At 43.5% G+C, this 112,776-nt stretch overlaps 7 protein-coding genes and 1 non-coding gene across 15 annotated transcripts; 4 read left to right on the forward strand and 4 right to left on the reverse strand.

The window, feature by feature from the left end:
- Positions 1 to 3,542: 3,542 nt before the first annotated feature.
- Positions 3,543 to 23,898, reverse strand: CCDC47 (coiled-coil domain containing 47). The gene is made up of 13 exons (XM_045525975.1): positions 23,720 to 23,898; positions 18,022 to 18,290; positions 17,156 to 17,263; positions 16,495 to 16,669; positions 14,941 to 15,062; positions 14,634 to 14,699; positions 11,592 to 11,693; positions 11,266 to 11,376; positions 10,260 to 10,345; positions 8,854 to 8,912; positions 8,463 to 8,572; positions 8,062 to 8,229; positions 3,543 to 3,961 (listed from the first exon to the last, which is right to left on the reverse strand). The coding sequence occupies exons 2-13, from the start codon at positions 18,283 to 18,285 to the stop codon at positions 3,881 to 3,883; spliced, it is 1,452 nt and encodes a 483-aa protein (XP_045381931.1). The 5' UTR covers positions 18,286 to 18,290; positions 23,720 to 23,898; the 3' UTR covers positions 3,543 to 3,880.
- A 624-nt stretch (positions 23,899 to 24,522) lies between these two features.
- Positions 24,523 to 59,645, forward strand: DDX42 (DEAD-box helicase 42). 4 transcript variants are annotated; one of them, XM_045525976.1, is made up of 18 exons: positions 24,523 to 24,666; positions 33,044 to 33,280; positions 35,702 to 35,852; positions 40,437 to 40,498; positions 42,113 to 42,149; positions 42,989 to 43,138; positions 45,551 to 45,655; positions 47,006 to 47,125; positions 48,150 to 48,326; positions 48,942 to 49,070; positions 50,003 to 50,102; positions 50,986 to 51,033; positions 51,572 to 51,669; positions 52,619 to 52,895; positions 53,578 to 53,804; positions 55,228 to 55,338; positions 56,870 to 56,968; positions 58,048 to 59,645. In XM_045525976.1, exons 2-18 carry the CDS (start codon positions 33,060 to 33,062, stop codon positions 58,738 to 58,740), a joined length of 2,805 nt encoding a protein of 934 aa, XP_045381932.1. In that variant the 5' UTR covers positions 24,523 to 24,666; positions 33,044 to 33,059; the 3' UTR covers positions 58,741 to 59,645. The 4 variants fall into 4 exon arrangements, with proteins under 4 accessions (XP_045381932.1, XP_045381933.1, XP_045381935.1 ...); XM_045525977.1 differs by lacking the exon at positions 24,523 to 24,666 and adding an exon at positions 25,187 to 25,255; XM_045525979.1 differs by lacking the exons at positions 24,523 to 24,666; positions 33,044 to 33,280; positions 35,702 to 35,852; positions 42,113 to 42,149 and having other exon boundaries at positions 40,460 to 40,498.
- LOC123621401 lies at positions 27,789 to 27,909 on the forward strand. Its single transcript, XR_006729129.1, has one exon. It is a non-coding gene; the product is annotated as a small nucleolar RNA SNORA28 (small nucleolar RNA).
- Positions 59,646 to 59,747: 102 nt separating the features above from the next.
- On the reverse strand, positions 59,748 to 66,980 carry FTSJ3 (FtsJ RNA 2'-O-methyltransferase 3). Of its 3 annotated transcripts, XM_045525982.1 has the most exons (22): positions 66,902 to 66,980; positions 66,699 to 66,791; positions 66,434 to 66,539; positions 66,057 to 66,103; positions 65,851 to 65,930; positions 65,403 to 65,502; positions 65,111 to 65,305; positions 64,919 to 65,034; positions 64,699 to 64,803; positions 64,511 to 64,611; positions 64,193 to 64,273; positions 63,954 to 64,100; positions 63,686 to 63,821; positions 62,012 to 62,196; positions 61,778 to 61,895; positions 61,421 to 61,698; positions 61,091 to 61,176; positions 60,900 to 60,999; positions 60,601 to 60,784; positions 60,421 to 60,515; positions 60,155 to 60,340; positions 59,748 to 60,043 (listed from the first exon to the last, which is right to left on the reverse strand). In XM_045525982.1, exons 2-22 carry the CDS (start codon positions 66,763 to 66,765, stop codon positions 59,998 to 60,000), a joined length of 2,559 nt encoding a protein of 852 aa, XP_045381938.1. In that variant the 5' UTR covers positions 66,766 to 66,791; positions 66,902 to 66,980; the 3' UTR covers positions 59,748 to 59,997. The 3 variants fall into 3 exon arrangements, with proteins under 3 accessions (XP_045381938.1, XP_045381937.1, XP_045381939.1); XM_045525981.1 differs by having other exon boundaries at positions 66,699 to 66,920; XM_045525983.1 differs by having other exon boundaries at positions 59,748 to 60,340; positions 66,699 to 66,914.
- A 268-nt stretch (positions 66,981 to 67,248) lies between these two features.
- PSMC5 (proteasome 26S subunit, ATPase 5) lies at positions 67,249 to 71,673 on the forward strand. 3 transcript variants are annotated; one of them, XM_045525986.1, is made up of 12 exons: positions 67,249 to 67,365; positions 67,966 to 68,037; positions 69,148 to 69,217; positions 69,535 to 69,632; positions 69,809 to 69,865; positions 69,941 to 70,171; positions 70,490 to 70,616; positions 70,708 to 70,898; positions 70,999 to 71,097; positions 71,178 to 71,288; positions 71,384 to 71,470; positions 71,573 to 71,673. In XM_045525986.1, the coding sequence occupies exons 1-12, from the start codon at positions 67,315 to 67,317 to the stop codon at positions 71,624 to 71,626; spliced, it is 1,248 nt and encodes a 415-aa protein (XP_045381942.1). In that variant the 5' UTR covers positions 67,249 to 67,314; the 3' UTR covers positions 71,627 to 71,673. The 3 variants fall into 3 exon arrangements, with proteins under 3 accessions (XP_045381942.1, XP_045381943.1, XP_045381941.1); XM_045525987.1 differs by lacking the exon at positions 67,249 to 67,365 and adding an exon at positions 67,602 to 67,661; XM_045525985.1 differs by lacking the exon at positions 67,249 to 67,365 and adding an exon at positions 67,697 to 67,877.
- Positions 71,674 to 71,739: 66 nt separating this feature from the next.
- SMARCD2 (SWI/SNF related, matrix associated, actin dependent regulator of chromatin, subfamily d, member 2) lies at positions 71,740 to 81,852 on the reverse strand. Its single transcript, XM_045525984.1, has 13 exons — positions 81,285 to 81,852; positions 76,308 to 76,492; positions 76,065 to 76,107; positions 75,797 to 75,919; positions 74,837 to 74,992; positions 74,323 to 74,418; positions 74,063 to 74,164; positions 73,751 to 73,912; positions 73,505 to 73,602; positions 73,196 to 73,331; positions 72,902 to 73,024; positions 72,673 to 72,774; positions 71,740 to 72,596 (listed from the first exon to the last, which is right to left on the reverse strand). Exons 1-13 carry the CDS (start codon positions 81,498 to 81,500, stop codon positions 72,543 to 72,545), a joined length of 1,596 nt encoding a protein of 531 aa, XP_045381940.1. The 5' UTR covers positions 81,501 to 81,852; the 3' UTR covers positions 71,740 to 72,542.
- Positions 81,853 to 96,829: 14,977 nt separating this feature from the next.
- On the forward strand, positions 96,830 to 102,554 carry LOC123650947 (intercellular adhesion molecule 5). Its single transcript, XM_045570265.1, is given in 9 exon segments — positions 96,830 to 96,881; positions 98,160 to 98,429; positions 99,328 to 99,648; positions 99,892 to 100,170; positions 100,941 to 101,101; positions 101,103 to 101,211; positions 101,911 to 102,118; positions 102,120 to 102,151; positions 102,346 to 102,554. Coding segments are annotated over 9 exon segments (1,641 nt in total).
- A 6,427-nt stretch (positions 102,555 to 108,981) lies between these two features.
- On the reverse strand, positions 108,982 to 111,208 carry LOC123621267 (somatotropin). The gene is made up of 5 exons (XM_045527165.1): positions 110,532 to 111,208; positions 110,121 to 110,281; positions 109,813 to 109,929; positions 109,528 to 109,689; positions 108,982 to 109,276 (listed from the first exon to the last, which is right to left on the reverse strand). Exons 1-5 carry the CDS (start codon positions 110,539 to 110,541, stop codon positions 109,076 to 109,078), a joined length of 651 nt encoding a protein of 216 aa, XP_045383121.1. The 5' UTR covers positions 110,542 to 111,208; the 3' UTR covers positions 108,982 to 109,075.
- Between the last annotated feature and the right edge of the window lie 1,568 nt (positions 111,209 to 112,776).

Here is a 112,776-nt window from a genome sequence, read left to right on the forward strand (position 1 = left end):
GAAATTTATATGATGTGTAGAACAGACTGAACAGGATTATTTATGGAGCATTTTACATCTCAAAGTACTTTACACATATTATCTAATATGATCCTTGAGCAGCCATTTGAGAAAGGGGTGATAATGCCCATTTATGGATGAGGAAACAGACTTGTTAAAGCACTAGGACAGCATCTGGGTTTCTGCCTCAAGTAAATGATGTAATAACCTAGGCAGAGATAATATCTGATTTTCAAATAACTCCCATGGAATTGAATACTTTAATAAGGCTGGAGTGTCTTTTAAATAGTTACACTATTTAGATAAAATGAATTAGGTAAATTTAAAGAAGATACTTATTTTTAAAAGATGGAGATAGCAACAAAGTATCCAATAAAAACCAATACTCATTTAAAAGTAGTATAGTAGTAGTATAGACACAAGTTTCTCCCTTTCAGAAAAAATGTCAGTTTTCTTCTGAAATTGGTATTACTTCACAGTTCACAGAGCTGAGAAGATGGCATTCAACTTGTTTAAAGATAAAAACATTACTTTCTTTCACAGGGGATCAAATATTTTGCTGGTCACCAAACCCCAGAAACTGAGAAAATACTTTTTATTATTCTGTTTTAGCAGTCTGTAATAGAAGTCACTCCTATGGGTATAACTCTTCCTCTTATATCCTTTCACATTAAGAATGAGGCAGGAACAGTCAAGAAAGGTAACCTAGGAGGATAAAGTACAGTATTTTTACCCCTTCTACCAAATCCAATAAATCTTAAAAAACATGATTCTAAATAATCTTCACATTGCCAATTCCTATTAAATGAGTGAAATGAGACTATCAGTGGTTTTCCTGGGTCTAAATCCCATCTAAAGAAAGGAGTTTCACATTTGGTCACTAACAGGGAAAAATTTCTTATTATTAAGGAAACAGAATCATAAGCTACTCCCTTCTTCCTCAAAAGATACCCTATCAATTTTTGCTGTAAAGTTAGAGGACTCTGAAGGGATCTGCTGCTTGGTTTTCATTGGGAGAAAGAAAAGAAAAAGAGAGTAAAAGAAGGCCAAGTGCAGTGGCTCATGCCTGTAATCCTAGTAGCACTTCGGGAGGCCGAGGTAGGAGGATTGCTTGAGGCTAGGAGTTTGAGATTAGCCTGAGCAACAAGGCAAGACCCCATCTCTCTACAAAAAGTATAAAAATTAGCAGGGCATGGTGGCACATGCCTGTAGTCCCAGCTACTCAAGAGAGGCTTTGAGGCTGCAGTAAGCTATGATAACGTCACTGCACTCTAGCCCGGGCAACAGAGTGGAACCCTGTATAAAAAAAAAAAAAAAAGGAAAGCAAAAACGTGCCACTTGCAGAATGGTCCTAGATGATGCCTTACATTTGTAAAGTCCTAAATAGTTTACAAAACAATTTTACATATACAGTATTATCTCTTCGTGTTGAACTACCTGTGAAACAGGTAGGGCAAATAATTACTATCCCCACTTTATAGAAGTTAATGACTTACCCAATGTCAAGGGATAAGCAATTGGTTTTGCTGGCACTAAAAGCCAGGTCTTTGTCTTCTATTGCAGTGCTTATTTCAGCATTGCTAAGTGACCAGATTGGAGGACTCAGTGGTTTTTCAGTGTGTAACAGTAAAACAACATTCTCCTCTCTGTCCTCACATTCACAGTAGGGTTAATGGAGTGTTAGCTCAAGAGGGGGACTGCAGGGAGTAGCCCATTAATAACATATGGGGCTCTAAAAATATAAAACATTCTAAACGTGCTTAAATAGTAACAACAAAGGGACTATTCAAGACCAACTCTTTAGAAGGCAAAGTATTTAAATGCTGACTTTTATTGAACAGAAAGATCTTTCCTATGGGCTTATGCTCTTACAGGACAACTCCAGAAAGTCAAGGCGGCACTCTGAGATTTTTGTCAATCAGTTTAATATATGTCCATAGGTAGTTCATATGAATGCTTAAATTACAAAATTAGCTGCCATGGTCCAAATGTATGGGACTTTAAGAAAGCTTTTATTACTCAAAAGATAACTAAGCATATCAACTTTGACTTCTAGAATGTATTTTAAAGGTCTATAAAACAAGGCTAATTCTAGAATTATATAGCATTAGAGTAATTAAATTTTGTTATTTTTGTTATTTTAATAACTTAATTTCATGAACTGTTAAAAAACATTACATTGCATCTCTCAGTTTACACATTTCTGTATTAACCTAGAGAAAAACCCATGTGAAAAGTTTCCATGCAGTTACAAAGGCAGCAGCACATGCTGTTTTCACAGCAACTTATTGTTATTGCCTCAGAACAGACCTGCACATAAAGCATCAACAAAAAATACCCACCCACCCCACTCCCCCTGAAAAACCCAACTTTTTCCCATCCCCAGCAAAAATTACCTGGTACAAGCAGTGACCTAAAAAATGCTTTCTTAGTAGGAAGCATTTATAAAATGCAGAGATCTGAACAAGCTAAATGCTTGTGCAGATAGATGGGCCTCTCTCCCAGAATTTCCCCTTCAAGAGGCAGAAAGAACTCTCAATAGTTTAGGAAAGCTCATTTTTAAAGTATACTTATGCATATTCATAGCTATTTCTTTGAAAGAACATACCCAGCCTCAACTATGGAAGAGATAGAAGCAAAGGGAGAAACAAAGGTACATAGCCACAGCACAGAGAATAGAGCTTCTCCATGCATCTACTAGGTTGCAGCAACCAAGAAGGAAAACGTGTGATTTCACACAGACCAATGATCTGACTGTGATCTAATCTAGGTGAAGTATTAATTTTTCATGCATTTGTTACTCGAGAAAAATAAACATACAACCACTTAAAATAAAGCATTCACATTGTCATTAGCTTGTAGTATCAGGTAAGGAGAAACTGTGTTCTCGTACTACCTATCCCTAGAATTTTCCATGTATGTCAGTATCCTAATGCCTACAGATTTCCTGTAATACTGTCATCAGCACCTCCCACCTACAAAACATACACTGCATTGTTTTGAGTCCCTGAAATTTCATTACTGCACATAGTGTTCTAAATTTTACTTTTTCACAAGTTTAATGCAGACACAGAAGAAAACACCAAGCAATGTTTATTGTGCAATTCCAACAGCTATTTGTGGAATCTTGGTTTAGAGTCAGTCCTCATAGTCATTTCAACTGCTTAAACAAAAAGCAACAATCTACCCATACATTTCATGATATTTCTTCAAACACTGAAGTACTAAAAGCACTGATGATTCATGTTATAATTTTTTTTTTTTTTTGAGACAGAGTCTTGCTTTCTTGCCCAGACTAGAGTGAGTGCCGTGGCATCAGCCTAGCTCACAGCAACCTCAAACTCCTGGGCTTAAGCGATCCTACTGCCTCAGCCTCCCAAGTAGCTGGGACTACAGGCATGCGCCACCATGCCCGGCTAATTTTTTCTATACATATTTTAGTTGGCCAGATAATTTCTTTCTATTTTTAGTAGAGACGGGGTCTTGCTCTTGCTCAGGCTGGTCTCGAACTCCTGACCTTGAGCGATCCACCCGCCTCGGCCTCCCAGAGTGCTACAATTACAGGCGTGAGCCACCGCACCCGGCCGATTCATGTTATAATTTTAAAAATATGTTAAAACTACACAGACTTCATATATCATTCCTTTTATAAAATAATCAAAATAATTTGATTATCTGGAAGAAAATCACTGAAACAGAGTCCTTTCAATCTATCTACAACCCCCATAAAACTCCAAACCAAAAGCAGAGTGGATGATGAAATTATCTCAGTTTGCTAGAAGTGTCTGAAATTTAAGGTGAGAAATGGACAGGTGTTTTTTTGTTTCCTGTGAATTCAGAGCTTACAGGTGCCATCGGAACTCAAATCTCTGGGATGACTTTACATAGCCTTCACTTTGATTTGTTTCATTTTCATTTGCTTCTTCTCCAACTTCTTTTGCTCACGCCTCAAAGCAGCTTCCTAGAGAAAGAGGGAAAGGGGCAGAGGGAGAGAGAGAACCCAAACTAAGCTCCAAGCATATGTTTAAAAAAATCAAAACTACAATATTGCCTATAATATTATTTACAAACTTAGGCTTGCACCATAAATGACATTCTAGAATACAGTTATAAAAATAATGGCCAATACCTATGTTGGTGAATGAAAATTAACTTGAAATGAAGTAGAGGTAACTAAAATCTCAATTTAGAAAGAAACTACTACAATTAACTAGGTTTTGCTATTGGGTTTGATTTTTCTTATACCCAGGAAACACAAGCCCAATATTCATACCATTTATGATGGCAGATAAATATATACCTGCCAAGATATATGGCCTTAGAGGCTAAGTCAAAGTAAGACTTCGCTGATGGCCATTACTGGTACATTTGATTAAAGCTTATTTCAGCTGGAATCTCAAACTTCATTTTTTTGGGAGACTGGGGTAGAAATGTCCTGAGGACTATACTCCTCAACTGGTACAGGATCAAGAAAATATGGATGAGAAAAAGCAGAAGCACGTTAGCATACATAGTTGTTCATAGTATAACAAATTAGGTTTCAAAGGATGATTTGTAAATTCCTGGTTTGGGAACTATTGATTGTGTTATGTTCCTGCACTAGATAACAAAGAACTCTTCACCTATACAGCAGTATAAGCCCGAATGTTGATGCATCCTCAGCTGTGCTACTGTGAAACTACCACCAATGTTAAGAGTAAGCCACTTTTAGGGGAAAATACATTCTGAGTTTGGATTCGCAAAGGCAGGAATGAACCCACCTCCTTTGGCAATGCTGCTGCCTCCTGTGAGGGCCCAGTAGCAAGGAAGTAGCAACAGCAAAAATCTCAAGAGCTATACTATTCTGGGGCAGCTACACAAGGTAGGCAAAGTATTGTCCCAATGTCTTCTTCTCACTGTCCCAACCCCTATCTCCACTATATTCACTCCTTTCCCAGTGTTAGCCACCCCTAATTCCCATATATACATGTGTAAAACTACTGATACACAACATACAGTATCATGGTTAAGAAATATATTTATGTTAGCCGGGCGTGGTGGCTCACGCCTGTAATCCTAGCACTCTAGGAGGCCGAGGCGGGTGGATTGCTCGAGGTCAGGAGTTCGAGACCAGCCTTAGCAAGAGCGAGACCCCATCTCTACTAAAAAAAAATAGAAAGAAATTATCTGGCCAACTAAAATATATGTATAGAGAAAATTAGCCGGGCATGGTGGCGCATGCCTGTGGTCCCAGCTACTGGGGAGGCTGAGGCAGTAGGATCGCTTGAGCCCAGGAGTTTGAGGTTGCTGTGAGCTAGGCTGACGCCACAGCACTCACTGTAGCCCAGGCAACACAGGGAGTCTCTGTCTCAAAAAAAAAAAAAAGAAAGAAATATATTTATGTTAAGGTGAACACGTGTGAAAAATGTCCATTTGCAATAATTGAAAAAATGCAAAACAAATGAGATACCATTTCCCCCCACCAGAATCACAGATTAAAAAAAAAAAAAAGAGGATAACTACTAGTTTTTGAAAAGATATGAGTAAAGAGGAGCTCTCATACTGGTAAAAGTATAAATTGGTACAACTTCTTATTGGTAGTATGTATTCAAAATTTATTTTATATGTATACATATGCATATACATACATGAATGTATGTGTGTGTCTGTGTGTGTACCTTCTGAGACTGTTTTCCTCAGAAAATTAAAAAGCACAAATATGGAAAGACATCACTTTCTTCAAAGACTGATATATTTTTAATATAAAAAACTTGCAGAACACTTGTTTTTAAGATAAGGTACATTAAGAAATATATACATCAAACACATAGAGAACTATATAAAGTGTTAACACTGGTTATTTTTAGGGATGGGGGTTGTCTGAAGGATTGTTATATTATTTTTACATAGTAATTACATGGTAATCAAGGTTTAATTTTAACTTCTGTGTATAATGTTGCTCTGTATTTTTCAAATTAAATACATAAAAACAAACAAGCTACTACACTGGCAGTGGCAGGGAGGTCCAGATCATTTGTATGGATGAGTTATTCAAATCAGAAGTTTACTATAATCTTCTCTTTCTTTTCTTTCCTTTGTTTCTTATTCATTTTAGAGACAGAGTCTCGCTCTGTCACCCAGGCTGCAGCACAGTGGTGAAAGCAGAGCGCACTTCAACCTTGAACTCCTGGGCTCAAGTGATCCTCCTGCCTCAGCCTCCTGAGCAGCTGGGACTACAAGCATGCACCACTGTGACAGGCTTATAGTGGTGGTTCTAAAAAAATTAATTCTTTATATCCACAAGAAGCTAAAAATCCAACTCAAGTTCCAGATGCCCCTTTTCCTTTAACCCATTGTAGTTTCAAATCCTAGAATTTCCTTTTCATAGAAAAATAAAAGGCATTACCTATTCCTGTGTAGATTCTTCATGTGTACATTAAAAGCCATTTTCATTTATCATGACGACTGCAAAAAGCGCTACACTTTCAGGGAAAATAGCCTATCACTAAACTAAATCAAACAAAAACTGAAGAGAAAGAGGGTAAGATGAGGACAGGTCTCTGGTATCCTGGACACTTTCTTGAAGAGCATTAATGACACTACTGGCAATTGCAGTGCCACACAGCAGCTCACATTTTCTTGGAAGCATGCCCCCTCCTAAGAATTTTCTTCAATCCTCTCAATATTATTTTAATTTTTTCTTTCTTTTTTTTTTTTTTTGAGACAGAGTCTCACTCTGTTGCCCAGGCTACAGAGCCGTGGGATCAAGCTCACAGCAACCTCAAACTCCTGGGCTTACGCAATCCTTCTGCCTCAGCCTCCCGAGTAGCAGGGACTACAGGCATGTGCCACCATGCCTGGCTAATTTTTTTCTATATATGTTTTTAGCTGTCCAGATCATTTCTTTCTATTTTTAGTAGAGGCGGGGTCTTGCTCTTGGTCAGGCTGGTCTCGAACTCCTGACCTCGAGTAATCCTCCTGCCTCGGCCTCCCAGAGTGCTAGGATTACAGGCATGAGCCACCGCACCCGGCCCAATCCTCTCAATATTATTCCGATTAAAACTCACATCTTTTAGGACTTTTCTCTGTTTTGACCAGCATTTACAAAGTTTAAAATTACTTTAGAGCTGGATTATGGCATCTTTCTTTCACAAAAATATCAGAACATGCTGATCTTTGAAAGATATACTACAGCCTAAAAAGTTCTAAGTTTGAGGTTCTAGTTACATAGAAAAACAGAAAACAAGGCTTGGTGTGGTGATGCACACCTGTAGTCCCAGCTACTCAGGAGGCTGAGGCAGGAGGATCACTTGAAGCTGGAAGTGTGAGGTTGCAGTAAGTTATGATCATGCCACTATACTCCCCACAAAAACCCAAAAAACAAAACAAAAACCCCCAAACAGAAAACAAAAATACAAAAGGGGCACTTGTGCTAGTTTCTATTAAAATTCCTAATTTCTTTCTACTGCAGTGTTTGGCTTGAAAAATGACAGTGGAACTTTCAAAATGAAATTGTGCTAAGGCAATAGGATAAGTCAGATCATTTTCCAGGTTCATAGACTCAAACTGCATGGTTTGGAGGAAGGATTATTTATTCTTTATAATACGATCAACTGACAAAATGTCCCAAATGCTGAGTAAATGCTAAACTTTTAGCTTGTGTACATTCCTACATAGGATTACCTTAACAACTAATGACACAATATGACATAAATCTTAGTTTTACATCAGAGATATGAAAAGTTTGGCTGGGCATGGTGGCTTATACCTGTAATCCTAGCACTCCAGGAGGCTGAGGCAGGTGGATCGCTTGAGGTCAGGAGTTCAAAATCAACCTGAGCAAGAGGGAGACCCTATCTCTACTAAAAATAGAAAAATTAACCAGGTATTGTGGTGCACACCTGTAGTCCCAGCTGCTCGGGAGGATCGCTTGACACCAGGAGTTTGAGGTTGCAGTGAGCTACGATATGGATGATAATGCCACTGCACTCTACCCAGGGTGACAGAGCAAGACCCTGTCTCAAAAAAAAAAAAAAAAAAAAGAAAAAGAAAAAGAAAAAAGAAAAGAAAAGTTTGTCGTACCTCCAGCCTACGCTGTTTCTCAGGATCTTCTTCATTCATGATTCGCTCCTTCTCTGCTCTTTTCTTCTCTTCCCGCCGAGACTGGGCAGCTTCCTGTCTTTGCACATGTGTCAGCTTCAAGAAGTTCTCTTCTACTCGAGCACGGTTCTTATCTGCTTTTTGTTTGCCCTTTTCCCAAGAAACAAAGTGTTTCATAAGAAATCCATTTCTATCCAACAGGAGCAAAATCCCATTTATCGTTCTTTCATAAAAGCACTCCCATTTGACACTTTCCAGTCAACTAGCAAAGATTCAATCATTGAAATCCTTGATAGCCCCTTCTCTCAGGGACTTCCCACCTGCCCCTCCCCCCGGAAAAAATAATAAAAGGTGCAAATTAAAATAAAGGCTTTGAGGCTTACTTCTCTGTTGAGTCGGAACTTTTTGACTTTATCAATAGAGTAAATCACCATGTTCATCAAGGGTAGCAAAGCCTCCATATCCTTTGGGTAAGTGTTACCTGAACCAGGCACTGGAAAAAAAAGCCATTTTTTTCTATGAGTTAATGGCAGCATTAATATTAATACTCCAACTCTTTTTATGTTAATAGACTCCTTTCTCTAAGTTTCTTAAGCAGTTGAAATGCAGTAGAAAATAGACATTAAAATATATAAAAGGTTCTCTTCTTGAAGAAACCCAGAAATCAATAAGCAAGCATGGGGTTAGTTTTAACATAGTTTTATAGCTATCATTTAGGAAGGAACAATGCTGTCAAGATCATGCCATAGAAAACTAAGAATCCAGAACGCTTACCATTAAATGTAAACAATAGTGTCCTCTTAGTGTCAGGTAGCTTCAAAGGCTGACCTTCCCTGTCATAAAACAAAAGGCTATTAAGAAGGAATACAAGAAAGATATTTTCCATGCATCCAAGCCACCCAATCCACTTAGATGAACAGATACCTACAAATAATTAGCACAGTATTTGGTTTGGCATTCCCAAGTCAAATATAATCCTAGAGCCTGAAGGTTTACAAGTCATCTGGTCCACTCATCTAACTGATGGATGCAATCCCAAGTGATCTTTACACTATACTTGAACACCTCCAGTGATGTTCCCCCCAAGCAGGGTACACTCCATCTCACCTAGGGAGCCAGAAATGAGCCTATTATTTAAACATGAGGCCCATATTTTAAGCAACATTTTTGCTTATTTTGATGGATTTTTATTTTTTATTTCCAACTCCTATGCTATCTTCCTATAATGAAGCATCTTATTTTTTAGTTAGGCCCAGAAAAAAATTTAGGAATAGCAGATATAATTAGTTCTGTCATTGAAAATTCCTTTGTAATTTTTGACTATAAATCCTTTGACCAACTGCCCTCCCTTCCACAAGCAAAAGGCTTGATGAATGCTACAATGGAAACTTTGTCCCCAGTGTCGTTATTGAGTTGAGCAAGGCAAGGATGATGCTGTACTACCTAGAGGCATAAGGACCTGAGTAATCTTAACATACAACTAAAATCCACATTGGCTTTTAACTGTGCTCAACTTCACAGCCTATGAGAAAACTTTAGCTAAAAATTTGGGTCAGAACCAGTTCCACACCAAGGATAAAGGGAAATAAATATGCTCTCCTGATGCAAGCTGTGAATTCAAAGAACAAATCCAAGACCTAAATATGTACACTTGAACAATATTACTATAAATCTGGAAACTCTATGGGCATTGAGGGTGTCTGATAATATGCTAGGAAAGTATACAATCACCCAACTATTCAGATAGGGAAGCCCGAAAAGGCCATAAAGTACAAAATACACAGATTTGCAATCAAACACCACAAATTAATATCATAAATTAAAAAAAAAGAACCTATACTACAAAGGAAAAAGAAATTAGCAATTGTTTTTCTTAGCATCAGCCATTCATTCTGTAAGATTCTCAACCACCTCACTGAGTGAGTGGTACAAACATGCAGGAGGGCACTGCATGGGTGGTGCAAACATGCAAACTGGGGGAGGGTAGCTCACGTGTTTGTCTCTTATAGGTTTCCAATGACCTCTCATGATGCATGCACTCAAAGCAAAGGAACACTAGGAGGCCTGTCACCCACTTCCCTCACTCATTTGATAAGGGAAATTGCAGAAGCACCTTAAGGTATTTTAACACAGAAAGCGAGTAAGGAAAATTAATTTTAACGTTTTTATCTCATACGTACTCTTGCATAATTTTGGGGCCAGAGAACTGATCCGAAAAATGAACGGATTCAATCTTGTCAGCATAGTGTGTAAGAAAGTGAACCATCTGAAAAAAATATATATATTTTTAAAGTAGGGTTTGAGGCATTTCCCTTTTTTCATAAAGATATTCACTCTTCAACCTTCCTTACTTTTGCACAATGTCATTAAGACCAAAGCTTTTTAAAAATTAAGGAACCTCTCTAAAATGAAACTAGTACCCTTCTTTAGTCACACCAATATTAAATTTCTCATTGAGCAGATGAAAATGTCTCAATGTTCTAAACAAAAATGAAAGCATAAAAATAAAACCTAAAATAATTTCAGGGGATTCTTTATAAAGAATCACCTTGAACTTACATTTATAACTATGTCTGAGTTATCCTATATTTTTATGATACTAAGATTTGTTACCATTACACAACCAATAGAAAGAAATGGCTCTCTCAGCTGGACATGGTGGCATGTGTCCATAGTCCCAGCTACTGGGGAGGCTAAGGTGGGATGATTGCTCGAGCCCAGGAGTTCAACGCTACAGTCAGCTATGATCACATCTGTGAATAGCCACTGCAATCCAGCTTGGGCACATAGCAAGACCCATCTCTTATTAAAAAAGGGGGGTGGGTGGGGAGGGGGCTCTCTATATATCTCTCTTCTTCCACACTAACTGAAGCTCAAAAAAAGAAAAAAAAACACTAAATGACATGGTGAAAAGGATTAAAATTATATTCCCTTTTCAAAAAACCTGAAAGTCCTTAGCAAACCCAGGAACAATTTGCTCTTGAATTAGAGAGAACTTCTTGACTAATCAAATTGTCCTTTTGACAAGTTAATCTACTGCTAAAAGAGGTATTTTAATATTTGTGTGGGAGAGGAATACATAACTAGCACATTGCCATAAAATGAAGATCTTGTACAGTGAGACTTTTAGGGAGAGTGCCCTATAACTACAAGGTCTAGCAGATGTATGTCTTCTATTGCATTTACCTTTGTATCCATCATTCCCTCTGTGACTTCTCCCATCTCTGATAGGATGGCCAAGGAGTCTGGCAGTCCATACTTTGCTCCAGACTTAGGTTTATCACTACAAAACTCACTCTGGGGGAAGAAGTAATTGAAAGTACGACATAACATTTTATTATGCACAAAGACGACTTCCCCCCCCCTCAAAAGAATATGTACTGACCTATTTCAAAGGAGTGCTTCAAACACTCAAGTGATATAATTAATTATCCTATGCTACGAAGTTGAGCATCTATGTAATAAAGAGGCACAGCTTCTCCATATATTTCAGTTGGAACAACCTGACATACCAGATCCTGCATTTCTTTCTGCAGTCGCACCAAGGCTTTCCGTGTCCCAACAGCAAACACATAGGTATCCATGTCTTCATCATTCATGGTTACTTTTATTTGCTTTAAAAATCAACAACAAAACCCACTTGTTAGAGTCTGTGGTAGGCAGATTTCTAAATGACCCCTAAGATTCCCACCCCCTGGTGTACATATCCTCCCTTTAAGTGAGTAGGATTTGTGAATATAATGGAATAGCACTCCCATAATTATGCTGCTATAAGGCAGAAGGCCCCTACTCAAGGGACTTTGAATTAACCAAAAGGGACATTATCTTGGGTGCACCCAAACTAATCAAGCAAATCCTTAAAAGAAGATGGGCCCTACTTGAAGAAGAGAGTCAAAGTGTGAAAGGGCTCATGGGGGGAGATGGAGATGCTGGAAAGGACCCAAGGGTGGCCTTTAGGAGCTGAGAGTAGTTCTCAGTTGACAGCTTGCAAGAAAATAGGGACCTTTAACCACAAGGAACTGAATTCTGCCAACAACCTGAATAGCCTTGAGAAGAGAACCCCAAGCTCCAGAGAATTCTAGCCTTGCTGACACTTTGATTTCAGCTTAGTAAGACCCTGAACAGAGGCCCATGCTGGACTTCTGACCAACAAAAATTGGGAAAATAAATGAGTGTCATTAAGCTGCTAAGTTTGGGTAATTTGTTATGTAGCAATAGAACATTAATGCACATTCATATAGGACTACTCAAGTCCAAAAATCAGAAATCAACAAGAACCATATCAGACAGTATGGAATAATAGAGGAAATATATTTGGTTTTATTCTAGGTTTCTGGCACAGAGCTCCTAAAACACTTAGAATTTCCTGAATAATATAAGGATCTTTGGTTACTTAAAATGAGCCCCTTGAACAAGATTGAGAGCTTCCAAGTTGGTGAACACATCATCTTGCAGGAAGGAAGGGTGGCGTGCTCAGAAAAGGGCATGAAGCTCCACGCAACCCCCTACCCCCATACCTTGCCCTATGCCTCTCTTTGATTTGGCTATTCCTGAGTTTTATCCTTTATAATAAATGGGAAAATGTAAATAAAGAGTTTTCCTGAGTTCTGTGAGACATTCTAAGAAATTATTGGATGTAAAGGGAGGTTGTGGGATCCCCTGGTTTATAGTTAATTGGTGAGAAGTACAGGTGACTGTACAGGTAACCTGGGACTGGAGACTGCAATTGAAGTGGGGGCAGTCTTATGGGACTGAGCCCTTCAACGTGTGGGATGTGAAGCTAACTCCACTTACACAGTGTCAGAATTGAACTGAATTGTTGGACACCCAGTTGGCATCCAGAGAATCTGAGAAGTGGTTGGTGTTGCAAAACATCCTAGGCAGGTAAATAGTGAGTACTCTGATGGGGCCAGAAAGACAAAATTATAGCCTAAAAAGTCTGATATGATAAAACACAGCCCCCTATTTGTCATATTAATTATATCTTAAAATGTTTGGGTCAAACGTTTTCAGTATGGGGAAGAACAGAAATGTTAACGTAGGGATAGAATTAGCAAGACGGCAGCTGTAAAAGAAAGGGTTTTCTGTATTCCATCACCACACCTTAAACAGAATCCAGAAAAACAAAGCAAATAAAGAGCCACAAGGCAAATAAACAGTCTGTTGAGGCTATTTTTCTTAGTGTGGGGTAGGGTAGGGAGGGCGGGGCAGGGATAGAGATAGAGATAGATATAAAAGATGGCAGGCCCAGAGGCAAAGAGAAGATTAAGTGTACTCTAGGAAAGAAGTGAAAATGATTAAAACACCAAAGAATAATTTCTACAAAAAGATAGCCAGGGAGGCCGGGCATGGTGGCTCACACCTGTAATCCTAGCTCTCTGGGAAGCTGAGGCAGGAGGATCACTTAGAGTTCAGGAGTTCAAAACCAGCCTGAGCAAGAGTGAGACCCTGTCTCTACTAGAAATAGAAAATTTAGCTGGGTGTTGTGACTCACACCTGTAGTCCCAGCTACTCAGAAGGCTGAGGCAAGAGGATCCCTTGATCCCAGGAGTTTGAGGTTGCATTGCAGCTGCGCTCTACCTAGGGTGACAGAGCAAGACTCTGTCTCAAAAAAGGAAGAAGAAGAAAAAACAAAGACGGTGTGGGGATACAGCAAACTTTCCTCCTTTCCAGCTAGTAAGGTGATGTTTGGGGGAGAAAAGATGACAGAAATGTTAACTGATGGAGGTCTAAATTTTAATGGATTAAGCCATCATGACCATATTAGAAAAATTAAAGATACGGTTTTACAACTAAAAATGACACCTTTTAAATAATAACAATGATTTTAAATCCAATGACATTTCAAAGTCCCTAATTTACATCACTAACACAGTATTTATTAAACAAATACTACTTCATACTTTGACACACACACACACACACACACACACACATATATATATACACACACATATATATATTTCTTGTTCTCTTAGTTTATATAAAAGAAACTGTCTTGTATACTTGTTTCTTATAGTAGTGGGAGCCAATACAATTATTTACTGAAAAAATGGAGGGAGGAGGAATGTGGCATTTCTTACAAAGTGCACAATTTTCAGATTAACATGTTAATAAAGGAAAGAAAGCAAACCAAACATACAGCCCCCAGATCATGATTTGAGTTCATTTAGCCAAAAATGTATTATTTGAAGCAAAAATTATTTGAAAAGAAATCCAGCTTTTTGCGGAAGATAAAAGCAAATACAAGGAGCACAGTTGGCTATGAAGGCCAACTATCTATGACAATTGCTTTTCCCTCTATTACCAAGGCTAATTCAGCTGATCTATGTGGGGATAGAGTATTATCTCCTTCGCTCCAAAAAAGCAGAAGGCGGCCCCCTGACAGCTGCAGAGTGGAAGAAGACAATCTGTCTAAACAGAAAAGGGTCAATTTTTTGGCAAGGGACACAAGTTGCCAGAGACACCAAACACAATCCAAGCAGAAATGGAATAAACTTTAAGAAGTAAAGAATTCAGTGTGTACACAGAAAGACAGTGGGAAGAATACATACCACTTGATCACTCACTGGCCTCATCATCCGGGCCAGGACATTCAGTAAGTCTTGTCTCTTGAGGAACTGAAAAATGAGAGAAGTGATTAACGCAACTGCAGCTTCTACTTACTACAATAAAGAAAGGGCCTTGAAGTACCAAATACTTCATCAAATACACTCTATGACACATTTGCCAATTAGCAGAAATAATTTGTAGACTTCAAGACAAACATAAATGGATGAGACACTAAATTTGGAGAATTAGGAATCATGGCTGGAAAAAATTAAGAGAAGATACACATTGTACCAGAAGTTCCCTACTTACCCTCAGCTGGATTAGCATGCCCTCACAGCACACTCGACCAGAACACCACAGGTTATAGATGTGCTCATTCTCCTGGTTCAACTTTCCTGTGCTTGTGGCTTCTTTGTTAGTTCCATCATCTCCTAGGGGTAAAACCACGTAATGTGATTAACTGAAAATGTGGAGGTCTAATACCCTCCTCTACCCTAATCCCCTAATGATCATAGATTTAGGGTAGAAATACTTTGCTATCTTATAGAACTCTCCTTTGGACAGGGATTAAAACAGATTGGCACTGTTCCTTTTACTTTTAAAACTCTATTGTCTCCATAAAAAAAATTATGGACTCTAGCACATACTGTTAGTTTAACGATGATTACCTTAGAGTATAAATCTCTCAAGCAGGTAGAAAATGGAACAAAATCAGTTTAAATATCTCTGCCAAAAGTTAAAAGCTAAATGACTGAGTCTTATCAGTGGTATTGAGTTGTATTTTAGATATAGAAAAAACTCAAATTCCAATAATTTCTCTCTTTATTTAATTCATTAAATGTACAAAAAGAACTGTTCTCGACCTCACCAGGTAAAATAGATCGACACACCAAATGAAAACAAACAAGAAGTGGAAGGAGCCACAGGCTGCTTATTTTTTTCTGATTTCCTGGTCAAGAAGTACTCTGAAGTACTATAGTAGAATAGAGAGAGCATGGAGTTTTAAAACAGGTCCATAGGTTTTAATATTTTGGTTGCTATTTATTTTTTTATATTTTATTTTTAGAGATGGGGTTTCATGATGTGGCTTAGGCTAGTCTTGAACTCCTGAGCTCAAGCGTTCATCCTGCCTCAGTCTCCCCAGTAGCTGGGACTACCAGTACTGCTCTCACAATTACTTAATAGCTTAGACAAGTTTTTAACATTTCTGCCCTGCAGGTCCCTCCTCAGGAAAATAGAAACAGTACCTAACTGACAGTGTTGCTACAAAGAGTAAATAAGAGACAATGTGCGCAAAGTACCCAGCACAATATATAAACCTTTGTCTGTTGCAGAGCAGATGGATTACTATTAAAGAGAAATAAAGTGCTAAATGCCAGACAGAGGTGAATGTGAGGGGAGTACATCTCATTCCCCACACCATATAACTAAAAGGGTTTCTCTAAGTACTTCACTGTATACCTCATCAGTGGATCCAAAACTAAAGTGCCCAGAACTTGAGGGAATTTTGAGGGACCTCCAATTTTATGAATTGAAAGCAATTATCAAGCTACCTAAAATGTCAAAATTATTTGGTTTCAGCCAGAATTTTATCAATTTGCTTTGGTAATACTGACTATATCATTCTAATCACAAGCTGTCTGGCAATTATACTGTTGATTAATGAAAGATGAGAAAATTTTTACATAAATGCAATTTATTCAGTACATAAAACCTAACAAAAAACAAGATCCTCGGGATAAAATAAAATGTGTCCTCTTCAGCATTCAATGAAAACAGTTACACATTTATATTGATAGGAATAAACCATCCTTACCAGATTGTTTTCAAGCAGGAAGCTGGATTTACATTGGCCTAACTTACCCACTAAGGTAAAGTTGCTCTCCAAAAGCTCTCTATGAGTGTTAAACCAAGCCTGAGCAAGGCGACTATTTTTATTCTTCCCAATGATGTAATTCATGATATAGGCAAGCAGACCAGTCACCATCAAAATTTCTAGATAATAACTTTCCCAACTGTTCTGGAGGTGTGCAGGAACCTAAAGAAGCAAAAGCATTCCATTTAATGTGGGCTGAAACTGAAGGAGGGAGTCTAACTCATGGAATAAAGAATGAGAAACCCATAACTGTCACTGAACATGATTATTCTTTGAAAAATATGCCCATTTTGGTTTTCTAGGTCAGCTTTATAAAAGATTCTTTAAGGAAATGTGAGGACAATCAAATGGGATAAAAAGTTGGAAAGCCCTTTGTATTACACTTGGTCCTGAGTTCCACCTCAAAATAAATCCAATGTACTATATATCCCCTTACTTATTCATTTATAAGTAAAACTAGGAGGGCTAGAATAAAAAAATAGGAGTTCCTTCCCTAGGTGTGGATTCTTATCAGAAGAATTGATGTCAAGCTCTTTCCCAGTTCCCACTATTACATCAATACCAGCTATATGTCACTAATTATATTTCTGGGATTAATAACAAGATATTTCGTTGGTTAGTGTGAAATTCAGAATTCTGTATACCTACATCAACAATTGTTATTGGATCTTTATTTTTGCTAGAAGTAGTATCTGGTTTGTCTTCATAACCTTCAAATTCTTCATCATCATATGGCTCACTCTCGGTATCTCCCTCCTACAAAAATGAGGCACCATCTGTTTTCTTCTACAAATGTCACCAACAGTTGTGTCTCATTTTGTAGGCAACATTTATAGAGGAAAACAGAATGCATAAGCAGCAAGAACAGAACACAGAGATATTACACTTTTAACAAAATAATCAAAGGGTACAAATTTTCAGGATGAGTAAGTTCTAGAAACCTAATGTACAACATAGTAACTATAGTTAATAATGTACTGTATATTTGAAATTGCTAACAGAGTAGATCTTAAGTATTCTTACCACACACGCACACAAAGGTATCTATGTGAGGTGATGGCTATGTTAATTAGCTTGATTGCGTTAAGAATTTCACAATGTATATGCATATCAAAACATCATGTTGTACACCATAAATGTGCACAATTTTTATTTGTCAATTATACCACAAAAAAGCTGGGGGGAAAAAACCCCAAACACCAAAATGATGACTTCCCATGCTTTTGAACCCAAAGTTCTAAATAGTATAATTCTCATCCTACACATTATTCTCCAGCCCCTCCCCCAGCCAGGGTTTCAACAGAAGAGAAAAATACAATCCATTCTATCAATATAAGAGGTAGGAACAGACCAGAAAACATTTAGAAGAGTTCTAATTACAGAACAAAAATTAAGATGCCAGACAGTAAAGGTCTCCCTAGATCTGGGTTTTACTCTTAATGTTTGGGAAAAGCACTAGTTACAAATTTTTCCATCCTTCTGATTTCCAAGAAATCAATAAAAAAGAACCTCACTTGGGTATCTGCATCTTCAAAATCTCCTTCTTGGTTTTCATCCTGTCCTTCCAACTCCACAGTAGTCTCGTCTTCATCATCTTCAGTGGTTATCACCCGTTGAGGAGATTCAGTAACAGAATCTTCTATGACATCCTCAAATTCAGCAAAGTCATTATCATCATACTCTACTATATCTTCCTCATCCTCAAAATCATCAAACTTGGCTTCAGAGACGCTCCCAAATACCAAAAGGACAACACAGAAAGCATGGAAGGCTTTCATTGCACCTTTAAAAAAAAAACAAACAAATGGAATGCCATTCTATATATACTGATCAGATTTTGTAAATAGTTAATAAATCTATAAACCTTTCCTGCTTGTCTCTCATGCAATACTATTCCATTTAGATAGCATTAGATAAAGGAAAATGAAGCGAAGTCAAGAGGCTTGGGTTCTAGTCCAGATCCTGGCACTAGGTATCTATAAAATCTTGGACAAGTCATCAAGTCATTTAATTTCTTTAGGTTGGGTTCTCTAAACATCTCTTCATATTTACACTGAGTATTCAAGTAAGTGTTTTTTGAGGGTCTATATAGGAACTGAGAAGGGGGTATAATGAAAGAATAAGACATAACTATTTATCTGTTAGTTGTAGCAAGAATAATTCAGGAACAGAAAAGCCATTCCTCCTTAGATCAACTTTGTGTGTGCATGTGTGAACACCATTATCATGAGATCAAACACTTAAGACACCAAGTGCTAGCTAGACACTGTTCTAAAGGCTTTATAAAAAGCAACTTATTTAATCTTATAACAGCCCTCTAAGGAAAGTAGCAGTACTAACATCCCCATTTCAGATAAGAAAAATGAGGCACAGAAATGCTAATTATTAATACAACTATCAAGTGCAACAGAGTTGTGATTTGATCCCAGAGTTTTGCCTCCAAAATTCATGGTATGAACCACTTTTCAGGCTGCTTCTCAAATGCACATTGCTGGCTCTGATTTTATATTACTTACTTAAAAGTAGTAATTTTCTGCTAACAAATTGTTCCTAGTGTGTATGATGGAATTCAATGTATCAGCATTTTATATATAGCTTTTTGAAAAGGACACCTGAGTATTCCAGCAACTGAACAAGGTTTTGAACTGATAGATGAAACCATATATGTGACAAAAATATATATCAGATTATACAAAAACATGGAGGGCAATGTAACCATTTTATCAAACAGATAAGGCTCTACCAAAAAAAGGGGAGAACATTAGAGCTGGCATTTGAAAAGTAGTTAGATTTCAACCATTAAAACCCTTAAGGCACACACAGAAAAAGGTTTAGAAGGACATACATCTATATACAAATAGCAGTTATCTCAAGACCAGCCTTGTGTCATCAATTGTTTAACAGACATCTCTATTTTGACGCCCTACAACTTTTTCTGTATCTGGTAAAACAGTAAATATTTTATGCTTTATGGGGCACATACTGGTCTCTGTTGCATATTCTTCTTTTCTTTTAAACAACCCTTTAAAAATGTAAAAACCATTCTTTCACAGGCCATCTCTCAAGCAGTAGTCTGCTGACACCTGCCCTACAGGCAGCTCTAACTCAAACTCTGCGTTTTCCTTTTTTTTTTTTTTCTGAGACAGAGTCTTGCTCTTCACCCAGGCTGGAGTATAGTGGCACAATCATAACTCACTGCAGGCTCAAACTCCTGGGTTCAAGCAACCCTTCTGCCTCAGCCTCCTGAGTAGCTGGGACTACAGCCAGCAACCACACTCAGCTAATAAAAAAAATTTTCTTTTGTAGAAGCAGAGGTCTCATTATGTTGCCCAGGCTGGTCTCAAACTCCTGGCCTCAAGTGATCCTCCCACTTTGGCCTCCCAAAGTGCTGGGAGTATAGGTGTGAGCCACTGTGCTTGGCCTGAATTTCTCTATTTTTATACTATTACAGTGTCAGCCCAATTTTTCCAGTCTTACTTGTTGAAATGAATAAAATATCTAATTTCTCACTTTCTTTTTCCTTTGAAATCTAATTAGCCATCAAATCCTAGTGTTTTCTTCTTTGATTTCCAAAACCACTGTAATCCAAGTTACCACCAACTACCAGCTGAAGAACCACAGTAATTATCTTAAATGGTCTCCCTTGTCTCAACTCTCTCCCTACTTCTCTCCTTGCTAAAAACCATCATCTTTCTAAAACACAATTTTTATTACATAAGGATTCAATAATCATCAAAGGCTAACCAATTAGTATAAAAACTCCTTTGACTTCCATTGCTTTTGATAAATGATCCTACCATAAGTAATTAAATGTACCTTCACTAAGCAAATCTCTACAGTAGATACCAAAATAAGCAAAGCATGATTCCTGAATAATCATAAATTTGCACAGGAATTCAGTTTCAAGGGTTATTTGCTAAAGTATTACTTATGGGAGAGTGAAAATTTTGAAACTATTTGGTTGCACTATGGGTGTATCCAAAAAAACAAGGTTACTTTCTGTCCATTAAAAATTGTTACAAATGAAGTTAGAACCCATGTTGTTTTTGAAGCAAATGCACATCTAAAAAATGATTTAGAAGGACATACATCTACGCATAAATAGTAGTTAGTTTGTATGGTAGGATTATGGATATTTTGTCTCTATTTTTCTTTATATTTTTCTACAAGATATTTTTGTAATTAAAAGAAACAGTTTTTTATTTGTTTGTTTTTGTTTTGAGACAGGGTCTTGTTTGCTGCCCCAGCTAGAGTGCAATGATGTCATAGCTCCCTGCAACCTCAAAATCCTGGGCTCAAGTGATCCTCCTACCTCAGCCTCCCTAAAGTAGCTGTAACTACAGGTGCACACCACCAAGCCCAGCTAAATTTTCCATTTTTTGTAGAGATGGGGTCTCACTGTGTTGTCCAGGCTGGATTCGAACTCCTGGCCTTAAGTGATCCTCTCACCTTGGCCTCTGTTGCAAGCTACCACATTTGGCCAAAAGTAATGGTTGTAAAAAATAAAGCATGGTTCCTCCAACATTCTAGAAGAGGCACTGCAGATTGAGGAACAGCTATGGCACAGAGGCCTGAAATAGCATATTTTAGGAATTCAGTATGATAGAGCTGCGGTACCCAACCCCTGGGCCAGTACCAGTCTGTGGCCTGTTAGGAACCAGGCTGTACAGCAGGAGGTGAGCAGCAGGCAAGGGAGGGAAGCTTCATCTGTATTTACAGCTGATCCCCATAGCTCACATCACCTGCCTCCTGTCAGAACAGCATAGATTCTCATAGGAGTGTGAACCCTACTGTAAACTGCATGCAAGGGATCTAGGTTGCATGCTCCCTATGCAAATCTTATGCCTGATGATCTGAGGTGGAAATGAGGCAGTGATGCTAGCCTCAGACCAAAAATTTCCAATATTCAGGAAATCATTATTGCTAAGTGCAAGGAAGTGGTAGGGATGGAAGCCAGGTGCAGAATGTTGAGTACTAATGGAAGTGAGTGTGGCAAAAGTAAATATGTACTACTCTTTCAAGCTTGGGGATAATGAATGATCTAAATTGCATATTTATAGCACCACCAATTCTGAAAGGAATTAGTTTAATATAAAAGGTTATTGCCCAATATCTTGCAACCCATGGATGCTCAAGAAATATTCTTAGAATTATATTTTCCCATCTGAGGTTATATTAAAAAAATAATTATTCTTAGAATTAAAGTTCATAAATTTTGAAAGTTACAAATAATTTTGAGAAATGCCATAAAGTATATAGGCCAAAAGTACAGTAGGCCCTCTGTATGGGTCGGTTCCACATTTGTGGATTCAACCAACCACAGACTGAAAATATTCAGGAAAAAAATAAATAAAACAATAAAACTAAAAAACCAATACAGTGTAACAACTATTTACATAGTGTTTACATTGCATTAGGTATTATAAGTAAACTAGAAATGACTTTTAAGTATATGGGCAGATGTGTGTAGGTTATATACAAATACTATGCCATTTTATATAAGTGACTTGAGTATCCATGGATTTGGGTTTCTGAGGAGGGCGTTGTGGAACCAATCTCCCATGGATACAGAGAGACACCTTTCCACTCTTTGATCTTTGAGGTTAGCACCAGAGGACATTTTGTGGGAAAGCATGCTGCCTTCTCAACACCAACCTCAAAGAGGTTTGTGATGTGTCTCCAACCACCCCTAGCTTCCTTTAATGGTCTTTTTTATTAATTAATGCTCCTAAACTCTAGAATGGACATTTTCAGCTTCCATTAGTTCTAAGGGTCATCAATCCTCCCGGTTATTATCTGTTAAACAAAGTTTCTCTTCTACTTTGTCTAGGCTTTCCCCCTAGTTCTGTTGTTGTGACATTTGGTCAAAAGTGGCAAAAAGAGGAAAAACTTTAGTGAAATATGTGCTCTTTTCTCCTATTTCTCCTCACATTTGGTTTAAAATGTCAGCTCTATCATTTACCAGCCATATGACCTTAGGCTAATTACTTAAAATTCCCTGTTCCCCACATGCAAAAAAGGGATACCATTTGTTACTTGCCTCTGGGCTTTGGTGGGTATTACAGGAGATACGTGCCATTTTAACACACTGCCTGGCACAGCGAAGGTGCTCAATATTAGTTCTTATTCCTTTCTTCTGCTGTGCCTTACAAATACCCTTTAAGAGTTAAAAAAAACTTCATTTTTAGTATTTCCCTTTTCAGATCCCAGTCTTGAACTTTTTTTCAAATAGAAGTGACTAAAGGTTAACACTTGTACAGTCAACTTGATTAATGGCCTGCTAAAATATCTGATCATTTCAAATAGAATTTCCATTTAGAATGTTCACACCATAAAAACATTTCCAAGATAACTCAGCACTGTAACAAAGCTCCTTCAAAGTTATTAAGTTTAAAATTATCCAAGCCATTTGTACCTTGGCCTTCCCTCTCAGAAGTCTCTGTTGCACCTGTCAACTCATTTCTCAAATGCTCAACTCCCTGCCAGGCCACCCAGTCTGAGACTCCTGAAGCAAGGAACACAAGACCAAGTCAAGGCAAAAGCATTAACGAATCTGGTTTGATTATTTTCTGTAAGCTCACCCAACAATCTCTCAGCGACTCACTCTGAATTTAAAAACGAAAGAGAAGGGAGGCCATCATTCCTTGATGTCATTTTAGATTAGGCCATTCTGACAACGGCCAGAATATGAGTCTTCCGGAAATCATGTAGATTTCATTCCCGTCTCCTTACATGTGATGGATAAAAACGTTTCAAGCTAGAAACCTTCATCAAAAATTGGCTACAGAAGTTGTTGCTTGTTAAACCACCCTTGTCTAGTTTTTCCCTACCATGGAGAATCAATTCATCCTAATGCCTACTTCCATTCTTCCTGCTGCACACTGTAAATTTCCTCTAACTTTGCCCTTCTGGTTGGCATTTCTTCACCCCCCCGACAGCTCTGTGGGAAAGTTCCCGAAAACCATTAAAATCCCCAACCCCCTCGCAAACCAACAGAAAATGGGCCTTAGCGTGGATGGACAGTTAAAAATTTTTTTTTCTACAAAATAAAGTCGGGAGAAGTTAGACGGCGCAGGGACCTATGCATGTCACTACACGCTGGACTTAAGGGTTGGTTGAGAAACCAGACCGGCATACAGGCCACGCAACTCAAGAGTCACCGCTCGGCCTGGCCCGGACCCACCGACTAACGCGTCATGGCCCGCTACCTACCTGTAGCCGAGGCTAAAACTCGGCCCAGCGCTCCTGGGTCCGCCACCTCCACCCCGCCTGCCTCTCAGTCTGGTCGCCGCCTCTGTTTCACTCCCAGAAGCCTCTAAGACAGAGCCGGACCAGGTAGCTCAGTCACGCCGCGCCCCCTTCACCTAGCCTCCGCCGTCCGTTACGTAGAATGCGTGCGGCTCGTCCACGCCTGCGCGCAGCGCGGAGGGCGGGACGCAGCCGCGGGGAAAGCGCAAGACCTCCCTCTTCCCCGCCCAGCTGAGGCGAGGTGGGGCTGCTGGGAAAATTACATAATCCCCGCCCCAGGGCCGGAACTGTCCTCGCCTATCCTAGTCCTCCTCACTTGGGTTCAGTCAAGTTGGCGTCACGCTGAACGGGTGCTCCGGAAGCTAAAGGTGGCCATGCTCTGTGGGACCACGTGGCTAGAGGCAAGCTGAGAAACGTTGCTCAAATCGTATTTCCAAGGGACCGGAGTTAAGGGAATTGACATTTTAATGTAAATGTGGTATTCGCCCCACTCCTTTTCTCTTCGGATTTTTGGGCGGCTCCCTGTCACTGACCCTGTTTCTTCATTCCCAGACCCACTTTCTAGGTGGGCCATGAACACTCTCCACCCAGCAGCAGCTTCCCGTCTGAGTCTGAGGAGCCTGTGAGGCATTCTGGAACTTTAAAGCCGGGAGCCAGCAGCGTCTTCCGGGAGCCGTAGCCCCAGGCCCCGCCCTTTGGCCCGCGCTCTCTTCACTGCGCATGTCAGGTTTTTTATTCCCCTCCCCCTTTCAGCAACGGGCCAGAGGCGGCGGCGGCAGCGGCGGCGAAGGGGGCGGAGAGGGAAGAGCGCGGCGGGACGGAGCCCGGACAGCGCGCACTTTGGGCCGCGAGATTTTTTTTTTTCCCCGCGCCGGCGGTAGTAGCAGCTGCTGCTGCAGCTGTAGCAGCAGGTTTGTGCGTGGGGGCTCTGGACTTAGGGCTGCTAACCCTCGAGGGCACTGGAGGCAACTGTGGGGCCTAGCGAGGGCGGAGAACTGCGGCCTCGCTTAACAAAGAGTCCGCGGAGCCTCCGGGCACCAGCGGCCAGGGGGCTGGGGAGGGAGGGAAGAGCGGGCTGAGGCCTGAGGGGGCCTTCCGAGCCGCGCCGCCCTCCCACGGCTACGGCTTCTCGCAACTCTTACCGAGGCCCAGTTGGCGGCTTTCCGGAGGCGGCGCCCGCCAGGCTAGGAAGGGATTTGCCCGGTGCCCAGCTCTGAGGCAGGGGTGGCCGCGGGGAGGATTCTGACCCAAGCAGGTAGCAGCTGGGAGATGCAAGCCCCCAAATTAAGGGTCCCAATAGGCAAAACCTGCCAAACGAGAAGACTGTAAAAGACATAGTCGATGTTCTTTGTGGAGTCTTGAGGAGATCACCATAGTCACACAAACTTTTTTGCGGCCTACTTGAAAGCCTATCTGACGTGAATAAATAATTTATGTGGAGTTGCAAGCATACGCACCAAAAATATAAGGAAAAACTGTCGTATTAGTCGAGAGTTTGAGGTAATTATAGTCTCCTCACCTCAGTGAGCGTTTCTGCCCTTGCCCTCGCTCCTTTAGGCTGTTATTCACTTTCCTGTGGCTTCCCTGTATATGGTGTTTTGTAAACGATGTTTGTATGTCTGTCCCCCATATACACACCCAGGAGTTTCTAAAGGGCAGGAATTGTCTTAATTCATTTAAACTTTTCAGAGCTAAGCCCAGTTCTGGCACATAGGAGGTAAGCAATAAGTGTTTCTACCAAAAATTAATTTTTAGACTTTCAGCTTTGTGGGGAAAAATGTATTTTCCCGTATCTAGAAGGGGCATTATGTAGCCTAGTAACTCATTCATTCAATGAATATTTTTATTGGTGCTTATTGTGTGCCTATTTCTTAACACCATCTTAGGTGTCAGGGATAGGTCTGTGACCCCTGTCCTCATGAAACTTAACTTTTTGGTGGGGGGAAGAGAGGCAAACAAATACATAAATTATTCTGTATGTTAGACGATGGTTGGTGGTGCCTTAGGGAAAAAAATAAAGCTGGAAAAGGGAATGGGAACGTGTTGTTGGAATTTGCAGTATATTAGTCAGGCACGTCCTTACAGACAAGTTGATACTTAAGCAGACTAGAAGACGGTGAGGAAGTGAGCCATGTGAGTATCCTGGGAAAGGAACGTTCCAAGCAGGGGAACAGCAAGCATAAATGCCTTGAAGAGGACAAAGCTGGCCTGTTAGAGGAACAGTGAGAAGACCAATGTGCTTGGAGTCCTGTGAGCAGAGGGAGTAGTAGGAGATGAGGTCAGGGAAGGAGGGGGAAAAGGGGTGGGCAGAACAACCAGAGCCTTTTAGACTGTTGTGAGGATTTCACCTTTACTGGGATGGGAGCTAGCTGAGGGTTTTGAGCAGAGGAGTCGTAAAATGTTACTTACATTGTAACAAGGTAATTCATGGGGGAGTGCAGTTCTTTGAATTTGTGTTTTATCATACTGATAGTCATATAATCAGCTCTTGGTTTCTTTAAGCTAGCGTAAAGAAAGGGGTGCTTCTAAAATAACTACAATCCAGCATTTACTTATATTTGGCTTGAACAAAATGTGATGGAATTCTTGAGTTTTATACAGATTCTCATTAAAGAACTGACCGATATATAGTATGTGAGATGTTCTCAAGGCAGATTTTTCTGTAGACTGGGTACTAATTACTGTCACTAGAATTCTTTCATCTACCTCCAAAAATACCCGTGATAAAGTAATGTGGTTTATATAATCAGTTTTTAGTCCACTATTTTTAAAATCATTTAAATCATATCTTATTTTCCCACCATTGCCCCAAACAAAAACTAGCCGACTGTCTTACGTTCCACATTTATTCTCTCTTCTTATCCTTTGGTAGTTTTATCTTCCTCTCTGGAATGTCTTCCTCCTCTGCACATCTCTACCTTCTCTACATAGCTTGCATCTTTCTGTGCCTAGCGTGGGTTCTAGCTGTGGTTCTATGATTCTGTGGTTTTTCACACCAACCCTTGAGGTAGGTGATAGTCTCACCATTTTGCAGATGAGGAAACTGAGGCCCAGAGAAGCTAAATAACTTCCCTGAGGCTCATGTCAAATTAGTGGCAGAGCTAGAGTTTGAACATAGTCATTCTCTGCTACTTTACAATTCTGTTGTGATTTCTTACCAAATCACAGCATTTTAGTGCCTAGAACCATACTAAGTAGGACTTCATGCCATCTTGAATTTGTTCCTCAGCCAAGTGGTAGATCTCTTTCGGTCTTCTGCATATTTAATAAACATGAATAAAAAGTATGTACTCTGAAAAACATACTATAAGGGATAAAAAAATGAACAAGCCTATTTCTTCAACCATGAAATCTGTCATATGGAGTTGGAGAACAACACAAAATAGTTATAATTAAACACAGGTGTTTTAAGACTGGAAAGGGAGGTTGAAGAAGGAGATATCACTTCTCTGGGGAAATCATATTCATGTCATTGTTCTAGGAGTTAGTATTTGAGATGGGCTTTGAAGGAAGGTAGATAGAGTGAGAGAGATTTGGTGAGGAGAGAATCTAGGCAGAGGGAAGAGGATTCACCAAAGTGCTTGGTTTGCTTGGAAAACTGAGGACATGTGGGGAGACCCTGGGGAATATGAGTGGTAAAGTGGTTTGTTGCCACACTGGGAGGTCTCATTTCAGCCAGATTAACTGGAGAGCTATTGAATTGAAGGAAGTGACAGAATCAGAAATGTGTGTTCAAAGATTTGGGGCCAGGGTCTGGAAGAACCTGGAAGAAGAGGGTTTTTGCTGAGTATCTGAATGAATACTCATTTCCCTTCAGTATGACTTTCTCTGGTTCTACAGTATTAACACAAACCATGCTACCCTGCCAAAGGAAGTAAAAATTCATTTTCTCTTTTCACTGTTTGTCTCACATCATCATTTTATGCTTTACTACATGCAGTCACCTGTTATGGATTATGAAACATTGACTGGTTGTAGATGCAGCCTCTGGATGTACATTACTATGACTTTTCCAATAACACATTCTTACTGCAAGCAACACTGTGGCAGATGATCAAAATTGATAAAATTTGAGCTTGCTGTAGCAAGAAAGTCTAACCTATTCCAGTGTTCTCCCTTCTGTGAGACAAGCCGTTTATATAGACTTAAACAGTGTAAAAAGAGAAAAAGACATTCTTGGAATGGTACAATGAGGGGAGAAGGGTGCCTGTCATATGTCAAGGGTCATTCACCTGAAAGAGGCCTTGCCTGACTTCTGTCTGTAATAGCTTGCCTCTTACCGGTTTGCTTACATTTCATAGAACTTTTACTGCCTGAAATTACATTATTTGGTTTTTCTCTCTCCTGGACCATACTGTGAACTCCTTGTAAGCTGGGACTGGGTCTGATTTCATCACTGTATCCTTAGTGGCACAAAATAGACACTCAGTATATTTTGATCTAGTGGTTACTCTTGTAGTGATGGAAGCTGGATAATGATCAGAGAAACTTGTTAGGAAATTATTGCAATAGTGGAGGGGGAGATGAAAAGAGGATATACATGAGAGATGTCCTTCATTATACTGGGCATGCAACAGAAAGTTGTTAGGGGTTAAAGGTCAATATCAAATAATGGATGTTATTAAGACCCAACTTAGGTTGTAAAGCAAATGCTCATTAAAGTTTGTTTATGGTTCCATTATATAGCTAATTCTTTTCAAGTTAGATATTTAATTTTTAAAGGGAATCTTTTAAAGAGGAAAAATGTAATTTTCACAAGTATGTTTGCATTTCAAAGTAGAGATTGAGGCCTAGATAGCATCATTGCTCCCTCATAAATTGGATAAAATAACAATCTAAAAATACATGTGCAAATGGAATCTAGTTTTCATAGTTTTTGTTATTTAAATTATAAAATACACATAAAAATATTAACCATTTTTAAGTGTACATGTCAGTAGTATTAAGTATATCCGAGTTTTTTGCTGCCATTGCCACCATCTAGCCTCAGAACCCTTTTCACTGAAACTCTTTACCCATTAAACAACACCCCATTCTTTCCTCCCCCCAGCCCCTGATGACCACCATTCTATTTTCTATATCTGAGTTTGCCTACTCTAGGTACCTCATATAAGAGGAATCATACAATATTTGTACTTCTGTGACTGGACTTGCCATGTCCACAGGGTTCATTCATGTTGCAGCATGTATCAGAATTCCCTTCCTTTTTTTTTTTTTACATAGGATCATTCTCAAGTTTTGTTTGTTTTTGAGAATTCCTTTCCTTTTTAAGGTTGAATAAGATTTCATTTTATGGATGTACCACTTTATCCATCAAGGAACACTTGGGTTGTTTCTACCTTTTGCTATCATGAGTAATGCTGTTATGAACATGGGTGTATAAATATCTGTTCAAGTTCCTGTTTTCATTTCTTCTGGCTATTTGCCCAAAAGCAGAATTGCTGGATCATATGGTAATTCTGTTCATAATCTTTTGAAGAACCACCGTAGTATTTCCCATGGCAGCTGAACCATTTTACATTCCCACCAGCAATGTGAGAGGATTCCAGTTTCTCCACATCTTTGCTGACACTGTTTTCTGCTTTTTTTCCCCAAAGTAGCCATCTTAATGGGTGCGAGGTGATTGATACTTCATTGTGGTATTGATTTCCCTAATGATTAGTGATGTTGAGCATCTTTTCATGGCCATTTGTATATCTTCTTCAGAGAAATATCTACTCATGCCTTTTGCCCATTTTTTAATTGGGTTGCTTTTATGTAGTTGAGTTTCTTGGGGGATTTTTGTTTTTTATTTTTTATTTTTTTTATTTTTTATTTTTTTTCTAGAAACAAGGTCTCACTCTGTTGTCTGGGCTCTCAAATGATCCATCTGTCTCAGCCTCCTGAGTACTTTGGACTACAGGTGCACACCACCATACCTGGCTAATTTTTCTATTTGTAGAAACTAGGTCCTGCTATGTTGCCCAGCCTGGTCTTGAACTCCTGGTCTCTAGTGATCCTCCCTCCTTAGTCTCCCAAAGTGTTGGAATTATAGGCGTGGGCCACCGCACCTAGCCTATGAGTTTGTTATTTTTAATGAAATCTGAAAGTTTCCTGGGTATGGGAAGCTATGTGGTGAATATATGTCCTGAAGCTAGTGGGTGTTTTCACCTTTTCTGTCATCTATTTGAGAAGTGTTTATGGAGGCATAGGTGAGGTTTCAGAGCTATTTGATGTGAGTTTGACAATTTGTTGGAAAGGATGATGTACCAGGTATATTGTTATAACTTGTGTGTTAAGACCAAATAAAGGGAACTGTGAACAGACCCACAAATAGTAGGACTATAGTTAATTTTTTAATATCCTTACTATATTTTGACTCTTACTTAACTAGTAGGTGTCTTTTCTCGAAACAGTGTTTGCTTAGAGAATGCAAATATTAATAGCCTAAGTAGAAGAGGGTTCATCATCTAACTTTCCTTTAAGAGACAGGTTGATCTTTCGCTTAGGCTGGAGTGCAGTGGCACAATCATAGCTCAGTGTAATCTCTAACTCTTGGGCTCAAGCGATCCTCCCGCCTTGATCTCCCAAAGTGCTGGGATTGTAAGCATGAGCCACTGCGCCTGACCTCATCTTTTTTCTTTTTTTTTTTCTTACAACCAAATAGAAATTAGGGTGAATATCTTTTGCTGCTTGTATCAACTATAATCTCTCAAACCTCTGATTGTCAAGATTCAATAGCATATATAGTATGTGATTTAATAGTAGGCTAAACAGTTGTTAAGATAGTAATGATTCATTGAGGATGATCTGGCTTAGATTTAATCAGGAAAGGTGGATGGCTAATTGACAAGCTTTGTCATGATGGAAGGTGGTGGTTTTTGCAAATACTAGGATGAATTTTGGAGAGCCTGAATCCATTATATTTATTCACTCAACAGAATTTTGAGTGCTACACACATGCTAGGCACCAAGGATACAGTGGTGGACAAATCCAGGAAGTCCATCCCCTCATGGAGCTAACATTCTAGCCAGTGGAGTATATAGAAAGCACAGTTGTTTGGCCTTGCTAGAGACAATGAATTAGGGGAAATGGGCAGTGTGTTCTATGTCTGCTAGTGAAAGGATTGCTTTTCCATCTTGCTGAGTCTGAGAGCCATTAAACAATTCTCACCTGCCCAAGCTCTCACTGCCTGCCTCTGGCAGAAGTTGATTTGCTTCTTTATACAAGCCTTTTGATTATTTAGTAGGACTGATTCATACCCATGTCTGTCTTTTCTCTCCTTCCTTCCAATCTGGGAGGAAGAGTTATTTACTTCTCTTGTTAGAGGTTTTGATCTTGTCTATTCTGTTCTCTCAGGAAATCCTATGATTTTTTTTTTTTTGACATTGTACATTTTTAGTTTTTCTAACTTCATTGTTTTTTCCCCCTTTAGCATATAAACCTGCTTACGTTTTTTAAGTAAATAAAATTCCTCTAGTTAATATATCACCTTGTCCTTCCTGTTATTGGTAAATGGTCTACAAAGTACTCTTTACTCTTTTGTCTGAGATAGTCTTCCTCTGTCGCCTGGCTAGGCTGCATTAGCATCATCATAACTCACTGCAACCTCGCGCCACCATGCCCAGCTAGTATTTAAAATTTTTTATACTTAGAATGCATATTCTCTTGATGGGGCAGTTGCATTTTAAAAATTGGTTCTAAGGAAATAAGGTTAAGCTCAAAAATATATCTAAAATGTAACAATGTAAAGTGAAGAAATATACTTATCGACATTGAAAACTATTATACTGTATCCTTATGTGAATAAGTCTGTAACTAAAATATGTACAATATGGTTTCACATTTGTTTTTAAATTTTGTGTGTGTGTGCACATCTGCATAGAAAAAATAGCAAGAAAAATAAGAAAGTACATATCTGGGAGAGGAGATTTCAGGTAGTTTTAAAGTTCGTTCCTTTTTTGCATTCTGCTTTTCTATAAAATTTAGGTTAGTTTTGTCATTAAAAAAGTGGTTTTTTGAAGCCAAGACTAGTAAGACAGAAGGTATTGCTTGTAAACTGATTTTATCAATGCTTAAGTTTCTTTGTAATAGGCTAGCTAAATACTTTAGGCAACATAGAATCATAGTTTCTTCCTGGATAGTGTTCTAGTGGGCAGTTGCTTAATAAATGCATGGTTCATAAGGATGGTTCAGAGACAAATACATAGATAACATCAACAATTTCTGATTTTTTAAAGTTTTGATTCTTCCAGATGTCATTACTAGAGGATAATCTTTAGTTTGGGGACAATCTTGCTGATAGCACCTCAGTCTTTGTTATGACAAGCATTATATTATAAATGTGGAGTTTTTTTCCTTTTCCTGGCTGCCTGTAAATTATTCGAGCATAAAAATTAAGAGATTAAGTCTTTTCATCTTTCTTTTCATCGTATCTCTAATTGCCTAACACAATGCTTAGCACATGTCAGATTCCCAGAAATATTTCTTGAGAATATTTTGTCAGCTGAGTAAGATATTAATTAACAGTCAAATCCTTTTGAAGGGGATAATATTAAATACTGCATTCCTGTTTAGATTGCGAATAAAATAAATGAATAAAATGAATTACAATTTCTTCAATATTTTAGAAAATGTAATCATTTGGTTGAGGCTCTAGTATTGTGTGTGTATGAAATACATTAAAGTTTTGTTGGTTTTTTTTGGAGACAGAGTCTCGCTCTGTTGCCTGGGCTAGAGTGCTGGGGCATCAGCCTAGCTCACAGCAACCTCAAACTCCTGGGCTTAGGCAATCCTTCTGCCTCAGCCTCCCGAGTAGCTGGGACTACAGGCATGCACCACCATGCCCGGCTAATTTTTTCTATATATTTTTAGGTGTCCAGCTAATTTCTTTCTATTTTTAGTAGAGACGGGGCCTCGCTCTTGCTCAGGCTGGTCTCCAACTCCTGACCTTGAGCTATCCTCCCACCTCAGCCTCCCAGAGTGCTAGGATTACAGACATGAGCCACCACCACACCCGGCGTTGTTTTTTTTTTTTAAGAGACGGTGTCTTGCTACATTTTCCAGGCTGGAGTACAGTGACTATTCATAGGCGTGATCATAGCAAATTTCAGCCTTGAACTCTTGGGCTCAAGTGATCATTGCTGGAACTACAGGCTTGCACCATAGCGCCCAGCTACCATGTTATAGTTTTGAGAGGCTAAAGTTTAGAATAAAATTGTAGGTAGAAGTTGGAAGAGACATACAAGTCAGTGGAGCTATTTACTTTATAAAGTTAAATTTATATTTATGTGTGTTATTCCTAACAGATCACTCACTGGCACCATGAACTGGAATAAAGGTGGTCCTGGCACTAAGCGGGGATTTGGCTTTGGAGGTTTTGCCATCAGTGCTGGGAAGAAGGAGGAACCCAAACTCCCACAACAGTCCCACAGTGCCTTTGGGGCAACCAGCTCTTCTTCTGGATTTGGAAAGTCAGCTCCACCACAGCTTCCTTCTTTCTACAAAATTGGATCTAAACGGGCCAACTTTGATGAAGAAAATGCGTAAGTGGTGATTCCTGATGATTTAGCAAAGATTGGGCTTTGACATAGTCATTCCACCAGTAGAAACTGAGGCAAAGAAACTTTGTTTCCTAAATAATGATGACTTTTTAAGTTGGTTATCTTACTGAATTCCATATTTCTTTTTTTTTTTTTTTTTTTTTTTTTGAGACAAGAGTCTCGCTTTGTTGCGCAGGCTAGAGTGAGTGCCATGGTGTCAGCCTAGCTCACAGCAACCTGAAACTCCCGGGCTGAAGTGATCCTCCTGCCTCAGCCTCCCGAGTATCTGGGACTACAGGCATGCACCACCATGCCCGGCTAATATTTTCTATGTATTTTTAGTTGTCCAGATAATTTCTTTGTATTTTTAGTGGAGACGGGGGAGACAGGGTCTCCCTCTTGCTCAGGCTGGTCTTGAACTCCTGACTTCGAGTGATCCACCCGCCTCGGCCTCCCAGGGTACTTAGATTACAGGCGTGAGCCACCGTGTCCGGCCCATATTTCTTAATAAGTTAAATTGACAAGTTACTCATTTGTAAGGAATATAATACCTATTGTGCTTAATTATATCTTTACTCATTCAGTGAATTGTGGTTTCTTCCTGGATAGTGTTTTAGTGGGTAGTTGCTCAATAAATGCATGGTTGCAAGATTTGAAGCTATTGAAGTTTAAATATGGCTAAAGAAAAATTTTATATGATCCATGTGGTTTTTACTGCAGCTTTCATTGACACAGTATAAATTGTTTTGTAAACATAGGCATTTGTCAGAACTGGTAGAAACACAAGTTTGTGTTAACTTCTAAGTCCTTAAAACTATCATGTTGGAACCATATGATAGTGGTAGAAAAATCTACTCAGATTTTTCCCACAGTTCTAAAAACATTTACACACACACACACACACACACGTGTGTATATATATGTATATATATATACATATATATATATATATTTTTTTTTTTTTTCTGAGACAGGGTCTCTCTCTCTCTGTTGCCCAGGCTAGAGTGTAGTGGCATCATCGTAACTCACTGCATCCTCAAACTCCTGGGCTCAAAGGATCCTCCTGCCTCAGCCTCCTGAGTAGTTGAGACTACAGGCATGTACCACCATGCCCAGCGAATTTTTCTATTTTTTATGGAGATGGCGTCTCAATTTGTTCAGGCTGGTCTTGAACTCCTGGTCTCAAGTGATCCTCCCATCTCGGCCTCCCAAAACACTAGGATTACAGACATGATCCACTGCACCTGCCCTAATTTTTAACTTGCTATGTAATAAAGTAGTAATAAAAAGCTGGAGTTTGAAAGTTTGAAGTCTAATTTCTATAGATAATTTCTCTTTGCTGAATCTGAAGAAATCTCTTATTGCTGTTATTTTCAATTGGTTGTGACACTGCGTGATATATATTTGTTTTAATTAAAAAAAGCTTCTGGGGCTGGGCAAGGTGGCTCACCGTAGCTGTAGTCCCAGCTACTCGGGAGGCTGAGGCAGGAGGATCACTTCAGCCCAGGAGTTTGAGGTTGCAGTGAGCTATGATCACACCACTGCCCTCATGCCCGGGCAATGAAGTGAAACACTGTCTCTAAAAAAAAAAAAAAAAAATCTTCTGAAGATTGTTTTTTTAAATTTTTAAAAAGCACACCTCAGCATTTTAGAAAGTTGGTATGTTATTCAGGAATCAAATACAGTGGTGGTGTTTAAGGTTCAGCAGAGTCAAATATTATTCTAGAGAGCAGTTAACCAGGTTTGGATACCTTTTCATTGGTTGAATGAAACCTATTATATAAATGAGTTTGCATTAGTATATGGTTTGTAAAGAGCTATATTGACATCTTTTTCTGAACTGTTAGAAAGTGATACTTTAGACTTTTAAGTTATCCTTTCTGAATATTTAAGTAATGTGGTAGAATGATTTTTGGATTGCATTTTTAATTCTAGAAGTTTTCTGTCAATTCTCAGAAAATAGCCCAAGACTTCTAAAGAAAGTTTCTAGCCTTATGAAAATATTGTCAAGTCTTTTTTAAGGATTATAAAGAGTAAACTTAATTTTTAATGTTTCGTAAAAAAGTCTCATTTTTTTCCATAGCACAAACTCTTTAATATTTGCCATATTTATTCAATAATGAAATATTAAGTTGTACTGAAAACACATCTCTTTTAATAGAACTGAGAATATGATTTGAACAGACACTAATTAAATGGAGAATCTGCTGTGACTGGTTTTTTTTGTAATATTAGAATTTTGTCTATATTAAGTAGTACTTAATAATTAGGTCCTTAGCCAAAGCCCTGGAGTTCTCTAATTTGATCTGTATAGGATAAATCTCTTAATAATAAGATATACAGTAATAAAAATTTTTAATAAATGAAAGATTCCCTGACCCCAAACTAAACATTGACTTCACCAATTTGCATTTTAATTTTCAGCTATTTTGAAGATGAGGAAGAAGACTCTAGCAATGTTGATTTACCTTATATTCCTGCCGAAAACTCACCAACCCGCCAGCGATTCCATTCCAAGCCAGTAGATTCTGACAGCGATGATGATCCCTTGGAGGCATTCATGGCAGAAGTGGAGGCAAGTATCAATTCTTTTGTTTCATTAAAGTATTCAGCAATTAGAAACAGATCAAGTTAGCCTAGTACGTTCAAAATTTTTCTAGCCTTTTTTTTTTTTTTTTTTTTTGAGATATTTATTCTCATGCTCTACAGTTTCATGTATCTACTTCCAGTTGCCCTGTATTTTTGGAGATGACTGTGACTACAGATTTGAACCGTATAACCCTTGAACATAGTAGCTTGAGATTTATGTGTGTCTTTTGTTTTATTTTAATAACCTTGTTATATTCTTAAATGGAATGAACATTATATCATTCAGTCTAACATTTCTGCTAGATTCTGTAACTTTAAATGTTATTTCTTCATCAATATCCATGACCTCGCTGTAGAAATTGAAACTCATGACCACCACCTCCTTGCTACTCTTCTAACTAGGCTTTTGTGAGATTTTTTTTCTTTTTTTTTTTTTTTTGAGACAAAGTCTCACTCTGTTGCCTGGACTAGAGTGCTGTGGAGTCGGCCTAGGTCACAGCAACCTCAAACTCCTGGGCTCAAGCAGTCCTCCTGCTTCAGCCTCCCGAGTAGCTGGGACTACAGGCATGCACCACCATGCCTGGCTAATTTTTTCTCTCTATATTTTTAGCTGTCCATATAATTTCTATTTTTAGTAGAGACGGGGTTTCACTCTTGCTCAGGCTGGTCTCGAACTCGTGAGCTCAAACAATCCTCCCGCCTTGGCTTCCCAGAGTGCTAGGATTACAGGCGTGAGCCCCTGTGCCCAGCCTGAGATTTTTCTTTTTTTTTCCTTTTTCTTTAATTTCTCTGACTTTTTTTCCCTTTGTACTTACTTACTTTTTATTATGGAAAATTTCAAACACATAGTTACAAGGTAGAGTAATAAAATGAATCCTCATGTACCCTTCACCCAACTTCATTAGTTAACAACTTTTGGCCAGTCTTGTTACCTAACCCTTCCCACTTCTAAATCTTTTATTATTATTGTAAAGTAAACCTCAGACATATAATTTAATCCATCACTACTTCTGTATCTCCATAACGGAACTCTTAAAAAAAACAAACAAACAAACAAAAAAATAGATCATTACACCAAAAGAAAAATCATTAAATATCTATCTGACTATTGTTATCCTTTTGATCCTCCTCCAGTTTCTCAAATACAGAGGTCCTTTACAGTTCTCTATATTGATTTAATATCTTCACTTTTTGTATATTCCTTAGTGACCTCACCTACTTTTAAAACTTTTATGTACATAATTTATGTCTTTAGCCCCATACTTTCTCTTTGGTTTCATTTCTACTTTTCCAGAAGCATATTGGCCATTTTTACATGGGTGTGTCCCACTGGTAACTTAAACCCAGTTCATCGTCTTTCCTCCTTCAACAGGTGATTCTCTTGTCTTATTTCTGTTAATGGGACCAATATTCATACAATCACATGGCTTAAAACTTTGGCTTTAATGTATTCCTTTATTCCCCCCCTTCATTTCTTTTTAGCAGATTATCAAGCATTTTCATTATTTTATTTAATCCTCAGAGCAACCATGGGAAATAGGCAGAAAGTATATACGTATAAATACAATTTTTTAACTGTTAAGAAAACTGAGCCCTAAGATAATTCAAATCACATGCCCCAAATCAAATTGGTATTTATATGGAAGAACTGGGACTGAAATCTAATTTTTCTTGCTTAGTAGTCCTGAAAGCCTAGATTTTTCCAGTACATCATGCTGCCTTTCCTCTAATTTGCCAAATTCTGTCATCTTTACAATAGCCTGCATCTGTTCCTTTCTGTTGCCTCTAGTAGTCATCCTACTTTATATCCTCATTAACTCTTGCCCGGGCCAAATTATCTGCCTGCTTTGGGCTCTTTGCTCTCCCACTTACGTGGTATATAGCTACAGGTTAATTAGACCAAAGCATGGTTCTTAAACGTGTTATTCCCCTTGCTTAAAACTGTCACTTTATTGCTTTTGACATAAAGTCCTTTCAGATTCTTGTCTTCAGCCAGAATTTATCTCTGCTCTAAGGAAAGAGGGAAAGAAAGAATCCAAGATAGATGTGTTTTTGTTTGACCTAGACACTGCTTTTTAAAAAACGTGAGCCGACATTTTTAAAATCAGAGGATTTTTTCTAATAGTTCAGACTGTTGAAAAATGGAAGATCTGGCAATACAGAGCCTGTGTTCTTATGTGGCAAAAATAGGCTATTGCTGAGCAAATGGCTGCCTGCTTTAGACAAGGCAAGCTTTTTCTTGTGCACCATAGTTTCATCAATCTCTGTTTTCTTCTTGACATTGAGGCCACTGGTTAAAACCATTTGTCATCACACTTGAATTATGATTTTTCTTTGGAGAAATATTTTTCTGAACTCAGGTCTCTATCAAGTATCAGAAAATAAAAGACTGAGGGTGATAAGAAAAATTAGAGCATATTTCTTTAGAAGAATGTGCCTACTTACCGAAGTGCAAGCAAAGCATGTTTGTGTCAAAAGAATACAACTTTTCTTATCCTTCATTTATTACCAGCTTGGTACTCACTAGGTATTTGAGTTTCCTACCTTTGATTTAGAACAGATTAAGTTACTTGCTGGCCTGTATACACCTAGTAGGTGGCAGAGCCAAAATTCACCTCCAAACCGCATATTCTTTATGCTGTAGTGTTCTGTATCTGAGTTCTTATAGTAGTGTGTATTTCTGCCATTTATTAGACTATTCAGGACACTTACCACTTACCAAAACTATTCAGGACATACATGTGTCTTGCAACATAGTGTAGGTATTTAGTTAATATGTTAAATGATTCCCTATAGGAGTAAAGGCAGTAAATGATTTGTCATGTTTGAGATGTCTTATGTACATTGCTTTTTCTTTATCTTCTTGAGACATAGACATTCCCTGAAGGGATATGTTTCCCAGAGAATCTGGTCTCATTATTTCTTGAGATGCTTAGTGATGAATTAGAAGAAAAATCAGCTCTTGATTTTTCTAGGCTTAAATTTAGATTTAATTTATGGTAGTGCAAGCTGGCATACCCTTTTTTGAGTGAGAGTATCCAAGAATGGCCTAAATTTTCTTGCATTTCACTAGTTGAAGTTGTTTGGAGGTTAAATCTTTTTGGTACAATATCATTCTTCTGGGTATCTTTTGTGTAGTATCAAAAACAGTTTTGCTTATTTCAGGACAGAGAGAGTGGATATTGTCAGATCTTGCATAGAGTGTTGTTGCCTAAGTATTTGCATTAATTCCTGATCTCAGTTAATCAACTTTTCTAGAAAGTAAAACTTTTCTAGTGCCTGAGTTAGGTGAAGATTTATTTTTAACCAGTGTTCCAGAAAAGGATTTATGTAGGCTTAAACAATATGTTCTCCAAGTGTTCATGACCTGTTTCTTACATTACATTGCTTATGTCGTCTTCAATTGATGATCTTAAGTATATCTTATATCTGGCTCAATTCCTTAAAAAGTAGGTTCTTTGTGTGTAACACTTCTTATTAAAATAATTCCTCTTTATCGGAAACATTTGATTTGCTAGTATACCTGACCATGCCATGTACATTGAGTGACATTTTTATAAATCAAAGATAGCCAGAAAAACTCATATTGTTTTATAGTGAAAAACATTTAGAGCATTTAGGTATTCCTCTGAAAAATATTACTAATTGTCAAAATGCAATTTGTGGCAAAATACAGCTGTCAAAATGCATAGCTAGAAACAGTTGAAACATAGTGAAAAACAGTTGTGCAAAATGTATAACCTTGGGAAAAATTACTTAATTCTTCTGACCTTGATTTTTAAATGTATGATAAAAGGACTAATTTAGATCTGTGATTATCAATTTGCTGTATGTAAGAATTGCCTGTGGAAATTGTAAAAATATACACATTTAACTCTACCCCTAAGGATTTTGATTTAGTAGGTCTAGAGCAGAGTTTTCAACCTCAGAACTGTTATCATTTGGGGCTGGACAATTCTTTGTTGTGAGGGCTATCCTGTGTATTGTAGAATATTTAGCAGCATCTCTGGCCTCTACCAACTAGTGACACCAGTTGTACCCCCACCTCCAAAGTTGTGAATAACCAAAAATGTCTGCAGATATTGCCAGGTGTGGCCTAGGGGCAAAATCGCCCCAGGTTGAGAGCCACTTTCTAGCTGAAAAATTTGCATTTTTTACCATTCCCACTGGTAACCTGGTGTAAATGATCTTAAGCTACACTTTGAGAAAGGCTGATTTACCTGAATTTAAGGCCCTTTACAGCCATAATTACAACATTAACTTTTAAAAAGTGACTAAAGGTTATATATTTGTGAATCAAGCATTTTTGCTAATTTTTCCACTCGTGGTGTATATTATAGGTAAAAATTGTGCAATCGTTATATAACTGAGTTTTTAGAGCATTTATGTATTCCTCTGAAAAATATTAATAATTGTCAAAATGCAATTTGATTGTGGCAAAATGCAGTTGTCAAAACGCATAGCTAAAGCTATGATGGCACTTATTCCAGTCTAAAAATTCTTTATAAAGAAATTTTCCTTTCGACTGTTTTTAGTTGATGTGATTCTATACAGCCTTTTGTTTTATCAGGATCAGGCAGCTAGAGACATGAAGAGGCTTGAAGAAAAGGACAAAGAAAGAAAAAACGTAAAGTAAGTTGTTTTCTTCTCTTTCACAAAGGTTACATAAAAATTGCTGAAGTATTACAAAGCCTATTCCCCCAAAGTTTATAGAGAAAAAATACTAAAATACACAAGTGTCTTTACTTGAGGTTATCTCTGTATCTTGTATATGTCTTTAGGTATAGAGATGGCAAAAATCTTTACGTTTATAATAATTAAAAATCATTCTGTTTAGTAGAATGGTATTTGGTCTTTATAAAGAGTTGAGTTGTTTAGTAAACAGAAGAAATGAATTACAGTAGGGGTTAGAGGAGCATAATTACTAAAGGTTGGGTTCATTGTTTGAGTTTGTCCCATAAGTAATATATAACAGTTTAATGCCTATAGGGTTATAAGATGTAATGGTGATTATATCATAAAAACTATGTACAGTTAACCTTGAACAACACAGGGTTGAACTGTGCGAGTCGGCTTATATGCGGGGGTGTTTTTTGCTTTTTTTGTCCCCCCGCCCCCCACGAAATGTGGATTCACAGGAATGCAAAACCTGTGTATAAAGAGGGTTGATGTCTTACATGCCGGTTCTGCAGGGCTGAGTGCAGAACTTGAGTGTATGCAGATTTTGGTATATGTGGGGGTCCTGGAACCAGTCCCCCATGCATACCAAGGGGTGACTGTATGTTATTAGTAATAAAACTTAATTTCAGGTAAAGAGTGACATGCTTTAGCAACCATAGTCAGAACTTGAAGTACTTTATTTTCTGGGAAAGAGAAGTCTCCTCTTTGCCTTGCTGAATATCTAAGGCTTTTCGACTGGGCATGGTTGAACTTTTTTCTCCCTCTGCTTGGCAATCAGTGCTTCAGGCCCTTCCCTCTTTCTGTACCATATAGAGGTTTAGCCCTCTTTTTGGTGCCTACTGTATGCTGCATCCTCTTCCAGCTGCCCTACACTGGTTGTGTTGCTTGCTGGTTGCCTTAGGAATAGCAAGTACTCCAAGTTAGGCAGAAAGTCTGATTAGAAAGAGATGGTTGTGGGAACTAAGCAACCATACTTTCCCTAGCTGCTGAGAGATCCAGCAAGTGGTTATATTCCCCTTGTCCATGTGAACTGTTTAGGGAGTTTTAGTCCCAGACTCATAAAGCAGTTAATGTAGTTTTTCCTCTTTGTCCTTGTCCCCAAGCTAACTGATTTTGCTTGAAAGCAGTTACCCTAGAGCTAGAAACTCTGGGGGACAATAAAAAAGTTGTGACATTCTTTCTAGTGTATACCAAATTCAGGATTTTTTTTTCTTTTTTTATATGAAAGGCTTTTCACAACTGCATTGTGATTTTTGTATGGGTTCCCAAAGCTAGGGTCCTTGGTATCTGTTTTTAGAAAATTTTTACTCCTTATATCCTTGTTAGTAATTGATATTTCTAGGGGTACTATATCATCCCATTTAAAAGAAATGTAAACTGCTGCTTACGGAGTGAAACCATACATATTATGGGTGGATAGTTTACAGTGTGCTTATTGCTGCTTTGTTATTGTTAGTGTTGAGAGTTCCTCAGTTGTATGGAATTCAACACTGATCTGCTGTTAAGTATGGAGCTGGGTATGTGGAACATTTGCAGGGAAGTTTGTTTCTCCGCTTGTTTTTCCAGGGGTATTCGAGATGACATTGAAGAGGAAGATGACCAAGTGAGTTCCTATGCAGTATTTCTATCTTTTATTTTTACCCCACAAAGTCTATACTGGGGACAAGCTAGAGCTTGCCTTCACTTGAAATGGCCATTCCTGACATTGAGCAGGCAATGTCATTTGATTTGCTCCTTTTCTACCTGTGTGACCAGTTGGTAATATAAAGATTCACATGACTTTCCCCCATGTTGAAGATGGAACTTTTGATTAACTATGACTTCAAAAACAAATATGAGCTTTATTCAGCTGCTTTTTAAATCCAAAATTAATGTTTATTCTGATAAATCAAGTGGAAGAGTAGTATGGGATCTATTGATGGCCTCTAGCAATATCTAACCTCTACTTGTTTGTAAGAGTTCTGTTTGTGATTCTCGTATTTCAAGATGGAACATTAATGACTGTCCATTAGTATATTTTTTTTCCATTGTTCAGTTGTGGAATGATGAGAACCCAGAGTGAGCAGTAATCCTTTCCAGGTTTGTGACCTTTTTAATCAGTGTCAGCTTCCCAACTTCTATTGGTAAAGCCACAGCATGTGTTCTATAGCTCTGGGGAGGGTAGGTAGACACTCCATCCCAGGAAGGTTATGGAACAGACAGATTTGTAACTCTTCTGTTAAACAAGTTAAATCATTTTGTAGTAATAACTGCCTAATTTATTTCTTCTGATGGTCCTTCTGAATACAGCTATTATAAAAGGAATCATTGCTAGTAAAAGTCTTGTCTTACTTGGTAGGTATTTTAATTGTACAGTCATCTGGTATATTGCACACTAATTACAGAATCAGAAATAGGAGCAGTTGTACTTGGGTGTGATCATGTTCTTGTGCTTTCCTGCAGGAAGCTTATTTTCGATACATGGCAGAAAACCCAACTGCTGGTGTGGTTCAGGAGGAAGAGGAAGACAATCTGGAATATGATAGTGATGGAAATCCAATTGCACCTTCCAAAAAAATCATTGATCCTCTTCCTCCCATTGATCATTCAGAGGTATGGTGTTTCTTACAGAATTTGATTCTTGTTTCAAAATGATACAGTTTCCTTCATCTTTAATATTTAGGTTTTCCCAGTAGCTGAGTACTCTTATGTCAAGAGCATACTTGTGCTTTGGGATCTTGCCACCTCTGTTAAGTGCTTGAGTCACAAATTTCATGAGACTTTATGGCCTATCTTGTTGAAGGTTATAGCCACATTATTTGCTCATGTTTGATTTTAGAATTTTAAGAATTTTTTTAAACAATTGTACCTGTTTTCCAGAAGCAACACCTACTACCTTCCTTTCAGAACGGGCGCTTGGGCCTACATTTGTTGTTTTTTTTGTTTTGTTTTGAGATGAGGGTCTCACTATGTTGCCCAGGCTGGCCTCAAACTCCTAGGTTCAAGCCATCCTTCCACCTCAGCCTTCTCAGTAGCTGGGACTATAGTTGAGCACCACTATACCCGGCTTGCATTTATTTTTTAATTGCTGTAAATCTTTACTGTTGCTCCCAGATCTGAGGCAGATAAGAGGCTGTTTTTCAAAGTGGAGCCAGGAATTACAGGTTCCTTAAGTCAAGGAAGGCAAATGAGGATATCAGTATGCCTACTTGAAAAAAAAAAAAATCAGTGTTTCATCCAAGTATCTCAGACTAGATCTTGTATACCCTAGTGATTCTAGATCTGGGGCCGTGCTTCTCAAAGTGTGGTCCTAGGGACCCCTAAAGGGACACTTTTGGGAAGCCTACAAAGTCAGCAGAATTTTCATAACACTAACACTATTTTCCTTTTTCATTTTATCAGCATTTGCAGCAGTGATGTAAAATCAGTGATAGGTAAAACTGCTAATGCCTTAGCATGAATCAAGCCAGTGGTACCAAACTGTACTAGTAGTCATTTTCTTCCCTGCCAGACATTACAGTTTGGGGGGGAGGGGAAGGCCAGTTTCACTTAAGAATGCTCTTATGAAACAGTAAAAATTGTCATTTAGTAAATCATGACCCTTGAGTTACATGTCTTTTTATTCTATGTGACAGAAAGTACACATAAAGCATTTCTGTTGCATACCAAAATATGATAGTCATCTTATGTGTTTGAGTTGTAAGCAGAAGTAGCTGGCTTTTTTCGTGGAACACAATTGAAAGTGTTTATTGCCAATAATAGAAATTCAAGCTTTCAAGCAAAAATTAGAATTCAGAAAACTTATATCCACTATAGGAAGCTTGACCACTTCTCAGTACTTAAAGACCATTGTGATAAAATTGATAGTGATGGTAATTGTAATTTTTAAAATATATATATAACGAAATGAATGTGTCAACATTTGGATGATCTGCATGCTATAGTGAACCAGTGTTTTCCATGTGACCAATGTATAACATTACAAAATCATATGAGTAAAAGCTTAATTCAAAATACATGATAGACTAATGGATTATGATATAACAGTATAAAAATTTTAATGATATGGTTTCAGATTACACAATGAAAATAACCTTTAGGAAATGACCACTGAAGTTTTAGTATAGAATCAGAGAAGAATAAAAATCCACAGATATCTGAAAAGTCTTTTAAAGTACTCTCCTCCCTTTTCCAACTACATATCTTTTGAGGCCAGATTTTCTTCATGGGCTTAAGTTAAAACAACCCAATGGGTCGTTTTCTTTAACTCAGATGTTAAAGAGGTTTCCAAAAATGTAAAACAAGTGTCACGCTTCTCACCAAATCTTTTTGGATATACCCAGAATTGTGAAAAATTTTGACCACCTATAGAAAGCTTAAATTCTTAAAAACTAAGTTTATTATAGCCATTACATGATGTCAAAAAGAGAATCATTTAGCAAAATTCCTATGTGGTGATGTGGGTATGTTTTTTATCCTGAGTACAATAAACTATGAAAAGAGTGCCAGAAATGACTACTTTTCTCTTTGGGATTGGAAATGCTTGGCCATACATTTTTTTTAAAGCTAACTTATAAGCAGCTTCATATTTTTAAACAGAGAACTCTCTAAAGGCACAACTATCTGTGAAGGAATACTAGAAATATTTTTAAATGCATGGAGCTAAGTAAACATCTTAATCCAAAACAAAACATATTTAATACCATAGGGGAAAATACCTTCTTTGTCCTCTGAGGTGTTTGGCATTGTAAAGATTCCTTAGTCTGCCTCAAGGTTATTCAAATCTGAGATGTCCTTAAGAGTCTCTTTAGGAAGTAGGTTGGTGTTTATATTGAAAACAGGAATAGGAAACGGTATTCTATTGGTTGTACTTTTTGGGATGAATGTCAAAAATAAATTCCTTTATCCTCCCTAGCTGGAATGGCTTTACTTGTATAATATTTGTAGAAGTTATTTTGCATTAAAATCAAACTCACAGGATTGACTCTTGAATTCTAGACTAACTTTGAATAATTGGACCTGCAGATTGACTATCCACCATTTGAAAAAAATTTTTACAATGAGCATGAAGAGATAACCAACCTCACTCCACAGCAGTTAATAGATCTCCGGCATAAGCTCAATCTTCGGGTAAGACAATCATTAAGCCAAATATTCTTATACTAACATTAATTAGTCCAGATTTAGTATTATTGCTTAACCAAACTAATAACCTTGAATTTATTTCCTAATGGTCCTTAAACGGTCTTTGCTAGAATAATTCTTATATTCCTTGGGCTTATGTGTCTTGATTTGATTGTTTTAGTCTTCCAGGTGATATTTTAGAATAGGATCATTGTTTTCTTTCATGTGTTCAGTCACCTATGCTGGGCGGGCTAGTGATGAAGGGTAGGAGTCCCCATCTTCAGGAAGAGGAAGCAATTAATAGATGTGAACAATATATGAAGTCTTAGACTATTTTGAAATTAAGATATACTTGTTTCTCAAATTACGTACGATGTAGTTTTTTAAAAATATTAGAAGAAATTAACACCTTTTAAAGGCCTGCATGCACTAATTTCAGAATAATAGTTTAAATTGCCCGTGAAAAAGTTGTGGGTTGCACATTGGCCACATTGTTTAGGGTGTTGAGAGATGTTAGTTAAATGAAACCGCAGAGAAAATATGCTGATATCTTCTCTGATGTGGACAACTTTCTGGCCTATGTCTGCCCTACCAGTTGCTATGTTAGGTTTGAACTCATGTTTTCTGAGCGGGCAGGCGGTGTGTATGTACGTGTGTGTACACTTTTCTGTTTCCCAAGAGGTTGCCGATACCCCCAATATCCCCCAAAAGCTTTTAAGTGAAATCCTGATTGAATATATCAGCACCACTGGAGAAGGATTGAAGGACACCACTGTTGGAGACAACATGGAGTTTATAAACCCCATTCTTCACCTGGGCACAAAACAGTGCCAGACAGTAGCTGGACCATCACCAAGTGAGACATTAATTTGTTAGGCATCACTGAAAACAGAGGTGATAGATTATATTTCTGTAACCAGTATGTGTAGGCTTGTCTTATTCAGAGACCATTTGCAATTTTCAGGAGTAAGATTTATTCATTTTTTTTTTTTTACCACTTGGTTAATATTTATGCAGTATAGCAAAAAAGAAAATTAATGACGTTTCCTAATTCAGTAATTTTTCTTCCTTCTTCATTATTTCTTAAGAGAAAATTAATTTTGATTTAAGAGATTTTTAGGTACTTAATCATAATAAATCATGTGACAGCTATCTCAGGAACGTTTATCATGGAGTTTTTTGTGTGAGGTTTATATTTGAGGTTTTGCCTTTTCAGTGTATGCTTTTGGCTATAGACTTATATTTTCACTTCTTCATACTCAAGCTAAAATGCTAGATCCAGGTAAGTAGTGTTGAACTTTAAGTGCTGTTTATGTTGAAGTACAAGTCATTCTTGGGAGTTGTCTCTATCTCTAGGTCTCTGGTGCTGCACCTCCTAGACCAGGAAGTAGCTTTGCTCATTTTGGGTTTGATGAACAACTTATGCACCAGATTCGGAAATCTGAGTACACACAGCCCACTCCAATACAGTGCCAGGTGAGTAAAACATAATGAAAGAAAAATGAAGTAGAATGATATTTTGTAACTATATTTAGTTTACAAACAAGTAAAACAGTGTTTAGTATGGAACTGTGTTGACATGGATAGAAGGTATCCACATACTTCCTCTGTGGCTTAGTGTTCAGCTTTTGTTTTGATTAAGTGAAAAAAAGATATACATGAAATCCAGGATTACTTTTGAAACCTTAAAAAATAAAGAGCAAATGTGAATTACTTACCACTCTAAAAACTTACTAATTAATTGGGAAATGTTCTTTTGTATCTGATAAATATCTTGAAATAGAAAGAAAATAATTAGTTAGGCCTACATGTAACAAAAAAGATTGTGCATGGACAAATTTAGCACTATGACTTGAAAATTCTCATTTATTACTATAAGTAATAGCTTCTGTTTCTCATTCATATATGGGGTTTATTCCTATTCGGAAGATGAGAATTTTCTATACATGAATGAAATAGTCTGTACCAAGGGTGGAGAACCTGCAGCCTCAAGGCCACATGTGGCCCCCCAGATGCCCAAGTGTGGCCACTCATCCGAATTCAAACTTCACAGAAAGGATTTGTTCTGCAAAACTTGGATTTAGTCAAAAGACCACACTCAGGGATCTAGAAGGCCACATACAGCCCCACGACCACAGGTTCCCCTCCCCTGGTACAGACTCTGTAGCTTTTCAAGGGAAGAAAATTTTTTAAATTTTAGCAATCACTTCCATTATAAATTATAATTTTTCATTTATATATTTTAAGCAAGATGGAGTCATTCATATTCTGTAAATGGTGGCTAATCCACATGAAGAGAATGATGTTATTTCCTATAAATCAAGAAGTTGATGGGAATGTCACAAATTTCTATTTCACAGCCAGTATGCATAGCCAAAGGTAGTTTTTCCCCCATTGGAAATGAATGTCAGTAATAGCCAATTTATCCTTCTCTGGTATTTCTTTCAGTGCATCTTTAGAGTTGAAATTTTAGAGTGGATATACTTTATTTTTTCTCCAGGGTGTGCCTGTGGCGTTAAGTGGTAGAGACATGATTGGTATTGCTAAAACAGGCAGTGGGAAGACCGCAGCTTTTATCTGGCCCATGTTGATTCATATAATGGACCAGAAGGAATTGGAACCAGGTGATGGACCAATCGCTGTGATTGTGTGTCCTACTAGAGAGCTTTGCCAGCAGGTATGTGTTTTGTGTAGAATACCTTCTTCCATGTGTGGACTAGCAAGGGATTAGCCAGTCAAGTAGGTAGTATGATCAGGAAACCTTTTTTTTAAATTGTGGTAAAATACAAAATCGACTGTCTTAACCATTTTGAAGTGTACAGTTCAGTAATATTAAGCATATTTACGTTGTTATGCTACCAGGAAACTTTTGGAAAGCATTATGCAATATTTCCTATGTAACCAAATATATGCTTTTTCCTTAAAACTACTGTTTAAGAGGAAAAAAAAGTATGATGATACAGGAATTGTTTGTATTATAAGCTTGCAATGTTTTTCTCCAGGGTACATTCATTTTTCTTGGTAGAAGGGCAATGACAGGATCAGGAAAAGAAGGGGAAAAAATGAATAATCACAGCAAGACTTTAGATAGCTTGTTGATATGTGATAATGGTACTCTGTTATTCAGTTACACCTTATTCAGTTACACCTTAATAAATAAAATTGTGATTTTAAAGCATGTTCTAGGTTTCAATATTTTTATGATATCACACTGTTTTTCAGAACTCACTTTTGGGTTGTGATAGAGATATTTGTTAGTGTCACAGTTTGTTAATATATTAACAACTTTTAGATCCATGCAGAATGTAAGCGGTTTGGAAAAGCTTATAATCTTCGATCAGTGGCTGTATATGGAGGAGGCAGCATGTGGGAGCAGGCCAAGGCTCTTCAGGAAGGGGCAGAGATTGTTGTGTGTACCCCCGTAAGTATGTCTTGTGTTAAGTGACTTCTCAGCCTCTCTCTATGGAAAACATAGTTTTGCAGGAAATTCCCTCTAAGATGCGGTAAAGCAGGGTTGAGAATACCCTGATGAATGGCAGCCTGTGGTTTTAATTTTTAATTTTTTGTTTTGTTTTGTGACAGAGTCTCACTCTGTCACACCGACTAGAATGCAGTGACATCATCATAGCTCACTGCAACCTCCAACTCCTGGGCTCAAGCTATCCTCCTGCCTCAGCCTTCTGAGTAGCTGGGACTACAGGCATGCGCCACCATGCCCAGATAGTTTTTCTATTTTTGGTAGAAACGGGGTCTTGTTCTTGCTTAGGCTGGCCTCGAACTCCTGATCTCCAAGTGATCCTTGCACCTCAGCCTCCCAGAATGCTGGGATTACAGGTGTAGGCCACCACTTCCAGCCTTTGATTTAATTTTGATCGGTTGACTTACATAACAGTCCAGTAAGAGTCTCTGTGACGTATACATTAGGAGCTACAAATTCTCCTCTATTTCAAATAGTTTTTCTTATGCTTGCCTAGAAAGTGGATCCGTGGTTACCAAGAGCATCCAGAATCAGATATTCAGAGTATGGTCAGAACTTTCCAGAAGAGTGTAGTCTAAACGATAAAACCCATCAGTAGTATGCTTTAAATCAAGTCATTTCAGAATGCCTCATGAAAATGCTTCTGGCCATCTTCCCACAGAATTTAAATCACAATGTAAAGGAAGAAGCTAATTTAAGTTTTTAAAATTTCTGCTCGATTGGGCTATGTAGTGCATAAATAAAGTACTAGGCTGTCAGACCAGCATCTGTTACCATCCAAGACTGAATTAGCACTTTTGCCAGGAGCACAACTTTAGAAAGTCTTTGTAAATGCTTTTTAATTATGCTTACTATTCACTTTGTGGATCTCATAGGGTCGACTGATTGATCATGTGAAAAAGAAAGCTACTAATCTTCAAAGAGTCTCTTACCTTGTGTTTGATGAAGCAGATCGAATGTTTGACATGGGATTTGGTATGCCTTGAATACCTATTTATTCTGTCCCCATCCTCATGATATTAATTTTTTCTATATCTTCAGAGAGTCAGCAAATTTTTTTCAGCATAAGAGAAGCTAAAAATACTGCTGGGTAGGGTTAGACTGTAGAAATATAGCTAAGATTTTAACTATTTTTAGGTGTCTCCTCAGGAAAAGTATGTTAGGATTGGTTGAGCTGAGGAAAGTTGAAAATGCCTTTTGTATATGGGGGAATATTTTCTCTATTCTTTATTTTTATTCATATGCCTTTGATTGTAGAGGTCATGATCTGTGTTCCTGGGTAGGTGAACATCACATCATTTAATATCCTTTGTATTCCTGTCCACATGATTATCTTTTCTCATTGGAACACTGCCAGACATAGCCCCCCTGTATAGAAGGGAAAAATTTCAGAGTTTTATAGTGAATGATGTATCTAGGATTTTTTTTTTATTGTTCTTCTTGGAGACAAAATCTCACTCTGTCACCCTGGCTAGAGTGCAGTGGCATCATCATAGCTCACTGCAACCTCAAACTCCTGGGCTCAAGCGTTCCTCCTGCCTCAGCCTCCTGAGTAGCTAGGACTACAGGCATACACCACCACACCCAGCTAATTTTTCTATTTTTAGTAGAGACAGGATCTTGCTGTTGCTCAGGCTGGTCTCAAACTCCTGAGCTCAAGTGATCCTCCCGCCTCGGCCTCCCAGAGTGTTAGGATTATAGGCATGAACCACTGCACCCAGCTTTATATCTAGGAATTTGAAAATTTCCTTAATTCATAAAACTTTTCATGGAGACGTTTACTAAAATGACTTTTTCCGGGCCTTCCAGTCTGTATTACAGGGTTATAATATTAATTTTGCTGTTCTGCTTCTTCCAGAGTACCAGGTTCGATCCATAGCAAGTCATGTCCGTCCTGACAGACAGAGTATGTATGAAGCAGCTTTATTAAACCACATTTGTACTCAGAATGAACACCTGTTTATTTTATAAGCAATCACAATTATGAAAGTAAAAATGATCATGTGTGTACTGGTGAGAACCATAAAGGGGAAGACAATGACATTTTATCTGAGCTGGACAGGACTTTAGAGATCATCAGATAGAACTTACTCATCTTTGTAGATGATGAAACCAAGACTCAGAAATTAAATGGGTTGCCCCAGTTTATACAGGTTTATCAGTGGGTAGAGGCAAAGCACTGTACAGATCTGCTGATTTGAAATCAAGAGCCTTTTTCTGAATCATGCTGACAACTTGTCTTAACTGAAAATGCAATAAAAATAGAGTAAGAGCAAAATCTTTTTTTTTTTTTTTTTTTGTGAATCAATTTTTAAACTAAATTTAAGGTTTAGGTGGGTTTATGTAAAAAAAAGTCTGAATAATTCTGAATGTCAAGGAAGCTTATTTAGATGTTCAATAAAAAAGTCACACTATTTCTTTACAGAATTTATTTTACCTTTTAGCTCTCTTATTCAGTGCAACTTTTCGGAAAAAGATTGAAAAGTTGGCCAGAGACATCCTGATCGACCCTATTCGAGTGGTGCAGGGAGATATTGGAGAGGTAATCCTAAACACGGCTGGATGGGATGCCAGTGGGTTATTTCTTGTATTATGGAGACATAGAATTAATTTCTCACTATTAAGATAAAAATTTAAAATATTAAGTTTATGGATGAAGCAACATGTTTCAGATTTGCTTTAAAATATACAAGTAGGGGGATAAATGAAGCAACATTGGCAAAATGTAGACAATTATTGAAGCTGGGTGAAGAGTACATGGTAAACTAGTTCTTTTTTTTTTTTTTTTGAGTATTTAAGAATTTTCATAATAAAAAGTCTTTTTTAAGCTTTTAAAGAAACAGAAAGGTCTGCCAAGAAACCTACCAGTGAGTTAGGATGGAACTGATGTTTTCAATGATTGTGGGAGGTTCCTTGCTTAGGAGGAAGGGGGTGACCTGAAAGGCCTGGTGAAAATAAGGTTTTATTTCCTACTTGTGCATATGCCCTATGTGGGAAATTTCTCCGAATTGGGACTTGAAAGTCACTTAAATATGCGTAGAAAATTTCTTCAGTTGCTTTTCATGTTTATTGTTAAAAAAAGTTCCTATGTAGTTAGCATCTTGACATTTTGCAGTCTTCATTTTTGAGTGCCTTCTATGTGCATGTATGAATTGTACTAGGAGGAACACTGAGTAGGAGGCACAATAGAAGAGTTTACTGTATTAGGAATAATCTGAAAAGGCATTTAAAAAAAGGTATTGCAAAGTGTTGGGTTATACAAATTAGGTACATACAAATTATGTATGTACACCAGGGGGAGGTGGAGAGCAAGGTGATTAGAGAAGAGAGGTAAGTTTTGAGCTGCACTTGACTTGCTGAAGGAAGGACCAAGGCGAAAAGGAATTATTTAAGGTTCTTCCAGATACATGTAGAAAATTTAATGCCTGGTCCTGTTCAGGTGGCCTGAGGCGTCAATGTCACAATCATCTGTTTCGTTTCTTCCTTCTTAGGCTAACGAAGATGTGACACAGATTGTGGAGATTCTCCATTCTGGGCCTAGTAAATGGAACTGGCTTACCCGGCGTCTGGTGGAGTTTACCTCTTCAGGGAGTGTCCTCCTGTTTGTTACTAAAAAAGCCAATGCTGAAGAGCTAGCCAATAACCTTAAGCAGGAAGGTCATAATCTTGGGCTACTCCATGGGGACATGGATCAGAGTGAGAGAAACAAGGTCATTTCAGACTTTAAGAAAAAGGACATACCAGTCCTGGTGGCCACAGATGTTGCAGGTAGAGTATGGATTTCACAATGACCTTCAGTCCCTGTGCTGTCAGAATGCTCTGTCTTAACTATACAAAACCTGTAATAGCTGAGCAGGCGAATTGAAAGACTGCTGGTCTGGTTGGCAGGGGAACAGCAGTTCAGCACAGGGATCATAGTCTGGAGCTCTGGATACTGCTTTTCACTTAATGTTTCTCTCTGATCAAAGAGTTTCTGCAGCTAGAAGACAGTTGTGTCTGAGTGTGGTAGATATCTTACACAGGTCTACTACATGTGTCTTAGTCGGGCATCTTTCAGTCAAGATCAGAAAATTTTTTGGAGTATGATTTTTGGCTTTGTCCTGCCAAGTTTTAATAACTACCCTTAAAAATTGGTATTTTCTTCCAGAAAGGTGAACACTTCTCAGCTTTGAGACACATTTTTAAAGTATATTCCCAGTACAAGGGAGAGGTCATGTCAGGTTATTAATGACAAAAGATACAAATCCCTTACACTAGATGGCCCTGTATCATAGAATCTACAGTGGTGACATTTACTGTAAAGGGATAACTTACATTCCTGTATCTCAGCTTATCAAACCCATGCACTTTGCCTAGATAAGGGAAATGTGGGTTCTTAGAGCACTAACATTTACTTTGATCTTTTGACTCCAGATGAAGAATAAAAGAATTTGGTTACTGTTTATTTCAGCCCGTGGTCTGGACATTCCTTCAATTAAGACTGTCATTAACTATGATGTGGCACGAGACATTGATACCCATACTCATAGGATTGGCCGCACAGGAAGAGCGGGTGAGAAGGGTGTGGCCTATACCTTATTGACTCCCAAGGACAGCAATTTTGCTGGTGACCTTGTCCGAAACTTGGAAGGAGCCAATCAGCATGTTTCCAAGGAACTCCTAGATCTGGCAATGCAGGTGAGGGGCTAGGCATACTTCAGATTATAAAACTAAGAAAGAAATTTCAGCAAGCCTGGGGCAGATAGCTTTCTATGTTATAAGAAAAGGGGCGAGGGTATGGGGGGTTTATGAGGTACAGATAGGATTCGTGAGATATTTAAATTCATCTGGTCTGTCTTCTCATCTTCTCCATTAAGTAGCATCTGTGTTGAAAATTATTCTTTGCACTAAAATCTGTCCCTGTATTTTCTACCTGCTTACCCCATAGCACGCTAGGAGTCAGTTCAGTCTCAGAGATGGCTACGATTCTGTCTACTGCTCTTCCCCTCAAAAAGTCTTCCCTTTTAGAGGATTAAAGATGTGTGATCGTCTAAAAAATACATAGTGCCTCTCAACTATTCCTTACAGACCAAGATCTCAGACCTCTGACCACACCTCTTCCAGGTGTGCTCCAGTCCAAAACTGAGTGAGGCATTCTGCCAAATCAAATCTTGAGTCATCTTAATATATGCAGTCCCCAAATTACAAATGGGTTTGGAAGGAACACTTTCTAATAGTAGACACTGTTAAGAGTTTGTCAAATGTATAGCCCAGCCCACACAACTCTTAACCCCTAACACAGTGGTTGCATGGTGCTGGCCATGTTTCTGGTCCCAGGAATAAAGGACCGACACTGCAGGAGAGAGGAGGAGAATGATGTTTCCTCCCCCTTTCCTGGGGATAGAGAGCCAGTCCTAAACTAAAATTTTAAACAGCATGTGTTTTGTCTTTTGGCATTTTCTTACATCTCTGTCTCGGGTGTTCTGTGCTCACGCTTTTCCTAAGCTTGCCCTATCTCTGAAGTACTTGACTTGTCATTGTCATATAAAGCTTTAAACTCCTCAGAGATGTTTGCATTCTTAAGAGAATGTGAATAAATCTGGTGAGTAGTATTCTGGCAGTGGTCAAGTTCAATCAATGAAACCTTTCAGGCTCTGAGGGTAACTAAAATTTTAGTTGTATGGCTGCTTCTGGGAGTCTGTCCCTAGAGTCAATTCTAATAAGCCTCACTTCACGTAGCTTTTTTCCTTTGCTTCTGAATCCACTAGTTCTTTAAAATTAAGCTCCAGATTTTTATGTCTAATAGTATGTATAGATTGTTTCAGAAATAAAAAAATAAATTCATTTTCCTCAACGAAGTTAGAAGTGGCCGTGACCACTTTGCATTTGAAGTTTATCTAATCACTTCCCTCCTAGGAGGTCCTGAAGGAAGACTTGGTGGCTTAAACTACCACAAAGAAGCTAATCTGTGGTTCCTGTAAGCATTTCCTTCCTTGCCATAAATTCACTGGCTAAAGATGAAGCAAAAAGTTCTTCCCATTTAATTTCCTCTTTAACTTTGTCCTCTTCCTCTGGCTTTCTCTCCCTCCCTTGATTTAACCTTGAATTGTGTTCAATGCAGAATGCCTGGTTTCGGAAATCCCGCTTCAAAGGAGGAAAAGGCAAAAAGCTGAACATTGGTGGAGGAGGCCTAGGCTATAGGGAGCGGCCTGGCCTAGGCTCTGAGAACACGGTGAGTCCAGACTACAGTAGTGCCTTTCTGGTTGGTCCTGTGTCTGAGAAAGCCTCAGTGAGTTCAAAACCCTGTCTAGAAGGGAACTTATATTTAATATGCTGGCCTGAGTCAATGCACTGTTGGTTCCTTTTTTTTTTTTTTTTTGACACAGAGTCTCACTCTGTTGCCAGGGCTAGAGTGCTGTGGCATCAGCCTAGCTCACAGCAACCTCAAACTCTTGGGCTCAAGTGATCCTCCTGCCTGCCTCAGCCTCCCAAGAAGCTGGGACTCCAGGCATACACCACCATGCCCGGCTAGTTTTTTTTTTTTTTTTTTTTTTCCCCTGCTGTTTTAGTTGTCCGACTAATTTTTTCTGTTTTTAGTAGAGATGGGGTCTCACTCTTGCTCAGGCTGGTCTGGAACTCCTGACCTCAAGCAATCCTCCTGTCTCAGCCTCCCAGAGTGCTAGGATTACAGGCATGAGCCACCGTGCCCAGCCTTGCATCACTGGTTCTTAACATAACTTTCTGTTGGCAGAGCATCATTTGTACTTGGCTGACTAGGTTTGCTCAAGACATTAGTTATGTTAGCAGTGAGTTTCAGATTGTGGTCCCTGGACCAGCACCATATGCAAACTCATCGCCCACCCCAGACTTGATGAATCAGAAACTCTGGAGGTGGGGCCCAGCAATCTGTTTTTACAGGCTCTCCAGCACTGACCTAGAGCCTGCTACGGTAAACATTGCCATAGGGTCTAGCTATAGCTTGTTATTAGACTCAGGAATGATCCCTGCACTCTCTGGGAAATAGTATCAGAGAGGTGACAGCTAGTTTTTCTTGCAAAGCAGGTATCAAAAGCACCCCCTTAGTGGCTTTCTTAATTGCCTATTTTCTGTTGCTTTGATTTCTGTGCCAGGGAAGAAAGCTGCCAGTTTACTTTTCTGGAGCTTTATAGTTAAATTGGCAACTTTGATAAATATAGTGATATAGATTTTAGTGATAGCTAATATTTATTGAGGATTTTAAATATGTGCCAGGGCTATTCCAAGCAGTCACATCTATTAACTCAGTTAATCTTCACAACAGCCCAGTTGCGTAAGTACAGATAACAGAGGCACCTAAGGCTGCCCTGGTAAATGTTGTAGCTGAGATTCCGACCCTTAATGGTCTTGATTCAGAGCCTGAGCAGTCATACAATATGCTGTATTTGTGGCCTTTACATCTTTAACATTATTTTTACTTTTAATGTGTTTGTGTGTGTGTATGTGTGTGCAAATAATACATGATCAACTTTGGGCATAATCTGATTGCATTTCTGATTATTAGGGTTAATTTCCAGAAATATAATTACTAGATTGAGGGGCATAAGCATTTTTAAGTGATTCTTCATCACTGCACTGTTCTCATCTTTTCTCATAAGTAATTTTCTAAAAATATCCAGTTCCCATTACAGTTCCTGCTTCAGAGTTTTCAGTATCATGAGGCCCGGTCTATGGCAGTGGGCCTTCCTGGGTATTTTGCCATCCTCATAGATGTGTTTATTTTTTAGGACCGAGGAAATAATAATGTAATGAGCAATTATGAGGCCTACAAACCCTCCACGGGAGCTATGGGAGATCGGCTGACGGCAATGAAAGCAGCTTTCCAGGTCTGAAATAAGCAATTCATTGAAAGAGCTCTTAACAGTAACTCTTGGGCAATGACAAAGGGGGTCTAGTTCTCCTGAGGTGGTAGCTGGGCTTATAGACTTGATGCTAGATTTAGGGCATTCTCACTGCTTGGATTTTGGATATAATGTTAACTAACAGTAGCTTACTTGGAGATGCAGGTGTGGAACCAGAGAACCCTTCATGCCACTCATCTGCTTGAGTTACTCCGAGTCTAGGACTGCAGTTCTGTAGTAGGATTTGTGTTCCCCACTGCCAAGGCTTTGTTCTCTGGCCGAGAGTAATTGCCATCTTTTTGGCTAAGACAACTTTGGTTCTGTTACCTCTTAGGAACTCTGAACCTTTCTTCCTTCCATGTCTACCTTTCTGGTTAGCTAGCTGGCATCTGATTAACTAGCTAGGTCTTAATTTACATATTTTATCTGTCTTCAGACTGTTTCAGTTTGGTTCTAAAATTTTTTCTGGTTTTCACTAATAGAAGAATGTAAAAATCCTTGTTTAGGAAATCAGGGCTTAGTTTTCAGATTTGAGGAAAGATAATGTGATACATATTCCGTATATTAACACCACAAAAAGGTCTGCAGCCACATCTTATATAATCAAACTTCTGGAGCAAAATATATTGATAATGATGCTAAGCTCAATAGATAGAAACTAAACAGCCTTTATATCAGTTCAAGTTAGGTTTTGGCATCAAACTTAAAAATTTTTTTTTTTAGTTTTTAGAACTTTTTAGTTTTGAATTATAAATAACAGATTGTAAACCATAAATGTGCTGAATTGCTGTATACATTGATGTTTTACTCTAGCCAGTCAGGCTATAAAAGTAAATTTCAGTACATTGAGGTCCATCTCTCCACAGAGATGCAAGCGTTTTCCTTTACAGCATAAGAATAGAACAGAAGCGGTGGCGCTGTGGAGGCACCAGGGCAGGCACTAACATCACTGCCAAGACAGCATAGTTAGAATTTCTGTATACTTTATCATTTCCCAAGCTTATTTTACTCAAGTTTCTTGAACTTGCTGTCTTACCTACTCTTAGTGTCTCTTTCTCTTTCAGTCACAGTACAAGAGTCACTTTGTTGCAGCCAGTTTAAGCAATCAGAAGGCTGGAAGCTCTGCCGCTGGGGCAAGTGGATGGACTAGTGCAGGGAGCTTGAATTCTGTTCCAACTAATTCAGCACAACAGGGCCATAACAGTCCTGACAGCCCCATCGCTGGTGCCACCAAGGCTATCCCAGGCTTTGGCAATACTGGGAACATCAGCAGTGCTCCAGTGACCTACCCTTCTGCTGCAGCCCAGGGAGTCAACAACTCAGCTTCAGGGAACGACAGTCGAGAAGGGATTGGGGGTGGCAATGGGAAAAGAGAGAGATATACTGAGAACCGGGGTGGCAGCCGTCATAGTCACGGAGAGAGTGGCAATCGGCACGGTGACAGCCCACGTCACGGAGAGGGCGGTCGCCATGGAGATGGATACCGCTACCCAGAAGGCAGCAGCCGTCATCCCGATGGCCAACGGCATGGGGAAAACAGGCATGGCGGAAGTGTAGGCCGGCATGGGGAGAGCCGGGGTGCGAACGATGGTCGGAATGGGGAAAGCAGGAAAGAAGGTTGTAATCGTGAGAGTAAGATGGACCCCAAGGTGGACAGCAGCAAGATGGACAAGGTTGACAGCAAGACAGATAAGACAGCTGATGGCTTTGCTGTCCCGGAGCCACCCAAGCGCAAGAAGAGTCGATGGGACAGTTAGAGGGTATGTGCTAAATCGCAAAATCAGTTGTGTTTAATTTTATTTTTAGAAAGATTTTGGTAACTAGGTGTCTCAGGGCTGGGTTGGGGTCCAAGGTGTAAGGACCCCCTGCCCTTAGTGGAGAGTTGGAGCTTGGAGATGTTAGCTCTTCTTCTTGGGAAGCTGCTTTGGTCCCTGGAAGCATTGAGAGCTGGGAAGCTTCTTTTGACTCTAGGTGAGTTGTCATGAGGGTAAGTTGATACCTTGGGAGAAGGGGCCTCATAGGGCACAAAACTCACTCTAGGTTTATATTATATGTAGCTTATATTTTTTACTAAGATGTCACCTTATAAACATCTATAAATTGAATTCCTTTTCTTAGCTGTGTGGCCAGGCAGTCCCCTTTTTAGGAGTTGGCTTCTGCAAACCCCACTGAACTGTTGGGAAGCAATTTGGTGGTTCTAGACATTTGCCAGGGAAGGGAGATGTCTGATGCTAAATGAGAGTCGATGCTCAGGTTCCCCAGCCAGGTTTGCATCCTGCCCTGAGACATGTAGAGGAAGCAGCAGCCTTCTAGACCCAGGCTTTGAAGATTTCCAAAGCCACTGTGATTGAAAAGAAAAGATTATCCATATGATTCCAGGGTTGCTCCTGGTCTGAGGTGGTGTTAAATTTAAAATTAAAAAAAAAAAAAAAAAAAACCTCAACAGCTTTTTTTTAAATGTCTTCTATTTCATTGTATTTTTTTTTAACTTGCCCCAATGGTAGAAAAGTCTTTTGCTGAAATGATTTTGATGATTTTTGTTCTATCTTGTTTATAAAAGGAAAAGAATTATACAAACTTCGAATTTTGTGATTTTGTGAAGGTTTCTTTAAGATGTGCATTCCTTTCTGCTTGCTCTCTAGTAAATGTTTTACTACTGAGATCTGTGGATTGTCTGTCGTTTCTACTTCACAAAGTCGGTGCATATTCTTAATAAATAATGAAACAGTGTAATGCATAGTATTAAACTGTCAGAAAAGACATCTCTCTCACCACCCTGGTTTTATTCAAGAATAGGAAGGGGGAAGGCTTGAGAGGCCCAGAAGCCCAGGAATGGACTACAATGAATGCCACCCCAACACTTAAACTGTAAAACCTCCCCTTACAGTTTAACATTGACTTTTCATCCAGTATCCCCACATTCTTCCTGGAAGGATGGTGGGGTCTGTAAAGACAGTTCAGCAGTGTTTTTCTGGGAGACTGTGCTTCAGGCAGGAGGACATCTTCCTCTCTGCTCAGGACCACAGTGGGAGTTCTGTACCCGCCCTCACTGTCAGACAGCTGCAATGCAAGTGAGGGCACGGCTGGTACTGAAGCCAGAGTGGGCCGTGCCACCATCTTCCCCCCTAGTCCTTATACTCTTCTCAGAGGCCCAGCAGCTCTGCTCCCTACCGCTTGTGTTTTTTCTTTTGCTCCTTACGCTGCTGTGCTCTTTGGTCCTTCTTCATCCTTGAGTCCACCACCTTAAAATGGCCTCTGACTCCAGCTGGCCGGCGCACTTTGCGGCCCACACCTTTTTTGGCTACAACATAGGTGACTTGGCGCTTCTCCTTGCCAAGCCCAGCCTTCTTGTAGAGACTACAAAGGGAAGAGAACAGGTTAGGGACTTGCTTTCTGCTGCTTTAACCTTGTCCCCTTGTGGTGTCTTCCGCCATTACCTTCGTAGCTGTGCCACTTTCTCGCGTTCTGAGATGTCCACTGTGTTCACCACAGCTTCTGCCTTCTTCCTAGTCTGTTCCAGCTTTTTCAACATCTGGGAGGGGACCTCAGTCAAGTGACCTCTTCCCATCCCTGCCTCCCCCCCACCATCTCAGGCAGCTACTTCCCCTGCCACTTACCCTCCTTTTCTTTCTGGCCTTGGCCTCAGCCACTTTCTTGATGGGACGAGCGTTGATTTCCCGCCAGCGCTTCTGGTAATGCTCTACCTCTTTCTTGTCAATAGGCAACTGCCGTATCCGGTGCTGCTTTTCCTCCTGCACAAACCACTCTGGAAGCTCTCCTTCTTCCTCATTAAACGTATACCTGGGCAGAAAGGACACCAACCCAGTAACCAACCACTCCAGGCTTCCTAAGGAAGAAATCACCCACTTACCCACCATATCCTGGGCTACTTCTCATGATTTTCGGGCCTCCCTACCTGTTGAAGGAGTTATCTATGAGGTCTCTCTTGGCCTTTTTGGAAGAGGCAATAACGGCACCTAGAGCAAGGCCTTCAGCATCCAGTACCCGATGTTTCACTAGAGAGGGAAGGAGAAAAATCAAAGCTGGATTCCCAATGCTGACACTTCTGCTGGTCTCCTGTCCTTCCACTGCATGCAAAGCTCTCACCTGGGTCCTCAATAGGCACTATCTCAAACCCATCGTCATCAGACTTAGGCCCACGTCTGCGCTTCTTACCACGGGGTGCTTCCCAGCTGCGAAGAGGGAGGACTGTGAGTGAATATCCACTGCTCCCCCACCTCACCTCAACCCTGCTTCCTATTTACATCCACTTAGGGAACTTGCAAAAATTATGCCACCCTGGCCACACCCCAGACCGGTTCAATCAGAATCATCTGCACAGTATTTTTAAAGCTCCCTATCTGCAGCCAAGGTAGAGAAATGTTTCAAGCCACTGTTTCCTCTTTATCTCTTCTCCCATCAGCTGCAACCACTCACCTCTCTTCATCCTCACTGCTGCTGCTATCACTGTCTGAGCTGCCATCTCCTTCTTCCCCTTCAGGGCCAGGGGTAGCTTCTGTCCCTGAAGAAGCCTCTGGCCCCTTAGGGGCCTCATCCTGGCACTGGGGAGACTTTTTCTCAGTCTTCAAACTGGAAGATGGTGGTGGCGGTGGCAGCTGCTGCTGCTGTCCCTTCCGACGGCTCTCATACAACAGCTGGGCCTGACTGATCTCCAGGGCCTCATCAGCATCATCCTCAATCCCACTGAAGCCATCCTGGGGGTGGGGGGGCTCTTCAGTTACCCTCTATCCAGGGGATGGCAGTTTCCTGTCAGTCTTGTCCCCAGCCTCTTACCTTTGAGAACCAGAGGGTGGCCTGTTCTTCCTGCAGCACTGCCTTTTCCTCCAGTGGCACCAGCAATGGATTCTCTTCCTCCTCTTCCTCTTTATCTTCCACCTCAGCATATCGCACTCTGTAGACCCAAAGGAAAGCAGGGGGAGGACCCAGTGACCCTAAGTGCCTGGAGTCCTCACTGCCCTAATCCCTCCCCACTCCCTCTCACGTGCACACCCACCCACCCAGCCTTACCGCTTCTGGTCCTTTAGATCCTGATGTCCCCCAACTCCTGCCAGCTCCTCTGGATCCAGGTCACTATCCAGAGATGCATCAGCATCGTCCTCTTCAACATCTGATACATAGATGTCATCTCTTGGCAGATCGGACAGAAGTGTGTCTGCAGCACTCATATCCCCTTTTGTTACTTCCTCTAACAACTGAAGTTTAACAGAAACAGAGATCAAATATTTAAAAGGAACATCCAGCTTTTTTGCCATGTTGTCTGTTAGCTATCCTCAGCAATGCTAGGAAGTATGTGTGGCAAATACATCATCTCCTTTTACAGACAGGGAAGCTTAGACCCAGGGAAGTGACCAGCCCATCCCAGGCTAGGTTACTGATTTATCCCACTCTGCTGTCTTGCCTTTGATGGTGGTAGCACAAATAGGTTTTATGGAAAAGTAGCCCACCACCATATAGCATCAGATCTTAAAATGTTAAACATTGGTTTTCCTTTAAAAATTATTTTCAGAAGGCACCTCAGTCACCTTTTGAGAATAATACATTTTGTTTCCACTGAATAAAGGAACCCAGGCAACATATACATTAACAGAACTGTTTTCACTTAAATCAGTTCTCTGAATCTCATAATCTATTTTCCCCAGGCAAAGACAGCTACTATTTCCTGTTTATCACATGAGGGATTACACCCAACCATCTTTTTTTATTCCTCACAAAAACCCTACAAGGTAGGTTCTATTACTGTTTTACAGATGAGGGAACAGGCAAAGAAGAAAAGCAGTCACCTCAGGGTCCACACAACCCCCAAGTGGTGGAACTGGGACTGGAGCCTGAGCCTGTGTCTGCTCTAGGGCCACTAGTTCTGTTTTCTTCTCTAAGAGACAGGGTGTTTAAGCGCCAGGCTCGAGTGCAGTGGCAATATAGCTCACTGCAGCCTCGAATTCCTGGGCTCAAGTGAGCCTCCCGTCTCAGCCTCCCAAGTAGCTGGGACTACAGATGTATACCACCATGCCCAACTAATTTTTATTTTTTGTAGAGGTAGGATCTCACTATGTTGCCCAGGCTGTTCTCAAACTCTTGGCCTCAAGCTGTCCTGCCTCGGCCTTCCAAAGTACTGGGATTAAAGGTATGAGCCACTGCACCTGACTGAGGGCCACTATGTTCTAATGCCTCTCTTGTACAACAAAGATAACATGGTTATGATATCCCCACACCAGAGCCATGAAAGCTCATTTTGCTTGTGACACTGCTTTTATCAGGAAAAGCATGTTCTCCAGTATTCGGCAGGAGTAAGTAACCTAATGTGAAGCTTTAACTTGGTCTCAGTGAACTGAAGAGTGTTGCTCCCCTCTGAGGAAGACCCTCTATTCACTGTGCTTATGACCCAAGTATCCTGGTTGCATCTACCCTAACCTAAACCTCGGTCCTGATGCTCTAGTCCTACAAGGATAAACCTACCACACTCTTCCTAATTTCATCATTTTAGGTATATGCTTCTTTTTGGCCTTTGAGTCACGAGGCCTATTTTTTCCCCAGTCTCCCCCTCGCCAAGTCATCTTGTGAGTGAAGACAGCAACCGTAGCCCATCATCGTTCAGCACACTTTAAAGGACATCCAACACCCCCACCTCCACACACCCAAGCAGATCCTCCCGTCTCCTCAATCTGAGCCCCAGCCCTGCCTCACCTGGTGACCCCGGATGGTGCGCAGGGAGAACATGCCAGTCTCTCCCTCATCTGCGATGGAAACCCCCGGCAGATCCATCTTCAGCTCCACACGCTCCCGCTGCTTCCTCTGCTCACGCAGCAGCTTCTTTTTCTTCCTGGGGGTGGATTGAGAGAATAAAGCTGTTCAGCTCAAACTCCCTATCCATACCTTTCATTCTCTTCTCCCATCTTCGCACGCTGAGGAACTCTGCGCAGCGGTTCCCCAAGCTCCCCGCAGGTCCCCTCACCTCTTTAATTCCGCCACCTCCTGGGCCTTCATCTCTGCCAGGGTCTGGTTCAGTTGTTCCTCTTCCTCCTCCTCCTTAGAGGGTTGTCTTGTGGTCCCAGCTGTTGACTCCTCCTCATCACCTTCTTCTTCCTCTCCTGAACTGAGGCTGACAAAACAGTCCAAAGGAGTTCGGTTATTTTCCCAGATACTTCCCCCGATACCCAGTGGACACCTGCCTTGGTTTCATTCCCTCCTCACCTGATGTCCAGTGCCTTTGCTTGCTCTTTCAGCTTCTTGGCCAAATGTCGCCGAAGCTTTGTTCTCCAGTTCAGTAGGGACCTGCCCCAGAAATACTATTACTGATCTTACCTTTTCCCTTTTTGTCCCTGCCCCCTTCTCTGTTTTAGGTGGACCCCAGAAATCTTAAGCTTCAGCCACATAAATCCTAAGGTTCAGAGCCCCACCCCAAACCTCTAGCACAGCAGCATCCTGTTTCCAGAGATCCAACATCATGGCCTTCACTTGCCTTGCCCTGCCTTCAGAGCTCCTGGCCCCTACACTCCCCACACCACAGACCTGAGCTCTTTTCTCCCCAGCACTTTGATGTCTTGACAGCATGCCCATATGTCCTCAGTCGTGGCTGGATGCTGAGCCAACTCTTCATCATCTAGCAAGATCTGTTTGGGAGGAGGGAAATGTGTCAGGAAATATTCTCAGGCCATGTTTCTGGGGCCCCTTTAAATCCCTCAAGCCTGGAGACTCACTTCGCTGGCCTTGGAGAGGAAGTCAACAGGGTTGGCAGCCCGAAGGAAGTCAGTTACTGAGGTTCGGTGATACAGAGTGAGGTCACCCTCAGCATAGCCTTCAGCCTTAGGGAGGGAAATACAGAAGGTTGGGCAGTCCCTTCTGGGGAATGTAGGACCCACCAGGCCCAATCTCTCCAAAGTTCCAGGATCCGAGGGTGGCCCCATTCCCCTAACATACCTTTGGCTTTTTCTTAGTCACCAACTCAGTCACAGTCTTTGCCTGAATCTCAACTTCCTTGAAAGCAAATTTGGGGTCAAAGAATTTGCTATCAACCTTGTCAGGAGCCAGGAATCCTAAAATGATAGGCTATATCAAAAAGTGTGCTTTGGTAGTTGGGAGACTGAGTCAAGACAAGGAAGTGATGCCCACCCTGGCAGACGACAAATATCTCTGCAGATTCATGGCGAGAGGCTTGGGGCTTGGTCGCCTGGACACGGTGGAACAGCTGCTGAAAGATCCACAGGAGGGGCTGATAGTCACGGGAACGGAAAACCTTTGTGATGAAGCAGCCACCACGGGCCAAAAAATCACAAGCCAAACGCAGAGCCATCAGTGTCAAATGGGCTGTGGGGTAGAAATAGTCAGCTGAGGACCTCTGCCACCTGATAGGGCATACCCACCTCCACCCCCACCTCCTCTCCAAGCCCCACACTCCCTGCACCTTGTGAGTAAGCATCATGCACCCAGCTAGCCCCAACATTGGGGGCCCCATCATTGAGCACGACATCAACCTTCCAGGTCTTCAGCTCCTTCCTCAGGGCCTACAGAAAAGGAAAGGGATTATGGTATCAGAAAAACAAGAATGGTTAAAAATTGCCTTGGTTCAGCCATTTGTCTAGTCATTTGCTAAGTGCCCATGATGTGCCAAATCCTATGCAAGGCACAGGGACACAACAGTAAAAAAAAAAAAAATAATAATAATATGACATCTTCATTCCTGACTCTAAATAAAGACTGGGGTTAACACTAAGACTATTATGGGTCTTACTATACAGATGTCACCTAAACTTGCTCAAAGCATGGTAAGTAGGAAAAATACCACCTTTAGAGGATTTGGAGATGTCGATGTTTGCATATAAAGGGAATAAGAAAAGAGAGACTCCTATTACCTGCCTGCAGCGTTCTGTTGTGATGTCCTCCTGGAGAGTCACCACATTGGGGAGAGGCTTGATTGGAACCAGGTCCACTCCTGGAAGAAATCAGGCCAGAGTATTCTAAAGGGTTGCCTCATGCAAGGAGGAGGGAAATACAGGACAAAACTAGTACCTCATACATCCACCTCAGAAAACACCCAGGAGAGTCACCTGTCACTCACCCACAATAAGACTGGATACAGGCATAAACTTGGCAGCCACCTGCAGCCTAAAAAAGGAATAAAGATTAAAATACTGAGGACTTTCCCTTTCCGTCCCTTAGCAGTGTGATCTCTCAACCCCTGTTGTTAGGAGCCTATGCAAAGGGCAGTGGCCAGAGCATGTCCTATGTTCACATTCCAAGCCTTTTCTTTGCAATCAAGAAAAGAAACGGCCCCCAAAGTTTAGGAGAGACCTATGCTCTGGGATGCAGAGAAATCTGAGGCTGAGATTACCGTACTGTACCGAATCCCACCGCCCTCCAACAAAACTCTAAGCCACCCAGGGTCAGAACCCAGAAAGCTGCCATCAGAAGCAATCTGTGCGAAGTGTTTCTCACCATCCTCCTGGCGCAGCACAGAGGTCCAGCAAGGCTCGGGCTTTCTGCAGGAACTGAAAGCGGCGATTGAGCTGGATTAGCTTGAAAGCAGAGCGGGAACGGTAACCTAGAGGTGACGACAGAGTCCGCGGAGTGCTTTACCAGCAGGGTTTCTCGGGACTCACAACCCACCACCACTTCTGCGGAAGAGGAACCCAATATCTAGGGAATGGAGGCGCACCAGAGAAAGATCGCTTGCTCGCAGACGGAGCGAACCCTCACTCACCCGTCTCCTTCGCCAAGTGATAAAACTTGTCCCGTCGGCTCTTGCCAACTTTGCCCTTCTTGCCCATGGTGGAATGGGGGAGTGTCACTCAATCTGGGAAGAAGGTAAAAGTTGGGAACGTCTCTTCCCGGAGCACTAGATTCCGCTTTCTTTTTTCCACTTGGCACAGCAATCACACTGCGTCCCTTGCTCCCCACACTCACCTAGACCCAGTACCGTTTTCACCACATGCAGGCAACAAGCGTACTTCCGTTTCCGCTTGCGTCCCTGGCTCCAAGGTTTCCGTTTTTCGCCATTTTGAGTGTGGCCATGAAAATTTTTTTTTTTTTTTTCTTTTGTATGGTCTGTCCCCTGGGTCTTATAAATTGAACGTTGGGATCATGAGGCAGATTACAAGAACTAAAAACCAACTTTCTAAGAAGCAACACTTAGTAACTACATTCCCTCTTCTTTCCCGTCCTAAGCGCCTGAACTCAAGTAGCCGCCCCACTCATCATGGCCTCCACATTTATCGTCGTCTTGGCGCACACCCCGCCCATTGACCCGGAACTCTTCCCTGCCTTGGGCTTAAGGCCACAAGCCCCTGCTTCCGTGCCTGCGCGCCACGGCAGCCCGGATGCCGGCGGTCTCCGCTGGAGGGAAGATGGCGCTTGACGGACCGGAGCAGGTATGGCGGCGGCGGCGGCTGCTGCTGCAGCCAGGCGGGCGGGGACCGGGGATGGATGCAGAGCGCGCGTGATTAGAGGTGGGCAGCGAGCCGGGACAAAGGGGTCTCGTGGGTCAGGGGTAGATGGGCCAATCCAGACTGGTCCTGCCCGAGGCCGGAACTGCTGTGTCAGCGCCGCCCCCGGTGAGTCAGGGCAGGGCTGGGAGAGGAAGACTCGGTAGCAGCGGAGTGAGTGAGAGGAGCGATGGGAGCGGGAACGGGCCGCTCCGCGAGCCGCCGTCCTTCCTACTGGCTTGGTCGGTAGTAACAATGTCTCGGGTTTGTATGGCGCTTGACACAGTGCACAGCGCCCCGTGTACAGTGTCTTTAGATACTCTTGAAAGTCCTGTGAGGTAGGCGGCGTTCTCGTTTATTTTAGTCATAGGAAAATGGAGGTTCGAAGGGGGGAAGAAGGGATTAGAATTCAGGTCTTAAGCCTCCAAAGCCCAGACTCTACTACACAAAGCTGCCAGGTATTAAGCCTTATGGTGGAGTTCCCTGGAAGCGGCTTTACCCCTTGGATGTCTAGCTTGTTGTTTAATAATTATCTTGTGTCTTCAGATGGAGCTGGAAGAGGGGAAGGCAGGCAGCGGACTTCGTCAGTATTATCTATCCAAGATTGAAGAACTCCAGGTGAGGACATACTCTAGAGGGAGCTAGAAGGCGGGGTCTGAGAGTCGATGGAAGCAGACGGGACTGCAGTGCAAGAAGCTTATTTTCCTGTTTGTTTTTAGCTAGAAAAGTGTATGTATAAGAAGTAACAAGTAATATAAAGTATATGAAGTTATTCTCTTGTTGTCCTCACATCCCACTCCTTGAGGGTGATAATGTTCAGTTTGTTACACGTCTTCAAGAGTCAAATTTTAGTAGAGAAGCTACCTCTAGCCAAAGGCCGTCCCTTTTAGAAGCCTGAAGAAAAAGGTTACTCATAAAAGGGAAGATGTGCTTGCAAGTTTGAAAAAACTCAAAACAGTATAGCCAAGAAATATCAGAAAAATTAAGGAAAAGTTAGGTATGTGTTGAGTGCATGAGATATATGTGGATATTAGTCTTTGTGTTAACTGGTCAACAGTAGACTATTAGTAGTTGAGTTTTGGGGGAGTCAAAATTTCTGTGTGGATTTTCAACTTTGCCTCTAACCCCCACATTGTTCAGGGGTCAACCGTAGTATAAATTGGATGGGGAAAGCCATAAGGAAAAATTCTGAACTCCACCGCTGATTGCAGGCATTATATTTGGTTTACCATTTTTGAATGGTTTTATACGTGTTTTCTTTTGTTCATCCCAATAGTACTGAAAAGAATCAGGTGTAGCTGATTCTACACCCTTGTGTATTTGGGTAACAGACCTAGATTTTTTTAAATGGCTTGCCTTAGCTTTACCTCGCTTTTAATTGACAGCAGCTGGGCTAGAATTCAGGCTCCTAATCTAAAGATCTTTCTGCTATATTACCTCCCACAAGAAATTCACTGTTACATGAGCCAGCTATAACTTTTCTCCCTTAGACTGTTACTCTTAGACCAGTATTAGTCACAGCCATTTTTTGCTGGCTGCCCTAGGCTTCAGAGGGGCTCTTGGAGGACAGGCCAGGATCATTAGGATCATACTGGAGAATCTGAAACAACATGCAGGTGCTCTGTGCCCTTTCCTCACTCATATGCACCTGTGAGGCTCTTGGCCAAGATCCTGCCTTCTACCGTATTCCACCCTTGGGTAACGGAATTTGTCTCTTGTCCTCCACAGCTGATTGTGAATGATAAGAGCCAAAACCTCCGGAGGCTGCAGGCACAGAGAAATGAGCTAAATGCAAAAGGTGAGGGGGAAAGATGGGAGGTTGCATGTGGGCAGTTTGAGGTGTGACTATTCGTAACTTCCCTGCACCATCTTCAGAGCTGTGCTTAGTGTTTTCTCCCAGGCCGAGATGATGCTTCCCACTGTCATCATGTGGTCGTTTCACATGCACGTCTCTCTCCCGTGCTCCAATACAACCCCCTTAAAAACATGAATTTTGGCCTTTTTGTGTATTCTTCCCTTCAAAGTGATCCTTAGTTCATGCATGTTAAATTGTGTCCTGGAAAGGGGGAAACACCAAAGGAGAAGCTAGGTGACCACTGTCTGTTTGCCTTCTAGTTCGCCTATTGCGGGAGGAGCTACAGCTGCTGCAGGAACAGGGCTCCTATGTAGGGGAAGTAGTTCGAGCCATGGATAAGAAAAAAGTGTTAGTCAAGGTAAAAGCAGCATGACCCCAGGGACTGGCCCGTTCCTCACTGTGGTCCTAGCCCTTTGTGTGTAGCCTTGGAGGACAATGTTCTGTCACATTGTTACGGGATTCTCATGGGTCTTTCTGGGTAGGGTTGGCGATTTGGTGGCTGTCAGGGAAGGTCATGAGCCCTTGTTTCTGTAGGTGCATCCTGAGGGCAAGTTTGTCGTAGATGTAGACAAGAACATTGACATCAATGATGTGAGTAGCAGGTGAGGTTGGGGGGTGGGGTCAGCTCTCATTGTACCATTCCTGAAACTTGCCTCCTTTGCCCAGGTGACACCCAATTGCCGGGTGGCTCTAAGAAATGACAGCTACACTCTGCACAAGATCCTACCCAACAAGGTGGACCCACTGGTGTCACTGATGATGGTGGAGAAAGTGCCAGACTCGACTTACGAGATGATTGGTGGACTGGACAAGCAGATCAAGGAGATCAAAGAAGTGATTGAGCTGCCTGTTAAGCATCCTGAGCTCTTTGAAGCACTGGGCATTGCACAGCCCAAGGTGAGGAGCAGGGCTTCTCTGGGAGGACCTGCTGTACTTATTTCTCCTGCCCCAGGCCAAGCCGAGTGCAGGGGTGGGGAGGTGTTGGGATAGGCTGCAGCCTGTTTGGGTGGGCCCTTCCTGCTGAAGGGCTGGGGTGAGAGGGGATGTTTCCAGGGTATTCAGGTGGTTTGGATATAAGCTTCAGAAGGGACTCTGTTGATTTTTCATATCCCCAGCATCTAGCAAGGGATCCAGCATAAAGCCAGCGCTCAGTAAATGTTCACTGAATAAAATGAGGGCCCAGCTTTCTGCCCTGAGTCTGCTGTTCTCCTCTAGGGAGTGCTGCTGTATGGACCCCCAGGCACTGGGAAGACACTGCTGGCCCGGGCTGTGGCTCATCATACAGACTGCACCTTTATTCGTGTCTCTGGCTCTGAATTGGTACAGAAATTCATCGGGGAAGGTAACCGTGGCTAGGAATGTGAGAACCAAAGGGAAAGCGGTGCGGGGAGCTAGCTTATCAGCTCCCTAACAGTAGCTTGGCCTCTGCACAGGGGCGAGAATGGTGAGGGAGCTGTTTGTCATGGCACGAGAACATGCTCCATCTATCATCTTCATGGATGAAATTGACTCCATTGGCTCCTCGAGGCTGGAAGGGGGTTCTGGAGGGGACAGTGAAGTGCAGCGCACAATGCTGGAGCTGCTTAACCAGCTGGATGGCTTTGAGGCCACCAAGAATATCAAGGTGAGGGGGGGTATCAGCCTCAGGCTGAGCCAAGGGCAGGCCCTGGCTGAGGTGCAGGCTGAGGAAGAGCTTAGCTGATTCCTCTCCTTTCTCCACTCAGGTTATCATGGCTACTAATAGAATTGATATCCTGGATTCAGCGCTGCTTCGCCCAGGCCGCATTGACAGAAAAATTGAATTCCCACCCCCCAATGAGGAGGTTTGTGAGGGGCAGTGCTCAGAGTGGCTCCGACTATGGTGGTAGGGATATGGCTCAGCCCTTTCCTCTCCCATCTGCAGGCCCGACTGGACATTCTGAAGATCCATTCTCGGAAAATGAACCTGACCCGGGGGATCAACCTGAGAAAAATTGCTGAGCTCATGCCAGGAGCATCAGGGGCTGAAGTGAAGGTAGTTGGAGGCAGCAGCAAGGGTTCAAGGGCCACACACACTCAGGGTTGAGGGGGCACAGCAACAGGGGGCCTTAACTTCCTTTTCCTGCTCAGGGCGTGTGCACAGAAGCTGGCATGTATGCCTTGCGGGAACGGCGAGTCCATGTCACCCAGGAGGACTTTGAGATGGCAGTAGCCAAGGTACTTGTCTCCATCTTTCCACCTCTGCTGATGGTGGGTCTGGAGCAGTGGGCTAGGGCCTGTGTTACCCGGTTCAGAATTTAATGCTTGCTTTCTTTCCAGGTCATGCAGAAGGATAGCGAGAAAAACATGTCCATCAAGAAACTATGGAAGTGAGCAGACATCTTTTGTGTGGATCCCTCAAATAAAGCTGTGGGACAAGCCCTCTAGGACTCCAGTCTGTTACCGGAGTGGCTGTACTATTCAATGACCAGGTTTGGGCACCACCCTAATAAACAAAAGGATTTATTTGGGAATTTCCAAACCTGCCAGAAGTGGCACTTGCCAAGCCCCAAAGGGCAACCAACAACAATCTTCCCAGCCCCGCTTCCTCTGCCCTCCACCATGCACACACCCAGACCTCAGGCCTGCAGTGTCCCCTTCCTCTAGGAGGCATTCCAGGAGATGATGGCGGCCAAAGCCGCTTGCATAGATTGAGGAAAGAAATTAAGGAGGCACCAAACAGGGCTCCATGAAAAACCCCAACTTACCCCTGTATAAAAAAGTGGCTCCCACATAGAAAAACTTGCTCCCCAAATAGTGCAAATACCCAAAGGAAAAAACCAGCAGCAAGGCTGGGCTTGTAGGAATGGCAAAGAACTTTGGTTTAGAAAGGCTAGGAAGAGTCTGGGCTGTGCCACCGCCTCCTCGCCCAGCTCCCCAGCTCTGACCCTCTCCCCAGGGGGAAGTCTGTAAACATGCAAACCCAGCCGCCTTTGGTTCAGAAATGTCTCGGTTACAAAGTCAAAGCATAGCCTCCAGCAGTCCTACTTGGGCCTGCCTGCCGGGGGCAGAGGAGACATCATCTGATGAGAACCCCGTTAAAGCCAATGCGAAAAGTAAGTAATAAGGCTTTGGGGACCAAGCAATAAGGAATCCTATCACTACACTTATGAAACTAAAGCTGGGGAGTAGAGGGGGACAGCAGACACCCCTCACCCCATCCTATGCGTCTGCAGCCTCAGCCAAGACCCAGAGGGGGCTCCCCTTCCAGGCTCCAGGGCTGGGAAGAAAGGAAGAGATCCCTGAGCAGTTAGGTCAGGCGAATTCCCAGCACCTGTTCCAGTTCCTGCCTTCGCTGCTGCACCTAGAAGAAGGGAGAGACCAGCGACTCAGGTCTCTGCGACTCACAGCCAAGGAGGGCGACCAGGACAGAGCCTCACCTTGGCAAAGATATGCCTCCCCACTGCTTCCTGGGCCCAGGGCTGGTGGTAGAAAGCAGCTCGTCTCTCCTCCTCAGGATTTCCAATCACATCAGCGATGATCTGTAAAGAGCCAGGAGGAAAGCTGTAGCAAAATTCCTGCCCCTGAAACTGGAACAATAGTGCTTGGGGATAAAAAAATCATCCAGTGCTTCAAGTGGCATTCCACCCTCAAGAAAGAGGACTATACCTTGAGGTCTCGGCGCTGGGAACGGAGCCATTCCTGGATGAAGTCCTGGGGGTCAGTGCTAAAGCTGAGCATGAAATCCCTCTGGGTCTTCAGCTGGTTGATGGACTCAATGGTCTCATGGATCTAGGGAAGGATGCATGTGTCATACTGGGCCTCTGGTCTGCTCCCAGGCCTAAACCCAAAGGACTGAGCCAGAGATGCCATCCCTAAGGAGCTACATGGATGGAAGTGCCTCACAGGGCTGGCCCACCCCCATCCTGGGCCCCACAGGAGGCTGGGGAAGTGAAGGCCCACCTTGACATCAAGGGAGGCAATCTCCTGCTGATTGGTGGTAGAGGCCAGAAAATTGCTCATCTGGGCCTTTAGTGGGTCGTCGACCTCCACATCAATGTCATAACAGGCTGTTTTCTTCTGGTCATTAGGGTCCACACTGCAGGCAGCACACAGCAAGGGAAAGGGAAGCACCTATGTCTTCATCCCACCCACCTGGCCCCCATTCTGTGCACACAGGGAGCAAGAAACCAACCTGCTCTCTGGCTTTGGTTCAAGCCAAGGATGAATCTGCTCTTAGATGAGCCTTCCCATCCCCCACCTTCCATTTACCTAATGACATGGTTGATGACAATGGGGTCTGGATGCTGCAGCAACCCAGCCAGCTTCATGGGAATCTCGGAGAAACGGAGTCGGCCACAACTAAAGATCTGGAGAGAGTACCAAAGGCTCGATGATGGCTTTGAGGGCACGGGGGAAGTGAACCATTCCATGGCCAGTAGGGGCAGCAGTCTGAAGACTGTGGCCAAGAACTAGCCCAGCAGGGGCCGAGAGAACAGAGGATGGCATCTGGCTAACCTGGCGGAAGTAACGGTTGCAATTGATGTACTCTCGCTCGTGCCCATCTTGCAGCTGGTTGTGTTTGATGTAAAGCCACAGGGCCTGCATGATGGCGGCCCGTGTCTGTGTGTGCACTCCCAGCAGCCTCGCCAGTCGGGGGTCCAGTTTGTACTGGGGTGGCTGGAGATGGACACAGGGAAGTCAGGCAATGGGTTCTTGTGAAGAAGCAAAGCAGGAAAATCGGGCAGGGACATGAAGGGTTTCTAGGAATCTGCTCCCCTCCCCCAGATGAGTCCCTGTGGCCCCAGACATGATGCCAGGACATGTCACCTGATGATCCAGCATGAGCAGGAGGGTGCACTTGACGTTGAGGTCTCCAGGCCGTTTTACCTGGAAGCCATCTGTCTCCTGGGTGGTGGGCATCCGGTGCCACTGGCAAGGACGGGAGCAGAGCTTATCACCAAGGGTGTAGGCATGGACACATGGCCCTCCAAGGGGACCAAGGCCATTTCTCCACCCAACCAGCACATCAGCCTGTGCTTGGTGTCCTCAGGCAGCTTGTTCTCCCCGTGCCCCAGGTCCACGCTCACCTCCACCAGGTGATTGTCAGGCCCGTACAGTTCCTTGTCCAGCTCAATGACGAGGCTCTTAAAGAATGAAGAAAACTTCCTCTTCTGTTTGCTAGGCTGGGAATAGAAAGGAGCGTGAGATTGTGCTTCTGTGAACTCTCAAACCTAAAGCTGCTAAAGCTATGCTAACTCCCCCAAAAAGCAGATTGTTTCAACCCTGAAGCTCAGGGAACTGAGCATTTGTGGGCCCTAGAGAAAGCACTTAGACTCTGGGCAAAGAGGCTGGAGGCAGAGAAAAGATTCTCTATGCAGCCCCCTGCCAGCCAGTGAGGGACTTCAAGACACTCGACTGCCATCCACAGGAAGATCGCTGTAAAAAACCACGCAATCAACCTCTGGCTGGGAGCTGTGGCAAGCAGGACCACGAGCAGCACCCTCTCCTTGGGGCAGCGCCTCCTGGGAGTACGTAAGTGTCTGGTCCATCTTAAACCTGCACAGGCCTCCTGCCCTCCTGACACCTCCCTCCCCAACTCACATCATCCAGCAGTTTTCCTTCCACTCGGAGTTCCCAGGAAGCCACCTTGTCCCCTGCTGGGGTTCCCCCAGGGGTCCCTGTAGTTCCTGCACTATCGCCGTCTGCCTTGCTGGGACTGAACGTATTGGAAATGTAGATCCGAAGTTTTCGCTTTTGCTAAAGAGAGAATGACAACTAGAGGTGGATCAAAATATTGGAAAACAATGCTACCCAGTCTTCCCTTATGAAATCATCCAACAGTCGATATCAAGCATATGTGACTTGCACCTTGTTAGGCACTGGGAATTGGAAGTATTAATAGTAGATCCCAGCCCCGGCCCTAAAGAATTCACAATTTATGGGGGAAACAGATGCATCACCCACAATGCTAACACAGTGGGATCGGAGGTATGGCTTGACAGAGGTACACAGGTAGAGCGCTACCAGGCAAATCAGAAACCTCTGGCTCAGATTTTAAATGAAACCCAAACGCCCATCATGACCCCAAAATATCCTAGTCTCCTGGAAAGACTTCACCACTCAGGTGACTGTTCTAGATTATCATTAGGAAAAGAAAAACTCTAGGGATGAGAAAGGAAAAAGGAACTACTTTTATCTGCTCTCTAGTGGTTTTCAAACTTTTGACCACAATCTATAAGATTTACATCTTAAATTATGACGCAGGATCTGCATACCTATATATAAATACCTGAAACAAAAAGTTCATTAAAGAATACCTTCATTACTATGGTAAATACTTTACTGCTGTGAAGTACTTTTATATTTTCTACTATTTTATATTCATTTAAAACATACAGGCCCCAACACATTAAACTGAGTTCATGTTCTACCAACCGGCTGCATCCTGCATGTGAAAAATCCCGCTCTAGCCCAACACCAACCCTTGCTTGGCCCCTGAAAAACAAGCCAGGGAGGGGAGAGAAGTTTGGGAAGGCCAGAGGGGGTCCGGGCTCCACACACCGTCAGAGGCTTTTTGATGGCCTCCTGGATCTCCATCCGCTTGCGAGCAATGGTCTGGTCCAGCTTCCGCTCAAAAGCCAAGAGATCCATGTATGCCTGAGACTCTGGGACAAGCTCCCGAATCTGGAGGAAGAGAGAAGGAATTCAGCTTGCTTCAGCCACAGCTCTGGCTCCTTCCCTTCCTCCCCACTTCCAGGGTTGGGGGAGATGGACTCCCATCCCCAGCCAGCCACTGGGCAGTCCTCCTAGACCTCCTGCCAGCACTTACTCGCTGAGGTAGAACCTTATCTGCCATCTTCCTCCTCTTTAACCTGGAGAGGACAGAAACCCATGTAAGAGGTCAATGGTCCAAAGGACGCTCACCACCCCCATCCACCTCTTCAGTCCCCAGGACCCTCCCCCAAGAGAGCCAGGAGTTATCCTCAGTCATAGAAGCCCTCAGGATAGAAGGAAATCCTCTGCTACAACCGGAGCTGGGCTAGGTAGGGCAGGAGAAACAGGATGGTCTTACCCCCGGCGCTGGGTGGGCATCGGGGGCTGGGCCTGGGGCACAAGCAGGCGTTTTCGGAATGGATCCATCATGGTGGGTGGCATGCCAGGTCGAAGTGGAGCAGCAGTGCCAAACGGGGAGCCAGCAGGGGGTCCCACCTGCAAGCCAGCCATGGGCATCCGGCTCCCTGGTGACATGCCAGGCCGCTGGGGGAAGTGAGCCAACGGGGGTGTACAGGTCAAGGGCAGGGCCCTCTGGAGCCCATAGCCCATGCTTTCCATCCCTCTCCTCAGCCAGGTCCAGCCCTGAGCAGCACACCACAGAGCCCCGCTGGAATGCCAGGAACAAAGGGGAGCGGGCGCCTGAACACAGAGTGTAAACCATACCTGCCTCGCCCCCTACAACCACCCTGGCAGCCGTGCCAGCAAATGAGGCCTGCCAAAGCCCGGGGGTGGGCGGAGAGTCCTGCCTGCAGAGGGAAGGGTCTGGGAAAGCTTTGCAGGCCCCATCCCAGCCTCCCAGCCCCAGTGTGCTGTCCCCCTGCTCCCTACGACCAGCTGGCCTTGAAGCGCTCCTGAAGCCCTCAGACAGTTCCACTCAGCATTGCCCTCCTCCTCCTGCCTCCACTGTGAGGAGAAGCCCTGCATGAGGGCCAGTGTCGCAGCCAAAGAGGGGTATAGTATGACATAAGAGGCTGATAGCACAGAGTCCTAATCCCCATTCCCTGTCGCCAGCCTGGTGTGTGACTGGGCGAGAAAAGCAGCCTAGTGGGCCGCAAGCCCATCAGGCAGCAGCACCCCAGGTGAGGAGCCAGCTGCAACAGGATGGCTTGGAACATGTCCCAGCTGGTGGGGGTGGCCTCAGGTAGAGTACAGAGACCTTCTGGTCACCATATGGCCCTTACCCACAACCCAGAACCAGATCCTTCTCTCACCTCCCTGCTGCCCAACCACTGCCCCTATGCCAGAAGACCCTGAAAGGGAAGCTACGGCTCCTGGGTGGCCAGAGAGAGAGAGAGAGAGAGAGAGAGAGAGAGAGAGAGAGAGAGAGAGAGAGCGCGCACAGCTGGCACCCGGACTTTGCCTGTGGTCCAGGCACCACCTGGCAGCCAGGACTGGCTCAAGCTCCGTCTAGCCCTATAGCAATCCCAAGCTGGAGAATGGGGATAAAATCATCCTGGGATGCAAGGATCAGAGTCACAGGGACAGCAGCAGGAATCTGGGTGACAGAAATAGCTTCTTTTGAAGCCTTCAGAAGGATTTCCCACTGAGGCCCAGCTCCCAGTATTCCCGTGGAGCCCATCTGGGAGTAACCTCTGCCCCCCATCACCTTCACCATGGCTGCTGACTGCAAGGCCTGTTTGGCAGCTCTGCCTCGCACACACTGTCCCTGGCAGCTTAGCAGGGCTGGCCCCAGGGCCCACATTATGCAACCAGCACAACCAGCCAACCAAGCCAGGCTGGGTGGAGACTAGCACCAAATCAGAGGAGCCTCCCCCACCGCAGTATCACAGAGAGAAGATTCTTCCCCCATCACTTCATCTAGCACTAAACCCATGCTCCCATCTTGGAGGGTCAGATTCTTGACCAGATGCAGAGATGAAAAGAAACCTGGCCCAGAGACATGGGGAAGAAGAGAGGAGAAGGGTGAAGGGAAGTGCTTGGGAGGATGAAGAGTTCAAAGTAGGGGCTCTGGGGCCCAGGGAGTCCTGCCACAGGTCTCTCCCCATCAGGAAGAGATTCATCAGAGCTGCTGAAAGGCAAAAGACAGCCTGTTTCTCTGCCTTAATAAGCCATGGCCTTGACTCTAGAAAAAAAACTCAGTGTGGCCACAGCTGTAAGCCCAAGCCCCAGACATCCCAGACTTGAGTTTTTCCCAGTGCCTGAGACAAACAGGAGGAGTGTGAATTAGGGCCCTGTGGTCCCCACCAAGCTACACCCTGGGGCCTTTACAAAACCTGCAGCACCACCCACCCCTCCTGGGCAGGTGCTCCAATAACAAGAAGTCCCAAGACAAGGCAGCACAGTCAGGCAGGCCCTGGAATAGGCCCCACCCAGACATCTGCTCCAGACTTCCCGGGCTGAGAGCCCCCAGCTCAGGCAGGGCCCCAGGGGAAGGCTGCTCACAGTTCAAGTCCCAGCTCAGCCTTGCCAAGCTCTACACCTGGGCTTTGAAGCACCAGTAACTAACTCCTCCCCTTCAAAAAACACAACTCAGGAGTTTTAACAAAAACAAACCCCACAGCCCAGAATTCTCAGCCTCTCCAACTCCCTGCCTGCTGCAGGACTAGGTAGGCCTGGCTCAGTCCCCTGAACCCCAGAAGCAGGCAGCAACCTCCTCTCCCTTGGCCCAGCAGCAGCCTATATTCTAAGCTGGTTTCTACCAACACCCAGGAGAGCACAGCAACAGCTGGGCCTGTGCTGCGGCCTCCAGGTGAGGCATCTCGGACTCAGGTGAACATGCTCTGCCCCCGCCCCAAAGCCCTTAGCCCTGATGCTCCTGGTGGTTGGGCCTAAGGACCTCGGTTGGAGGAGAGCATACTACCCCCTCCCTCATGAGAAAGTATTTTGAATTCTCTGGAGTGAACCTGCTAATCTGTGGTTTTTTGGTTTTTTCCAGTTTTTTGTTTTTCTAAGCTCCACAGGTAACTGTGATCAACAGCTAAAACTTCTGTCTGGAGGGAGGTGAATCGTCACTTCCTTCTTTCAACAGGCTCCCCCCTACTGGCCCAGCTTGGGCCCTCAAATCCTTGCTCTTCCGGCTCACTCATGAGCCCTAACACACAGCAGCCCCTTTGTTCCCCAGATCTCAAGTCCCTTCTTCTGGAAATCATACAACTGCTCTTGCAAAGAGGGCAAGTAGAATCCTCCTTGAACTAAGCCAAAGTTTGCTAGCTGGGTTCCCCTTCCCAGCTGGCAGCTGGGAGAAGGAGGAGTAAGAGGAGGAGGAGAGAAGCCCAGGCTCAGGGACATCTCCTACTTCCCCACACCTAGTCACCCAGGGCTACCCAGCCAGCCAGCCTGGCCTTGCTACAGGCCCAAGGCCACTCCCCACAGAACATGGTAGAATCCATCCTCACAGGGGCTTTCCCAAGGGCACATTTCCTATGGGTTGCATGCCAAAGAAACTGTTCCAGGTCCCTCCAAGGCCAAAGACCCACAGGAGGCTCCCAGGCCAGGTCTCAGTTGGCAGGCCCAAGGACTGCAGTGACTCAGGCAGGGACCCCTCAGCGATACCCTGGGGGGGGCCATGAATCCCCAAGGGGGAAAGCAAAATAGGAAAGACAGTACCCCAGCTAGAGTCCTTGGGACCAAGTCTATCTCTGCCCATACCCTTTGATCCTATTTCCTTTTGAGGACGGAGGACAAATGAGGAGTAAGAGGGGGAAAAAGCTACTGTCCCAGTTAAGCATCTCTTTAGAAAGTGAGGGCTCAGGGGTCCTGGCAGGATATGTACACCCCATGAGGATCCATTTACTTCTGAGACCTCTACCTGGAGAAAGCCCCAGCGCAGACCTTGGAAGATTAGCAAGAAGCCAGTGCCAAATGCTGGAGCACCTGGGTTGGAATATGGCGGAGTCAGAACCTGAAGGCTAAATAAAAGTGGAGAGGGGGGCCGGGCACAGTGGCTCACGCCTGTAATCCTAGCACTCTGGGAGGCCGAGCCAGGTGGATCGCTCGAGGTCAGGAGTTCGAGACCAGCCTGAGCAAGAGCAAGACCCCGTCTCTATTAAACATAGAAAGAAATTATCTGGCCAACTAAAAAAAATATATATATAGAAAAAAGTAGCCGGGCATGGTGGCGCATGCCTGTAGTCCCAGCTACTCGGGAGGCTGAGGCAGTAGGATCGCTTAAGCCCAGGAGTTTGAGGTTGCTGTGAGCTAGGCTGACGCCACGGCACTCACTCTAGCCGGGCAACAGAGCAAGACTCTGTCTCAAAATAAATAAATAAATAAAAAATAAATAAAAAAAATAAAAGTGGAGAGGGGATGGGAGAAGGATGGGCACGATTCCCAAGCATTCTTGGGCAACCTGGAATGACAGACGGGTACTAACGAGTCCCACCAGCAGGGTCAGGCTGAGTTCCTCAAACACTGACCATAAGTTCTGCCTCTCAATGGCCTTTGAAGCTGCAACCTGAGAAGCTCTTTTCAAAGCCAAACCCCAAAGGAGTCAGGACAGCACCTTTTGAAGCAACTCTTGCAGACTCCTCCAGTCCCGGACTAGCAGGACTTTGTGGAGCCTCTCTGCTCCTCCACACTAATCAACTCCTGGACATTATGACACCAGGCAGAAAGCCCAGAACAGAGTCTGCTGGGAACTGTTTGCTACTGGGCTGGGCCTTCCTCAGGCCTGGCCACCAACGTCTCTGTTCTAACTTGGAGTCATCCTGAGCAAAGGCTCCCAGGTGTGCCCCTGCACTAGGGAATCCCCTTGCCCTAGCCTCAGCCTCCCATGCCCGTGGGAAGCCAGGCCTCCTTCCTTCTCATCAGCAGCTGGCAGCCATCTCAGACATGCTAGAATTCTGTCAGTTCCCAACTAGAAAAAACAGGGCATACTTAAAGAGTGAGACCAAGGCCAATGCAGGGTAACCCTGGTTTCTCAGTGAGGGCTAATTTCCAAAACTTTCTCATTGCTTCCCAGGCCCTCCTACCCTAGGACCTACGCTACATTTCTCAACCCACCTGCCCACAATTCACTGGCCCCCACAACTCCTCCATCTCTCAGGTACTCAGACTCCCTGGACCAAGGAAGACCCCAGACCCTCCCAACTGCTTCAAACCCTCCACTACAGAATCGGTGTTACCCTTTCCCCCAACTCTTCCACCACCATTTAGCCGTAAACCCGAGGGTCCCTGGTCTTGCCCTTCACCGTCGTGAGTTCCTCACGCAGGGCCCCTGTGCCCTCCGTCCAGGAGCTCCTGTCCAGGGCCTCACTCCGAGGTCCTCTCCGCCCCCTGGCTGGGACGCCCTTGCGGCGCGTTCCGCGCTCCTCACCTGGTACTGCGCCGCGGGGCCCGCGGGGCCCATGGGGCGGAAGGCGGCGGCCCCCGGGCCGCCCACGCCTCCAGCCGGTCCCGGTCCCCGGAGCGCCGGTCCAGGCATCATGCCTGGTCCTGCTGGGGGAGGCGGCCCTCCCAGGGCCGCGGCAACGGCGCCGCCGCCAGGGCTCAGCGGGGGCAGCGGGAACCCGCCCGCGCCTCGACCCGACATCGCTCCGTCCCGTCCCGGGGCGTCGCGATCCAGACTCCAGGCTCCGCGTCGAATCCGCTCCGCGCTCTGAGCTCCGCGATCCGGGACTTTCTGGTCGTAATTCCGGGTTCCGGGGTTTGTTGATCCGGGTTCCGGGATTTCCTAATTCAAGTTCCCCAGCTCCTCACAGACCCAGTTTGGGCCCCGGCCGATCCTGATTCCGCTCCTGTTCCGGATATTCCAGGTCCGGGATCTGCTACGGACTCTCCTGCCACCGCCGGCCTCGGGAGGTCTGGCAGCCCAAGTCCAGATACCAAGAGGCGGCTACTAACTCCTTGCCCCGCTCAGCCCCACCCAGCACTAGGCCCCGCCTCCACCTAGCCGCCCAATGCTAGAAGGTCTCCTCAAATCCCTCCCCTCGCGAGACCCGCCCCCAACAGGTACCGCCCCCAACCGCCGGCCTCTGAGCCCCGCCCACACCCCTTGGGCCAGCTCCTTGCCCGAGGGGCGGGAGCGGAAGCTGGGTACGGAAGCGCCGAGTGAGGCGCAGGGTCAGAGGTCCAAGGTGAGCTAGGGTCTCAACAGTGTGTGGGCTTTTGCTACTACTCTCCCGGGTGTATCCGCCTCGCCAAATTACCTGGCCACAGTCCCCGAAGATAGTTTTGTTAAGCCTCCCTTCTGCATTTTCAGCCTTAAAGACTCAACTTAGAGCTGCTCTCTGGGGCAGAATAGCCGCCAACTTCCTTTAAAAGCTCATCCTGGTGGCTCGGAGTTGCCAAGGGACATGAGTGGCTCCAGACCTGATCCAGCTGTGTGAACTGTTGACTTGGCCAAGCGCTGAATTCTTATCGCACATTTTTAACATGGCTCTGCCTCACTTTAAGGAAACTTGGTACTTTACTCCACAGGAAATGTTTCTAGTTGAAGGAAATTTGGATTATAAAAAATCTCCCTGCAGTTAAATAAGGTCTTTCTCCAGCATTTATGGCACTTAATCTTTAAAAATTCAATACCTTTTCAGAAACACTGTCCTGTATTCAAAAGTATTCAAAATAAAGTGCTTCAGTGGTGCTGGGGAGCCTACCCTGTGATAGTCAGGGGTCTCCGCCCCATTATACACACGAGTGCACCTTAAACTTAAATGAGCATATAAAGAAAACACCTGAGGCTCTTATTAAGAATGCAGATTATAATTCATTAGGTCTGGGGCAGAGCCCAAGATTCTGCATTTCTAACAAGCTGCCAAACAATGCTGTTGCTGCTCAGACCACACTTTTGAGTAGCCAGGAGCTAGACTTTTTCACTATAAAATCCTTGATGTTTTTATCCCCAGCCAAGTGACAGCTTCCCTCCTTGCACCATAGCACCCCAGATCCTGTTTACAGTTCTCCAGCCTTTTTTAGGAATGAGTTATCCTCAGCTGTACCTCCTTTCCATCAGTGATAACCCCGCTACTGCTGCTTTCCTTCCTCTTGTTCTTCTCAGAGGTCCCACTCTTTCTTCCTAGAAGTCCAGTAGCTGTCAGTCTGGGGACAGGCCACTGGAATAGTTACAGTCATTGAACCATGGCCCCTCCCACCCCATAAGGTGGGTAAAGAGTTCATGATAAGGCAGTTAATGGCATTTCAACCCTTTCAAGCTTCTAGAGCAACAGTCGTTCTTGAAGTGGTAGGGGTGGGAGAAAATCAGAGTCCTCTGGGGAGCTATTCCAAAATATTTCTGCTAGCCACTTTCCCAATCCAATGGCTCTCAGTATTGTATTTTTTGAAAAGCCTCCCAGGTAGTTCTGATACAAACCCCCTTGAAGAGAACTGCTACTCTAAAAAAGAGGCAATCTAATTAAGTGCATTTAAAAACAGATAAAACAGTTAAATATAATTCATAATTCAGGTCCTGTTAATCCCTTGCTTCAAACTCTCCTCAGTTCCCCACTGCTCTTAGACTGAATGTCATACTCCCTCCTGTGACATTTAAGACTCTGCAGGAACTGGCTCCTTGGGTTCACTTTAAACCACTGCCTTTGGCTCTCTACATATCAGCCCAGATGGTCTCCTTGCAATTTCTCAAACCACCAAGCCCCTTCCCACCTCAGAGCCTCTTTGCTCCCAGCTCTTTTTTTTTTTTTTTTTTTTTTTTTTTTTTTTTTGAGGCAGAGTCTCACTCTGTTGCCCTGAATAGAATGCTGTGGTGTCAGCCTAGTTCACAGCAACCTCAAACTCCTGGGCTCAAGCAATCGTCCTGCCTCAGCCTCCTGAGTAGCTGGGACTACAAGTGTGTGCCATTATGCACAGCTAATTTTTCTATTTTTAGTAGGGATGGGGGTCTCGCTTTTGCTAAGGCTGGTCTTGAACTCCTGACCTCAAGGGATCCTCCTGCCTCCGTCTCCCAGAGTGCTGAGATTACATACAGGAGTGAGCCACCATGCCCGGCCTCCCAGCTCTTTCTTAACTTTTCTGCTTTCTCCCCTTTATTTCCCACCAAGTGATTATCACAGTATGTAATTATGTGTGCTGGTTTTGAGAAAGTTTTGGAAATTGGCCCTCTGAAAGGGGAATCAATCTCTCTCTTTTTCTCTCTCTCTCCCTCCCTCTCTCTCCCTATTTCTTTTTCTTTTTCTTAAGTGAGGTAATATTTACATAACATAAAATTTACTATTTGAAAGAAAACAATTCAGTGGCATTTATTACATTCACAATGTTATGCAACTACCACCTCCATCTAGTTCCAAAACATTTTCGTCACCCCAAAAGAAAACCGCACACCCATTAAGCAGTTGCTTCCTATTCCCTCCTCTTTCCAACCCCTGCCACTCACAAACCTGGGTTCCTGGTTATTTCATATAAATAGAATCATAATATGTGGATTTATATGCCTGGCTTCTTTCACCTAGCATAATGTTTTCAAGATTCATCAATGTTGTAGCATGTATCAGTATTTCATTTCTTTTTATGGCTGAATAATATTCCACTGTATATATGTACCACAATTTGTTTATCCATTTTTCTTTTGATGAACATTAGGGCTGTTTCTACTTGTTTGCTATTCTGAGTAGTGCTGCTATTAACATGCATGTACTTGTATTTGAGTACCTGTTTTCAATTATTTTAGTTATATACGATGTCTCTCTTGATCTTTGTTGTGACCAACTCAATAAGTATATGTGAACAAACAAATGATCATTGAGTGTAGTGGGAGAGAATGATAAATAGATAATGTCAACAATAAGCCACTGCTATGATAAAATATCTTCAAGGTGTCAGGGAGAAAAAGCTATCTAAGGTACAGTAGGGATAAAGGAAGATTTCCTACACAGCAGGCAGAGAATAGCTAACATTTACTGAGCATTTACTACTCATAGCAGGTCATTTAATCCCCATAATACATATGCAGTAGGTACCATATATGAGGTGGACACCATTTTTACCTCTATTTTAGAAATCAAGGCAGAGAGATCTGGTCACTTGCCTCTTGTCACTGTATGGTGCTAGGATTCAAACCTGGTTCTTATCTGGCTCTAGAATCCACAATGTAGGAACTTAACCACTACATGCCACAAATTGCGTGTCAGGTCTATTATTAGTTGCAAAGAAATAGTGTTAAAATTGAAACGCAAATATTGTGGGGATTCAGAGGAAGGGATGTTGATTGATTGATCCTGATTAATCAGAGAAGGTTTCTTTCCTGGAAAACTTTAGTTTGAAGGAGGAAATATTATTGGTGCTCATCTAATAGGCAAATGGGACCTGATGTATCACTTCAGGACAATTCAGGACCTTGTGAAAAGAGACTGCTGAGTTTCCTGTGGAGAATCCACAGAAATGGGGTGAGGGGTGGGCATTCCCACTGCCAATTATAGGACAGGTGGCCCCGTGCCTTTGTTCCCTCAGCATGGAATGCCCTCTTCTCTTCCTTCTTCTCCCCTTGATACTTATTCTGCTCAGTGCCCACTTTTCAGGGATTTCATTCAACAACTTTTATTGAGCCCTTCTATGATCCCAGCCTTACAATCTAGAGGAAGGACTTTCCCAGTACCGCTGGACCCTATTGCATCTACAGATGCTCAGTGTAGACTGAATGGAACTAAAGTAATTTAATAATAAAGCATTTAATATAACCATAACCAATGGGACAATTCACAGCATAGACTCTGTGGTTCTTTGCCCAGCTATATGGTGAGCAAAATAGCACCTACCAAACAGCTTGGAGAAAGGCCTTTGGAGCAAAGTGGCCCAGTGCTTCTGCTAGAGCAGGTCAGCAAAGGATCCCTCTTCAGTATGGATGTCCCTCAGGAGATTAGGATTTCACGAGAAGCAATGTGAATAGTCAGGTCATGGTGGGAAACATTTACCAAGATGGCAGCACTGCTGGGCTGTACCAGGAGCCTGTCCTAGCTGGAGCATCCACCTCCCATACAGATACAGTGGTAGGGCCTGGCCCAGGCCACTGGCCAGTCAGAGAAGCAGAAGGACTGAATGCAAGGGTAAAGTAGCAGATGTTGTATTCAGTGTTTGAGATGCATTTATTAAGTACCTTCTTTGTGCCAATCCCTGACATATGCTAGTAAACAAGTGCATAAATAGATCATTTCCCCATGTGACAACTGCTAACATAAAGGTATTCACAAGGTGGGGGAGCAGAGGTGTCCTTTAATGAAGGAAAGGGATTAATGATGACTTCTGGGAGGAGGTAATACATGCATGGGTTAGGCAAAGACAGAGTAAGTCAAAAGCATGAAGCAGTACGGGGTGAGGAGAATCAGAATCAGTGTTGCTGGATCAAGTGTAAGACAGAGAGCGCCTCTTCTGGGGGCACACTGTGGTCACAATTCTCAACACACGTTTTCATAGTCAGTACAGGCTAGCAGGTAAAATGCCTGAAGAATAGAGAATTCCAATGAAGAAGCAGATACCAGCATACAAGAAGTGGGCTTCAGCCCTGGGATCCTAGCCTCCTAGCCCAGAACATGAGAAACCACAATGGTTTCATTTGCTTCTGGTGCTGCTGCAACAAGGAGTTGGCAAAGAAAACCCCTGGAAATTTGGAAAGGCTCCTTTGGAAGAAAAAATTGACAAATGGTGTTTACTGCTTTGCTTTGGTTCTTCCATCAGTGTGAATACCAGATGTTTTCTTCTGGTTTCCAAGATAGTGTGCTCCATCTAAAAGGCTTTTTTGCCCAAAGATAATGAAATGTTGGTAAACACAGTTAAGTGGAAGAACATAGGCAAGCGAATCCTGTGTCAGGTCCGCAAAGTGTGATTTGCTGCTGTATGAATCCAAGGTTTGGTGTTACCATGCCAGTCTTTTCTTTAAGTCATGTAACAGCACCAGTGTCCAACAATAGAGGACTGGCTCAGGATAATTCACATGAGACAATGTTATGCAGCTATTAAAAATGATGCTATAAAAGGCAAAATGGGCTGGGTGCGGTGGCTCATGCCCGTAATGCCAGCACTTTGGAAGGCTGACGAAGGAGGATCACTTGAGCCTAGGAGTTTGAGGTTACATGGTAAGAAGACCAGTGGTTGCCAGGGATTGGGAAAGTGGGATGAATAGGTGAAGTATAGAGCATTTTTAGGGCAGTGAAACTATTATGTATGATACAGTAACAGTGAATACATGATAATATGTATTTGTCAAAATCCATAGAACTGTGTAACAGCAAGAGTGAACTTTAATGTAAACTGTGGACTTTAATAATAATGTATCAATACTGGTTAATTAGTTATAATAAATGTACCATACTAATGAAAGGTATTATTAATAATAACAGAGGGAATAGAGGGAGACGGATAGGGGACTCTCAGCACTATCTGCTCAATGTTTTTTGTAAATCTAAAACTTTTCTTAAATAGTCTATAAAAGAAAAAAAAAGAAGTAGGAAACTTTGGGGCTACAACCAGTCCAGGTGACACTCCTGGAATCTCTGGAGCCAAGGTCAGGGGCATGATTCTACCATTTGTTCTCTTCCCATGCAGAGAAGAGTTATACCACAGTGAGAGACCTGGGTGGCACTGTAGTCTTGCAGGCCTCTTCCTGGTCACTCCTTAGACCCTCTCAGAGGTGACCTCCTAGCTTTTGAATTTGGACCCAGAGCTATTGATAGAATTAAAAAACAGACTGCTACCATAGAGGAACAATAAGGCAAGAGCCTCCATTGGGATCTCTGACTTGTCCTTAAGTGTCCTTGTTCTCTGGGTTTCTATTTTTAGCCCTTTTCTCTATCCCTGATCTACCCAGACATATTCATCCACTCCCAACCCTTCAATTACTGTCTATTTTCTGATGACCCTAAATCTCTTAGTTCCAACCCCACCTCTCTCCTGAGCTTCAGATCCATATTTCCAATGCCCTGTTAGATGCTCCATGAGTCATTTGAAGCCATCTGTTTAAAATCAATGTCTCTTTGTCCTCTCAGTCTACCTTTCCTCCCCTGTATCTATCCTGGTTAAGGGCATGAGGATATGGCAAAGGGCCAGCCATGCCTTGCTGAGACATTCAAACTGGTCTTGCAGGCAACAGAAAGCCAAGGAAGATGGAGTGACCCCACCAGATGCCCGAGGTGCCTGCAACCAAAAGCAAGGAGGAGAATACAGACAGCCTTAAGGATTCAAATTCTGCTCTTGCATGAAATCATCTTTCACTCCTCCCTCTCCTTCTTCCCCTCATTCTTAGTCACCAAGTTCTGTTGGTTTTGCCTCCCAGATCTCTCTTGATTCCAGCCTACCCACCTTAGGTAGGTCCTCAGCAGTTCTTCCCTGACCCACCCAGTGGGCTTCTGTACCCACTGGCCATACTAATCCATGCCCCTTGCCAGTTTTATCCCAAGAAAGCAAATCAGATCCCATCTCTCCACTCACCCATGTTGGTGTGCCTTCCATTACCTCTAGCAGTGCGGTTAAACCACGGTCCTTCATGTTTCTCAGAAACACCTCAGAAGCTGTTGAGGAGAGCAGAGAGTAAGGAGAGAGCACAAAGCAGAGTTCCTCGCCCCAGCCCGCCAGCCCCACCTCAACCAAGTAACTCTACTTTCTTTTCTTTTCTTTCCTTTCTTCTTCTCTTCCCTTTCTTTTCTTTCTTCCTTTCTGAGACAGGGTCTTGCTCTGTCGCCCAGGCTGGAGTGCAGTAGCATGATCATAGCTCACTGCAGCCTCCAACTCCTGGGCTCAAGAGATCCCCCTGCCTCAGCCTCCTGGGTAGCTGAGACTACAGGCATACATCATCAAGCCCAGCTAATTTTTTATTTTTATTTTGAGACAGAGTCTCACTCTGTTGCCTGGGCTAGAGTGCCGTGGCATCAGCCTAGCCCACTGCAACCTCAAACTCCTGGGCTCAAGCTGTTCTCCTGCCTCAGCCTCCTGAGTAGCTGGGACTACAGGTACATGCCACCAAGCCCAGCTAATATTTTCTATTTTTAGTAGAGATGGGGTCTCACTCTTGCTTAGGCTGGTTTTGAACTCCTGACCTCAAGTGATCCTCCTGCCTTGGCCTCCCAGGATGCTAGGATTACAGGTGTGAGCCATTGTGCCCAGCCTGTTTCTTTCTTTCTTTTTTAGAAAAGGGGTCTCACTCTGTCACCCAGGCTGGACTGCAGTGGTGGAGCGCAGTAAGTCATAGCTCACTGCAGTCTCAAACTCCTGGGCTCAAGCAATCCTCCCCTCTCAGCCTCCTGAGAGGACTACAGGCGTGCACCAGCATGCTGCACTCTTCAGCTTTATTTTCACCAACAGCCCATGTATTCTACCTTCAAGCCACACTGAACTCACCCCTCCCTGCACAGGCCCAGGTCTTTCACAGCTGTGGTTCCTTCCACCTATGATGTCAGTAGGATGTGAGCTCCTCAAAGGCAGGGGCTTTGTCTTGTTGGCTGCTGTGCCCCAACTACCTAGAACCACAGCTGGTATAAAGTTAAATACTCAATACATATTTATTAAATGAATGATTGTTCCTCCTCAGTTCTCTGCCATGCAAGCGTCTGATTATCCTTCAAGGCCAACTGAAATGTCACTACCTCTGGGATTTTCCATGACTTCCTATCCCCAACCTCCAACTGCCATCATCAATTTGTTGCTCTCTTTTCTGTTTTCCATAGCACTAGGTCTAAGTTTTTGTAAAAATACTGATCACATTGCACTGTGGCTTTTGTTTGGCATTCTGTGTCTACCCACACACCCCTGCAGTGTGAACTCCAGGAGGATAAGGACCTTGCGGAAATGATGCCTGCTCAGGAAATAATGCTGGTAAAAGTCAACTCCACTCCCCACCCCAGGAGTCTTTTCTAAGTCAGTCCTGATCAGCAGTTAACTCATCAGGACAGAAGGTTAAAACCAGCTTAATCTTAACAGTTAACTTTGGGTACCAAAGTCTTGATCTTTATGCTCACACTCTCTTGGACTTACTGATTTGTGACCTTCCTCTGGGATTCCTGGATTTTTCTTTGTTTCCTTAGCCCAGATCTTACTCCCCCCTTGACTCTGATGGGCCAACCGAGGTTGATTCACTTAGTACTAACTCCTGATTTTAACTCTTTACTTATCTGTTCTTCTAATTCTGGTTAAGACTGCACTGACCCTAACTAACCATTTAGCCTCTATAAACAACAAGTGGGATGTGCTGATAGCCCCACAAATAAAGAGCAGGGCAAGAATAAAGAGAGTCTTGGGGGATCAGGGAAACAACAGATTTGGGGAGCCCAGAAACCAAGTAAAGCAGTCAAAAGAGAGGCAACTTCAGAAGAGGACAGTGCCTAGCTGGGATTTTTCCTGCTTTTGTCAGGTTCAAACCAGCTGCTTCTACAACCCAGACCCAAAACCAGGACTACCTGGGCCAGAGCAATTATCTGTTTGAAGGAATGACTTTCTCCATTTCCTTTGAAAAGTACCAAGTAAAGAGATGGGTCAGCTGGAGCAAGCTCATTTCCCAAAATTCAACTAAGTGACCAATTTATAAAATTACCAGAACTTTAAAGAAATATTTTTATACCATATAGCTATTTTTATCAGATGGGATTATTTTAACAGTCTTAATGATGTTGAAATTTAAGTTTTTAATTGAAGAAATAAAAGTTAAGGCTGATATGCCATTGAGGAATTGAAAAAAGGATATTAAAAATGTAAGCATTTGACAAATAAAAAATGACATTCAAAAGTACCTGAAAGCTATTCACAGTCAGTTACAGATTGAACTTGTTCTACTACTTTCCCCACTTCTCACTTTTGCACTTTATTAGTCTAAAAAAAAAAAAAGTACCTGAAAGAAACAAGTAGGTGAAAAAATCCTGCCAAATATAAGTGCAGTGGCTCACGCCTGTAATCATAGCACTTTGGGAGGCTGAGGTGGGAGGATCACTTGAGCTCAGGAGTTCAAGTCCAGCCTGAGCAAGAGCGAGACCCATCTCTACAAAAATAGAAAAGTTAGCTCGCCCATAGTTCCAGCTACTAGGGAGGCTGAGGCAGGGAGGATGGCTTGAGCTCAGCAGTTTGAACTTGCTGTGAGCCATGATGATCCCACTTCACTCTAGTCTGAATGTCCCCATGACTCCCACAGCAGCCTTGAGTGGTCCTGTCCCACGTGGCTCCTATTGCTGATGTCTACTTTTTTTTTTCTCCTCACCTATCTTTGTGTCTATAGCTGGATACAAGGACCTCAAGCACCATGCCCTCCCTAATTTGACAATGGGGTTGGATGTTGTGTATTGTGGCTTTCAGTTTATTTTCTTCTGAAATTAAAGTAAGCAAAATAAAGAAGAAGCTGTTCTATACAAAACAATCAAAACAAAAACCCTGATTTTTAACCTTTGCCAATTTCAGAGCCACAAATACTTCCACCATGGCTGTTTTTAAGCTACCAACCTGACACCACTAAATGCAGAATTGGGAAGAGACGGGATAGTCCTGCAGTCCAAGTCTGTGCCCTCACCCAAAACGTGGGGGTAACAGCAGTGCCTCCCTCGAGGGTAATTGTATGGAATAAGATGGTAGCTGCACGTAACTGCCCTCCTTAAAAACAAAACCTCTCAAATCTTCATGTCACCGGACCAAGGAACTCAGCCCATGGCTCAGGGTCAGGCCAAGGATTGAGGGAGAGCCAAAGACACACCAGGAAGCCGGATGAGACGACCCAACTTGGGCTCAGAGCAGGTATTTTGGGAACAGACCCTCAAGAGGCTTCGGAAAACGTTTGACGTGGAAACGTTTGACGTGGAAGCTAAGGGTAGGGGTCCCAGCGCACCCCATTTTTAGGACTTTACTGATAGCTCCTGGGCAGGGATGAGCAGGAGCGCAGGCACATTCGGTAGGAAGCGAGGAAGGGAACGCAAGTCGCTCAAGCAAATTATTTGTTTGTGGAGGGCAGGGTATGCAAACAGGAGCGAGGCGCGAAAAAGGCACTTTTCGAATATTGCCAACGCCCAGCCAAACCCATCTTCCAGCGCCCCCGCCCCCCGCCTCCCCCTGGCGGGGAGCAGCCGGGAACGCCCGGGCCGGATTCTGAGGGAGGAAGAGACAACACCTGACCCCCAGCGAGGCCGCGGCCCGAGGCGGGAATGCGGCTGCGCGCGCAGCTCTCTGCCCCACGGGACGTCTCACGTGATCAGGCAGCATCATGGAACGAACATGCACAGGGGAGGACAAACTCTTGTTTTCTTTATGGCGTCATTATTTACTGCAACAACCCTTTCCCCTTTGTTTTCATTTTGTTTTGTTCAGTAGTGATTATCGTGCGTCAAATTATGCGCTCTCTGCCAAGCAGGATACACGCTCTCCTACTTATCTTCCCCTCTCACCCTCGGGTCGTTTTAGCTTCCTTCGCGCCCTACTTGTCTCAACCAATCCTCCTAAGGTTCTTGCGTGACGTCATGAGTTTCTAGGCAGGTCCTCCCCGCTACCCGGAGCGCCCTCGCGCGACGGCTCCAGGCGGTGCTGACCAAGCAGTCTGAGCGCGTGGCTGACGCCTGTGAGCCCAGCCGAGCTGGCGACGCAGCCGAGTTACCGTAGAAGCGGTGACCCGAGCGGCTAGGAGCGGCCCTGCCAGGGCGAGGGGCGTGCGAACGGCACTGCCTTATTAAGGCTCAGTAAGGATTTCGGTCTTATTTTGGTTGCTTCGGTTCATGCCGGTTTCTCCTCCCGGCTTTCCTGTCAAATCTGTGGAGGTCCGCCCCGTGGTGGGCTTCGCCTCCTCACGCTTTCGTGGGCTGGAAGCCCCGAGGAACACGCATTGAAGTATTTCTTCCACATATTTTTAAATGTTTACAATACCATCCGCATTTATAAGCCTCCATGGCCACGTTGTGTACAGTTCCCTCTCCCAGTTAGACGGAAACTCCTTCCCAGCAAGAACTGGCTTACGCCCTGTATACGTGCACGGTGCAAAGCCCCTCACACTGACTTGTACCTATTTCCACTAGTTCACTCATTCACTCGTTCACGGTCGTTGGCCGCCTGTCACCGTTCTAGGGCCTGCCCGCACGGGGTTTCCAGGCCTGGTGAGCAAACGATCGTGCGTTGGAAGGTGACGGTGCCCTGGGAGCAGACGGCAGTAGCATGGATGGACGGGGTGTGTGGTGGGGGCCCTGGCCACGCAGAGGTCAAAAGAAGGGGGTCAGAGTGGCCCCCAGGCAGAGAGAAGAGAAGATGCAAAGGGCTGACTGTGACTCGAATTTATAAGAAACCCTCGCATGTAAATGGAAGGTGAGAATCCCAACCTTGGACGCGAAGTCCAGTGCACGCCAGGCCGCCAGAGCGATCCGACAGCAGCTCGGGGCTGCCCGCCTTCCCCTCACTGCCTGCCCCTCTCCTGCACCGCCCGCCTGGGGGCTCGAGTGCAGGACTAGACTTCCAGGCAGTTTAAACCTTTCATTTGGGATATATAATCTGCAGAATAAGCAAAAGGAATTTTAAAAGATTTCAAAATAACTTCCCCTCAGGGATGCTGCTTGCTTTCTCCTTAACAAAATGAAGACAAAAATCTCATGTTTCAGAACCTGATCTTAACGTGCCCCATGAAAACAAGGATGAAAGAAGAGAGCTGTGGGGATAAAGGGGGAGAGGGACTTTAGCGAATTCTGTGAAACAACATAGAACAAAATATGTGTCAGTACATGAGAATGAAACAAAAAGAAGCCCCCCAGGACTGTTTTCTTATAGATTATTTATGGGTATAGATATATACCAGTAGTAACTACAAGGAAAAAACAACTAGCTTGGCTTATAGTGATCAGAGATGGGATTTTTTTTTTTTTAGCTAAGACTCTAAGAGCAGAAAATAGGCTATGAGGTAACTTCACAGCAAGGTCAGGATTTGCACAGGAAGGTAACATCAGCAAGCTAGAGAGAGACTAATAAAATAGAACTCATGGATTAACCTTGGGGCTCCCCATCTTCCACTCACTGCCTACCCCTCTTCTGCAACCCACCCTCCTGGTGGCTGGGGAATTGTTTGTGACACTGTGGCCTCATCAAAACACAAATAATCTGGATTCATGGAATGCACAGAAGCAGTGAAAGACTAAGAGGATTGCGCTCTAGTCAAAATGCCTAGGTTTGAACCTGGCTTCACCTTTTATTAGTTATGTGATCTGTGTTGAGTTAGTTTACCTCTTTTCACCTCCATCTTCTCATCTGTAAGATTGAGGATAATTGTAGGATTGATAGGAGATAATGAAAGTAAAGCACTCAGTCCAGTGCCTGGAATGTACTTTATGTTCACTAAATGTTAGAAATTATTGGCCAGGTGAGGTGGCTTATGCCTGTAATCCTTAGCACTCTGGGAGGCTTAGGCGGGAGGATTGCTTGAGCTCAGGAGTTTGAGACAAACCTGAGAAAGAGTGAGACCCTGTCTCTACTAAAAATAGAAAAATAGCCAGGCATGGTGGCACAAGTCTGTAGTCCCAGCTACTTGGGAGGCTGAGGCAGGAGGATCGATCGCTTGAGCCCAGGAGTTTGAGGTTGCTGTGAGCTAGGCTGATGCCACAGCACTGTAGCCTGGGCGACAGAGTGAGACTCTGTCTCAAAAAAATAAATAAAAAAAGAAATTATTAGACAAGATGTGATTGAGAAAGAGTCATAGAAACAAGCTGTAGAGCAGCTGAGTGCCTAGCCCTGGAGTAGGTGTTATGAAGAGAGCACTTTACTTCAAGGACTTCAAAAGTGAATTTGGATTATATTAATACTATATACAAATTTATGACTAATATTTTTTAAAATGATACAGTTAAATGAATATTATGCATGCTCTTTGAGCAGTGGGAAGGCCATTTTCCTTTGCCCTTCCCATGCCACTTCCATAATAATATTAGATATGAACAATTGATATTTTCTAAATCTTATGGAAGGTATGAAAAATCAGAACACTGACATTTTTATTGATACACTTGACTTGAATAAACTGACATAATCCTCACTTTATTCCCCCTTCTTTTTTATAATAACACTTTTCACAGAGTACTGTTATTTTTATTTGCATTTGCCTTTCCCACTAGACTTTCAGGAATTACTGTCACAAGCTAAATCTCTGTATCTTCAACACCTTACTAAGAGCCTGGCATGTAGGTGCTCACAAATTGTTTGTAGAAAGAATGTATGAATTTAAGTAGTCCCAGTTGGGGCTTTTGTACATTTTCCAACAGAGTTGTTATTACTCAAATTTCTTGTTTTGAAATTTCCTTCAGAGTCTGGGTCTTTATTTAGAATATCTTCAATGATAACAGAGCTTTCTTGGAAAGAGATGTAAGTCACTTAGAGCTAAGTTTGGTGAATAAAGCAACTGAATAATATCATTGTTGCTCAAAGAATAATAGGACGATTTAGTAAAGAGACTGATTTTTCTTAAAAGCCAGTTCTAAATCACTCCTAAAAAAAGTTTTGAATAATGGTGTCAGGCCGGGCGCGGTGGCTCACGCCTGTAATCCTAGCACTCTGGGAGGCCGAGGCGGGTGGATCGCTCGAGGTCAGGAGTTCAAGACCAGCCTCAGCAAGAGTGAGACCCCGTCTCTACTAAAAATAGAAAGAAATTATCTGCCCAACTAAAATATATATAGAAAAAATTAGCCGGGCATGGTGGCGCATGCCTGTAGTCCCAGCTACTCGGGAGGCTGAGGCAGTAGGATCGCTTAAGCCCAGGAGTTTGAGGTTGCTGTGAGCTGGGCTGACGCCACGGCACTCACTCTAGCCCAGGCAACACAGCGAGACTCTGTCTCAAAAAAAAAAAAAAAAAAAGAATAATGGTGTCATCACTGAACTAAGCTTATTTGTAGCCTCCTGAACTGGTTATTTTGAAGGGTAACATTCACTTGGGAGTATAAATTTTGATATGCCTGTTACATTATGGCTGTATAAAAAAGACAAAAAAACTCTTTCAGACCAGCATAGAAGTAGAGGTAGATCTGTATCAACCCAATTTATGAAAATTCAAATACAAAATTTGGATAGCCATTCATTTATGGAATACCTGCAATATCATAGGGACTGTGGGTAGGTGCTGGAGATACTTATGAGATAAGGAAACTATAGCTTTTTGTCCTCAAGGAGTTCCTAGTATAGTGATGATTACACCATTGAAATAATTCACCAAAGTGAATTACATTTTAATGTACACAGGTTCAGAAATATTGTTTGGCATAAAGTGAGCTACAGATAATATATAACAAGTGAGGGATTGTGAAGTAGGACAAGGCTAGTTAAGAAACCTTTCTTAGAAGAAATTAGTTTGAATGGGGTTTTGAAAGACAAAACTTGATATGAAGTGGTGGAGAACAGAGCAATGGTCACTTAAGACTTAGCCAAAGTAATAATCCAAAATTTGCTTGGTAAACATGGAGGCAGATCAGAAAGAGATGATTTGTCTTAAGGAATATTTCATAGAGGTCATGAGAGAGGCCTGGTGAAACATTTCCCCCTTACATCAGAGAACAGGATTCTACTTTCGGGGTCACTTTCTACTGGATAGTGCCAGATAAACACTGCCAAATTTCATCTTTCTAAACTCAATTTTTCATGTTTCCATGCTAACAGTGTTCTATTGACTCAGTCTAATAGAGGCAAACTAGTGAAAAGGTAAGTTGCAATACAGGCTTATACAGGACTCTTGATAATCAAATATCCCTTCACTCTGTCTCATATTTTCCCTGTCTTTTTGCTGTGCACATAAGCCAAACTGAAATAGATGTGAGAAGTTCTTCTAGTACACTCACACTACTGATGTTTTTGCTGCATATTTTCCAGACTATTGAAGTTTAAGGAAAGGGGATGACTTTTAGCAATATCAAAGAAAGAATTTTCTGTATTTTTTTTTTGGTCACTTTCTCCAGCACTGCTGTCTTCTTTCTTCCTCTCCAGCCTTTGGCCCTTCTCATAAGGATGAAAACGCTCCTGTTTGATGTTTTGGCCCTGATGGTCTTGATCCCTTGGCTATTTGGAGGCTAATTGGAAAAATTTCTTTAGCCAGTGTGCGTTGGGACACAGGTGTCTGGTCAGTGAGGAAGGGAACGAGAAGTCCTGAGTGGGGTGACACTTCAGTATTCATTCATCTGGACCCTGGGGAGAGATTCCAGTTTCTTGGATCACTTGGGAAACCCAAATTAATAGACTATCATAGAGGACTCTCCCTAGGAAATATGCTTTCTCAGCTTAGCTCCCTTCTGCCCCAGGACTGTCCTGTGTTTCTCATCTCGAGAATATTTTTACGTCTTTCTTGCCATCCTTTGCGTCATAGTGAACTACAATAGGATCTTGACAGAACAAAGCCCATAGCTCAGTTTCAAGAAGTGAGTGCTCTCAATGGCGGGAGGGGGAACTGGAGCTTCCGTGGGTAACATTGCTGAAAGTGTTGTGTATTCCCAGAGGGGACTGGTATTTGGGAGAGAGTGGACGGTGGGCATGGTCTAGCTAAAGGGGACCTGTAGGAAGTCTTCAGGAGTCTGCCCCTTACCTACATCAGGCGTCTGAAATCTATCTGATGTTTCTCTCACTTCATCTGAGAAGATTTCCCTAATGAACTTAACTTGCAGGCATCCAGAAATATCTTTTGCTTTAGCATAAAATCAAAATGGAATGGTTTTACTCTGAGAAGAAGCGGTGTAAAGTTCCATGGGAAATGAATGACCCTGGGAGTCACCTGTAGGCCCCTGGTTCTCAAATTTTGCTGTGCATAAGGGTTCCCAGGAGGCTTGTTTTATTCCCTAGCATATTTCCAGGTCCTACCTTCGCATGTTTTTAAACATTCACTCTGAGGTGGAGTTGGGATCTGCAATTTTGCAAGAATTCCAGGTGATCCTGGTGAAGGCAATCCTTAACCATAACTTGAGTAAAACACTGCTTTGAGGTATAAGTAATAAAGTTCTTTTACTCAGGGATCTCCTGACCCTCTGCAGGACCTCAGCAACCAATCCTGGGGAGCTTCCAATAATTCTGAAAGTTTATAAAGAGAATGGTTTCCTGAGCATGATTTTTAGCAACTCCATAGTTTCCTTGGTGACACTAATGGAGAAATGAAGATCTCAAGAAAGAAGACAGGGTAGAAGCAGGGCTCTAACTTGTTAATTAAAGGTCCTTTTCCTGTCTGTTCCACTGAATCTTTTTATTCAGGGCAGGTTCCCTGGTCTCTAACTTATAATTAGATAGAATAGGCTCTATATTTTGTTTGGGTCTCATGGTCCTCACCAGAGTCTTTGGCATATGTGGTTCATTTCAGGGGCCACAGAAGAGCTATTTGAGGTTTCTGTTTGGCCAAATCAGGCCCTGGTGGAGTATGGACAGTCCCTAACGGTCAACTGCAGCACCACCTGTCCAGAGCCAGGACCCAGTGGAATTGAGACCTTCTTAAAGAAAACCCAAGGGGGCAAAGGGCCTCAGTGGAAAGAGTTTCTCCTGGAGGATGTCACAAAGAATTCTGTCCTGCAGTGCTTCTTCTCTTGTGCAGGGATCCAAAAGGACATAAGCCTTGGCATCACTGTGTATGGTGAGTGGGGCCGAGGGTTGGAGAGGAAGGGGGTGGTGTAGGGAAACATGAATATGTCTTATTTAGGGAAGAATAGACAAAAATTTCTAATTGCGAGAGAGAATAAGGGCCTGTAACAAAGATTCTTGTCATACTCTGGGGATGCTAGAGCCAATTACTTCTATTGCCCTTTGATGTAGGCTTCCTGCTGGGTTTTAAATTAGGAACAGACCATAGAGGGCATCCAGACATCTGTGCTTGAGAATATGCTCAAATACAGGAAGCATGTGCTGATAATGCTAACTTCTGAAGTATCAAAAAATATAAAGTTAGTGCTGAATTATTTGATACAAGCTCTTAGAATGAATAGAGATTAGAGAAAGGAGGGTCTTTATGACCTGTGATACTTAGAAAGGTCTCCGTGAAAAAAGAGACTCTTGAGCTGCCCTCCTGCAGAATGGTTAGGATTTTAATAGAAGGAGGTGGGTGAAGAGGGTCTTTAAGGTAGGCAAATTGCATCAGCAGAGATATGGCTATAAGAATACACGTGGTCTCTGGGGGTAAGAACTTGGTTAGTTACAGTTTTTGTATGCTGCTAAGGAGTCCTTCAGAAGCTGCTCATGCCTCTGAAGCACCTCTGGTAAGAGAGAAAGGCTTTCCAGAATGGCAGCAACAATCAAAGCAAGGGACTTCCCCTCAACAGTCACGTTTCTTAGCTATGGCTCTAGCTGCCTTTGATAGGTGGCAGAAAAGAGCCAGAAGGCTAACTTGTCCCATCTGGGGCAGGGATGGCAGAAAGCTGACACTATTGATCAGATGTTGATCAGCAATGATCAGATGGATCAGGCTTCCTGTCCTATACCATTTCTTTCTGGAGAGGTGGGTAGTGATCATCAAGCCCTCCCTTTTTGTCTTAAAGAGCCACCAAAGGAGGTGATTCTAGAGCTGCAGCCTACATGGGTGTCCATGGATGAAACCTTTACAGTGACATGCCACGTGCCTAGTGTAGCACCCTTGGAGAACCTCACCCTTGCCCTTCTCCAGGGTAACCAAGAACTGTATAGAAATAACTTTGTGAGCTTGGCTGTGGCCTCCCAAAGAGCTGAGGTCACCATCAGTGTCAGAGCCCAAAGGGAGAATGACAGGTGCAGTTTCTCCTGCCGCGCAGAGCTGGACTTGAGTTCACAAGGTGGAAGGCTCTTTCAAAGAACCTCATTCATCAAAGTACTCTGGATTTTTGGTGAGTCAGAGCCCAGGTGTGGAAGAAATCTTGCGCCTCATTTTGCTCATCTTGCCTTGGCCTTTGGAGCTAAGTTCCCACAGGGTTTAGGTGTGGGGATGATTGTGCTCCACCTCTGCTGGGCTTTAAACTCAACCTGTAGAAGAGAGATCTTTTAGCCCCACTCCCTTCCTACATTGTGGGGTCCTGCATGACACATGATTTATCATGGCTTTTCTCTTTTCTTTCCTTGTTTTTTGGCAGAATTCTCTGAGAGCCCCCAGATCTGGATCTCTTCACTTGTGGAGGTTGGAATGGCAGAGACTGTGAGCTGTGAGGTGGCTAGGGTGTTTCCTGCCAAAGAAGTTATGTTCCACATGTTTCTGGGAGATCAGGAGGTGAGCCTCTTCCTCTCCTGGGAGGGGGACACAGCATGGGCCAATGCCACCATTCGGGCAATGGAGACTGGTGACCAGGAGCTGTCCTGCCTCGTATCTCTGGGTCCAATGGAACAGAAAACAAGAAAGCCAGTGCCTGTCTACAGTAGGTGACCAGCCTCTTCCCTTCCCCATATGGATTCTCTGCTGTTGAAAACTTACACAGTGATGGGTTGGTGATTTGACTGTAGATATCCCTACTAACCTTTGCTGAATACTCTCTCAAATGAACGTTAGTCTTCATCTTCCTCTGGTAAGTGCAGGCAGTTTAGGGACAGGTATTGTGATAGTTCTTTCCAGTCTTCACCCTCAGTTTCCTTAGGCCATCCTGCTTACAGAGCAATTGTAGATGCCTGACCTGTTTCCAGGAATATTTATTTGAGGTGAGGAGGACATCTGTAAGATGAAAAGACATCTTGCTGTCCTTGCAAGGCATAGCCAAATGTGTACACACTGCATTTGTTGTAAGAGAAGCTCTCAAATCCCCAAACCACCCCTTTGCTCCTTTTTTTTTTTTTTTTTCCGAGACAAAGTCTCACTCTGTCGCCCCAGGTGGAGAGTAGTGGCATCATGGTAGCTCACTGCAACCTCCAAATCCTGGGCTCAAGCGATCTTCCTGCCTCAGTCTCCCCAGTAGCTGGGACTACAGTCACGTGCCACAACACCTGGCTGGTCTTGAACTCCTGAGCCCAGGCAATCTGCCCACGTTGGCCTCTCAGAGTGCTAGTCTTTGCTCCTTCTTTTGCAGAAGCAGCAATGGTATCTCGAGTTTTTCCCATTGTCTGTCTACCTGAGGGATACCACCAGCAGCAAGAGTACAGAAGTGGCTGCTAGTTTTGAGAAATGTGTGTGGTTCTCTTTTTCCTTTCATTCTAGGTTTCCCTCCACCAACCCTGGAGCTAGGAGAATCACATCCGTTGGCAGGGACAGACATTAACGTGACCTGCTCAGGGCATGTATTAATATCACCCAGCCCTACTCTTCGGCTTCAGGGAGCCCCAGATCTCCCTGCCCCTGGGAAGCCTGTTTGGGCTTCTGCTTACTGCCAGAGAGGAAGATGATGGCCGAAATTTCTCCTGCAAGGCCTCTTTGGAGGTGGAGGGTCAGCAGTTGATTAAAACCACTGTGATCTAGCTCCACATCTTATGTGAGTAGAAGCCTGATCTTTCTCATCAAAACAAAGATTATTAGTTTCCCATTTCCAGAGATCTAGGCCAGTAACTTCATTATTAGAGTTGCCACATTTTTCTCATTAAAAAAAAAAATCAAAGGAGGAAATAAAACAAGAGCTCTCCAAGCTTACCTTACCTACGCCCAGGGAAGTGAATGGGGAGAAAGATGAAGGGAAATTGAGAACAGAAAGAAAAACGGTTAAAGTGATCAGGCAGTATTAGGTGAGTGTTGATGGCTGAGGAGAACATAGGAAGTGATAGTTGAAGCTTATGCTTAGGAGGGAAATTTCTGAAAATTCCATATTCCAAATAAAAATGTGTATTTTGAAAAATAGAAAAATCCTCCTCTCTGAGTTGACCCCATCCTCATCCACTGAGAAGCAAAGATGAGAAGCAGGGCTCCAGGGCCCCACCATGGGCAGAGCAGTGCTAGCATTTAGTCTGAATCTATAAACATACCCTAGGCTGCATCTCAGACTCCTTGTCCATAGGGAAGGGAGGAAAGATGAGTTGGCTCCAAGCAAGGAACTGAGAGTGCTCCCTTGGGAAAGAAAGCTATTGGGTGGAGGGGGCAGCATTTGGGTTAGGGGAGGGAGAGGGAGCTGAGTAGAAAGGTAAGGAGGGAATTTGGTGCACTGAGCTCGGCTCCTTGGGGGACTCTTTTTTCTTTGTAGACAAGCCGCAGTTAGAGGAGTCTGATTGCCCTGGCAACCAGAGGTGGGTAGAAGGGATGGAGCAGATGCTTGCCTGCATCCCAAAGGGAAACCCAGCTCCAGCCTTGGTGTGTACCTGGAACGGGGTCACCTTCAACCTTGATGTGCTGCAGAAGGCAACCCAGAACCACACTGGAACCTACTGCTGCACGGCCACTAACCAGCTGGGCTGTTAGCAAAGACATTGCTGTTGTCGTTGAAGGTGACTGCTGCTGCCCTGCTGCCAGGCCTGGGAAGGAAATCCCTCAGGGGCTTGGAGTTCTTATCCAAGCGTGGAAAGAAGAAAGATTTTTACTGGGCTGGGGAGGATGAACTCAGAAGTGGGCTTGGTGAGCTGGGATGGGGTGACTGTCTTGCCCTCAGACTTTCCCAATTCTGTTTTCTGTGCTTGAGCAGGATTGGATGAAGGAGTCAGCTCTACCATCTTCATCATTATCATCATCATCCTCGGAGTGGGTGTAATCACTGTAGCACTATATTTGAACTATCGGCCCTGCAAAATAGAGAGGAGGAAATTGCCCTATGGGCAGAAAGAGAAGAACAAAGAGAAGGAAAGCCAGTTTGCTGTTCAACAAGCAGAAAAGTGCAACTCACATAATTGTTGAATAAAAATAGCTTTTGGTTGAATGAGACTTCTATTACTGGGGTTTCCCAGGGAGGGAAGAGAGGATGAGAGGAGAAAGGAAGAAACAGAATGTAAAGCTACATTAACTTTTCTGTTTTTCTGTCCCATAAAACAGTGTTCCAGGCCCCCATGTCCCTTGTGTCCAATCCATCCACAGCTCACATTTCTCCTGTGAGTTCACACTAGTCACTAGGAATTTCATTCTGTTTTCAACTAGTGAGAAGGTCTCTTGCTCCTTTTTATGTGCTTAATCAGTCCACTGTTAGATTCCGAAAAGAAGATCCTGCCCTTTTCTCTCAAACATCAGACTAAAGAGGTAACCAGACACATCTTAGAAATGCAACTCATTTCTCATGGTTTCCTGATGACTAACCGGGAACTAATTTTTTAGTCCAGGGACAAGACTTTGAAGGAGATACTCCCCTCTCTGCTTTCCCTTGCTCCCCTCACCTGGGTTTCTGGAATGCAAACTCCCAGAGCTGAGCTCGATGACACTATTAAGGGTCCACGACTGGTTAAGCTTCACCTGAGTAACCATCTGTTGTGGCCCTTGGGGGGGTATAAAAATCATAAGAAATTAGACATTGGGCCAGACAAGCAGCTTACCTAGCCCAGTGTTCTGTCTCTGAAGTAGAAGGTAGAATTCTTCCATGAAATTGGCATCATAGGTTAAGGGCTCCAAACATCTTTGAATTCCTTTTCATAGTCCATTGTAGAGTAATCATCTGTGAGCTCACGTTTGACAGTTTCTGTTTTGTTTTGTGTTTTTTAACTTGTATGTGCTCCTAGGTTAGAGTTCCGTGTTTACTCTCCCTTTCCATAAAGTGCTTATTTTCATCTGTCTGCAAACTGTTTCCTTTAAGTTTCAAGAGGAATCCTCTTGTGACAGTATTCACCATGTGATTTTATGATTCAGCTTCCTTCTCTATTCTTTGGAAGTAGTATATTCACCCCTGGAGAAGGCATAAGAAATCATAAAACCAGATCTTTTCCTCCCAAATTAGTCATGAAATGTTCACTGAAATGTTGGCTATGGTAAAAAATAAAAGTGATTTTATGATATCTGAATGTATTTCTCTTCTGTGTCATTGCTGAAAGCTTTCGTTAAGCCAAATGGTTGCATTTTAGGACTTTGAATACAATTTCTAAGGAAAGAGTACCAAGCTGGTAGCATAAACAACCAGCCCAGGGCAGGTGGTACATTAGCTCAGGGCAGTAGCCTATTTGACCTACTCTCAAAACTAAAAGCTAGAGGTGCACAGCCTTCCAAATTGCAGATACTAGCTAGAAAGAATGCAGTATCAGACACCAAAGGGAAAAAATTCTCCCATTCTTCCCAGACCTCCCCTGAGTCTAGGGTTGTGGATTTGGTGTGAAAATAACCCTTTGCCTTCACCTACGAGGCAGTGAGGATACGATCATGAACAAAACATTGTCCCTGGCTTCCACAAGTTTGTAGTCTATCAGGGAAGGTAGAGAAATGAGCAGGAGATTACGTTTGTGCATTAAGTCCTATGACTGGGAAAGCATAGATTGTTAAGAAAAAGCCCAACCTGGATCAAGGAAGCCTTCCTGGAAGGAGACTGGAAATATCTTGTTTGACTTTCCAAAATAGCATCCCCCCAAATAATCTTCTCAACCTCAATGTCTTCACTTACTAGCCACTGTTCTCTCATCATGTGAGTCTAATATACATTATCCACCTTCCTGAACAGAGCACTTGGGAAAGTAAGTTAGGAAGCAGGTTTAGGAGAGGAGTAAGAGCAGCCCAGTACAGGGATCCATGGCCATTTTGGCATCAGGATTAGGTGCATCGGGCCTGTGGCTGTCCCATAGCTGCAAACCCCACCTCATGGCCTCAGTGCCCTGTGGCACAGTGAAGCCAAAAAGGAAGGGAAGAGGGTCATTTGGACGTCCTAGTTCCAGCAGGGAGAGCCTGATGGCTTAGCCTGCTACTGCCTTTGCTTCTCACTGCCACAGGGTCTCAGTGTTGACAGATGCCATCAAACCAAGCAGTTCTACAGGTCCAGGTTGTGGGGTGGAGGGTGAGGACTGGCTTCCTTGGTGCTTCGGCATCCTGGGTTCCAGTTCTCAGAGCTCAGTAGTTTGGAGTAGCCATCCTGCAGAGTGCTTCAGATCTGGGCTAGGCTCTTCCCTTTGTAGGCTTGGAACCTCTTCCCTTTCCTTCCCCAGTGATCCACACAGCCAGGGTCAGGCAGCCACTCCTCATCAATTCCTAAAGCACAAAGGGTCTCATAACATCTCTTTCCCTATATAATTGAGCTTCTAAGGGTAGCTGTCTTCACTATCTCCAGGAGGCCCCACCCCGTAAGAGGCTTTGATCATATTCTTTCTGAGCATTAGAGCAACCAGCTCACACTTAAACTGCAGCTACCCTGATTCTCTTCAGGGGAAGACTGACCTTTAATACTCCAAAAGTTCATCCTCTTAAGGATGGTCAAGGTGACTTTCTGGCATCTTTCTCTCTAGACCTGAGGAAGCATAAGTTAAATCTTCAATGGGGCTTCTTACTATAGGGATAATAATAGTATTTAGCTTATAGGATTATAGTTAGAAGGAAATGACATGGTACTTATGAAACACTGGTATGGTGCTTTATACCTGTGTTCACAAGTGTTGGCTTTTATTATTACACTAATAATCCTGGTGGTAATTATACCCATAATTATAATCACAAACTCAAAGCAAGAGGCAGAAATCCATGGCAACCATTGAGGGCCATCAAAAGTCATACACACTTTTTCCTGTTTTTCTAGTCTTTTTCCTCCTTCTTCATCTACTTGCCCCCTTTTCGGCTTCCTGGGATTTAGGACTACTAGTAGGAAGACCAGTCCTACTAGCTCAGTTTGCACTGAGCTGAGGCGTTCCAGGACCTGGGACTTTCACTGCTAAAATTCGGAACGCTTCATGCAAACCAGGATGAGTCGGGAACCCTGATACCAGCAGCAGTCAAGAGCATCTCTCAGCCACGCCAAGGCCTTCTGAACTAAAGAAGCAGAGTGTCAGCTTGCCTTGGCCCAGAAGTCCAGATCCTGTAATTCCACGGAGGACTTGGGGAAGATGTCAGTTCTGCTTTCAACTGTGTACAAAGGGACAAAACTCATCTTGTGTGTTTTGGAAATGCTCATGGAAGAAATTCAGAAGTGGCCGTTTCAGGTTAGAGTAAATTCAAAAGATTACAAGGAGTCAGAAAAACATTATTCCAGGGGTCAAGGATTACTTGAGTCCTGCCTACTGAACTCTTTCTTGTGTGAGTCTTGCTAATCTTACCCGAGGGAAGACTTTTTCGTTAGAAAATACTGTTAAAAAATTTAATTGTGATAAAATATAAAATTTACCATCTTAACCATTTTAAGCGCACAGTTCAGTAACGTCAAGTACATTCCTATTGTCGTGTCCAGAACACTTTTCTTCTTGCACAACAGAAACTCTGTGCCAGTTAAACAACTCCCCCCCTCCTCCCCTCAGCTGCCGGCAACCACCATTCTTTCTCTATGAACTTGACTAAGTACCTGATAGGCGTGGAATCAGATAGTATTTGTCTTTTTGTGACTGGCTCATTAGCAAAAATTTTTAAATAATTGGTTAGGATTAGAAGCAGAGAGTGCCACACCCGGCCCAGGTCTCTTGTCTCCTTTTTCCCTGTTTTACCAGTACAATATCCGTGGACACTGTTATCTCATCTTGGTGGTCCCTAACTCAATGGTTCTCAGCTTTGTGTGCACATTAGAATCACCTGGGGAGCTTCTAAAACTACTCTTGCCTGGACCCTATCTTCAGGCCAATGAAATCAGAATCTCAGGGAGTGGAGGCTAATGCAGCCATTGTTTAGAAAACACCCTAGGTGTTTCTAATTTGTAGCTAAGGTTGCCACCCACTGCCCAACTGAAGAGTTGAAAGGCATAATAACAGTTGGCAAATCAAAGAGTTTAGGGTAGAGGGTCTTTAAGGTCTTTTTAAATTCTAAAACTTTGCAAAATCTGCCAGCATCTTTGTAATTCTCAACTAGCAGTGGAGGGGTTGATTCTGCTGTACCAAGTGGAGCTGAGTGGACACTCTCTGGAGTGTAGCGCCCCCTGCTGTCCAGTTCTGTTAAGATAACCCCACTTTAGAGCCCTCTTTTTATATCCCTGTGTAGGCACCGAACATTGTAATTCCCCTGCCACATTCATTCAACAAATGCTCATTAAGATGGCTCGCATTTCCTTTTAAAACACCTACTCAAGCCAAGAGATCAATATATTTGTACTCATTACATCAACTTCTAAAGACCATGAAATTTCTAAAAAAAGTTTAAGGCCAAATGAAGGACATTACAGGTCTGAAATCAAAGTGGATTAATAGAATGAGTAGTCTTGTGAAATAGTGATTCCCTTGGTTCTAGTGCTACACAGTCGTAACAGGAATACCATCTATGATGGATCATGTAGAATAAGATTCCTAAAGTCGAAGGAATTAGAATGATCTATGAGAACTTTGAGCTCCAAAATTCCATAATTTTAATGCCCGACATTAAGAGAATGATATAAGGCAGACAAATGATTTCTGAGCTAAGCAATGGAGCTGTGGAGTTCTGATATTTCAACCTTCAATCACTTCCCAAGGACTTATGTTACTAAATTAAAAAAAAAATCTAACAATGAATACAGGTGGGTCCTGTTATAAAGAAAATTCACAACAGCACATAAAAATCTGAACTTCAAGGTGATTAATTAGGGGATTATTTGCATTGAAAAAGAATTATTGACCTCATAAAATCATTTTTGGATAATAGAGTTGCAGTCAGCATCTTAGTATTGATTTATCGGTCACTAGTCACTCAGCCAGGGTACTTGGGAGACTTAAAAATTAACTATTAAGCATTAATCACTGCCTTTCAAGTTCATTTGGAAATAGGAGACATCTGAGATGCTTTTAGGAAAACAGAATTATTCATTTATAGACAGAGTCTCACTCTGCTGCCCAGGCTGGAGTGCAGTGGTGTGATCACAGTTCACTCGAACCTGGAACTCCTGGGATCAAGCGATCCTCCTGCCTCAGCCTCTGGAGTAGCTAGGACTACAAGCATGCACCACCACACTCAGCTAATTTTTTATTTTTTTGTAGAGACAGGGTCTTGCTATGTTACCCAGGCTGGCCTTGAACTCCTGGGCTCAAGCAATCCTCCTGCCTTAGCCTCCCAAAGTGCTGGGACTACAGGCCCAGCCTAGAATAATTTAATAACAGGTGTTAGACATTCCCTTAGAAAACATGAAACACCCCAATATTCAATGCAAAAATAACCATAATGTCTTGAGTGCTATGTCAATTACTTCAGAAACATCATTTCATTTAGTCCTCACATAGGCCTTGCAAAACAACACATTGTTATCTTGGGTCAGTCAAGTACTTTGTTCAGGAGCACAAATTACATACAGCCCAAATCTTCCTGATTCCTCCTTTTATACCAAGTTATCCCAGTCTACTGCGCTTAGAGCAAATTGTGCACTGGCAGCTTGAAGACCAAATGTGTTTGGGCTAATTTTTGCCCTCAAAGTGTTTTTTAATATGTATTAGTTGCCAATATTTAAAAATTAGATTTTACCTACGTCTGGATGTCCTGGCTGTCTCGAAGAATCTGGAGGTCTGGCAGCCCTGTCCCTTGCAGTTGACGACAGGCTGGACAGGCCTCCCCTTAACTGGGGCCTGAGTCCTGCAGGTTGCTCCTGTCCTCACCCCTCCGCAGCACGCCCCTCCTAAGGAGGCCGTGTCAGCTGCGATTTACCCCTCCCATCCAACCCTCATTACTTATGTAGTATCTGCCTGGCACCTGTTGGCATTTGCAACCCCCAATTTAGAATCTCTCTTCCACTTCCCTAGCTCCAATTCAGGTCCAAAACACTCCGGTTCTGTACATCCTAAACTTACTTTGGCACAGTTCTCATTTCCCAAGGGCAGCTGGGCCTAATATGCATTCACCTTTCAATTTTGTGCACACAAGTACTTCTATGATTTTACTCACTGTTTTCGCACCTGTTGGGGTATTTTGCTTCTGCGCTTAATAGCCTGTCTCGTTTTCATTTCTTCCCACTCTTGGGGTGGGGTTGGGCCTAGGTCTGGTGGTGTTGGTGCTGGTGGGGGAGGGAGAAATGCCTCCAAGTACTTTATGGGGGTGACCTATGACCTTGCTGACCTATGCCTGCCCAGCAAGCCGGGACCACTGGCCCGGGGAGGTGGACTTAGCATGTAATCAAGAGGAGTAACGTGTTGGCTTTGTTCTGGCCCAGGAAGAGCCAGGTCAGCTACATTTCAGCAGCCTGTTTCCCGACAGACTACAAGATGGGTCCCTGTCCCCTAAGTCCCCCTCCACCCCGTAATAGAAAGACACATAGCCAGACAACATGATGCAACTTAATTTTATTAAGACAGGCTGGTGGGCACTGGAGTGGCACTTTCGAGGGTAAAGAGAGGTGCTGGGGAGGTGTAGCAGATGCCGTGGGGCTAGAAGGCACAGCTGCTTTCCACAAAGCGGCGACACTTCATGACCCGCAGGTATGTCTCAGCCTTGTGCAGGTCCTTCTTGAAGCAGGAGAGCAGCCCGTAGTTCTTGAGCAGTGCATCGTCACTGCGCAAGTTTGTGTCGAACTTGTCGTAGGTTTGCTTGAGGATCTGCCCAACCCGGGGGCTGCCATCTTCCAGCTCCTGCAAAGGGAAGGGAAGAGAAGGAGAGGCCGAGTGCTTAGGAGCTGTTCCCTCTCTCTCCTGTCCCTTTTCCTCCCTCCCTTCCTGAGCCTAAAGAAAGTCCTGGAATAGTCAAAGAGGGAAGTGAGGAGTAAGATGAGTTCTTCTGGGTGGAGGCTGACTGCTAAAAAGAGATCAGTGTCACTTCTCTCCCCAGCCCTCTGCTAAGCGGGCGGGACCCCAGGGTAGGGCACCGCCAGTGTCACCCTCACCCGCATCAGGGCTTGGATGCCTTCCTCCAGGTCCCTCAGTTTCTCATAGACGCGGTCCGAGGTGCCAAACACCAGGCTGTTGGTGAAGACCCTGCTGAGGAACTGCACGGGCCCGAGCCACGACTGGATGAGCAGCAGCGAGAAGCGGAGCAGCTCCATGTCCTGCAGGGAGAGCTGGCGTGGGTGCCCGCGCCTCCCTCCTTCCCAGCCTGGGGGGCAGAAAGGGGACCGGGGACCGCCTGGGGAGAGAAGGGGGATTTGCTTCCAAAGAGGGAGGCCACTCACGGATCTCTGCTGGGCCTCGTCCTTGCCCGTGGGGGCTGGGATGGTCTCCGAGAAGCAGAAGGCAGCCTGGGCGTTCTGGATGGAATATCGCTGTCCCTCCGGGATGTAGGTGCGCTCCTGGGAGAAGGTCAATGCCGGTGGCCGGCTCTCACGGCTACTTTATCAGGACCCCCTCGGGTTATGCTCGTCTGACTGCATCTTCACTTGCATAAAACAACCCTGAGCTCCTCACTGTCCTCCTACTGCTTCTGGGGGAAAGTCGCCCCTCCTTGCCACCCCCCCACCAGCACCCATTCGGGGGAGCTTACAAACTCCTTGTAAGTGTCGGCGGCCAGCTGGTGCAGGTGCTGGGCTCGGAGCACAGCGTTGGCGAACAGGCTGGACAAGGGCATGGCCGGGAAGGCGGCGGCCTCCTGGGGCCAGGGCAAGCAGAGCAGGGCCATGGCCAGGAGCAGGGTGGTCCGAGAGACTGGGGAGAGAGCAGAGGGCGAGGGAGGGCCAGAGCAGGAGGCCAGCTCCCTGCCTGTCCCAGGTGCTGTGCCTTTGCCTCCTCTCCTCCCAGGTGCTGAGAACGTTCTCAGCTTGGCCGAACGTCTGGGCTTGGGCAGCTTACTCACATTCAGAAACCCCAAACCTGAGGGTCAGTGCCCCCATCCCTCCTGTAGGGCCCGGATCCCCCCTGGACACACCACGCCCGGAGTCACTCTAGGGGTGCTTACCTGCAGTCATCGCAGCTGGGCGAGCTGTCCACAGGACCCTGAGCGGTTCGGGGAGCTGGGGCTCGGGATCCTGGCATTGGTCCCTTGCGGGCCCTTTTTATACCCTGGCCACCTGTGCCCCCACCTCTTTTCTGTGTACATTTATGCATAGGTGTGCTGATGGATAATTTAGAAGTTCCTTCCACTCATCCTGGGATCATGTCCCCGGCCTGTCACCTTTCCCTCCCCATCATCACCTGCCTCGTGAGGGTTCAGCACAGAGGGCCTCAGCTAGAGAGACCACCCAATCAAAGGGGGGTTGCCTGCGTCCAGGTGGCAACGTGTCATTGTGGGGTTGTCCACCGGGGTGAGGAGGGCCCCACGTGATCCCCCAAAAGGAGGCGATGTCAGGAGAGCCAATCCTTGAGATCTACGCCGACCCTTCCCACTCTCTATCCTGTCCCTCCTCCTCTCTGCGTGGTTCCCTCCACCCAACAGAGAGAATCATGTGCTGGAAAAGGGGGCCAAGGACAGCCAATAGATCTTGCGGTTTCGGGGCACAGGCCACTTTCTCTGCTTCCTGCCTGGTCCCACCAGCTGAGGCAGCTGATGCAGTGCTAACACTGACCACCAGAGGGCACCAACCCTGCACGTTGCCCTCCGCTTGCCCCAAGCCTTGAGGCTCCCCAGGGCCCAGGTCCGAGGGGCAAAGGACCCAAACTTGAGGCATTGCCTGCGCCCCTTCCACCTGCCACAGAGATGCAAACCAAGATGCAGAAACTCCAAGAACGGACACAGACCACGGGTGCTTCCTCCCACAGCTCTGCAACCATCGGAGAATCTCAAAGTTGGAAGAGTCCTTGGGGGTTTGTGTCCCCTCCCCAGCGCTGGAACTCAGAGCACAGCACCTGGAAACAAGCCCTGTCCAGTCACGGCGGCCCCCTCCTCTTCCTTCTCCTCCTCCTCGTATCTGTGTAGAGCTTACCCAGCCGCAGAAGGCCTGCCTGGCGTTCTCACGTTTGACCCTCACAGCTGTCTTGGGGAGGAGGCAGTGTTACCCTCCCATTTTACAGGTCAGGCCACTGAGGCTCAGAGACTGACTGGCATGAGCTGCCTCAGCCCAGGCGGCAGATCTCCATAGCCTTGCTCTTCCCGCGTTGCGTCCCTGAAAGTCCTTTCTCCAAAGGGGTCTGTGTGGTGCTGCTCGGTTATTTTAGCTTCTAAACACCTCTGAATACAGGCCTCCTGCCCCTGGTCACAAGGGTCCCTTTGCCTCATTTTGTCCTTCCTTACGGGGAAGATTGTTCTCCCTCAGTTCCCAGGTGCCAGGGGCCCAGTGGCATGGGGTGTGTTTGGAAGGAGAGGGCGGAGAAGGCTGGGGCTTGTCGTCGCCTGGTGCCCAGGGTTGGCTGTTTCAGAGCTGGAGGTCACGGGCATCAGCTGCCCCTAGGAGTGACAGCAGGAAAGAGCACACTTCCCTGCATTTACACCTCCCACTCTTGAGCCCAAGAACACTACCCTGTGGGAAAACAAACCAACCAACCAGCCCTTCTAGGAGTGTTGGCAACAGCACTGAAAAGTCACACCCCTGTGGGCTGGGGTGTGAGTGCTGGGGCCTTGCCACCACCCGCTTTTAGGGCCAGAAGACAGCTCCTTTTCCTCCTTGTCACTGAAGTGTTGCCGCCCAGTGCTCCTGACTCGCCACCAGGAGGGCACAGGCCATGGGCTGTTCTCCAGACAGGAGAGGAGGTGACGTCGCAGATACAGGCTCTGAGGATGGGGGACTCAGGAAGGCCAGGACACCCCTTTCCTCCCCTTCCAGCTCCACCAAAGAGGGGGAGCCCGGTGGGAATGGAGGAGGGTCCCTGCCTCCCCCGCCATCCTTCCTCCCATGTCACCTGTGACATGGAACCCCCCCTCCCCGTGACAGAGGCTCTAGCCATTGCTGGGGACTTGAGTGTGGACCTTGGGTCGCGGGAGAAGTTCGGCCTCCTTTAGGAGTGAGGGCAGCAGGGGAGGGAGCTGGGGACTGCCCAGTAGCCACACAGGTGGGCACAAGTGAGGTGTGGCTGAGGCCAAGAACAGGTGGGACCGGCCAGGGATGGCAGCGCCTTCTCTCACCCCTTACTTCCGTCGACCCCAGAATTAGGGTGGCCGGAGGACTCTGGGTGATTTGAGGCCCCCACTTCCCACCTTCAGCTCCGTCCTTCCTTCTTGAGGTCAGAGGCTGGTTATTGTGCCCGGGACATAGTCTACCTCCTTTTTG

The sequence above is a fragment of the Lemur catta genome, chromosome 15, assembly GCF_020740605.2.
Source record: "Lemur catta isolate mLemCat1 chromosome 15, mLemCat1.pri, whole genome shotgun sequence".
Lineage (NCBI taxonomy): Eukaryota > Metazoa > Chordata > Mammalia > Primates > Lemuridae > Lemur > Lemur catta.

Bases quoted from the DNA above. Each gene is read 5' to 3' on its own strand.
- DDX42 (XM_045525976.1), top strand. From the start codon at position 33,060: ATGAACTGGAATAAAGGTGGTCCTGGCACTAAGCGGGGATTTGGCTTT. The intron at 47,126-48,149 runs GTGAGTAAAACA...TTTTTTCTCCAG, and splicing joins CCACTCCAATACAGTGCCAG to GGTGTGCCTGTGGCGTTAAG. The intron at 53,805-55,227 runs GTGAGGGGCTAG...TGTTCAATGCAG, and splicing joins TCCTAGATCTGGCAATGCAG to AATGCCTGGTTTCGGAAATC.
- PSMC5 (XM_045525985.1), top strand. From the start codon at position 67,794: ATGGAGGTTCGAAGGGGGGAAGAAGGGATTAGAATTCAGGTCTTAAGC. The intron at 69,218-69,534 runs GTGAGGGGGAAA...TTTGCCTTCTAG, and splicing joins AAATGAGCTAAATGCAAAAG to TTCGCCTATTGCGGGAGGAG. The intron at 70,617-70,707 runs GTAACCGTGGCT...GCCTCTGCACAG, and splicing joins ACAGAAATTCATCGGGGAAG to GGGCGAGAATGGTGAGGGAG.
- FTSJ3 (XM_045525982.1), bottom strand. From the start codon at position 66,765: ATGGGCAAGAAGGGCAAAGTTGGCAAGAGCCGACGGGACAAGTTTTAT. The intron at 66,540-66,698 runs GTGAGTGAGGGT...CGTCACCTCTAG, and splicing joins TCACTTGGCGAAGGAGACGG to GTTACCGTTCCCGCTCTGCT. The intron at 65,035-65,110 runs GTGGGCATCACT...CTATCATTTTAG, and splicing joins GATATTTGTCGTCTGCCAGG to GATTCCTGGCTCCTGACAAG.
- SMARCD2 (XM_045525984.1), bottom strand. From the start codon at position 81,500: ATGTCGGGTCGAGGCGCGGGCGGGTTCCCGCTGCCCCCGCTGAGCCCT. The intron at 75,920-76,064 runs GTAAGTGCTGGC...CTCTTCCTCCAG, and splicing joins ATAAGGTTCTACCTCAGCGA to ATTCGGGAGCTTGTCCCAGA. The intron at 72,597-72,672 runs GTGAGGCTCTGT...CCCTTCTTCTAG, and splicing joins GGAGGCATATCTTTGCCAAG to GTGCAGCAGCGAAGGCAGGA.
- LOC123621267 (XM_045527165.1), bottom strand. The intron at 109,690-109,812 runs GTGAGTGGCCTC...CTCTCCCTGCAG, and splicing joins ACGAGGCCCAGCAGAGATCC to GACATGGAGCTGCTCCGCTT. The intron at 109,277-109,527 runs GTGAGGGTGACA...TTCCCTTTGCAG, and splicing joins GCATCCAAGCCCTGATGCGG to GAGCTGGAAGATGGCAGCCC.
- CCDC47 (XM_045525975.1), bottom strand. From the start codon at position 18,285: ATGAAAGCCTTCCATGCTTTCTGTGTTGTCCTTTTGGTATTTGGGAGC. The intron at 15,063-16,494 runs GTAAGTTAGGCC...TTTTACCCCTAG, and splicing joins GAGCAACTTTACCTTAGTGG to GAGATGATGGAACTAACAAA. The intron at 3,962-8,061 runs GTACGACAAACT...CTCTTTCTCTAG, and splicing joins AGAAACAGCGTAGGCTGGAG to GAAGCTGCTTTGAGGCGTGA.